Source organism: Sciurus vulgaris (assembly GCF_902686455.1).
Source record: "Sciurus vulgaris genome assembly, chromosome: 3".
In the NCBI taxonomy this organism is placed as follows: domain Eukaryota; kingdom Metazoa; phylum Chordata; class Mammalia; order Rodentia; family Sciuridae; genus Sciurus; species Sciurus vulgaris.
In genome coordinates this window covers 136,603,353-136,747,531 of record NC_136463.1, presented here as the reverse complement: position 1 = coordinate 136,747,531, position 144,179 = coordinate 136,603,353, and the positions used below count along the sequence as shown (strand labels likewise).

Genomic DNA, 144,179 nt, shown 5'->3' with positions numbered 1-144,179 from the left:
AAGAAATCCTTGTATTTTGAAACATCATTTGGAAAAGTTCAAAAAAGGAAGCATTTTTATTTAAAGTATGATTCATATTGCCCTTCCAGTGATTACTAACACAATAAAAACTATTTCATTACACTTCAATACCTAAATTATAAATCAAGTAGCTATTTGGAGACTTAATTAATTCACTATATGTAATTAATCTTTCAGTCACAGTGCTGTTAGGAATCAATATTAACATTTTTATTCCTTTCTTTTTAAAATGATTAAATGATGAATATAGTTATTACAAAGGGATTAAGGGATTGAAAACTCTTTGTTACTAAATCCTAAACCCTGTTCTTCACTTGAATTTGCTCTCATGGAAATGTTAAAGCACTAGCAGTCTGAGCACAGTATGCTTTTTATGAAAATGCCATTAATTTCTTGCAACTTGCTTTTAATAATTGCTTAAGTCATAAATGTATGTGTAACTCTTAGAAAGTACTGAAACTGTGTATCAGGACTAAGGGTAAAATTAAATGACTCATTTCCTTTGTAATCAAAGCTGAAAACCTTTTCTTGTTATTATGTTGTAAATTCTACCATATAACTCCAGTCACTTATTGAATTTTTCTTCTTTAAGACATTCATATTCAAAGCTATTGCACAGAAGTGAACTGTAAGTTTTTTCTGTGTACCTCAAAATTTCATTTTAAATGCCCTACAGCAAAGACAATACTAGCTATTACCTAGAACAGGGTGAACCAGTTTACCCTTTGTAGAGTTTGACATTTAAAAGATTAAAGATTTATATTATGAATATCTTTTTTGCATGTGTGTATTTTCTTTTTATATAATTCTGATTCATTGTACACAAATGGGGTACAACTTTTGTTTCTCTGGTTGTACACGAAGTACAGTCACACCATTTGCATAATCATACAAGCATATAGGGTAATGATGTTTGTCTCCTCCTATTATTTTTCTTTCCCCCATCCCCTCCTTACCCCTCATTTTCCTCTATACAATCCATCCTTCCTCCATTCTTGCCTCCCCCTCACCTCCATTATGTATCATCATTCACTTATCAGAGAAATCATTCAACCTTTGGTTTTTTTGGGTTGGCTTATCTCACTTAGCATGATATTCTCCACCTCCATCCATTTACCTGCAAATGCCATATTTTATTCTTCATGGCTGAATAATATATATATAATAATATATATATTATTGATATATATATATATCAATCACAGTTTCTTTATCCATTCATCTATTGAAGGGCATCTAGGTTGGTTCCACAATCTAGCTATTGTTAACTGAGCTGCTATAAACATTGATGTAGCTGTGTCACTGTAGTATGCTGATTTTAAGTCCTTTGGGTATAGACCAAGGAGTGGGATAGCCAGGTCAAATGGTGGTTCCTTTAGATGATGCTACTGATTAATATTCAGCAAAGAACAGATTTGCCATGAACTAATTTTGAATAAATGTCTGTTTTAAATGAAAAAAAAAAACTTTCCTAAGCAAGATATTTTTTATTATATAACTTGGAAATACAATTTCTAAAGTTAAAAAGAATATTTGCCTTTCTTTACACATAGAACTTTTATACCTCTACTTTTATCATTCTAATGAAAGAGAAAAAAACAAATCAGAAACTCTATACCACAACAGCAAAGACTTTCAATTGGTGACAATTGTCAAGAATATTAAATTCTGCTGGCAGCCGTGGCACACAACTATAGTCCCAGCAGCTTGTGGGGTTGAGGCAGGAGGATTCTGAGTTCAGAGCCAGACTCATCAAAAGTGAGGCGCTAAGCAACTCAGTGAGACCATGTCTCTAAATAAAATACAAAATAAGGCTCAGTGGTTGAGTGCCCCCGAGTTCAAACCTTGGTACCCAAGAAAATAAAAAAATAATAAAAAGAATATTAAATTCTAAGATTTTTTTTAGAAAAAAAATCTATGAAATCTTGATATGACTATATGATATCAGTTTGTAAAAGCGAACTTTTTTACCTCCATTAAAGTCTTCCTCAAGATCATTCAATTTTAGATGGAGAAATGTCTTAACCCTTCCATCACTAATAAAAACATCATCTTTTATGTTTGGTCAATTGCATTTCTTGTTTCTGACCCTGTCAAAGAAGACAGCAAGACATCAATCCATTGGCATGGCATCCCATAGACTCTATTCAAAGATGACTTAGGGTAATCTTGTGTGCAATATTATTAAAAACTCTTCCGGGCCACAATGTAAACTTTGTAGGCATCTGTCACTCCTTCTCTTCTGTGTTCAAGCTAAGTGCTGTCACTCTTCCATCATCATCTTCCTTTCTCATTTTTTCTTCTCCTGTCCCAGGTTCTCATTATCTTATGCCTGAATAATCATGATATTCTCTTAGCTCAGTAAATCTCAGATACCAATCTGAAGACCTACACAGATGTGTGACAGTCTTATTAGAGGAGCAAATGAAAATAAAGGACAATACTGTAATTCTTTAATAACATCCAGTTTATTTCTTAATAGTCTGTCCTTAACTCTGGAACTAGGTCCTTTCCTAATAATTTGATGTTAAAATTCCTTTCCTTTATGAATAGACTATAATAATTTATTTTTTATTTTTCTTCTTTGTTGTTTTTTAATATCCACCCTGAACAAATTAAATAGTTGGCAACTACATTTTAGTCTTCAAGAATTTGGGGAAGAACTTTATTGGATCATAAAATCCAAAATTCTGCAAAATAGTAGAGCTGATCTGTCTGAGTCTGGTTACTTCCTTCCATGGTCACCATTTGTTAAAGTTGTAGGGCGCTATGCCTAAAACCCAGGATCAGGCAAATCTATTGCTCAAGAACCTTCAATAACTCTTTATTGCTTCAACGTGTGTTCTGACACCTATAATCTGGCCTCATTTTGTCAGTCTACCCTCTCTAGTCAGGTAAGTGGCCTCACTTTTTCACCTGTACTATTCTTTCAACTCCCGACTTTTTTTTAAACCTTTATTATTTATTTATTTATTTATATGTCATGCTGAGAATTGAACCCAGTGCCTCACGCATGCTAGGCAAGCATTCTACCACTGAGCCACAACCCTAGCCTCTCTGTTCCAGACTTTTGATCATGTATTTATCTCGGGGGAAAAAAATGGAGGAACTTTAAATTACGTAGAGGGAAATGGGGGGGGTGAAAAATGGTGGATTGAGACAGACATCATTACCCCTATGTAATGATTACACAAATGGTATGAATCTACATCATGTACAACCATAGAAACAAAATAATGTGACCCATTTGTGTACAATGAATCATAATGCAGTCTGTAAAATATAAAAATAAAAAAAATTTTTAAATCACTCTTTGTCATATTTAAAGATACCTTACATTAAAAATTATATTTATTCCAATAGGAAGTTGCTCACCCTATTTGCTTGTTGTAGTTACCTTCAAGAACCAAATTTCCTGAACTCATTTTCTTGGTGAATCAGTCAACTGATCATCTTCTCAATCTCAAGGATGCCCATGAAATTCTGTTATGAATATTTTAAGGCTAAATTTTCAATCAACAGTCTGTTATGTTTGTGTGGGGGGGGGGCCTGTGTGTGTCTGGTCATGTGCATGTGGGTGTGTCTTCTTTTAAGTTAACAATTATATCCAATTATTTTCTCACAATTTAACTCAAACGCCTTTTACCTCTTCTCTTTGCAAGAGCATTAACACCATATCTAGGTTAAAGACAATGCATATCTGTCTTTTCAGAGCACAGAGATGTGAAAAAATACTTACAAAGTATATAATGACTCTTCCCTGCTAACGTAAATCCATTTAATACCAAAGCTCACTCAATATATAACATTGTGACAAGACATCAAAATATCTTAAAACTGCTGGAAATAAATGATCTTATAATGTTTGAACAAAAAATGTCTACTAGAAAAGGAAATTCACTGTGAGGAGCTACTCTATATATGTTGCTGCTTGTATATATGTACTACATCTATGTAACTGGGCACAGTGGAAACAGCTCTAAAGTTGGAGTCAGAAAGCCCAAATTTGAGCATATACATACCCACACCTGTGTCAAGGTGAATGTGGTAATTTAATCTTCCTCTTTGAATTTCAATTTCTTTATATGTAAATAGGAAGAAAATTAAATACCCTTCAAAAGTTATTTGAAGATTAAATGAGAAAATGTCTATTAAAAAAAGTCTTTGTAATATTATTGTATTGCCATTGGAAAGTCTCAAATTGAACAAAGGCTTCATTAAATTTGTGCTCAAGCATTGGTAATTATGAGCCAAAAAGAAAAAAAAAAACAGCAGGAGGGGGAGAAGAAGAAAAAATAGACAAGATGCCTGTGCCTACAATCAACATCCCTACTAAAAAAATGAGAGAAAAACATGTTGCTTATCTTCAACACTTGCAACCAATGGTAACATTTCAAGTGACATGAAAATATTTTTACTGTGCAAGTTCCTATTCACTAATAATAAAACTATTATTTCTTATTTATCCAGTTTGACTGACAGTTTCAAATTTCTCTTTGGCTAATACAAAATGAAAGACTCAACAAATAATTGTGCATTGCATCATAAAATAAAAATTAAATAAACTTATAAAGTTTTACAAACTAATTATATGTGCTTTTTAAAAAAAATTTTTGGTAGATTGATGAATTCCAAAGTCAATTTGTAGTAGGCTAAGGAGTGAATAAGTGGTAAAGAAGGGTGAATGGCAATTCTATGCTTCTCTTTTAAGTTCCACTGAGAAAGACTGGAGGAAGATATGGTGGAACCTAAAGGCAAGTCACTGAAGCAAGAAGGAGGAAAGAGTAGGAAGTTAAGAATAAGGAGATTCTTAAATTCAAAATGAGCAGAGAAACAAGAAGGAAGCGACGGGTAAGATCAGGAGCCAGATTGCTGATGTGAAGAAGTTAGGGGCAAGAAAATGGCAAGGGGCAAGAAAATGGGAGATAAAGGGAAGTCTTCCCTGAGGTCTGAAAATAGATCATGAGAGTCACTGTACTGAAACTGAGTTTCACTGTAAGCACTTTTATCTCTCCTCTTTCCTCTCTCCTCTCAAGAGAGAGTAATAAAAATATTGTTATGCACTGCTTTGTTCCAACAGTAACCCTATACCCCACTACAGGCCATTGGATAAAAAACAGACCCTCTTACCTGTTTCCAATCACCAAGTAGAGCATTGGAACTCAAGACCTTCTTGACAACTAAAGACTGTCACCTTCAGGTAGAGGACTGAAAGCAATGTGATTAAAATCTGAGTAGTATTAGGAGCATCGTGTTTGATAAACAATAAACAGCATGCAAAAGCCTTTGAGTGATTTGTCTTTCTTAGTATCCTCAAATTTCTAACTTATTGCCATGAATCAAAGCAGTACCCCATTTGTGTACAATGAATCAAAATGCAGTCTGTAAAAATAAAAAAAATAATAATATAAAAAAAGGAAAAGGGAAATCACCTCTAGTTTTGGCAGACCATTATCTATTTAAGGACATTTTTATTTAAGCACCTGCCCTATATGTGTTAATCATGATTTCTTTTCATCTCTAGAAATGTAAATGTAAATGCAGAATATCTTCTATTAATTGTGGTTCTATAGTTTTATATATATTCTGATTAGTAGATATAATCATCAGAATTTTTATAATTGTTAAAATCTAAAATTTAGCACTTTTGAAAAAAATACTTTCCAAGAGATGATATGCTTCCTCTTTTCTTTTAAATAGTCACAGTATTCCAGAGTTATTTCTATGAAGAGCATAGTCCTCTATTGAGCACGTGATAAAACTGATCCCAGATGCACTTATTATTTCACTAACCTGAAATGAACATGCTCTTTTATTTGGGAACAAAATTCAATTATAATGAAACAGAAAATGCAATCTGAGATCAATAGCCTATTACAGTGCCAGCATGAGGGATAATTTCAGCTCAGTTTAATCTACTGAAATATGTGCCTATATACTGTTTACTTGTTTAAACATTCCTACATGAGAAGTGGCATTCATTTTGTTTAATTTTATTGTAATATAAAGGGCAGAAATGAGTAGTATTCAAAAACATAATAGAAAATTCAAAATCAACAAGCCAACAACCTGAGGCAAAGAAAAAAATTATCTCATTATATAGATTCTCCTTAAAAGTAAAATTGGAATTTTGATGTCCACTAGTCTCATTTTAATGAACACTTTAAGAAATTGATTGACAAGAAAACAGATATAGCTACGTCTCTGAGCTAGAAGTTAAAGATGTATATTTCAGTTTCAGAGATTTGTTTTTTGTTGTTGCTTGTTGTTGTTGTTGTTGTTATTGTTGTTGTTTCTTTGGTTTGTTTGGCATAGGATCTTGCTGATCTTGAACTCCTAGGTTTAAGGGACCATCCTGTGTTAGCTTCTCAGAGTAACTGGGACTGCAGGTATGTACCACCCCACTTAGCTCCATAAATTTGTTCTCAAGGTGGGAACCTTGTATAGATTATATAATCTACTTCTGTGATTCATGGATGGGCATACAATGGTTCAGAGAGATTGGCTTGATTAAGGTCAATCAGCTGGTTCACTGAAATAAGAAGTTTTCATAGCTGGTTAGATGGGATAGGAAGCTTCCAGATTTGAAATGTTTCTAAAAGCACAGGCTTTCTAACTAGCATCTCAGTTCCTCCATTTGTTAGCCATGTGTTTTGATTTTAAGAGGTTACTTAATATCTTTGTCCTTAGTGCTTGCACTGGCAAAATAAGAATTATTGCCTACCTCCTAGGACTGCTGTGATGATCAAATAGGTTACCAGATGTAAAGCACTATGAACAATGCCTGGCGCAGCAATGTAAATGGCACCCCGAGTTGTGCAGCATACAGCCTATGGAATCCCTTTATGTGGATATAAATCCAATGTAGTAAATACTATGTGGAATTCTGTATTGGAGCCTGGAAGACCATAAGGACATTAGAGGCAAAACAAATGATACCCAAATAAAGACTGGAACTTAGCTAATAATAATGTACCCATATTGGTTTCTTGGTTTCTTAGTTTTAGAAAATGTACTATGACATTATAAGATGTGAACATTAGGGGAAACTAGTGAGGAATATAAAGGGATAATTTTGTAATATGTGTGTAATATGTGTGTATATACATACACACATATACATATAAAACATCATTTTGTAGTCCATAAATATATACAATTGTCAATTAAACAAACTAACAAGGAATAAAATAAGATTGTTATCTTCGCAACATTTCTGGAAATCTAAAATTGTTCCAAAAGTTTGTTTTTTAGAAGGTAATATAGTTTGTTTATGTTATTTTTATTTTTTAAATTCTGGATTCAATCTGAATTCAATTCAGGAGGATCATATGTTATTTATCCCTCAGAACCAAATGTGAGTTAAGACTGGACTCATAAAGCAATATAACAGTCAAGTCAATAATACAGCTTTCAGTAAAAACATTGATAAAAATTTTATCAATATTTTAAAATTTAATATCAAAGTATTTGGTTTACACAATAAAATGAATATTTGTTAAGCACTAATAGTCTTTTTAAAATAATTACAAGATTATGAAAAGGCCTGTGCTTACTTAGTTATTTGCTTAAATATTTTACTTACAAAAGTATTGTATGTTGTAAGTTATTCAAACAAAAACCCTAAATTTTATTTCACAAATATGCCCCATTGTGCAGTTTCACTCTCTTAAATTATATAATATCCAGTTTTGCAGTCATAGGAAATCTCTCTCTCTCCATCTCAGTATTTTCTTTGATCAGTACTAGTTTCCAATCAAACACATTCTTTTGGTGTTTTATTATAGAATAAACTTAGTCTCTTACTAGAATTCCATCATTTTGATTTTATAAACAATTATAGTGAAAGTGAAATCCACCTTTCTGACATCGCCGTGTCTCCTGCTATTTGAATTTCTTATAAATAATAATCTTCACCAAAAATAAGAAATCAGAACATTATTTGGACCCCTAAATCCTTCAATGTTCTACCAAAAAAATGTAATTCTCTTGAAATTTCTTCCAGATTTTTTATGTAACTCAACGAGACAATAATCATTGAGGCAGTTTTTCACAGAAGCAAAATGAAACACCTGCCTCAGTATCACCAGAGGAGCATGTTAAAACTATAGATCATCCACCCCAAAACCTATTGGTTCAGAATGCCTTATGGTAAAAACAGGAAATGTGCAGTTTTTACAAGCTTCTCTTACTCACTTAGCCTGTTCCAAGTGATTCTCACTCACACTAAGATTTTGAGAACCTCTGAAATTCCTAAGTCTTAGATGCCTCACTGCCTTCTAAGCTATGGTCTAGATAGAGTATGGTATCACTAATAAAATGGAGCATAGGACTTCTTGGTATCCTTCACCTGGTCCTAGAACATGACAATAAATTTAAATTTGCAATAAATATAAACTTTATTAGCCCAGGAAGAATAAAAAGAACACAGGGTTTTTAAAAATTTTATTGCATATAGTTGAAGATTGTAACATTTTACTATACATATATATAGTAAGCCAATTACATTCTAGCAAATTATCACCTCATATAGTAAACTTTTCTTTTTTTGGTCATTGGTATTCCTGAAATCTGAACTTATTCATACTATATAACTTCAATTTTGTATCCTCTGACATGCATCTTCCCATTTCTGTACCCCCACCCTCCTACTCAAGCTCCTGGTATCCAATGTTCTAACCTGTTTCTACATATTTGATCTTTTTAAATTCCATATGAGATCATGCAGTGATCATCATTCTACATCTGGCTTATTTCACTTAACATAAGGTCCTCCAGGTCCATCCATGCTGTTGCAACTAGCACGATCTTTTTTTTTTTTTTTTAAGACTAATAGTCCCGTATGTGTATCACAATTTCTTACCAATTCATCCACTAATGGACATTTGTCTCCATTTCTTTTCTGTTATGAATAATGCTTTAATGAATATTGAAGAGTAGATAGCTTTACAAAGTGGTGATTCTGAAGCCAGAATTAAAGATAGGCAGTTAGTGTAGATAGATGATCGAGTCAGATGGAGAAAATGGAGACTGGTTTGGATCCAGGAAGTTGGAGACTACCCTGGGAGATTGAAAAGTTAATGTCTCCAGAGCCCTATGATTACAAGATTATCTGCCTATACTACCCCTTCCAAAATGTTGCAGACAGGAAGTTGTTAATTAATGCCCCCTGACAGCTTACTACCTAGATCACTCCATTTGGCCCGTCTGCTTCTGCCCATCTGCTTCTCGTCTTTTGGCCATCCCACAGGCATCTCTTGGGCCTAGTAACTTATGCAGGAAGGAGAGAGATAAGGGGGAAGAGGGTATAACAAAAATCTAAAACGTATAAAAGGGGTAGGATGCTCTCACTTCTTGGAATACCAGGTTACCAGCTATAGCCCCGCCCCCTTCTCCCTCCCGGGAGAAAATTGTGTCAACTACTTTTAAATAAAACCTGCTTTATATGCTTACCTCAGTGTGCTTCTCTAATGTTCAGATTTCAACATTTGAGGAAGCAGAACTGATAACTGGCAGTATAAATTTCATTTCCTTTGGGTATATAACCAGAAGTGGTATTGCTGGTTCATATGGTAGTCCTGTCATTATGGTTTAGATGTGAGATGTCCACCCAAAAGCTCCTATGTTAATGTAGGAATCTTCAGAGGTGAAATAATTAATTACAAGAGCTGCAACCTAGTCAGCCCATCCTATTTTGAATGGACTGACTGAGTGTTAAGTGTGTAGGCAGGTGGGATGTAACTGGAGGAGGTTAGTCACTGGGAGCATGTCCTGGAAGGGTACAACTGCCCTGTGGCCTCTCCTCTCCCCACCTTCTTCTTGACCCCACCATGAGTTGAACAGCTTTTCTCCATTGGGTTCTTTGCCAGTAGTGTGCTGCCTCATCTTGGGCCCAGAGCAATGGAGTGAGACATCTATGAACTGAGACCTCTGAACATGTGAGCCCCAAATAAATTTTTCTTCTCCTAAGGTGTTCTTTTTGGGTGTTTTAATCACAATAACAAAAAAAGCTACTTTTAATTTTTTGAGGGGCTTCTATACTGTTTTTCACAGTGGCTGCACCAATCTACATTCCCAGCAACAGTGTACAATGGTTCACTTTCTTTCACACTTTCACCAACACTCATTATTCTTTGTTCTTGGTAATAGCCATCCTAAAAGACAGGAGGTGACAACCAACTGTACTTTTGATTTGTACTTCCTGATTAGTTGCTGGTGACCTGCATGGCTATTAATTCAGATACCAGTGAGGGATGATGTGGGATTAGAAAAGACAGACAGACACATAGAGAGAAAGCTGAGAACAGATGGGACATCACTCCCTGATGGATGATGAATGACCCAGAGCTGGTTCAGCACATTTATTACATAGGTTTTATCATCAAAAGGATTTTCAGTGAGAAAGTTTCTTCAAAGCAAGCAGACTGAAGGATGAAGCACAATTATAATTATCTTTTTGCATTCGTAAGTCTAGGCAGCTGGTGTCTAAACTCAGGGTCAAAACTGATACTGCCATGACTAGCACAGAACCTCCTTTAAGCAGGACATCATCATAGCAACTGGACAGTCTTAACCTGCACATTTGCACAGGATGTCCCCACTGCAGGTGCACTCCTGTCACAGGACAATCAGAGACTATGATTCAAATCACCACTCCCAACTATTAGTATTGTTGAATACCTTGTCATATGCTAGGTGCTAGGCCATTGTTTATTTCTTTTTTTTTTTTTTTTTTTTTCCTTGTAAACACAGGCACTACCAGGCTCTGCTGATAGGCATGGGAACTGGCTCAACTTTTCTAGAGAGTAATTTGGTCAACATTCAGGTGCAGTCTTAAAATTTTGTATGCCTTTGGCTCCCCGCCCCCACCATGCCCACCCAGCAGTGGGAATTGAACCTGGGAAACTTTACCACTGAGCTGCATCCCCAGTCCTTTTTATTTATTTATGTATTTTTATTATTTATTTATTTATTTATTTATTTATTTATTTATTTATTTATTTATTTATTTATTTATTTATTGGGTACCAGGGTTTGACCACTGAGCTACATCCCCATTGCTATTTTGTATTTCATTTAGAGACAAGGTATCACTGAGATGCTTAGTGCCTCGCTTTTGCTAAGGTTGGCTTCGAACTCGTGATCTTCCTGCCTCATCCTCCTGAGGTGCTGGGATTACAGGCGTGCGCCACCATGCCTGATTTTATTTTTTATTTTGAGACAGGGTCCTGTTAAGTTTCCTAGCTTGGCCTAGAACTGGTGATCCTCCTGCCTCAGCCTCCCTGGGATAACAGGCTTGTAGCACTGCTTCCGGAAACCATTTTTTTAATCTTCTATTTTCATAAGGTATTAGTGAATGACTTTTAATAGAGGTATTGCCATTGTTATGTTCATAGCAATGTTTGTAAAATGGTAGCAAAAATGGGGACAATATTAATATGGATTTGGATAAATAAGTTGTATTTTCTAGACATAATATTGAGTGTCATGTAGCCATTAAATTTATGGTATAAGAATATTTGTTAATCACGTAAGAAAAGTGACAAAAACCTATTACAAAAGAGGTAGCATAGTATGATCTCAATTTTTCAAAAAAGGAAGTTATACTCATGGGAAAATATCTGGGAGAATATATACCTAAATGTTTTAACCCTTTATCTCTGGGTAGTGGGTTTTAGGTATTTTTAACTTTCTTCTTTTGTTTTTCTGGATTGTCCCAATTTTCTATGACAACCTATTACCTACTAAAGTTTCATTTAAATTAAGTGAAGTTACCTAAAAAATTCAGGTTCTTGGTTGCATGAACTACTTTTTAAGCTCTCAATAGTTGCATATGGTTAGTGGCTACCATGTTGGACAGAGCAGATGGAGGTCTCCCCTGCAATTTTCAGAAGAGGAAGGAGACCAGAAAGGCTTCTGGCATGTGAGTGTTCTCCTTCTAGCAGGCCTAAGGCTCATGGAAGGAGGAAGCCCCTATTCCTGTCTATCCCACGGCTGGCAGAACAGACCTCCGTGGGCCATCAATAGAATAATTGAATGAAAGCGTGTCTAGAAATAGCAAAATTCTGTGCCTAGAAAGTCCCTTCTGCTTTCTTGTGCCTACACCATCCTCCTTGAGCATGGGGATGATGTTTGTATCACATGTTTACTTTTTTTTTTTTACCATTTGCATATTCATATATTTACATGGAGTAATGATGTTTGATTCATTCCGTTATTTTTTTCCTTCCCCCCACCCCTCCCACCTCTCTTTTCCCTCTATACAGTCCCTCCTTCCTCCATTCTTGCCCCCCTCCCACCCCCATTAAGTGTCATCATCCACTTATCAGTGAGATCATTCGTCTTTTGGATTTTTGAGATTGGCTTATCTCACTTAACATGATATTCTCCAATTTCATCCATTTGCCTGCAAATGCCATAATTTTATTATTCTTTATGGCTGAGTAATATTCCATTGTATATATATACCACAGTTTCTTTATCCATTCATCAATCAAAGGGCATCTAGGTTGGTTCCATAGTCTGGCTACTGTGAATTAAGCAGCTATGAACATTGATATAGCTGTATCTCTGTAGTATACTGATTTTAAGTCCTTTGGGTATAGGCCGAGAAGTGGGATAGCTGGGTCAAATGTTAGGTCCATTCCAAGTTTTCTAAGGTATCTCCACACTGCTTTCCAGAGTGGCTGCACTAATTTGCAACCCCACCAGCGATGTATGAGTGTACCTTTTTCCCCACATCCTCTCCAACACCTATTGTTGCTTGTATTCTTCATAATCACCATTCTAATTGGGGTGAGATGGAATCTTAGTGTAGTTTTGATTTGCATTTCTCTTAGTACTAAAGATGGTGAACATTTTTCCATATGTTTGTGATTGCTTGTAGATCTTCTTCTGTGAAGTGTCTGTTCATATCCTTAGCCCATTTGTTGATTGGGTTATTTGTATTTTTGGTGTAGAGTTTTTTGAGTTCTTTATAGATTCTGGAAATTAGTGCTCTATCTGAAGTATGAATGGCAAAGATATTCTCCCACTCTATAGGCTCTCCCTTCGCATTGCTGATAGTTTCCTTTGCTGAGAGAAAGCTACTCAGTTTGAATCTATCCCAGTTATTGATTCTTGCTTTTATTTCTTGTGCTATGGAAGTCCTGTTATGGAAGCCTGATCCTAAGCCAACAAGGTGAAGATTTGGACCTACTTTTTCTTCTATAAGCTACAGGGTCTCTGGTCTGCTTTCAAGGTCTTTGATCCATTGTGAGTTGAGTTTTGTGCAGGGTGAGAGATAGGGGTTTAGTTTCATTCTGTTGCATATGGATTTCCAGTTTTCCAAGCACCATTTGTTGAAGAGGCTATCTTTTCTCCATTGCATATTTTTGGCACCTTTGTCTAGTATGAGAAAATTGTATTTATTTGAGTTTGTGTCCATGTCCTCTATTCAGTACCATTGATCTACCTGTCTATTTTGGTACCAATACCATGCCGTTTTTGTTACTATTGCATTGTAGTATAGTTGAAGTTCTGGTATTGCAATACCTCCTGCTTCATTCTTCCTGCTAAAGATTGCTTTAGGTATTCTAGTTTTCTTATTCTTCCAGATAAATTTCCTGATTGCTTGCTCTATTTCTGTAAGGTACGTCATTGGGGTTTTAATTGGAATTGCATTGAATCTGTATAGCACTTTTGGTAGTATGGCCATTTTGACAATATTAATTCTGCCTATCCAAGAACATGGGAGATCTTTCCATCTTCTAAGGTCTTCCTCAATTTCTTTCTTCAATGTTTTGTAGTTTTCATTGTAGAGAGCTTTTACCTCTTTGGTTAGATTGATTCCCAAGTATTTTATTTTTTTTTGAGGCTATTGCAAATGAAGTTGTTTTCCTCATTTCCCTTTCAGCTGTTTCGTCATTTACGTATAAAAATGCTTTAGATTTATGCGTGTTGATTTTATAGCCTGCTATTTTGCTGAATTCATTGATGAGGTCTAGAAGTTTTCTGGAGGAGGTTTTTGGATCCTCTAAATATAGAACCATGTCATCAGCAAATAGTGACAGCTTAAGTTCCTCTTTTCCTATTCGTATCCCTTTAATTTCTTTAGTCTGCCTAATTGCTCTGGCTAGAGTTTCGAGGACAATGTTGAATAGAAGTGGTGAAAGAGTGTTCGACAAAATACAACACCCCTTCATGCTCAAAACACTAGAAAAAATAGGGATAGCAGGAACATACCTGAACATTGTAAAGGCTATTTATGCTAAGCCCATGGCCAACATCATTCTTAATGGAGAAAAACTGTCTATTTCTTTGAGGGAGATTACCAGAGATTGAACTCAGGCACTCAACCACTGAGCCACATCTATTTTGTATTTTATTTAGAGACAAGGTCTCACTGAGTTGCTTTCCACCTCAAAGTTGCTAAGGCTGGCTTTGAACAAATGATCCTCCTGCCTCAGCCTCCCAAGTCGATAGGATTACAGGCATGCACCACTATGCATGCTGGGCCATATTTAAGTCTGTTTTTTTTAAAATTGTCTACTCAGGTCTTTTGCCCATTTTCTAATCAGTTTATTCACTTTTTACAATTGAGTATAGGAGTTCCTTGTATAAGTTAGATATTAAGCCTATATGTGATTCACAATTTTCTCCCAATCCATAGGCTGCATTTTCATTTTGTTGACAGTTGCCTTTGCTGTGCAGAAGCTTTTTTAGCATGATGTAGACTCACTTATTTTTGCCAGTGCTTTGGTGTTCTATCCCCCAAAATTATTGCTAAAACCAATTCCAAGGAGTTCTAGGACTTTTAAAGTTTAGGTATTACATTTAGGTCTTTGATCTAATTGAGTTGATTTTTGTATATGGGGTAAGGGTCTAATTTCTTTCTTGTGCATATGTATACCCAGTTTTCATCAGTGCCGTCTATTGAAAAAAACAGGCTTTTCAAAGTTGTCTTATTGTTCCCTCATTCTCATCAAAAATTAGTTGACTGTCAATGGGTTTATTTCTCAACTCTGCATTCTGTTCCATTTGTCTATGTGTCTATTTTTATGCCAGTATCATACTTTTGATGTGATGCCTCCAGCTTTGTTCTTTTTCTTCAGGATTGATTTGGCTATTCAGGATTAGTATGGCCCACATGAATTTTAGAAAATGTTTTCCTATCTCTGTGAAAAGTGTCATTGGGCTTTTGATAGGGATTGCACTGAATCCACAGATCCTTTTGAGTAGTAAGGACATGTTAATAATATTAAGACTTCTGGTCCATGAACATGGAATATCTTTCCATTTATTTATGTCTTCTTCAATTTCTTTCATCAGTGTTTTAAAACTATTATAGTCTTCATTGTAGAGAGTTTTTACTTCTTTAAATTCATTTCTAAGTACTTTTGATGCTGTTATAAGTTAATTATTCTCTTGATTTCTTATTTGGATAGTTTGCTGTTAGTGTGCAGAAATACAGTCAACCCTCTCAGTATCCAAATTTCACATCCATATATTCTACCAACCTTAAATTGAAAATATTTTTCTCTGTACTGAACATAACAAATTTTTTTCATTATGCCCTAAACAACACAGCATAACAACCATTTACATAGTGTTACATTGTATTCAGTATTATAATTAATCTAGGGATCTAAAGTACTCAAGAGAATATACATAGGTAACACGCAAACACTTTACCATTTCATATAAGGTCCTGGAGATCTGCAGATTTTAGTATCCATATGGGATCCTGAATGAATCCCCAACAAACACTAAGGGATAACTGTATCACCTATGCCCTAATACCTAGATAGAGCATGGCACCTCTAATAAAATGGAGCATAAGACTTCTTTGGAACGTTCATTTCCTCCTATACAGGACAATAAAAAAGTTTACTGTAAATATAATCTAGGAAGAATAAAGATAGCATAGGTCTCTGTATTAGTGCTCTCAATTTTTATTTTATATCTATATAAACCAACAGTATTCCTAGATTCCCTAGAAATGTCTCTATAAACTGCCCCCACAACAGTTTTTTCACACTGTCTCAGATTAGAGTTCTTTTGACTTTTAGTTCTGCCCCTGTCTGTGAACCAACTATTGTCTTTACAAATTAGCCAACCTCTACCTCTAATTCATAAAAGACTAAAGTAGAACATTATTAAAGCAAAATAATTAGTATAGGATATTAGAAAATTATAAAAACTATGGGAAAAAAGCAGGAAAAAAAGACTAGAGAATACCAGATTAGGGGTTGAGACTGTAATTTTAAATCATCAGAGAAGGACCTACTGAGAATGTGACATTTGAGAAATAAAAAGGGTGAGAATTTGAGTCATGTAGACATTAGAAGAGAAAATACCAAAACCATAAGCTCAGAATATGCCCAGGGTGTTTGAAAAACATGAGACAAATGCAGTTGAGCAGAGTAAGCACAGGGGGAAAGTAAATGATGAGGTAAAGGGGTAGGGCACAATGGGCATGAAGACTAGGAACTTGAACCAGGGTGAGAACTTTAGTTTTTTTCTCTCAGGGACACAAGGAACCATTGGAGGGATTTGAGCAGGTGTGACATGACCTCTTTACATTCCAAAGTCCCATTCTGTTTGTATAATTGACTACAGGTAGACAAAAGTAGAAATAAGAGAGAGTGAAAAATGATGTGACAGAGGAGATAATGTAAAACCAGATTCTGGGAATTGCTGATGAGTTCGATGTACATTATATGAGAGAAAAGGAGTCAAGGAATCCAATGTTCTTTGGCCTGAGGAGTCATAGAATAAAGTTACCATCAACTCAGGTGAAGATTTCATTTGAACATGGTAAATATGAGATATGTACTAGATATCTAAGTGGAGTCAAGGAATCCAATGTTCTTTGGCCTGAGGAGTCATAGAATAAAGTTACCATCAACTCAGGTGAAGATTTCATTTGAACATGGTAAGTATGAGATATGTACTAGATATCTAAGTGGTGAAGTCAGTTTAGAACGCAGGTATAAGATGGATGTGAATATCCAGAAGATGTCAATATAGGAATAATATTAAAAACCACAACTGGATGAAATCACAAAGGGATTACTCTTTGGACCTTCAACATTGAGAAGTTGGAAAGATGAGGAAATGCCAATGAGTGACTGAGAAAGGGCAAGCCAGTAAGGAAAAAGAGAAAGAGCAGTCTTGAATGTCAATGATGGGTTAACTCAGAGGAAGATGAGAACTAATCATCATATTTAACAACATGGAAGTCATTGGCTGCCTTCATAAGAACTATAGTAGAATGACTGGAATGAAAACCTATTGCAGTGAGTTTAAAAAGCATTGGAAGCAATATTGGAAATATTTGGGATGTTTTGCTATGATATAAAGACTTGTGAATATGCAGAGTCGTGGGACTAATTGTGCTAAAAGGAGTTGTTGTTGGTTACAATGAAGGAAACAGTTACATGTGTTTTGTGATGGAATAATGAGTAGCAAGGAAAAAACTGATAACTCGGCTAAGAATTAGAGAGGTAAGAATAGTGCCCTTGTAGAAGAACTGTAGAAGATAGTAAGAAATCATGAACAGAACCTCCAAAGACTATGGGATACCATGAAAAGACCAAATTTAAGAACTGTTGGGATTGAGAAAGGCTCAGAGGTACAAACCAAAGGAATGAACAAACTATTCAATGAAATAATATCAGATTTCCCAAACTTGAAGAATGAAATGGAAAAACAAAACAAGAGGCTTACAGAACACCAAAAGCACAAAATTACAACAGATCAACACCAACTCACATTATAATGAAAATGCCTAACCCAAAAAATAAAGATAGAATCTTAAAGATGGCGAAAGAAAAGCAACAGATTATGTATTGGGGGAAACCAATATTGATTTCAGCAGATTTCTCAGCCCAGAACATAAGAGCTACAAGCACCTAGAAATCATATTTCAAGCTCTGAAAGAACATGGTTGCCAACCAAGAATCTTATACCCAGCAAAACTAACCTTCAGATTTGAAGATGAAATAAAAATCCTTCCATGATAAACAAAAGTTAAAAGAATTTACAAATAGAAAGCCTGCACTACAGACATTCTCAGCAAAATATACCATGAGGAAGAACAGAAAAATAATGTAAGTCAGCAAAGGGAGGAACTACCCATCACTGGAAAAGTCAATGAAATAAGAAACCAAGTCAAAAACAAACAAACAAAAAAAAAGCCAAAATGACTGGGACTACAAATCATATCTCAATAATAATCCTGAAAGTTAATGGTCTAAACTCATCAATCAAAAGACATAGACTGGAATATTGGATTAAAAGAAAGACCCAAAAATATGCTGCCTTCAAGAGACTCATATCATAGAAAAAGGTGCCCACAGACTACAGGTGAAAGGATGGGAAAAAAACATACCACACACATGGACTTAGAAAAAAAGCGGGAGTTTCAATCCTTATATCAGATAAAGTGGACTTCAAGCCAAAATTAGAAGGGATAAAGAAGGACATTTTATACAGCTTAAGGGAAACATAAATCAGGAAGACATAATAATCATAAATATTTATGCCCCAAACGATGGTGCATCCATGTGCATCAAACAAATTCTTCTCAATTCCAGGAACCAAATAAACCACAACACAATAATTCTGAGTAACTTCAACACACTGGATAGATCTTCCAAGTTTTCACACTGGATAGATCTTCCAAACAAAAACTAAACAAAGAAACCATATAACTCAATAACACAATCAATAACTTACACATAAAAGAGACATATATAGAATATTCCATCTTTCAATGAGTGACTACGCTTTCTTCTCAGCAGCACATGGATCCTTCTCTAAAATCGACCATATGTTATGCCACAAAGAAACCATTAAGAAATACAAAAAATTAGAGATACTACCTTGTATTCTATCAGATCATAATGGAATGAAATTAGAAATCAATGATAAAATAAAAAACAGAAACTACTCCAACTCCAGAAGACTAAATAATATGCTATTAAATGAAGCATGGGTAACAGAAGACATCAGGAAGGAGATTAAAAAATTCTTAGAGGTAAATGAGATTGATAATACAACATATAAAAATATCTGGGACACTATGAAAGCAGTACTAAAAGGAAAATCCATTGCATAGATAGAATGCATTCAAGAAAAGAATAAAAAAATCAACAATTAAATGACCTAACATTGCACCTCAAAGTCCTAGAAAAGAAGAGCAAAAAACAGCAAAAGTACTAGAAGATAGGAAATAATTAAAATCTGAGCTAAAGTCAATGAAATTGAAACAAAAGAAACAATTTGAAAAAATGGATGAAACAAAAGTTGGTTCCTTGAAAAAGAAAATAAAATAGATAAACCCTTCGCCACACTAACAAAGAGGAAAGAGAAAACTCAAATTACTAAAATTAGTGAGGAAGAAGGAAATATCATGACAGACATCATTGAAATATATCAAAGAAAATGTTAGACCAATATCTCTGATGAACATAGATGCAAATTTCCTTAACAAAATTCTGGTATATCACATACAAAAATATATTAAAAAGATAGTGCACCATAATCAAGTGGGGTTCATCCCAAGGATGCAAGGTTAGTTCAACATCTGGAAATCAATAAATGTAATTGACAGCAATAGACTTAAGGGTAAGAATTATATGACTATTTCAACAGATGCAGAGAAAACATTTGATAAAATATAGCACCACTTCATGTTCAAAATAGAAAAAATAGGGATAATAGGAACATACCTCAACATTGTAAAGGCTTTCTATGCTAAGCCCACAGCCAACATTATTCTTAATGGAAGAAAACTGAAAACATTCCCCTAAAAGCTGGAACAAGACAGAGATGCTCTCTTTCACTACTTCTATTCAACATCATCCTTGAAATACTAGCCAGAGCAATTAGACAAAAGAAATTAAAGGAATACAAATAGGAAAAGAACTCAAGCTATCTGCCAGTGACATGATTCTATATTTAGAGGATCCAAAAAACTCAACTTCTAGAATTAATAACTGAATTCAGCAAATTAGCAGGATATAAAATCAACACCTATAAATCTAATGCATTTCTACTCATAACTGATGAATCTTCTGAAAGAGAATAGAGTAGAATAACTACTCCATTCATAATGGTCTCAAAAAAATAAAATGCTTGGGAATCAACCTTCAAAAGAGGTGAAAGACCTCTACAATGTAAATACAGAACACTAAAGAAATTAAAACCTTAGAAACTGGAAAGATCTCCCATGTTTTTGGATAGGCAGAATTAATATTGTCAAAATGGTCATACTTCCAAAGGTACTATACAGATTTAACACAATTCCAATTAATATCCCAATGACATTCCTCATAGAAATAGATAACACAATCAGGAAATTCATTCGGAAGAACGAAAGACCCAGAATACCCAAAGCAATCCTGGGCAGGAAGAGTGATTCAGGAGGTATCACAATACCAGACATTAAACTCTACTATGGAGCAATAATAACAAAAACAGCATGGTATTGGCATCAAAATACACAGGTAGACCAATGGTACAGAATAGAGGACACAGAGACAAAACCATATAAGTACAGTTACCTCATACTAGACAAAGGTGCCAAAAACATACAATGGAGAAAAGATAGCCTCTTCAACAAATGATGCTGGAAAAACTGGAAATCCATATGCAATAAAATGAAATTAAACCCCTATCTCTCACTCTGTACAAAGCTCAACTCAAAATGGATCGAGGATCTAGGAATTAGACCTGAGACCCTTCACCAAATAGAAGAAAAAGTTGGCCCAAAGCTTCATCATGTTGGCTTAGGACCATACTTTCTTAACAAGACCCTCAGAGCACAAGAAATAAAAGCAAGAATCAAGAAATAGGATGGATTCAAACTAAAAAGTTTTTCTCAGCAAAGGAAACAATAATGTGAAAAGAGAGCCTACAGAGTGGGAGAAAATCTTTTCCACACACACTTCAGACAGAGCCCTAGTCTCTAAAATTTATAAAGACTTAAAAAACTTTACACCAAAAATACAAAGGACCCAATCAATAAGTGGGCTAAGGAACTGGGCAGACACTTCAAAGAAGAATCAACAAATATATGAAAAAGTGCTCATCATCTCTAGTAATGAGAAATGCAAATCAAAACCACCCTAAGATTTCATCTAACTCCAATTAGAATGGCTATTATCAAGAATACAAACAATAAGAAATGTTGACATGGATGTGGGGAAAAAGGCACACTCATATATTGCTGGTGGAGTTGCAAATTGGTGTAGCCACTATGGAAAGCAGTATGGAAATTCCTCAGAAAACTTGGAATGAACCCACCTTTTGACCCAGCTATCCCACTCCTCGGTTTAAATCCAAAGGACTTAAAATCAGCATACGACAGTGGTGTAGCCATATCAATGTTCATAACTGCTCAATTCACAATAGCTATATTATGGAACCAACCTAGATGCCCCTCAACTGATAAATGGATAAAGAAACTGTGGTATATATACACAATGGAATATTATTCCATCACAAAAAAGAAAAAAATTATGGCATTTGATGGTAAATGGATGGAGGTGGAAAATATTATGCTAGAAATAAGCCAAGCCCCAAAAAACAAAGGCTGAATGTTTTCTCTGATAAGTGGATGATGATACATAATAAGGGGCGTTGATGGGGGCATGGTAAGAGAAGAATGGAGGAATTTTGGATTGTGTAGAGAGAAATGGGGTGGGGGGTGATGGGGGAAGGAAAGGTGTAGACTGAGACAGATAGTATTACCCTATATGTACATGTATGATTACACAAATGGTGTGAATCTACATTGTGTACAATGATAGAAATAAAAAGTTGTACCCCATTTGTGCACAATAAATCAAATGCAATCTACAAAAATAAAAAATAAAATAAAAAATTCAGAGAAGCTGACACATTTTTAATACACCCAAACTTCCTCTTTTTTACCCTTAAAAGGACCCTTGAAAGCATTCCCTAATGGGACACAGTCTGATTTGGCTGCAATCTGTCTCCCTGAACTGTAATTCTTTTTTTATTTCTTTTTATTTATTTGTTCTAATTAGTTATACATGATAGTAGAATGCATTTTGCAATTCTAAGACCCTATATCAATTCATTTTTTTTGCATCACAGATTGTCGAAATCTCTTTGGATGACATAATTTACTGAGTTTGGTCAATTTAGTTTGATATACAAAGAACAATAGAGAATTAACTGTCATCCATATGTATACTATACTCACTACAGATGATCTTGAGGAAATTTAAGAACATTCTATTAGTAATGCTAAGTCCCATTTTTAGGTCTTTTTAAATATTGGCAGAAGTTTTCCTTTGTCACATGCTCCTTAGTTATAATTTCTTAACTGTAATTGCATGGAGAAGTTCTGCAAACCAAGGTTGCAATTCATCACCATGAATGGAGCTACGTTTGATTGAACTACTATACCATATAAATTTGGAAGACAGTTATTTACTGAAGATTGATTAATAAAACTAAAGTGCTGCTACTTCAGGCAGTCAAAATTGAATACTATGGAAAACATATCAATATGTTAAGAAACACTGGAACATGAGCGTAAAGACAATATCTTTTTATCCCTCATTTAATTTTCAGCAACTTGTTTTTCAATAAGAAATAAGCTTGTGGGGAAAATGAAAAAAAAATGGTAAGTGGGGATTAGGCTTGGCTTTGTTACCAACAGTAGATGTTATTTTCCCCTAAATTAATCTAATAACTCCAAATTCATCTAATTGCTCCATATCATATCCATCTGAATTTCCTGGGAAAGAATATACAGTAATGCTATGATCCAGAAATTATAAAAATGTTTTCAAGCTTTTAAAATGTAGTATGTGATATTAAAGATACAAATTGTTCTGCTTTTTTCTACCAAAGCTGAAAGTTGTTTATTCTTATGAAAGATTATGAAAACCACTGTTAAGGTTACAGAGATTTACATGATCATAATACTCTTCTCAAAAGTATCCAAAGGCTTTGTTTCTCTCAAAGGGTATTAGTTCTCTATATTGCCATGAAAAATTACCACAAATTTAATGGCTAAAAAAATGCACATCTTTTATCTTACCCTTCCCACAGGTAAGAAGTCAGATGAATTTGGCTGAGTCTCTATTTAGAGTCTCATGAGTCCAGTGATTCTGTTTCCTTGTTCATTTAGATTATTAGAATATAGTTTCTTGCAGTCATAGGACTGATGTCTCAGTTGAGGGCCATTCTCATTCTAAAGGCTCCATCTCTGACCAAATAAGAGGATATGGTGGGGATACTCCATGTTTAGGACCAATATGATTAAATGAGGCTCACCTGAATAATCTATGATCATTTCCCCATCTGAAGGTCCATACCATTAATCCCATCTGCATAATACTCCCTTGCCCATGTAATCAACTTATAGGTTCTGGGGTTTGATTCACTGACATATTTAAGATCATTATTCTGTCTACCACAAAGAGTAAAAGCCAAAATCCTGATAACATAGGATTAGAAGATCCTAGGATTAGAAGATCCTATGTTATCTGAGTTCGCACTACCTCTCATCTCTTTTCTTACTATTATTTCCCTTGTCATTCAACTCCAGTATTCCACATGTAGTTCCCTGAATGTATTAGAAAAATCCTCTGCCTTTGTCCCTTGATATTCCCTGTCTGGAATGCTCTTCCCCAGTTACACTCTGCTAACAACTTCATCACCCTGCAAGCCTGTATTCAACCCTTAATTCCTCAGTGAGGTTTACTATAAGCATCTTGATAATACTTCAGCATTTCTGATCACTTTTTTCCCTCACAGAACCCATTACTCTTTAACTTACTTTATTCACTACTATTTTAGTAGTGAATAACTACTTTATTCACTATGATTATTTCCTGCTGTTTCTTCCTGTTAGACTGTTAGCTCCACAGGAATAGAAACTATCTTTATTTCTATGACATATCACAACACCTTAGAACATTTTAGGAACTCATTAAATACTACTTGACTTGGTTGTTGAACAAAGTTTTCCAAAGACTGACTGATAGAGTTACAGGTATACTAACCTATCTTCTTTTGGCAGATCATGTACAGACACATGAAACAATGAATTATATTTCTTTGATACTTACTCATTTCTACTTTTTAAACCAATGACATATCAATGGTTTATATTTCAGTTCATCAAAGTCTAATATTCTCATTTAAAAGAAAACTTTGAAAAAAATTCCCATATATACCTATTCATTCTTCCCCCAAACATTTTGGATCCTTTAAAGTAATATATATACAATAAGACTAAAATCAAGCTAGAGAAAGAAAGGAAGAAAGGTATGAAAAAGGTGTCCACACTTCTAAAAATTTAAATACAGCAATTAATTTTTTATTTCAGATTTTTCTAGCTTCTGCTTTTAGTATACCTTAAAACCTTTTCACTTTGAACACTTCTGACAAGTCACCACAAGGTGGAGGTACTTCTGTAGTTTGAAAGGTATGTTTCTGAAGTATTAGGAACATGAAGGCTGTTTTTAGTAACAGAACAATATAAATTGCACGTAAAATTATGCTTCAAAACCCGCTGTTGCAAGACTTAAGAACCACTTATAGTAATCAACTAGGAAGAAATTGATAATTTAAATTTCTAAAACATCTTTCACTAATTAACCAAGAAATAATCTGATTATTTAAGATTTGACCCTAAGACTCCAAGAAACCTGTTTCACTGAACCATCTCTTAGAAAAACATTTGGTTCTCCTTCCTAGCATCACTGCCTGTCCCCAGAATATTCTGCCATGGTGGGTTTCCTAGTTTGCAGAAACTTGAAGCTGGAGAATCCACATGTGTCTTCTGACAGACAGAAAGATTTTTGTCCCAAGAATGTCCCTATGCATCACCCTGGACATTAATGCTGCTAACACAAAGATGATTTATGAAAAATTCAGCACAACTCACAATAAATAGAATTAAGGACAAGAATAACATGATCATCTCAAGAGAAGAAGAAACAGTGTCAACAAAATCTAGCACCCATTCATCTTAAAAGCACTAGAGAAAACAGGGATAGAAGATCCCCACCTCCACATTGCAAACCCAAAGCTAATGTCACTGTGAATGGAGAAAAACTAAAAGCATTTCCTCTAAAATAGAAATAAGACAAGGATGTCTACTCTCACCACTCCTATTAAACGTAGTTCTTGAAACTCTAGCCAGAACAATCAGACAAGTAAAGGAAATTAAAGAGATTCAAATAGGAAAAAAGTTAAACACATCAGTTAGCTGGTGGCATGATCCTACATCTAGAGACCCCAAAAACTCCACCAGAAGACTTCTAAAGCTGGTAAACAAAATCTGCAAACTTGTAGGATAAAAGATCAACATACATAAATAAGTCAACCATTTTCCTATATTCCAATAATGAATCTGCTGAGAAAGAAATCAGGAAAACTATGCCATTTATAAGAACCACGCCCACAAAAAAAAATACTTGGAAACGAATCTAACCATCAAAGTGAATGACCTCTGCAATGAAAAATAAAGAACACTGAAGAAACAAATTGAAGACATTAGAAAATGAAAACCTTCCATGTTCTTGGATAGGCAGAATTAATATTGTCAAAATGGCCATACTAATAAAAGCATTATACAGATTCAATGCAATTCCCATCAAAATACCATTAATTCTTCAGAGAACTAGAAAAAAATGAGTGAAAAAATAAGTGGAAGAATAAAAGACCAAAAATAGCCAAAGCAATCCTGATCAAGAAGACTGATGCTGAAGTCATCAGAATACCTGATCTCAATTTATACTACAAAGCTACAGTAATAAAAATGGCACAGAATTGGCATATTAAAACAAACCCACATAGTTACAGTATTCTGATACTTGACAAAGGTGCCAAAATTATATGTTAGAGAAAAGATAGGCTTTTTAACAAATGGTGCTCGGGAAACTGGGTATCTATATGTAGAAGAATGAAATTAGATCCGTATCTCTAACCCTACACAAGAGTCAACTCAAAATGGTTCAAAGACCTAGGATTTAGACCAGAAACTATGCGACTATTAGATGAAAACACAGACACAACATTTCAACACATTGTTATAGGTACCAAACTTCCTTAACAAGACACCTAAAGCTAGAACAATAAAACCAAGAGTACATAAGAGGGAAACTATCAAATTAAAAAGCTTCTAAACACACTTAAGAACTGAAGAGAGCCTACAGAATGGGAAAAAATCCTTGCCAGCTACTCCTCCAAAATGAAATTAATACACAGAATAGATTTTTAAAAATCAGCAACAACAACAACAACAAAAACCCCAATCAATAAATGGGGAAAAGAACTACACAGACATTTCTCAAAGGAATACAAATGGACAAAAAATATATGAAAAATGCTCAACATCCCTGGCAATAGGAAAATGCAAATAAAAACTACACTGAGATTTCCTTTCACTACAATTAGAATGGTAATCATCAAGAATACAAATAATAGGATTGCTGCTTAGATGGTCTGAGGATATTGGACTCTTGCTTCTTCAGTCTTCCAAAGCAGACTCTGCCAGTGATTCTCCAGGTAGTTTCCAGAAGTCTTGGTCTCAGACCAAGGTAGCACTGTTGACCCCTCTTATTCTGGAAATTCTGCCTCTTGGACTGTGCTGCTACTGGTTCTTCCAGCTCTCCAGCTGCAGACGCCACTGTGGACTATCCAGCTTCTGGTTATAATTGACACCCAAGATGTTTGTCTTCTAAACCTGTGACTATGTTAGGATGTGGTAAGAGGGAATTAATGCAGAAGGAATGTAGTCTTGCTCAATTCCTTCATTTTTAACTAGTCATACCTGCACTTCTAACTTGCAGATAATAAGGACTCAGGATTCAAGAAGAGGAGCTATTGAGAGACTTGGGACCAACTCAGAGCTGCCAGGTGGGTCTCTCCCACTGGGCAAGGCTCCCTGGCCAGGGTGGTGGTCCCAGAATGCAGGGAACTTTATGGGGTGGAGTTGCCCAGCAAGGCTCCCAGGCCGGGGTGGCAGGACCAGACCAGACCACTGGCAGCTTCTCGGAGGAGGGCCACCCAGCAAGAGATGTACTTGCAGGATGAGACTCCCTGGCCCAGGTGGTAGGTCCGAACCCCACAGAATGTCACAGAGGAGGGCTGCCCAGCGAGAGAGTCCCTCACAGGCCCAGGCTCCCCAGCCCAGGTGGTAGTTTCGGACCCCAGTTAGTTTCGTCGCAGAGGAGGGCTGCCCAGCAAAAGACTCATCCACAGGGCGAGGCTCCCTGGTCCAGGAGGTAGGTCTAGACCCCTGGGTCACAGAGGAGGACTGCCCAGCCCAGGCGGTAGTTCTGGACAGAAGGGAAATTCTCGGAGGAAAGCGGCCCAGCTAGATATCCCCACCAGGTGAGTCTTCCCCACGGGGAGAGGTTTCCCCACCAGGACGGTAGAACCAGAGACACAGGCCCAGACCAGTCATGCCCCAGCCCGCAGTCTAGTCCCCCTTTGGCTGACCTCGGTCACTACTAGAAGGATAGATACCTAAAGCAACATGAGAAAACAAGGGAAGAAAATATCCCAAACAAACCTTGATGCTACATCAATAAAATCCAATGACAGCGTGACAGAAGAAATGTCAGAAAGGGAGTTCAGAATGTAAATCATTAAAATGATCAGAGAAGCAAAGGATGAGATGAAAGAGCAAATGCAGCCTTTGAATGATCGCACCACTCAACAGTTAACAGAGCAAATGCAGGAAGCAAAAGATCATTTCAATAAAGAGTTAGAGATACTGAAAAAAAAAAAAAATCCTTGAAATGAAGGAAACAATAAACCAAGTTAAAAACTTGATAGAAAGCATAACCAATAGGATAGAACACCTATCCTATTTGTTCTGACGACAGAACCTCAGACATTGAAGACAAAATGATGGATCTTGAAAAAAAGTTGACCAAACAGAGAAGATGGTAAGAAATCATGAACACAATCTACAAGAATTATGGGATATCATGAAGAATGAAATGGAAAATCAAGTACAAGAGGCTTATAGGACCCCAAATATACAAAATTACAACAGACCCACACCAAGGCACATGATAATGAAAATACCTAACATACAAAATAAATACTGAATTTTAAAGGCTGCGAGAGAAAAAAATCAAATAAAATAACATTCAGGGGGAAACCAATATGGATATCAGCAGATTTTTCAACCCAGACCTTAAAAGCCAGAAGGGCCTGGAACAACATTTTTTAAGCCATGAAAGAAAACGGATGCCAACCAAGAATCTTATACCCAGCAAAACTTACTTTCAGATTTGAAGACAAAATAAAATCCTTCCATGGTAAACAAAAACTAGAAGAATTTACAAAAAGAAAGCTGGCACTACAGAACATTCTCAGCAAAATATTCCATGAAGAAGAGATGAAAAACAGCAAACGGAGGAACTACCCTAAAGAATAGCCAAATAAAAGAGAAACCAAGTTGTGTCCAAAAAAAAACAAAAGAGCCAAATGACCAGGAATACAAATCATATCTCAATAATAACCCAGAATGTTAATGGCCAGAATTTATCAATCAAAAGACATAGCCTGGCAGATTGGATTAAAAAGAAAGATCCAACAATTTGCTGCCTGCAAGAGACTCATCTCATAGAAAGAGATACCCACAGACTAAAGGTGAAAGGATGGGAAAAAATAAACCATGCACATGGACACACAAAAAAGCCAGAGTATCCATCCTCATATCAGATAATGTGGACTTCAAGTGAAAAGTAGTCAGAAGGGATAAAGAAGGACATTTCATACTGCTTAAGGGAAGCATAAATCATCAAGACATAATAATCACAAATACATATGCCCTAAAAAGTGGTTCAACTATATACATCAAACAAATCCTTCTCAATTCCACAAATCAAACAGACCACAACACAGTAATACTAGGTGATTTTAACACACCTCTCTCACCACTGGACAGATCCTCTAAACAAAAATTCAACAAAGAAACCATAGATCTCAATAACACAATCAATAATTTAGACTTAACGGACATATATAGAATATACCATCCAACCAAGAGTGAATACACTTTCTTCTCAGCAGCACATGGATCCTTCTCTAAAATAGACCATAATTTATGCCACAAAGATAATGTTAGCAAATAGAAGAAGAGAGAGAAGAGAGAACTACCTTGTATTCTATCAGATCATAATGGATTGAAATTAGAAATAAATAACAGAGTAAAATAACAGAAATTACTCCAATACCTGGAGATTAAATAATATGCTATTGTATGATGAATGAATTACAGAAGACATCAGGAGGGAAATTAAATTCTTAGGGGTAAATGAGAACAAAGATACATCATATCAAAATCTCTGGGACACTGCAAAAGCAGTACTTAGAGGAAAATTTATCTCATGGAGTGCATTCAATAAAAGAAGAAAACCTCAACAAATAAATGATCTAACACTACAGCTTAAATCCCTAGAATAAAAAGAACAGAAAAACACCAAAAGTAGTAGAAGACAGGAAATATTTAAACTCAGAGTTGAAATCAATGAAATTGAAACAAAAGAAACAATACAAAAAATTGACAAAATAAATAGTTGGTTCTTTGAAAAAATAAACAAAATTGATAAACCCTTAGCCACACACACTAACAAAGAGGAGAGAGAAAATTCAAATTACTAAAATTCAGAATGAACAAGGAAATATCACAACAGACAAAACATAATTAGAAATACAAAACATAATTAGAAGCTATTTTGAAAATCTGTACTCCAACAAAATAGAAAATCTCAAAGACATCAACAGGATTCTAGACACATATGAATTACCTAAACTGAGCCAGGAGGACATACCCAATTTAAGTAGATCAATTTCAAATAATGAAATACAAGTCATCAAAAGCTTACGAACAAAGAAAAGTCCGAGACCAGATGGGTTCTCAGCTGAGTTCTACAAAACCTTTAAAGAAGAGCTCATTCCAATATTCCTCAAAGTATTCCATGAAATAGAAGAGGAAGGAACCCTCCCAAACTCAATCTATGAATCCAACATCACCCTGTTACCTAAACCAGACAAAGACACATCAAGGAAAGAAAATTTCAGACCAATATCCTTAATGAACACTGACACAAAAATTCTCAACAAAATTTTAGCAAATCGCATACAAAAATAAATTAAAAAGACAGTGCACCATAATCAAGTGGGTTTTATCCCAGGGATACAAGGTTGGTTCAACATCCGGAAATCAATAAATGTAATTCACCATCTCCACAGACTTAAACTCATGAATCACATGATTATTTTGATAGATGCAGAAAAAGCATTTGATAAAATACAGCATCCCTTCATGCTCAAAACACTAGAAAAAATAGGGATAGTGGGAACATTCCATAACATTGTAAAGGCCATCTATGCTAAGCCCATGGCCAATATCATTCTAAATGGTGAAAAACTGAAAGCATTCCCCTAAAAACTGGAACAAGGCAGGGATGCCCTCTTTCACCACTTCTAATCAACATTGTCCTTGAAACTCTAGCCAGAGCAATCAGACAGACCAAAGAAATTAAAGGGATACAAATAGGAAAAGAAGAACTCAAACTATCCCTATTTGCTGATGACATGATTATATATTTAGAGGAGCTGGGAAATTCCACCAGAAAACTTTTAGAACTCATAAGTGAATTCAGTAAAGTAGCGGGATATAAGATCATTGCACATAAATCTAATGCATTTTTATACATAAGTGATGAATCTTTGGAAAGAATGATTAGGAAAACTACCCCATTCACAATAGCCTCAAAAAAAAATAAAACACTTGGGAATCAATCTCACAAAAGAGGTGAAAGACCTCTACAATGAGAACTACAAAACACTAAAGAAAAAAATTAAAGAAAACCTTAGGAAATGGAAAGATCTCCCATGTTCTTAGATAGGAAGAATTAATATTGTCAAAATGGCCATACTACCTAAAGTGCTATACAGATTCAATGCAATTCCAATTAAAATTCCAATGACGTACCTTACAGAAATAGAGCAAGCAATTATGAAATTCATCTGGAAGAATAAGAAACCCAGAAGAGCTAAAGTAATCCTTAGCAGGTAGAGTGAAGCAGGGGGTATCACAATACCAGAACTTCAACTATACTACAAAGCAATAGTAACAAAAACAGCATGGTATTGGCACCAAAATAGACAGGTAGATCAATGGTACAGAATAGAGGACACGGACACAAATCCAAATAAATACAATTTTCTCATACTAGACAAAGATGCCAAAAATATGCAATGGAGAAAAGATAGCCTCTTCAACAAATGGTGCTGGGAAAATTGGAAATCCATATGCAACAGAATGAAACTGAACCCGTCTCTCACCCTGCACAAAACTCAACTCAAAATGGATCAAGGACCTTGGAATCGGACCAGAGACCCTGCATCTTATAGAAGAAAAAGTAAGTCCAAATCTTCAACATTTCAGCTTAGGATCAGAATTCCTTAACATGACTCCCATGGCATAAGAAATAAAAGAAGAATCAATAACTGGGATAGATTCAAACTAAAAAGCTTTCTCTCAGCAAAGGAAACTATCAGCAATGTGAAGAGAGAGCCTACAGAGTGGGATAAAATCTTTGCCACTCATACTTCAGATAGAGCACTAATTTCCAGAATATATAAAGAACTCAAAAAACTCTACACCAAGAATACATATAACCCAATCAACAAATGCTCTAAGGAAATGAATAGACAATCACAGAAGAAAATCTACAAGCAGTCAACAATATATGAAAAAATGTTTAACGTCTCTAGTAATAAGAGAAATGCAAATCAAAATTACCCTAAGATTCCATCTCACACCAATTAGAATGGCAATTATGAAGAATACAAGTAACAATAGGTGTTGGAGAGGATGTGGGGAAAAAGGTACACTCATACATTGCTGGTGGGGCTGCAAATTAGTGCAGCCACTCTGGAAAACAGTGTGGCGATTCCTTAGAAAACTTGGAATGGGACCACCATTTGACCCAGCTATCCCACTCCTTAGTCTACACCCAAAGGACTTAAAATCAGCATACTACAGTGATTCAGCCACATCAATGTTCATAGCTGCTCAATTCACAATAGCCAGAATGGAACCAACCTAGATGTCCTTCAATTGATGAATGAATAAAGAAACTGTGATATATACATATATATATATGTATATATATATATAAATAGAATATTACTCAGCCGTAAAGAATAATAAAATTATGGCATTTGCAGGCAAATGGATGAAATTGGAGAATATCATGCTAAGTGAGATAAGCCAATCTCAAGAAAACAAAGGACGAATGATCACACTGAGAAGCGGATGATGATACATAATGGGAGGTGGGAGGGAGGCAAGAATGGAGGAAGGAGGGACTGTATAGAGGGAAAAGAGGGATGGGAAGGGTGGGGGGGAGGGCAAAATAACAGAATGAATCAAATATCATTACCCTAGGTAAATGTATGATTCCACAAATGGTATGCCTCTACTTCATGTACAAACAGAGAAACAAGTTGTACCCCATTTGTTTACAATAAAAGAAAAAGAATACAAATAATAATGCTGTTGAGGATGTACAGAAAAAGGACCACTTTTACACTGTTGATGGACAACTGTAAATTAGTATAACCATTATGAAAGTCAGTATGGAAATTACTCAAAAGATCAGAAATGGAACCACCATATGACCCAGTTATTCTACTCCTTGATGTTTATCCAAAAGAATTTAAATCAGCATACTGTAGTGATAGTGATACAGGCAACATCTATGTTTGTAGTAGCACAATTTACAATAGCCAAGTTATGGGACCAACCCAGGTGCCTGTCAACAGATGAATAGATAAAGAAAACACAGCATATATACACAACAGAAATTTACTCTTCCATAAAGAAGAATGAAGTTATAGCATTTGCCTAAATGGAGAACATCATGCTAAGTGAAATAAGCCAGACTCAGAAAGTCAAGAATCAATATTTTCTCCCACAGATGGAAGCAAGGACAAAATAAGGGGGAAGGAGGTGGGGTGATCCTATGAAAACGCAGGGAGATATGTGGAATAGAAGAAGGGGATAGAAGGAGGACAGGAAGAGAGGAACTGTAGAATGAAACTGATCAATTATTCTATGTACATATATGAATATACCACAAAATGTTTGTAAGTATAAAGCATCATTTTAATAAACAAATAAATAAATATTAGGAAGACAGTAGAGTAGAAGGATAGAATAAGGTGAGGAAGGGAAAATACTGGAAACTGAAATGAAGTAAGTCATAGTCCATGCATGCATGATTATGTCAAAATGAAAGACAATATTATGAATAACTACAATGTACTAAAAAATTTTTTAAATCAACCTAAATGTCAAATAAAATATCCTACAGTTTCACATCACTGCATTCTGAAGACTGTAGGTTTCTGTCTTACTGCTGTTATATAAGATTTTAACATTTATGTGTTCCGTGTTCTTACACTCTTCCCAGTTGCTATGTAACTTATATACCCTAAAATTTAGTAGTTTAACAGTCATTTCATTATATCTCATCATCTTAAGAATGAGGAATTCAGACAAGACTTGACTAGGCAATTCTCTTTTCCCACAGGCTATAGAATGTGTTCTTGAAGATACCCAGCTAGTAGCTGGGCTGTGTTAAAGGATTTGAAAGACTCATTCACAGACTGGTGTCTTTGTCAACTGGGCTGGGTTTAAATGGACAAATCTCCCACTCCATGAAGTCCCAGTCCCTTTCTATGTCAACTCTATCACAGAGTAATGGGTTTTCTCACATGACAAAGCATGATGTTAAGAGGTAAGGTGAAAGTTGTCAGTCTACCTCTGGCATGGCATCACTTAAAAAAAAAATCACAAAAGAGAAACAAATATTGCCTCTTGAGGGGAGGAATATTAAAAATTTGAAGACACCTTAGTCTATCACATACTCATTTTTTAAAATTAGACCATTAATTGGGTCAGAATAGTAACTTACCCTACTACTTTCTAGTGACAGTTGCTTGGTACATGCAAGTTATGGCTCTAAATGAATTACATGTACTAATTATTTTGATTCTAGCACTCCTAAAAAGATAATATTATCATCATTCTACAGATGATAGAACTGAGGTATAAAAAGTTTATCTTGCCCAAAGTTAATAGTTAGTAGAATTTAGAAGCAAAGTATGACTCTAAAATTCATGCTCTTTTTTTTTTTTTTAATTGAACACATAAAAGGAAGTATATTTTAAAAAAATTGGTCAGACTGTCCTGTTAGTTATCATTTTAAAGGAATTTACAGGGCTGTTATAGATTATTCTTTTGGAATAATTCAGTTTATAGCAAATGCCTAAACTGGTTTCTTCATTGCACAGTATTTTCTCTTAAAATGGGTGCTTTTAAAACAATTACATACAGATTAAAAATCCTCATTTCTTTGCTTAATTAAAACGTTAATACTCTTAAGACAACACAGATCTGAAATGGTGAAACCAGCAATTCCCCCTCCCACCTTACAACAAATTAAATTGAGACAAAATTACAAACACATTTCACTACATGATTATTATTAATAAAAATCAGTTTCTTTTCTTTTTTTTTTTTTATAAAGTTGCCCGAAATGCAAGGGATGTGCATAGGTTTACAACTTAGTCATAACAGCATTTTATTCTTATTCTCCTGGGTGTGCCCGGTGAACGGAATGTACTTTGCTGTAGATTACAGATTGATTTGTCCAACACAGACACACCGACAGCATAAACGCTCGCGACTGTCCACATGCATTAAGAGTCAAGACCCAACTTCAAATCTCTAAAAGGTTTACAGGGTGCTTCAAAGAGACAGTATCACATTATCTGGATGTTACATAAAGGACTTAAAAAAAATACTATTCTAAAAAAAAAAGAGAGAGAAAAAAGGCCTTTAAAAATTTATGACTGTTTTGTAATCACTAGACTAATTATTTCAAATAAATAAAGGAAAGAAAGATATTCCAATCCATAAAATCAGACTCTAAAAAGAATGTAGTGTTCCACCCCCCAGTCAAGGTAACAGAATCATTGTTTTTTATTATTAAAATAGATTATAGAAAGCAGCATCTATTTTGTGCAGTTTTTAGGGGCCTTGGAAATAAAAAGCTATGATTTCCAAAAATATAACATTCCAAAGTATTGAATAATACATACATTTAAAGATACATTTTATTAAAGTTTAGGAGAACTGATTAAAAAAGATACTGTCTCTTTAAATTAGTGTGTAATTGTTTTTCTCCTTCTATCTATTCGGACATGACAATAATTATAAATGTAGGTCACACTACAACTAGGTAGTCTCTAGGGACCACGACCTGCTGACACAAGGCCCATAACAAAGAGGCTTTTCCATGTATGAGGTGGCTCCCAGTTATGCTCAGATATCTGGGGACAGGCCTAATAGACCCAGGAGACCGGGACCCACTGTGGGGCTGTGCACACGAGCTCAACGGCTTCCTCCAGATGTCTGATTGTCTCATCAATTTCATTGTTGATAATTGTGAGATGGAAGTAGTGCGCGTATGTTCTCTGTAAGATGTCAGACTCCTTCTGCAGGCGCTGGAGAGATTCATCCTCATTTAAACCTGGAGTGATAGTTGGAGCAGCGATAAAGACGACAAAAGGAGCAAACTCCGCAGTTCTCAGGACCTTCAGCGCCTGAGGCTCCACATCCAGAATTGCAATCAGTCCCTGCTCGTGGATCTTCCGAATAGTCTCCAGTTTTGTCCCATACATCGCGTCCTCGTGACTGCCATACTCCAGGTATTCGTTGTTTGAGATGTCTTGCATCATTTGGTCATGAGATACAAAGTAATAATTCTTTCCATTTTCTTCATCTTTCTTTGGAGGTCTGGTTGTATCTGCAAAGTCCCATGTCACAAGAAGTTTAAAAGGCTGAGCTGGTGAACTTCAAAATTCATGCTCTTAATCTTATAAAAGGACAATTTTAACATCCAGTAACTATGATCACTACACTATTTAATTAATCAGTCAACATTACAGTTATGTGAACTATCTGAATTAGTAGATGAATACTAAATTTCATCTACGAACATCAACATGACAGTAAGATATACACTTTGGTAAGCTATTTAAAACTACCTCAAAGGAATTATTTTCACTTCAAATCATTGTCTTTTAATGACCTACCTTAAAATCATAAGTTGAAATAAGTTGGATTCAACTTATTTTCCTTCCTGAAATTAATCTCCAAAACTGAATCTCCAATTTATGATAGCCACAGCTTTACTTCAATAATGTTCAAAAGTCTGATAAACTCATAAAGAACTTTAATCAACTTTCTATAAGTAGAAATCCCAACCATACAAAAGACTACCTGAACCTTTGACCTCTGGGTGACATATGCCTACTATATTTTACTTGAATAGATTATTGTAGGGATAGAAAAGTACTTAAAAGGGCATTTTTGGGAAATACTTAAAAGGACATTCAAACTTAAAGCTAATTTTTTGTATCATAGGCATGTCATCCTACACTAAATAGCAGAGATATCCCCAGTCATTTCACAGGAAATGAGAGAGAGATTCACCATTTCTTATACTATCAGAACATGAAAGTATTTAACAGTATTATGAATGGAAGAAAAGAAGTATTCAAAGTGCTTGCCATTTAACTTCCAGTGGAAGTTTAAGATACAGATGAGCTAGAAAACACAAAGCTGGGGGAAATAAACAATGAAAATATAGTGTCATCTAGCTCAAAATGTATGACCATCAACTTTCCCTTTTGCAAATCAGGAGGTGAAGAAAGGTATATTTCAAAAGTTAAACTTTGTTTTAAAAATTGTAGGTAAACATGATTTATTTTCCTATTCTAAATAGGGGAAAGCCTAAAATAAAATGATGAATTGATTCTTGTGAATCATGCAATAAAAGCATCAGACAATAAAGAATGCCATTTGTCTGGGAGGTGGGATGTAGGTAACAGAGAGATCCAAGATGGTGGAATAGAGAAGGTCATGTTCCTGGCTGCTCCATGGCTTGAAACCAAGAAAACAGACAGGCAGCTTCTCCACAAGATGGATGAACAAAAAATAAAGGGGGGGAGGAGTTTTCCTGGAACCTAAAACTGCACATTCAAAGCAGACCTGGGACATAGGAGGTGGGACATAATAAGGAAAAAATCCTCAGTAGCACAGCCACTGCTACAGCGAGGACCGAAGTTCCATCCAGCCAGAAGGGTCCCTCCCTAAGCATAGTAGAGGGACAAGGGAATTCAAGGAAGCCATCATATCTAGGTACAGAGCATTTAGAGACCAAGGACATTGCCCAACAAACCTAAAGGACTCACTGCAGGTAGGAAGCAGTTTGCAGCTATAGTGCAGGGGCTGCCAACTGAGGAAGCCAATTCCTAGCGAACCCGAAATACAGGCCCAGTAAACACATGCTGTATAAGAGTGTGCCTAAAATCTGATTCCTGAATTATATTTGACCCTGGATGAAGAGGACCCTAATTCAAAGCAGGAACATCCAATAAGAACAAGAGGCCCAAGAAACCATCAGTCTTCTAATCATCTAGTGACTTGGGGAAATATAAAGGTTTTAACAACATCTGCTCAACAACTGCTAGCCCAGATGGATTTAGAACATAACCCAGAAAATTTGGTTACAGTTGTTTGCCAAACTTACCCAGAATTCCACAATTATGCTATTATTGTTCTTTTTCTGTGTTGTTGTATCCTTGGTGGTGCCCAAGTACTTAACAAAAATTGTTAATTCTTTTGAAATTTGTATCATCAATCTATAATTGATAATATGGCAGCTATTGATTATTTTTTGAAATTACATCATAAGGGATGCCAGAATTTAATAATATGTGTTGTTTCCATTTAATTAATAATAGTAACCCCATTTAAAGGAAATTGGGTCATCCTAAGAACATTGTAAAGAAGCTGCAACAAGAGAATGAAAGATGGGATTTTTTAGATTGGTTAACCTCATGGCTAACAAATTCTACATAGGTCAAAGAATTTTCATTGTAGAATGTTTATTGATATTTGCCTTATTATACTGTGCTTGTTTTTGCAAATGTTTGCCTTGCTTTCTCCCTCTATCTTCCTTGAACAGAAGACAAGTCATGTCTATTCTAAAGACACATAAAACAAAAAGGGGAGTTGTAGGGATTTCAGATCAGTCAATATACAGAGGGGCAAGAGTTCTTTCAGTTGAGGAAATGCCTCCGGACACAACAGGTGCTCTGAATGACTTACAAATGCTCTGAAACTCCTCGGTCCTTGAGGTCTGGAGACATTATCTTATTATAATAACCTTTGGTCCTAGTGGCCTCTGAGAAGTGAGCAAGTTATGTGATCTGGACATGAACAAAGATAACTGTACTACATAACATAGTGTAACTTGATATGAATAGATAATAATCTGGAATAGATAATAAACTGGACTGGCTTTCCCACGAGAGCCAGTTTTTGCTCTCCAAAAAAAAAAAAAAAAAAAAAAAAGAAGAGAGTGTGCCTAAGTGACCATAAGAAAATCAAATGTGGAGAAAAGTTTACATAGGGGACAACTGGTGGCAGAAACCCTCCCCCATCAATATGACTGCTTGCAGGACGGGCTGGAAGAGATGCATCTGGTTGGTAACCAGGAAAGGCAGGGTAGGAGAAATTGTTTGCAGATTGCACCCAAGACCAGGAAACGTGGGGGTCTGCAGAAGATGTAGGGTACTAAGAATTGGCTCCCTCACCACATGAGTGGAACTCATGGAAGATCCCTGGAGTAAAGTCTTCCAACTATGGACCAGCAAGTACTGGACGCTGGAGGTGCGATGATTTAAAATCTCCAGTCCATTTAGCATTCAGCACAGAGCCTAGAGCCCACCTAAGCCTAAACCCTGCCTCCAGAAACTCCACCGATGGGATACAAAGCACTCTAGCAATCCAGAGGATGAGCATCACACTCCAGAAGACTCCTCCTAAAACTGCCAAGAGAAGCTGAGAATATTTTGAACTCCAATGAAAAGAATTAACTTTTCATTAAGATTTTTGTTTCTTTTCTTTTGTTTAAATTCTTTTTCACTCTTTGTGACTTTAATGGTACCTGGATATTTATACAGTTTCCTATTTTTTTTCTTTTCGTTTCTAGCATTTTTGAAGTCAGTTATTTTACATGGATTAGTTTCTTGTGAACTATGATGTTTCACTGATATATTTTAGTTTTTTTTTTTTTTAATTTTTCCTTCATATACATTTTTCTCCCATTTCTCTTCTTTTTTTTGCTAACAGTCAATCTCTATTTTCTCTCCTTCACTCTTCCTTTAATTTTTTACATGTCTACTCTCCTCCTCCCTCATAATCATCATATCCCATATCACTTCTTTCCCTGTCAACCATTTAAAAGTGTAAACCATTTTGCAAACTTGCTGTTTTTATTATAGGCAATACCTGATCATATCATTTATTTATTGTGATAATTAACATTGTAGATGTCACAGTAGGAACTATTTGGTTTAATTCCGTATATTGTTTACATTGGTTGTTATTATTTGACTCCCCCTAAACAGTGAGGTATTGGAAAACTTCCAGGACATTCTAAGTCCACAAGGTAGAAACTATACTGCCTCAGATCTATACTGTTAGATGGCTAGATATACAAACAACATGAAAAAGTAAGGGTACAAATCTCCCCAAGCAAACCAAGATACTCTGATTAACAAAATCCATTGACACCACAGTGGAAGAAATGTCAGAGAAGGAGTTTAGAATATACATAGTTAAACTGATCTGAAAGTAAAGGATGATGTAAGACAGCAAATGCAGGCAGCAAAAGATCACTTCAATAAAGAAACAGAGATTCTGGGGGTGGGGGGGCAGCTAGAAATCCTTAAAATGAAGGAAACAATAAACCAAATTAAAAATTCAATAGAAACCATCACCAACAGACTAGACTACTTGGAAGATCAAATCTCAGGCAATAAAGACAAAATGTGTAATTTTGAAACTAGAGCTGACAATGGAGAAATGTTAAGAAACCATGAACAGAACCTCCAAGCATTATGGGATAACATGAAAAGACCAAATTTAAGATTTATCAGGACAGATGAAGGCATGAAGATACAAACCAAAGGAAAGCACAATCTTTTTAGTGAAATAATATCAGAAAATTTCTCAAACCTAAAGAATAAAATCGAAAATCAAATACAAGAGACTTATACAGGACCCCAAATGGGCAAAATTACAAAAGACTCACACCAAGGCACATTACAATGAAAATGCCTGCATACAGAATAAGGACAGAATTTTAGATGCTGAGAGAGAAAAATATCAGATTACATACAGGGGTAAACCAATAGAGATCTCAGCTATTTCTCAACCCAGAACCCCAAAGGTAGGAGGGTCCTGGAATAACATATACCAAAGCTCTGAAAGAAAGTAGATGCCAAATAAGAATGCTATAGCCAGCAAAATTAAGCTTCAGAGTTGAAGATGAAATAAAAGCCTTCCATGTTAAGCAAAAATTAAAAGAATTCTCAAACAGAAATCCTGCACTTCAAAATATACTCAACAAAATATTCCATGAAGATTAAATGATAAAATAAAAAGTGAAAACCAGTGAAGGAACGGTCAATCAAAGGAGAAACTAATTCAAACTAAGAACTAGAAATAAACACAAATGACCAGGAATACAGATCATATCTCAATAATAACCTTCAACATTAATGGCCTAAACTTATCAATCAAAAGATACAGACTGGGGGTTTCAAGATGGCGGACTAGAGGGTGGCTGCATTTCATGTTGCTCCAGGACTCAGGATTCAAAAAAGGAGATATTGAGAGACTTGGGACCAACTCAAAGCAGCCGGGTGAGTCTCTCCCGTTGGAGAGGCATCCTGGATGGGGCGATAGTCCCAGAACGCAGGCAACTTTGTGAAGTAGAGTTACCCAACGAGACACCCCTCCTCCTGCTGGAACAGTGAACTCGGACAACTAGGAGCATCGTAGAGGAGGTTGCTCAGTACAGTGCTTGGACTCGGAGCAACCACCGGGGCTCCGGGCGACTGCCCAGAGGAGGAGCTGCACGGCGAGCTGTTGGGACTCAGAGCGACCGCCACTGAACACAGGGGCCTGCCCGGGGGAGGAGGAGGAGGAGCGCAGTGGGTCACTTGGACTCGGAGTAACTGCACCAGAGCTACAGGCGACTGCCAGAGGAGGAGCTGTGCGGCGAGCTGTTTGGACTCAGAGCGACCACTCCTGAACATTGGGGGGGGGTGCTGCCCGGAGGAGGAGGAGGAGGAGCACAGCGGGTCGCTTGGACTCAGAGTGACTGCATCAGAGCTCCGGGAGGCTACTCAGAGGAGGAGGCGAGTGGTGAGTTGTTTGGACTCAAAGCGACCACTCCTGAACACCGGGGAGCTGCCCGGAGGAGGAGCGCGGTGGGTCGCTTGGTCTAGGAGCAGCTGCACCAGAGCTCCGGGCGGCTGCCCAGAGGAGGCTTGTGATGGGTCACTTGGACTCAGAGCGACCATTCCTGAACACCCAGGGGGATGCCCGGAGGAGGAGAAGGAACACAGCAGGTCACTTGGACTTGGAGTACGGGCCATTGGCGGAAGGAGGAGGTGCGCAGTGAGTTGCTTGGACTCCTAGCGATGGCACCGGAACACTGGGCGGCTGTCCAGAGGAAGAGGCGTGCAGCGGGTCCCTGGGACTCGGAGTGACTGTACGGGGCTCCAGGTGGCTGCTCAGAGGAGGGGCTGCATAGCCAGGTGATTAGGTGCAGACCACGGTCCCAGGACCTAGGAGTCTTCGGGTTGGAAGAGCCACACAGAGACACGCTTAGGAGCAGAGCGAAGGTTCCAGGAATGCGGACAGATTCTCTGAGGAGAGGCAGCCTGAGGAGACTCGTCTGCGAAGGGTGAGGCTCCCAGGCACAGGAGGTAGGTCCAGGCCCCTGGGAACGTTACAGAGGAAGGCAGCCCAGCCCAGACGGTAGTTGGAGATTGAGGGCAACCTCTATGAGGGGAACTGACCAGCGAGACCTCCCCACCGGGTCAGTCTTCCCTGCCGAGTAAGGTTTTCTCACAAGGACGGTAAAACCAGAGACACAGGCCCAAACAGGCCTTGCCTCAGCCCGCAGCCTAGTTCTCCTTTGGATGACCATTGGTCAACAAGTGGAGGCACCTCTGCCCACTAGCAGGGAATATACCCCACCTGAAGGCCACCACTCCTAGAGAGGCAGCTTCCTTGTGGAGCACCACATTATCAACTTCCTCCAAGACTTCAGCCTACTGAAGGCTAAGAGGGGATATACTAGAAATCTTCAGGGACATTATAAGTCAATAGAGGAAATCTGCAATATCTCCGTGGTCCACTGATACCTGGACAATATGAGAAAACAAGGGAAGAAAATGCCCCCAAACAAATCTAGATGTTACGTCAATAAAATCTGATGACAGCATGGCAGAAGAAATGACAGAAAGGGTGTTCAGAATGTACGTAATTAAAATGATCTCATAATTAAAACGATGAGATGAAAGAGCAAATGCAGGCATTGAATGATCACACCAATCGACAGTTAAAAGAGCAAATACAGGAAGCAAAAGTTCATTTCAATAGAGGGTTAGAGATATTGAGAAAAAAAAAAAACAAACAGAAATACTTGAAATGAAGAAAACAATGAACCAAATTAAGAACTCCACAGAAAGCATAACCAATAGGATAGAATACCTGGAAGACAGAACCTCAGATATTGAAGACAAAATATTTAACCTTGAAAACAAAGTTGAACACACACAGAAGATGGTAAGAAATCAAGAACAGAATCTCCAAGAACTATGGGATATCATAAAAAGGCCAAATTTAAGAATTATTAGGTTTGAGGAAGGCTTAGAAAAACAAACCAAAGGAATGAACAATATATTCAATGAAATAATATCAGAAAATTTCCCAAATCTGAAGAATGAAATGGAAAATCAAGTTCAAGAGGCTTATAGGACTCCAAATACACAAAATTACAACAGACCCACACCAAGGCACATTATAATGAAAATACCTAACATACAAAATGAAGACAGAATTTTAAAGGCCGTGAGAGAAAAGAACCAAATTGCAATCAGGGGGAAACCAATACGGATATCAGCAGATTTTTCAACCCAGACACTAAAAGCTAGAAGGGCCTGGAACAACATTTTTCAAGCCATGAAAGAAAATGGATGCCAACCAAGAATCTTATACCCAGCAAAACTTACCTTCAAATTTGACGAAGAAATAAAATTCTTCCATGATAAACAAAAGCTAAAAGAATTTACAAAAAGAAAGCCAGCATCACAGAACATTCTCAGCAAAATATTCCATGAGGAAGAGATGAAAAACAAAGAAGCAAATCAGCAATGGGAGGAATTATCCTAAAGAAATTGTCAAATAAAGGAGGAACCAAGTCATGTCAAATAAATAAATAAATAAATAAAATTTAAAAATGAACCAAATGGCCAGGAATACAAATCATATCTCAATAATAACAGTGAAAGTTAATGGCCAGAATTCATCAATCAAAAGACATAGACTAACAGATTGGATTAAAAAGAAAGAAAGATCCAACAATATGTTGCGTGCAAGAGACTCACCTCATAGAAAAAGATACCCATAGACTAAAGGTGAAAGGATGGGGAAAAACATACCATGCACATGGACTCAGCAAAAAAGCTGGAGTATACATCCTCATTTCAGATAATGTGGACTTCAAGTGAAAAGTAGTCAGAAGGGATAAAGAAGGACATATCATACTGCTTAAGAGAAGCATAAATCAGCAAGACAAAACAATCATAAATATCTATGCCCCAAACAGTAGCTCATCCATGTATGTCAAACAAATCCTTCTCAATCTCAGAAACCGAACAGACCATAACACAATCATACTAGGTAATTTTAACACGCCTCTCTCACCACTGGACAGATCTTCCAAACAAAAATTGAACAAAGAAACCATAGATCTCAATAACACAATCAAATTTAGACTTAACAGACATTTATAGAATATACCATCCAATCAAGAGCGAATACACTTTCTTCTCAGCAGCACATGGATCCTTCTCTAAAATAGACCATATAAATAGACCATATATTATGCCACAAAGCTAATGTTGGCAAATACAAGAAGATAGAGACACCACCTTGTATTCTATCACATCATAATGGATTGAAGTTAGAAATAAATGGAAGAGTAAAAAATAGAAACTACTCCAACACCTGGAGATTAAACAATATGCTATTATATGATGAATGGATAACAGAAGACATTAGAAAGGAAATGAAAAAATTCTTAGAGGTAAATGAGAACAAAGAAACATAATATCAAAATCTCTGGGACACTGCGAAAGCAGTACTTAGGGGAAGATTTATTTCATGGGGCGCATTCAACAAAAGAAGTAGATATCAACAAATAAATGACTTAACACTACAGCTCCAAGCCCTAGAAAAAGAAGAGCAAACACCAAAAGTAGTAGAAGACAGGAAATATTTAAACTCAGAGTTGAAATCAACGAAATTGAAAAAAAGAAATAATACAAAAAATTGACAAAATAAATAGTTGGTTCTTAGAAAAAATAAACAAAATTGATAAACCCTTAGCCACACTAACAAAGAGAAGATGAGAGAAAACCCAAATTACTAAAATTCGAAATGAACAAGGAAATATCACAACAGACAAGATTGAAATACAAAACATAATTAGAACCTATTTTGAAAATCTATACTCCTACAAAATAGAAAATTTCGAAGACATCAACAGGTTTATAGAGACATATGAATTACCTAAACTGAACGAGGAGGACATACACAATTTAAATAGACCAATTTCAAGTAATGAAATAGAAGAAGTCATCAAAAGCCTACCAACAAAGAAAAGTCCGGGTCCAGATGGGTTCTCAGCCAAGTTCTACAAAACCTTTAAAGAAGAGCTCATTTCAATACTTCTAAAGTATTCCATAAAATAGAAGAGGAGGGAACCCTCCCAAACTCATTCTATGAAGCCAATATCACCCTGATACCTAAACAAGACAGAGACACATCAAGGAAAGAAAATTTCAGACCAATATCCTAAGTGAACATCGATGCAAAAATTCTCAACAAAATTTTAGCAAATCGCATACAAAAACATATTAAAAAGATAGTGCACCATGATCAAGTGGGTTTCATCCCAGGGATGCAAGGTTGGTTCAACATCAGGAAATCAATAAATGTAATTCGCCATCTCCACAGACTTAAACTCATGAATCACATGATTATTTCAATAGATGCAGAAAAAGCATTTGATAAAATACTGCACCCCTTCATGCTCAAAACACTAGAAAAAATAGGGATAGTGGGAACATTCCATAACATTGTAAAGCCCATCTATGCTGAGCCCATGGCTAATATCATTCTAAATGGTGAAAAACTGAAAGCATTCCCTCTACAAACTGGAACAAGGCAGGGATGCCCTCTTTCACCACTTCTATTCAACATTTTCCTTGAAACTCTAGCCAGAGCAATTAGACAGACCAAAGAAATTAAAGGAATACGAATAGGAGAAGAAGAACTCGAAGAACTCAAACTATCCGTATTTGCTGATGATATGATTATATACTTAGAGGAACCAGGAAATTCCACTAGAAAACTTTTAGAACTCATAAGTGAATTCAGTAAAGTAGCGGGATATAAGATCAATGCTCATAAATCCAATGCATTTTTATACATAAGTGATGAATCTTTGGAAAGAATAATTAGGAAAACTACCCCATTCACAATAGCCTCAAAAAAAATAAAACACTTGGGAATCGATCTCACAAAAGAGGTGAAAGACCTCTACAATGAGAACTACAGAACACTAAAGAAAGAAATTAAAGAAAACCTTAGAAGATGGAAAGATCTCCCATGTTCTTGGATAGGTAGAATTAATATTGTCAAAATGGCCATACTACCAAAAGTGCTATACAGATTCAATGCAATTCTAATTAAAATCCCAATGACGTACCTTACAGAAATAGAGCAAGCAATTATGAAATTCATCTGGAACAATAAGAAACCGAGAATACCTAAAGCAATCCTTAGCAGAAAGAGTGAAGCAGGGGGTATCAGAATACCAGATCTTCAACTCTACTACAAAGCAATAGTAACAAAAATGGCATGTTATTGGTACCAAAATAGACAGGTAGATCAATGGTACAGAATAGAGGACACGGACACAAACCCAAATAAATACAATTTTCTCATACTAGACAAAGGGGCCAAAAATATGCAATGGAGAAAAGATAGCCTCTTCAACAAATGGTGCCAGGAGAATTAGAAATCCATATGCAACAGAATGAAACTAAACCCATATCTCTCACCATGCACGAAACTAAACTCAAAATGGATTAAGGACCCTGGAATCATACCAGAAACCCTGCATCTTATAGAAGAAAAAGTAAGTCCAAATCTTCAACATTCCAGCTTAGGATCAGAATTCCTTAACATGACTCCCATGGCACAAGAAATAAAAGCAAGAATCAACCACTGGGATAGATTCAAACTAAAAAGCTTTCTCTCAGCAAAGGAAACTATCAGCAATGAGAAGAAAGAGCCTACAGAGTAGGAGAAAATCTGTGCCAATCATACTTCAGATAGAGCACTAATCTCCCGAATCTATAAAGAACTCAAAAAACTGTACTCCAAGAATTCAAATAATCCAATCGACAAATGGGCAAAGGAAATGAATAGACACTTCACAGAAGAAGATCTACAAGCAATCAACAAACATATGGAAAAATGTTCAACGTCTCTAGTAATAAGAGAAATGCAAATCAAAATTACCCTAAGATTCCATCTCACCCCAATTAGAATGGCAATTATGAAAAATACAAGCAACAATAGGTGTTGGCAAAGATGTGGGGAGAAAGGTACACTCATACATTGTTGGTGGGGCTGCAAATTAGTGCAGCCACTCTGAAAAGCAGTGTGGCGATTCCTTAGAAAACTTGGAATAGGACCACCATTTGACCCAGCTATCCCACTCCTTGGTCTATACCCAAAGGACTTAAAATCAGCATACTACAGAGATATAGCCACATCAATGTTCATAGCTGCTCAATTCGCAATAGCCAGGTTGTGGAACCAACCTAGATGTCCTTCAATTGAGGAATGGATAAAGAAACTCTGATGTGTATATACATATATATACACACACACACACACACAATGGAATATTACTCAGCCAGAAAGAATGACAAAATTATGGTATTTGCAGGCAAATGGATGAAGTTGGAGAATATCATGCTAAGTGAGATAATCCAATCTTAAAAAACCAAAGGACAAATGATATCGCTAAGAAGTGGATGATGACACATAATGGGGGGTGGGAGGGGTTAGTGTTAGGGTTAGAGTTAGGGTTAGGGAGGGGGGCAAGAACGGAGGAAGGAAGGACTGTTTAGAGGGAAAAGAGGGGTAGGAGAGGTGGGGGTAAGGGAAAAAATAACAGAATGAATCAAACAACATTACCCTATGTAAATTTATGATTACACAAATGGTATGCCTTTACACCATGTACAGAGAAACAACATGTATCCCACTTGTTTACAATTTTAAAAATTTAAAAAAAAAGATAGACTGGCAGATTGGATTAAAAAACAAGACCCCTTCCCCAAATATGCTGCCTTCAAGAGACCCATCTCATAGGAAAAGGCATCCACAGAGTGAAAGTGAAAGGATGGGAAAAACATATCACTCACATGGATTGCTTTCCTTACATCAGATAAAGTGGATTCTAAGCCAAAGTTAATCAGAAAGGACAAAGAAGGTCATTTCACACTGATTAAGGGATTTATACATCAACAAGACAAAACAATCATAAATATTTGTGCCCCAAACAACAGAACATCTATGGTACATCAAACAAACCCTTCTCAATTTCAAGAATCAAGCAGACCACAACATAATAATACTGATGAGTGACTTTAACTCTTACTACTGGATAGATCTTCCAAACAAAAACTAAATAAAGGTGCTATAGAATTAAAAAAAATAATGGTTGATAATTTAGGCTTAACAGAAATAATGTATTTCATTCACCAATGACTAAATACACTTCTCAGCAACACGCAGATCCTTCTCTATTACTGACCATGATTTGCAAATTATCACACAGGTTGGCATACAGTTGTAATACTACCTTAATATATTTTTAGCATCTGTAGGGTTACTTTGATAGCAACATTTCCATTGATATTAATTTTTGTGTCTTTTTTTCTTGATTAGACTTGATTTTTATCAAATTTTAGCAGTATTATTTCTTCTCTATTTCATGTATTTCCACTCCTACTCTTTATTTTTCTTTCCTACTACATAATTTGAAAACAATTTGTTATTATAGTTTCTAAGTACATTGTTATAAATGTTCATCTGAGTACTATTTCATCCCAGAGTTCCTGATATTTTAAGCTTTTATTGTGAGTTAGTTCAAAGTACTTTTTAATTTACTTGTGCTTTCTTCCTTGACCTGTGGATACTTATAAAGGTGCCATTTAATTTTGAAGTAGTTGACATGTGGGAGTGAGGTTCTATCTATCTTAAGGAGATTGATTTCTAATGTAATAAATCCTGCAAGAAACAGTCTGCATGGTTTCAATTTTTTTAAAAAAGCAATGGCAATGCTTTTTATATTGATTTATTTGTTACATACATGTCAAAAGTGATCAAATTGTACATTTCAAATATGTGCATTTTATTGTACTTCAATTTTACCTTAATAAAGTTATGAAAAAATAGAAAATTAAAAACAAAAAAAAAATGTAGGCAACAGTTTTTAAGGTCATTGTTTTTTTTTGTACTATTATTTGTTCCAACTGTGAAATACAATAAGAACTGAGAATCATAAAGGGTTGTGAGACTAAACAAAGAATCTGGTGAACTCTGGGTTAAAAAAAAAAATCACTGTAGACTCTGAGTAAAGGAATCCTGTTAAGTCTCAGAAAAAAGATCAAAGCTCTATATCTTATTTCTGCTCACTCTTCAGCACCTAGCAAACAAGTAAGATATAATAAATGCTCAATAAACATTTGACGAATGAGTCATAAAGAATTTTAACAAAAGGAAATAACAAAAGGAAGGATGGACAAGAAAGGGCTCTTTAAATTGACAAAAACTTAATAAAGACCTGATTATTTTGTAGGAAAGGCAAAACAATATTTCAGAAAATGAGGGGATTTAAAACTCAAGCTACAAATTACTTTATTTTCAACCAAGAACAGTTCTTTGCAGAACTTAAGCTCCAAAATATGATCCCCACATTTGTTTATTCTAGTAGCTTAAAAATACAGTTGGGAACAAAACTTTATAGTTCTCTGTCTGCAAAAATATACAACTCTGCACACAGATGTACACATGACACATACTCACTCACTTATGGTGACCTCTCTAATGGTGAACCACAAGGGAGTGGACACAGGGCCCTAAGACCAAAGGTTCAGTACATAGCCTCGGCGTAAGAATCTATTACAGCTACAAATGCTAGCCAATACAATATTCTTATATGTATATACAATATTCAAATATCAATCTCCTGAGAAATGTTATACTAAACAAATACTAGATCAAGTAAATTTGGTCTACTACCAAAAGCAATTCTGAGTACAATGTGATGTTGCCAATTAAATTTGTATTCAAACTCCATCCCTCCTGAATCCTAACAACATTTTTTAAAATTTATATTTATTGTAAACAAATGGGATACATGTTGTTTCTGTTTGTACATGGAGTAACAGCATACCATTTGCGTAATCATACATTTACATAGGGTAATGATGTTTGATTCATTCCATTATATTTTCCTTCCCTCCCACCTCTCCCACCCCTTTTCCCTCTATACAGTCCCTCCTTCCTCCATTCTTGTTCCCTCCCGCCCCCCATTATGTGTCATCATCCGCTTATAAGTGAGATCATTGGTCCTTTGTTTTTTTGAGATTGACTTATCTCACTTAGCATGATATTCTCGTTTCATCCATTTGCCTGCAAATGCCATAATTTTATTATTCTTTATAGCTGAGTAATCCATTGTGTGTGTGTGTGTGTGTGTGTGTGTGTATCTCACAGTTTCTTTATACATTCATCAATTGAAGGACAACTAGGTTGGTTCCACAGTCTATTATGAATTGAGCAGTTATGAACATTGATGTGGCTGTATCTCTGTAGTATGCTGATTTTAAGTCCTTTGGGTATAGGCCAAGAAGTGGGATAGCTGGGTCAAATGGTGGGTCCATTCCAAGTTTTCTAAGGAATCTCCACACTGCTTTCCAGAGTGGCTGCACTAATTTGCAGCCCCACCAGCAATGTATGAGTGTACCTTTTTCCCCACATCCTCTCCAACACCTATTGTTGCTTGTACTCTTGATAATCGCCATTCTAATTGGTGTGAGATGGAATCTTAGGGTACTTTTGATTTACATTTCTCTTATTACTAAAGATGGTGAATATTTTCCCATGTTTGTTGATTGCTTGTAGATCTACTGTGATTGTTCATTTCCTTAGTGCATTTGTTGATTGGGTTATTTGTATTCTTGGTGTAGAGGTGAGTTCTTTATAGATTTTGGAAATGAGTGCTTTATCTGAAGTATGAGTGGCAAAGATTTTATCCCACTCTATAGGCTCTCTCTTCACATTGCTGATAGTTTCCTTTGCTGAGAGAAAGCTACTTAGTTTGAATCTATCCCAGTTATTGATTCTTGCTTTAACTTTTTGTGCTATGTGAGTCCTATTAAGGAAGGCTGCCCTAAGTCAGCAGGTTGAAGATTTGGACCTACTTTTTCTTCTATCAGATGCAGGGTCTCTGGTGTGATTTCAAGGTCCTTGAGCCATTGTGTGTTGATTTTTGTGCAGGGTGAGAGATAGGGGTTTAGTTTCATTCTGTTGCATATGAATTTCCAGTTTTCCCAGCACCATTTGTTGAAAAGGCTATCTTTTCTCCATTGCATATTTTTGGCACCTTTCTCTAGTATTAGAAAATTGTATTTATTTGGGTTTGTGTCCGTGTCCTCTATTCTGTACCATTGATCTACCTGTCTATTTTGGTACCAATAACATGCCATTTTTGTTACCATTGCTTTGTAGTATAGTTGAAGTTCTGGTATTGCGATACCCCGTTTCATTCTTCCTGCTAAGGATTGCTTTAGCTATTCTGGGTTTCTTATTCTTCCAGATGAATTTCATGATTGCTTGCTCTATTTCTGTAAGGTACATCATTGGGATTTCAAGTGGAATTGCATTGAATCTGTATAGCACTTTTGGTAGTATGGCCATTTTGACAATATTAATTCTGCCTATCCAAGAACATGGGAGATCTTTCCATCTTCTAAGGTCTTCCTCAATTTCTTTCTTCAATGTTTTGTAGTTTTCATTGTAGAGATCTTTTACCTCTTTGGTTAGATTGATTCCCAAGTATTTTATTTTATTGTTTTTTTTTTTTTTTTTTTTTGAGGCTATTGCAAATGGAGTTATTTTCCTCATTTCCCTTTCAGCTGTTTCGTCACTTGCATATAAAAATGCTTTGTGCATTTTTATTTGTGCATGTTGATTTTACAGCCTGCTATTTTGCTGAATTCATTGATGAGGTCTAGAAGTTTTCTGGAGGAAGTTTTTGGATCCTCTAAATATAGAACCATGTCATCAGAAAATAGTGACTGCTTAAGTTCCTCTTTTCCTATTCGTATCCCTTTAATTTCTTTAGTCTGCCTAATTGCTCTGGCTAGAGTTTCAAGGACAATGTTAAACAGAAGTGCTGAAAGAGGACATCCCTGTCTTGTTCCCCTTTTTAAAGGGAATGGTTTCAGTTTTTCTCCATTAAGAATGACGTTGGCAATGGGCTTAGCATAAATAGCCTTTACAGTGTTCAGGTATGTTCCTACTCTCCCTATTTTTTCTAGGTTTTGAGCATGAAGGGGTATTGTATTTTGTCGAATGTTTTTCTGCGTCAATTGAAATAACCATATGATTCTTATCCTTAAGTCTATTGACATGATGGATTACATTTATTGATTTACGGATGTTAAGCCATCCTTGCATTCCAGGGATGAACCCCACTTGATCATGGTGCACAATTTTCTTAATATGTTTTTGGATACGGTTTGCCAATATTTTGTTAAGGATCTTTGCATATATAATCATCAAGGATATTGGTCTAAAATTTTCTTTCCTTGTTGTCTTTGCCTGGTTTGGGTATGAGGGTGATATTAGCTTCATAGAATGAGTTTGGTAGGGTACCCTCCTTTTCTATTTCCTGGAATACTTTGAGAAGTATTCAATGAGTTCTTCTTTGAATGTCTTGTAGAACTTGGCTGAGAATATGTCTGGTCCTGGGCTTTTCTTGGATGGTAGATTTTTAATGGCTTCTTCTATTTCATTGCTTGATATTGATCTGTTTAAATCGTGTATGTCCTCCTGGTTCAGTTTGGGAGGAGCATATGTCTCTAGAAATTTGTCAATGTATTTGGTAGTTTCTATTTTGTTGGAATACAGATTTTGAAAATAGCTTCTCATTATGTTCTGTATCTCAGTGGTGTCTGTCGTGATATTTCCTTTTTCATCATGAATTTTAGTAATTTGAATTTTCTCTCTCCTTCTCTTTGTTAGTGTGGCTAAGGGTTTGTCTATTTTGTTTACTTTCTCAAAGAACCAACTTTTTGTTTTGTCAACTTTTTAAATTGTTTCAATTTCATTGATTTCAGCTGATTTTAATTATTTCCTGTCTTCTACTATTTTGCTGTTATTCTGTTCTTCTTTTTCCAGGGCTTTGAGCTGTAATGTTAGGTCATTTAGTTGTTGACTTTTCATTCTATTCTGGAATGCGCTCCATGCAATGAGTTTTCCTCTTAGTACTGCTTTCTCAGTGTCCCAGAGATTTTGATATGTTGTATCGTCGTTCTCATTGACCTCTAAGAATTTTTTAATCTCCTCCCTGATGTTTTTTGTTATCCATGTTTCATTCAATAGCATATTATTTAGTCTCCAGGTGTTGGAGTAATTTGTTTTTTATTTTGTCATTGATTTCTATTCTCAGTCCATTATGATCTGATAGAACACAAGGTAGTTATCTCTATTTTTTTGCATTTCCTAAGGGCTGCTTTGTGGCATAACATATGGTCTATTTTCTAACAACTTTTGAGTAGGGATATAAGTGGAGGTGGATGCATCTTTAAAACTGAAAGAAACCATAGTTGAAGACAATCATCCCAAAACAGTTGTGCCTCATCTCTTTCCTGATATTCAACCTAAATAATGGTAGGAAATATCAAAATAAACACGGTATCAAAGACAAAAGGAAGAGGAATTGGCCCCAAAGAATTTCAACACATTTCTATAAAGACAGTAAGCATATGGAAGGGCATGCACACATACGAAGGCAGAGTGTACAAATGAACTGATCTCAGCCAAAATAGAAGCCACACTTCACTATTATTATTATTATTCACACTGCTTATTTTCTCTCAGCTCAAAATCCACCCTTCTTTTCTTGCTTTGTGTACTGGAACTGGGCTCTGCAGAGTCCACTTCTCCATTTCAGCTAGTTTGATATTTGGCTCTTCCAATAGAGGATGCAGAAGGAGCACTGAAAACGTGATAAGGAAGAACTGTTTTGTTTTGACCAAAGATGTGTTTCTGATGCAGCTGGGAATTAATCAAAATTGAGCAGGATTATGACAATGGAAATAAAGAACTCTTTAAAAGGGGGGGAGGGGAGTGAAACAGAGTCAGAAAATACAAAAAAATCACCTGCCAACTTTTTGGACACTAAAGAAAACAACAGAAAAAGAACTGCTGTGTAGTTAGAAAGATTTCCCTTGAATTTACCTCTTCTTAAGAATTCAAGAAAACAAACTAATTACCAATTTCACATAAAAATGAGCAACAGCACAGTATGGAGGTCAAATGGCATGCATTAGTATAATAAAGAGAAAAATATCATCTGTATAAAGAATGAAAGCATGCAGAAACAAGCCATGGAAAAGAACAAAACTGTAACCTTCTATTTCAAGTGGAGATAACAGACATCAAGAAAATAATAAAAGCATAAGCAGAATTTTAAAAACTAAGAAATAAGGTACAGAATCCAGAAAAGAGTCAAGGATAAAATCATTTCAAAATGAGTTCAGGGGTTGAACTCACGGTGGTTTAACCATGAGCCACATCCCCAGTCCTTTGTTCTTTTCCCCTCCTTAACATTTTATTTTGAGACAGGGTCTCACTAAGTCCTTAGGGACTCATTAAGCACTAAGGTTGGTCTCAAACTTGCAGTCCTCCTGCCTCAACTTCCTGAGTTGCTGGGATACGAGTGTGTACCACAGTGCCCGGTAAGATCCATCTTTTTTTTTTTTTTTTAAGGAGGCAAACTATAGTGACTAAGAATGCACGGTTGAATAGTATTTAATTTTGTGAGGAAGGAAAAGAACTAAGATTAGAATGGGGTACATACAGTTCATAAAATCCCATTTCTTAACTGGGTAAGTAGTTGTAAAGTTGTTCACCTGATAGTTTATCAAGTTATGTTTTCATTTTGTTTGTTTATTTTGTAACTGGAATGTCTTTTTTGAAGTAGAAAAGGCATCCAAAATAGGTATTGCTTGATATAATCTTAAAAGATCAAGAGCAAAAATATAAAAGATTAATGTTAGAGACCACACAGAAAATCATACTAATTTGCCCAATTTCCAGAAATGAGTCAATTCTAGGACTCAGACTAAAATGGAAAGTCAGTTTTAGTTGAAGATACAGTAGCAATTTTCTCATGTCTTCTTCAATTTTCAGAGTAATTAAATACTGCAGAAGATGAATACCCAGGCATTTCAATACTCAGGTATTAGATGTTCTTGTGGTTCATGTGTCCAAAGTAGGGCTACAAGGAAGCCAGGTGATAAATGTAATCTTGGCATGTGTCTGTCTCACAGTGACCACAGACAAAGAAATCTTTATCATTTTGGTATTACCCAGGACAATGAACTGGCCCACTATATCAGCTACAATACATTCAACTGAACCCACACGAAATAACTGGGAAGACAGTAGAATAGGAACTAGCAGAAATCTCTCTCTCCAAATAGGCAACAATTTTGCTACAAAATCTGATATAGTAGTTCTCTTTATATATGAAGATTTTGTTCTAAGACTCCTAGTGGATACCTGAAACAGACTGTAAGAAACCCTACACATACATGTTTTATACATACATATATATAATACATACATACACTACACACAATGTTTTTCCTATACATATGTAACTATAATAATGCTTAATTTACAAACTTGGCAGAGCAAGATGAACAGTAATCAAACAGAACAATAACAATATACTACAATAAAATTCTTTAAAACTTGTGAACTATTTTTGAGATTCTCCATTTAATGTTTTTCAGACTGTTTTTAACCACAGTTAACTGAAACCATGGAAATCAAAACCACAGATAAGGGTGAACCTACAACTATTTTGGAACTCTAAAGTCTGCTGAAGGCTTGCAACTTCCAGAGGAAAGGTTGGAAAGAAAATCACAGTTAATTTTTGTCAATTTCAGCTCTTAGTAAAATAAACCTCCCATTGCCCACCCTTATTCTATGTCCTGCAACTGTGCATACGGTTCCTTCTGAAGCAGCTGTACAGCTTGTGGGAGCCAAGGTGGGCAAAAATGATGCTGTCCTTCAATATCAAGAATCTATCTGCATACTACAGAGACACAGCCACATCAATGTTCATAGCTGCTCAATTCACAATAGCCAGACTGTGGAACCAACCTAGATGCCCTTCAATTGATGAGTGGATAAAGAAACTGTGGTATATATATACAATGGAATATTACTCAGCCATAAAGAATGATAAAATTATGGCATTTGCAGGCAAATGGATGAAATTGGAGAATATCATGCTAAGTGAGATAAGCCAATCTCAAAAAGCCAAAGGACGAATGATATCGCTAATAAGTGGAGGATGACACATAATGGGGGGGAGGGAAGGGTTAGTGTTAGGGTTAGAGTTAGGGTTAGGGAGGGGGGCAAGTATGGAGGAAGGAAGTACTGTATAGAGGGTAAAGAGGGGTGGGAGGCGTGGGGGGAAGGGAAAAAATAACAGAATGAATCAAACAACATTACTCTATGTAAATTTATGATTACACAAATGGTATGCCTTTACATCATGTACAGAGAAACTACATGTATCCCATTTGTTTACAATAAAAAAAAAAAAAAAGAATCTATCTGTGTTCTTATTACTAATTGCTACTTCTGATCACAGAGGTTCAAAGAGGCCACAGCCACTGCTGGTGCCTCCTCCCATGGCTGAAGGCCTCCCTCTTCTCCAGATAAAAAGAACTCCAGCAGAAGGGGAATAAAGGTTGGCACCCTTTCCTGCTTCCTCTATCTCTTCCTCTCTCCTCTTTTGAGAGGTAAACACTAAAAAATAGGACATCAAAAAAAAAAAAAAAAAAAAAGAAAGAAAGAAACCTGCATATACAAGGCAAATTAGCAAGTAAACACACATGCTCAGGAAACACAAACTCAAAAAAGCCCTGAGAAGTCGTTAAGTTTATAACCTCAGCGGCAGGAGAGGCAGGGAGCAGCAAGGCCTGATGAAGGTGAAAAAACTAATTTCTACAGTTAATGCATTATTAGATTCAAATTCCAGTTTTCAACAACAACAAAAAAAAATCACAAACCATGCAAAGAAACAGGAAAGAGTGATTCATTCAAAGAAAATAAATCAAAAGAAATATCCTGACGAAGACCTAACTGGTAGATGGCATGTCCACTAGACTTTAAAAACAACTGTCTTAAAGATGATCAAAAAGTTAGCAGAAGATGTGGAAGATAATGTATAAAAAAATGGAACTATCAAGAGACAAACTCTTAAAAAATAAAAAAAGGTACAACTTAAAAAATTCACTAGAGGTATCTGAAAGCAAGCAGAAGATTTGGTGATCTTAACTACAGACAACAGAAAATTACCCCAGGGTAGGTAGAAAATTTGAGGTAATTTTCTCAGGAAAAAAAAAAAAAAAATTACTAAAGAAATGTGAATAGAGCCTAAAGAACCTGTGATGCGGTATCAAAGGAAACAACATGTGCAGTGTGGAAGTCCCCCCCCCCCCCAAAAAAAAAAAAAAAAAACAATGAAAAAGAGGCAGAAAAACTGTATGAAGAAATAATGGCTAAAAAACTTCCTAACTTTCACAAACAACATGAATATAGATGGTCCGCAATTTATAATGGTTTAACTTACAATTTTTCAACTTTACAATGTTGTGAAAACAATACATATTCAATAGAAAACTCATTTTAAATGTTGAATATTTCTCCTAGGTACAGTATTTTTTTTTTTAATTTTTGTATATATGTCTTTAGTTCTCAATGAACTTTTATTTTTTTTTTTTAATATGAGGTGCTAAGTATTGAACCCAGTGCCCCACACATACTGGGCAAGTGGTCTACCACTGAGTCACAATCCCAGCCCCAGGTATGATATTCTTGTAATGTTGGGCAACAGCAATAGAACCAGCTCCCAGTCAGGTGGATATGTAATTATGAAAGTAAACAACTTATTCTACAGTGTACTGTATTGCTAAGCTTGGATGTTTGGTAGGTAATGTATATTAAACAATATTTTTAACATAATACTTTCAATTTATGATGGGTTTATAAAGATGTAAACCCATGATAAGCTGAGGACCAGCTCAACAAATTATAAATAAGGGAAACATCAGGACACATTACAATCAACTTTCTAAAGACAAAGAATCTTGAAAGAGCACAAAAAGAAGCAATTCATTTTTCATAAGGGATCCTCAATGAAATTATCAGCAGATATTTCACCAGAAACTTTGGAGGACAGAAAGAAGTGAGCTGGTATGTTTCAAGTGCTCAAAGGAAAAAACATAAACCAAAAAAGCACAAGACCCTATGACAATACTGTCCTTAAGAGTAAGGGAGAAATTAAGACATTGGCAGATAACACAAAAATGAGGGCATTCTTTACTGCTAGACCTACTCTGTAGGAAATAAACACTCAAGAAACTCCTGCAGGGTAAAATGAAAGAACAAAAGGCAATTACTCAAGGTCATTAGAAGAATTAAAAATCTTAATAAAGGTAAGTACATAGGCAGTTATAAAACCTAGCATTACTGTAACAATAGTTTATAATTCCACTTTTTGTTTTCTACATGATTTAAGAAACTACTATATTTTTGAAAAATTTTATTCTAAAATCTAGTGTTAACTTTATAATTTCAAAATTTTGTTCTTGACATAATTCAAGAATAATATATTTAAAAGAAGTGTCAGTCTATATTTTGGGGCTCATGATAAAAAAGCATGTAATTTAGTGATAACAACTGAAAGGTGAGGACAGAGCTGTGAAGGAGTAGAGTATCTATATGTAATTAAAGTTAAGCTGGCACATATTAGACAATTACTTTAGGATATTAAATGTAATCCCATGGTTACTAAAAAAAAAAAAAAAGAGCTATAGAATGTACACAAAAGGAAATGTAAAAGGAGTTTAATTTTTTTTTAAATCAAGTAAACAAAAGACAGTAATGCAGCACATGAGAGCAAAAAAAGTTATATGGCATAGAGAAAACAATTAGCAAATGAAAAACAAAAGTCCCTCCTTATAATTACTTCAATTGTAAATGAATTTAAACTGTTCAGCCAAAAAGCAGATTGGTAAAATAGATGAAAACACATTATTCAATTACATACTACTCAATTTAGATCCAAAGGTAAAAACAGACCAGAAGTGAAAAAACTGGGGGGTGGGGTATTTAAGCAGAAACCAAAAGAGCAGGGATAGCTATACTAATAGACAAAAATAATATTTGGTGTTTTTCATTTGTTTGTTTGATACTGCGGATTGAACCCAGGGGTACTTTACCATTAAACTATATAACCCCAGTTCTTTTTATTTTTTTTAATTTTGAGAAGGGTCTCACTAAATTGCTGAAACTGGCCTTGAACTTGTGATCTTCCTGCCTCAGCCTCCCCAGTCTCTGGGATTACAAGCATGTGCCACCATGCCCAGTCAGACAAAAATAGATTTAATTAAAAAAGGTCATAAGAGTTAAAAAAAAAAAATAGAACATTATATATTAATAAAAAGTTCAACATAGACGTTAGAACAATTATAAACATCTCTGTACATGAATCAAACTATATGACAGAATTGGGGGAAAAATAATCCAATAGATAAATCAATATCCTATTTGCAATACTGGACAAAACTACTAGCCAAAGAAAATATAAAATCTAAACAACACAATAAATCAACTATATGCAAGAGACATACAGAACACTCTGACAAATGACAGTATGCACATTCTTCTCCTGTGCACATTGGATATATCCCAGGAGAGTTTTATGTTAGGACACAAGTAGTCTCAATGGATTTAAAAAGACATCATACAAAATATCTTCTCCAACCACATATGAAGTTAGACATAAAATATAGAAATAAATTAGAAAATTATTCATGAAGTTGTAGAGATTAAACACACTCTTTGAAAAACCAGTGGATCAAACAATAAGTCACCAGGGAAATTAGAAACAAATGAAAACAAAAACATAACCAAAACTTATACGAGATGTAGCAAAAAGCAATGCTAAGAGCAACTTTCATAAATACAAATACTTAACGTTAGAAAATGAGCTCGCAAACCAACAATCTAGCTTTATAACTTAAAGAGGAAAAAAAAAAAAAAAAAAACTAAGTCCCTATGGCAGGGAAAAAGCAAAGTTAACAGAAGATAAATAATACAGATTCAGCAGAGATGAGTGAAGAGAGAATAAAAACACAACAGAGCAAAACAATAAAACCAAAAGTTGGTTTCTAAACAAGACCAACAGAATTTACATATCTTTAGCTAGATACCCAATTTAAAAAAGAGAATATCAAAATTATTTAAAATCACAATGAAAGATTGGATATTACTATCAATTCTATAGAAATTAAAAGGATTATGGGACTATCATAAGTAATTTGTACATGAAACAAATTGGCTAACCTAGATAAAATGAACAAATTTTTACAAACCAAAACTAAATCATGAAGAAACAGAAAATGTGAACAGACCCATAACTAGTAAGATTGTGTCATTACCCATAAATTTCCTGACAAAGAAAAGTCCTATAGTTGATGGTGTCACTGGTGAACTATACCATTTTTAAAGAACTAACACCAATCTTCTCAAACTTTTCCCAAAAAGTTGAAGAAGGAACACCTCCAAACTCACTGTATGAAGTTGCATTATCCCGATTATCAAAACCAGAAAAACACAAGAAAACTACAGCCCGTTATCCTGATCACTATATAACATGGTCAAATGGGATTTATTCCTGGAATGGAAGAACACTTCAATATAGGAAAAATCAGTCAATTAATGAGAAAAAAGATGATTATCATCTCAGTTGATACAGAAAAAGTATTGGACAAAATTTAACTATTTTTCATGATAAAAACATTCAACAAGTTAGGAATAATAAAATAATTTTAATTATTGAGAATAATTAACAGTCATATATGAAAAACCCACAACACAGCCAGGCCCTGGATTCGATCCACAGCACTGAAACACACACACACACACACACACACACACACACACAGAGAGAGAGAGAGAGAGAGAGAGAGAGAGAGAGAGACAGAGAGACAGAGAGACAGAGAGACAGAGAGACAGAGAGAGAAAACAGTGTACTCTGTGGTGAAAAGCTATAAGCTTTTCCTCTAATATCAGGAAGAAGGCAGAGATATCCACTCTGGATGCTTTTATTTAACATAGTAATACAAATTGTAGCAAGAGCAATTAGGCAAGAAAAAAAAATAAGGCATCCAAACTGGAAAGAAATAAAATTATCTATTTGCAGGTAATATCACCTTACATGTAGAAAATCCTACAAGTGGTTGCCAAAAGCTGGGTGGATGGGAGAATTGTTGTTTAATGGGTAAAATTTGTTTTGCAAGATGAAAAGAATTATGGATATAAAGAGTGATGGTTGTACATCATAAATGTAATTAATACCACTCAATTTTACTCTTAAAAATTGGCAAAATAGCCAGGAATGAGGGCACATGCCTGTAATCCCAGCAACTTGGGAGACTGAAGCAGGAGGATCATAAGTTTAAAGTCAGTCTCAGCAACTTAGCAAGGCCGTAAGCAACTTAGCAAAACCCTGACTCAAAATATAAAATAAAAAAGGGCTGGGGATGTGGCTCAGTGTGTATTAAGCCCCTCTGGGTTCAATTTCTGGTACCAACCCAAAACACAACAAACAAACAAAAAAAGTTAAGATGGTAAGTTTTGTTATGTATAGATATATATTTAACTTTTATATTTTCACTTTTTTTTTTTTTTTTGGGGGGGGGGGTCAGGTATTGAATCCAGAATCTAAGCAAGTCCTCTACCACTGAATTACAGTCCTAGCCCCTTAGGAAAAAATTCTAAAGGAATAAACGACAAGTATTCTGGACAACTTTGGTAAGTCACATGCATGCCAAAGAGTGGGAGGAAAAATTCAGAGGTTTACCATATTACTGAAGTTATGAGGGATCCAGAGGTCTGGGGCATACTGGGTGGGTCAGGCCCATCCTAGAAGATAAATAATTGTACCCTGTTTCCCCTGCTTTAAAAAAGAGAGAGAGGAGGGAGGGAGGGAGGGAAGAAGAGAGAGAGAGAAAGTGAGAGTGCACTTAATAGGCTTCTGAATTTTTTAAAAACACATAAAATATAGATGGCAAAATTTCTTAAAAATTCATTTCTCAGGTGACTTACAAGATTTTAGTGGGGTCCAGAGTAAGAGGGCTCTGGAACAAGTACAGGTTACAATACAAATAACTGCCACTTGGGTCATCTGATCTGGCATATTCCATGATGCTAGAGACATCTATGATAGACAAGAATGCTAAATGGAATCCCTGGCAAACCCTGATTGAAGAATTCATAACCCAAATAAACCTCTAGGTTTCCAGAGCAAAGATAATCTTTCTGTAGTAAGTATCTATTCAGTTTGAAAAGCAGCTGAGAGACTTAGTACCTGACTATCAGTTAACCATAGTACATCGATTATGTGAACACAGCTATCCACCATTAACTGGGTATTATCAGACCCACCACGCCATGAGACTAGATCGGCATAGTAGCAATTCACAGTACATTCAGGATGAGACCCAAGCTGTTTCCAAGATTCCAAATTTCACAAAAATGTAGCCCAGAACTTAGCTCTAACACACCAATACTGCTCCCTAACTTCACAATGTGTGACTTCAGAGAGGTTCACTATCATCAGCTGACAGTAGAGAGAAAACACAGACTTGGTCCAAATATAAGCCAGTATGGTATTTTAACTGCAAACAAAAATATGACTACTGTTATCCTGGATTCTAAGTAGGCCTTCTAAAGTTGAAGGAAATTCTACTCAGTTGGTTGACCTTCGAGCGATAAGCCTGGCCAGCACTTTGTAGAGTGATGTGATGTCAAATTAATGCTCACCACAGACTGAACATCTTATTATTCAGCTTTGTTTGAGGTGGATTCTCTAATTCATTCCTCAGGAAGCACTCAAGAAAAACATTTCCCCTGAATTCTGGCTATAGATTAAACCCTGAGCAGTGATTTTTACACCTAAAAATCAGTTTTGCTACATTAGTGCTGTTCACATTTCCTTTCCACAAATATAATTAAATGTGTTCAATCTTTTTCTCCTGACATAGTACTGTTGCCTAATTTTTGCTCTTACAAGTCACTTGCTGTTTTGTCTAGATGGTCAAACCCAAAGTTTATACCTCGCTGTTGTTTTCTGCAGGATAATATTCTAAGGTATGTAGCTTCAAATCTTTTTTTTTAAGTCAAGTATTCTTCGCTTCCATTCTGTATGTGATGCATCTTTCCCTTTTCTCTTGTCATTTTCTCCATGAGTCCCTTTTATATCTAATCATTCTATTTTCCAAAACCACCATTTTTAATATACACATATGCATATGTTTATGTATGTATATGTGTGTATGTATGTATTTATTATTTATTTTGCAGAGTTGGGGATCAAACCAGGGCCTCATACATGCTACTTAAGTGCTATAACATTAAACTATACTCTCCACTCACCAAACCTCCATTTTTATTTTCCATTTCCTTTAAGGCATTATCTGTATTCTTCTGATTTTGTTTATTCTAGTTTAGCTTTAACGTGTGAGTGATGTTTTTCCTTTATTACTAATATTTTCTCAAATTCTGATTTTGCTATTCTTTCAGATTTTGTATCATTTTATAAACATCTCATAATTTAAGCAGGAGACTATGGTTTATATTCATTTTATGGGTATTCCTTGCTGATGTGTTTAATGTCAATGGGTATGTTATTTTGCTCCTTATCCTCTATTTTTAATAACTTAAAAGTGACTATAATTTTTTAGTTATTTTTGTGTGAAATCTGTTTTTCTGAACTTGTAAGAGGAAGTTTAATTCTGGACCTTAGTAGCTTCTGTATATTGCTGAAAAACATAGCAGCTTTGCTTCCAGAGATTGCCCTGGAGTTTTTAAATAAATGATGTAATTGATACAATGATAAGTAAGATGATATTAGGGGGAAAAGCAAACCCAAGTAAAGAAATATTTTTAGCCAGAAGGCAAGCTTCTGAAAACCCATGCAAATAAAATGTCCTCCCAATTAAAAACAACATATAGCCCTTTGTAAAAATGTATCTATAATCCAATACAAGGGTTTTTTGATGGAATCAGTAATCAGTTATTCCTTAAATAATTGAGTTCTGCATGTAATGAGATAGGAAATAAAATGTAATCCTATTTTGAAAATAAAAGGTTGTAAAGTAAAATACTTTTAAAGTTTTATGAATAAAAATACTCTATAAATATAATTGTAAATGGATGTTGCATATATGTGGACACGAGGGTGTGTGTAACACTGGGAAATGAACCCAAAGGCCCTCTGCCACAGCTAATCCCTTTTTTCAACAAGAGCTACTTTCATGAGACTCTTACTAATCAAGGGGGATAATATGAACAGAAATGCAAATGCAGTGGAGCACAGTGCTTCACACCTGGAATTAATCCAGCTCCTGAGGAGGCTGAGGAGGAAAAGCAAATTCAAAGACTGCCTGAGCAACCTTAGCAAGAACCTGCCTTAAACTAAAAAACTGCAATTGATCAAGAGTGATTTTTTTTAAAGAGGCATGAGTTCACAGTACCAAAAAAGAGAAACATATTTTTGGTACTCATAGAATTACCACCAAGACACCCAAGATATTACTCCGAAATGAAAAAGGAAAAGGATTAAGCACTTATCCTGCAATTTTGTATGAATGTACCATGGTAACCAAATAGCTCTAGTGAAATGAGGTTCTTCTATATACAAGAATTCCAGCTCTAAAATGCAACAGGAATTGTCACTGCCTATGTGATGTCTTTTTGGTTTCCCCAAACTAGGGTGGTGAGTGAGATTAGAAATATTAAAGGTATGAGAAAATTTAAGAAAGACAAAGATATGGAAATAAGTGAAAAGTGGGGGCCTGGTGGGATGATCCATCTCTGATGGAATCTCGGTCTAACAAAGAGCAAGAGCCCATGTGGTTTATTTATAGGCAAAAAACATGGAAAGGATTTATTATGAGAAAAACTTCTTCAAGGTAAATAAAAAGCAAAGTTGAGCAGGAAAAGGCTAATTGGAGCTTATCTACTCACCCAATACCTTCTCTAGTTCCAGATAGATGGCACCCCAAGGTTATGGGGCATGCCCATATTTCTTCCACCTCAGGACAGAAGGCATCTGAATTCAAAGCGATCCAACCCATAAATTCCATGCCAGGCATGGAACCTGCCCCATTAACAAGGGCCACCTGCAAATGGGTGTGTCTTTCAGCACCATTGAACCGAAAGTTATTCCCAGAAGCCACTCTCACTGTCCAGGGCTATAGAGTTCAAAGCAATCATTCATTTGCCACTCCCAACATCGAATGACAGATTCAGCAGTCATTAATGAAATAACTTATTTAGGCAACTATCATCAATGCATGCTTTTTAAAACAGCATTGTAAAGTTACAGGAAACTTTGCAATAAAGGTGTCAGGCTTTTGCCCATGTACCAATAATCAAGCTAAGCATCATTAAAAGTGACGCAAGTAGAATTAAATGCCTCTTAACTGACTATAAAGTACATTACACTATGATTGAGTATTCTTGCCAAGAAAAATGAAATGAGAATCTAATCAATATACCCTTGATCTAACTTCTAGGATATGGAATGATCATGAACAAGAAAGTTAAGCGACTAAACTCAAACTGTGGTACACTCTAGAAAACTCACAGAGCTCCATCAACAAGTTGTAATGTTTAGATGATGGGGAGCAAATAGAAGACCAACTTAGATTTTAAGACACTTAGAGACAGCAAGATATATTGTATATATGCAGTTTAGCTCATAATTTGAATAAACTAACCATAAACATTTCATTCTGGAGACAATTAGAAAATTTTTAAATTAACTGCTATTAGGTACTTAGAAATTATGAACTCTATTAAATGAAATATTGATATTGTATTTAGTTACTGAAATGTTTTCTGACATATATTTAGATTAAAATTACATATTTGAAATGTGCTTTAAATAAAATAAAGGAAGAAGAAAAGAACAAAGCATGGCAAAAATTAATGGTAATAAATTACAGGTATATGAAAGTTAATTATATATTCTCTATTTCAGTGAACACCTAAAAATTTTTGCAACAAATCACCCCTTCAATAAATATTCAATACATTTAATTGACAAATTTTATTATCAAGAAATTTTAGTAATAGGTTTTTTTAAAAGAATGTTTGGATTTTTGAATACTTAAAGATGACAATCCATGACAAGACATACACAATTAAAATATTAAATAATATCTAAATTAAAAAACCATAATTCAAATTGTTAAGTATAATCTTTGTGTCTTGGTAGAAGCAGCTGTAGTTCTCCTTCAAGAAATTCACCCACCTTCTCATGAAGACTACAAAGCCTTGCCACAAATTCAATTATTTAATTATAATCAATGCTGAGAATTTTGTGTTTAAGCATGCACTATCACAGAAAGCACAAAAATCTATCTACAGAGATCTTTAGTTTTCTTCAAAATGTATCTCAAGCATCTTTTAAAGTGCGAGCTACAAACAGGATGTATCCTCAAAGAAAAAGGCTTCTAAACGAAGTGTGAGATGGGTATCCAACACTGCCAAGTGTGGTTATACAACTAACCAAAGGAAACTGGCAGTACTTTGCTAATTCTGGTTTCAGTGTAGCAACCTCATTGGCAATTGAGTTCTTAGCTCTTATTGTACTACCAGCCGAACATGTACTCCATTGCTTTGGATACAAGACTTTCATCTTTTTTTGGCGTTTGTCTGTCAGAAATAACCTATTAAAAAAAATACACACACAAACACACAAGAAAAAAAAACCATTAGGTTACGTTTTCTCTGGCAACAGTCCATTCTACAATTAGTAGCTAAGTTTTAAGAGAAAAACTAAAATGCATTTATAATACTCAATTATATACTTTAAAGACTAAAATATGGACTTTTCACATCTTTATGCTTTTAAGAATGGCAAAATCTCATTCCCTTGACAAAGCGAACAGAACCTGCTCCTTAAATTAGAAAACTGGACAAATATACAAAACCTTTAAGAAGGTGGAGAATTTAAAATAAAGATTTAAAGAAAACAGTTCTAAAATGATCTCCAAATCTTCAGGGAAATCAAAACACTGAACATTACCCACCCTACTAGAGCACAAGTAGTTTACGTGCTGTTTTAGACCTCTGGCTGCGGCTGGCCAAGTTCAAAACTCTTGGCTAATTAATAAGGTACAATAATATACTGAATGAGAATTAGAATTCTTCCACCATTCAAAAAATACAACAAACTTGTTTAAACACTTTTGGCATGAGAAAGTTTTCCATTCTGAATAAGAGCTAGCTATTGTTTTCTTTTTTTTTTTATTTATTTTTTTTTTTTTATTTTATTGTAAACAAATGGGATACATGTTGCCTCTCTGTTTGTACATGGTGCAAAGGCATACCATTTGTGTAATCATAAGTCCACATACAGTAATGTTGTTTGATTCATTCTGTTATTTTTTTCCCCTTCCCCCCACCCTTCCCACCCCTCTTTACCCTCTATACAGTACTTTCTTCCTCCATACTTGCCCCCCTCCCTAACCCTAACTCTAACCCTAACACTAACCCTTCCCTCCCCCCCATTATGTGTCATCCTCCACTTATTAGCGATATCATTCGTCCCTTGTCTTTTTGAGATCGGCTTATCTCACTTAGCATGATATTCTCCAATTTCATCCATTTGCCTGCAAATGCCATAATTTTGTCATTCTTTATGGCTGAGTAATATTCCATTGTGTATATATACCACAGTTTCTTTATCCACTCGTCAATTGAAGGGCATCTAGGTTGGTTCCATAGTCTGGCTATTGTGAATTGAGCAGCTATGAACATTGATGTGGCTGTATCTCTGTAGTATGCTGATTTTAGATCCTTTGGGTATAGGCCAAGGAGTGGGATAGCTGGGTCAAATGGAGGGTCCATTCCAAGTTTTCTAAGGAATCTCCACACTGCTTTCCAACCTTTTTCACCTGACACCATGTCATGTTTTAGTCATCAATTTAATTGGGTTTTAATGTTTCCTCATGGCAGTGATATACACAGCAGATATCTAGTATGTATGCAAATATAACTTAGAAAAAAAAGTGAAACAACAAGCTTTCAAAATGTTTTAAGTTTTTTGCTTGTTTATTTTTGGTGCTGGGGGTCAAACCAGGGTTTTGCATATGCTAGGCAAGTGCTCTAACACTTACATACATTCCCAACCCCAACAAAGACATTTCTTAAAAATTCAAGATAACTTAGCTAGGTTGCCAAGATCATAACTTTAAAATAGTAAATTTAAGAAGTTTCAAGATTTCATCAAGGCAAAAATCTCAGCACCAAATATTTAATGGCATACATATCAACCCAATTAAACAGCTACATATGCTATACACTCAGCTTTTAAATATACCCCTTATCTAATCATCTAATCCTTAAAATACCTGATAGTCACTAGTAGAAGCTTTGTATGCTGTAGCAAGAGGTCTCATAGTAGAAATTCTAGGAGTGCTTCCCGGTTGTGTTGGTGTACCTAAGGTTTTGATTGGTGGTGTAAAGGCTAGAGATGGAGATGACAAAGCACATCGGTCACTGTTTTCCATAACACTCTGGAGAAACAAAGAAACAATTCCGTGCTTATAAACATAGCATATATTATCTAATATTACATAATACACTCAAAGAAAGATTTTTAAAAGGAAGCATACGTTGATCCAATTTCAAATAATTTTAGGCATAAGATGATATATTTTGTGGCTAGCATTTGAAATCTAATACTCAGCCAGGAATCTCAACCTAGTTACCTCAAATAACCTCCATACAACTATGAACAACAAGAATAAGAATCTCCTAACAAATACTATAAAAAATCTACAAGAACAGAACAAAATAATTCTTGAAGAAACCTGAAGTGGAAGGGAGAAACAAAGTCCAAAGCTATTTAGTACCCAGTAACTCCACAGTTTTCTACCTCAGAATATATTTTTAAATATTTTGAAACAGAAATGAGTAACAAAAAGCTTAAATATAGGCCTCACATCTCTGTATCAGTTATGTATGTCTTACCTGGAAAATGAAGGGTTTACAATGGATCATCTCTAAGTCTTTTGATTAAATAATTTTGGCTTGTAACAAAAAATACTATAAATATCATATTTTACAAAACTCAGAATAAGAGGCAGGGTAAAGTCATGTGACATAATCACCAATGTGAATCTCTTTATACAAATTAGGCTATATTTCTAAGTTTATCAAAAACTTACTTTATCTATACATGGTTTTACACCAATCATGATGGATTCTCCAAATATTCTCCCATCTTTGCTTAATGCTTTCCGAGCCTGCAGTTTAGATTGATAACGAATATGCATCCAATTTCCTGTATTAGACATCTACAAAGAACGAAGGTGTCTCTTAAGTTATAAAATACAAAATCTACGTTGAATGAACTCTATTAGAAAACTAAAACCTGAGAATAAAATGTATACTTTTGTTTTTTATTTGATGCCCCATAAAGTTTTATATTAAAATTTAACAAAAATCATATGAAAACAGTTTCAATAATCTCTACCCAGCTCTCAATTCTCCCAAAGAATATGTGGCAAAATTTTCCCCTAAAAGTAAAGTAATTCTCAAAAGATAGCTGTTTCTCATAAAAAGGTCATATCAAGGCTTATAATGAATTTTTTTTATAAAATGTACTCATCGATATGATTTTGTGTAGGATTTACGTCTGTAGTAACAGAACAAAGAATTGATATAACTTGTGCAAGGTATGATCTCTTTTTGTTTTTAAGTCCTCTACAAGATAAAGAGCTCTGAAAACTCTATCTCAGGAACTTCCTCCTCTTCCTTTATTCCCAATAAAGCAAGCTCAAATTGGGAAAGAGTAATAAAATAGCTATCAAAATCCCTCTTTTTTTTAAGACTGTGAACTAAGAAAGGAAGGTTGGATTATCTTTTCTTTGTCCCTTTTTATCAAACATTATGCAACTTTGAGCCCTCTACATCCTAAGGACACATTCTTTCAAAACTTTAAAGAACAACTATTTTTAATTTAGACAAAATTTAGAAGCAATTTCCCTCAATTCACGGTTTCTCTTTCCTTAGCAAAACTCTTGAATCGAAAAGTTGTAAGCCTTACCACGTGTTTTAAGATATTTCCATACTGTGCAAACTGTAGTAATATATAGGAAGCAGATGCTTGCGGAAACCTGAAAAAATAGTTGTCCAGACAAAACAGTCAACTTCTATCAATACAAATGCAAATTACAAACTTATAAGTGTCTCAGGACAAATTATCGCTCCAAATATCTATAAAACTAACAACAGACCCTAATCAGCCTATTTTCTCCTACAGAGGTCAACTCCATCAACAGTCATCCAAAAGAAAACATCTTAATATTAGTTTTGACTCCACTACTCCTCATCCCCAGATTCTCTCTCTCTGACGGCTCTGAAATTCCCATTCTCAAAGCCATTATCACACTCTTCAAAAATTGTTATAAAGCTGCAGTTCTATGCACAATTTATTTTGTAGCATGTGTCTTTATATGCAATATTTATGTATACTGCAGCTATTAGAAGGGAAATAATTTTAAATTATATAGACTTATCTTCTGAACAGAGCACCACTTAAAAATTCTCCTCAAACAAAAATATCAGCACTTATATGAGTGACATAAAATCATTTAAAAAGGTGGTAATTAATATTTAAGTCATATCTTTGTATGGGAAGACTGATTTTTACTTTCTTCTTTATAAAGTTATGTATGGTTTGAATATTCCACAATAAAATATTATTACTTTTTATACTCCAAACAATAAAGCTGTTTTTCTATTTGAAAACTATCATAGTTGCAAACAGAAATAGCTATCAGTAGCATATCTTTTGAATTTTTAAATTTAAAGTTAAATACATAGAATCCATTCAACACTTACTGTGCATTCTTCTTCCTTCAAGGATCTTGTATGTTAATTTTATATTTTTTACCCCCAAAATATCTATCATAAGGTTAGGTATAAGTATGGCAAATCATAGGTTCAGAAATAAACCTTACCTAATAAATACATATATCAGCTTAAAAATCAGAAGACCTTGAATTTTGCCAATTTTTGCCATTAACTAGATGAGAACCTCTGAACAAACCACTTTATCTATCTATACCTCAGTTTCCTAAACTGTAAAATAAAGGATTACACATTATGATCACTAAAAAGTACTTTCCTTAAAATACTTTATGGCTATAAAAATCTATTTGAAATGCATTTAGGACTATAATCCTCTCTAAAATTCAATATTCTATGACTAGAAAGTATCAACTCTGTGACATAGTGTATGCATATACATGAAGTTCCATTGTTATCTCAAAATTGCTTAGGTCCACTAGAAGCAGAGAAATAGACACTAAAAATGGAAAGAGAGCTCCTTTAGTAAGAGTCAACCCTGGTCCAACAGCCATTAAGAATGCTTAACAGAAAACAATTTGGAAAGAGATACACAGATAAATGATTTTTAAAAACTACGAACATTGAATGCTAGTTAATGATATGCAAGTTAAGTGTCAGGGTGATATTTACTGATAACTGGAACTTACTATGAAATATATCAACATAAAAAGATGATTGACAGATAAATAGATAATAGATAATAGATAAAGCAAACAAGCTACTGTTAACAACCACAGAATCTAAACAGTGGGTATATGGGTATTTCCTATGCAGTTCTTTCTATTTTTCTGAACCATTTGATGATATTCATGGTCAAATGTTGAGATGGAGACTTTTTTTAAAAAAAGTTGAAAAGACTTACCCAAACACAGTCACCCAAGTGTCATCGAGGTGATCTTCTGAAGTCAGAGAATCTCCTTGAGTATAAAAAGGATCCAGCTGGGCAGGGGATAGTGTTGTCTTCCGTGGTTGACCAATATTTGCTGGACTAAACATACTTTGCCCTACATTAGTATATTTAGTAAGTCAGTTACCAATATAAACACCTTCTTTTATTTTAAAGCAAAGATCTTTACTTTAAATGAAAAAGTATATTAAACATTAGCAATTATATGAATGCTTCAAAACATACAACTGTAAGCAAATGGTAATTTGATATTACCACATGAGACAGTCATTAATCATTGAGCATAGTTTTTGATTTTGCAAATGCTTTATTATTTAACATAAATTTATTAAATATATTAATTTCCAATTAAAACTATGAGAAAAATCACTCAGTCAACCACAAGGACTTCAGTTCCATTAACCTTCCAAACATACCACTTTCATTACTGTTCTTCTGCCTTAAAAATATTCAACAGCTCCTACAGAACAAAATCCAAATACCTTACTCTCCAAAATATATTTCTCCAAGTTTATTTTTCTGGTATATCCCTCAATAGTATTACCTAACCCCTAAAATGTGAACGCATTTTTATTTAGGTATTTCTAAGAGATTTAATCTGTTGCTTATTAGTCAGTAACATCTACCACTGAATGATTATTTCTATGTATCCAACATGCCATGCCAAATACTTTGTTTATTTTATCTCAGAGGTACTGTCCAGAAATATGCATTTCTAAGAAGCAGAATATTTTCTTTCATTTTCATAGCAGCAATAATTCACTCATTTAAGAAATATGTTTTAGCACTTAATATATACCAAGCATCACTCTAGGTATTGAGGATATAGCAGTGAACAACTTATACAAATACAAACAAAACAAAACAAAACCATCTCTAATGGAGCTTAAATTCTAGAGGAAGAAAGATAAGTAAATACCTACTGTGTTAGAAAACATAAAATCTTATAAAGGTATCATCATCATCATCATCAGAGAGAGGGGGATTAACTGTGCTACACACACACACACACACACACACACACACACAGAAAACTTCACAGAGATGACACTAAAGTAAAATGATAAAGGAGATGGGGAACAAAATATATCAATATCTAAGAAAGTGAATGTCAGGTGGAGAAGATACCGAGTGCAAAGGCCCTGAGAAAGGCCATCACTTGTGTTGGATGAAAACAGGAAAAAGGCCACTATTTACATAGAGATCGAGGGGTATTTAGGACGGAAGCAAGCAGATAAGAACAGAGAGGTAACAATACACCAGACCATGACCAAAAAAAAAAAAGCCCTTACAAGTCACTGTAAGGAAATCAATGAAAAATTCTGAACAAAGGTGATATAACAGGACTAAAATTTTTAAGTAAGCAAACAGCATTTTATTAAGTCCTTATTATATAATTCTTTAAAACTGTATTTAATTTGAACAATCCTGTAAAGTAGGTCATAGTAGTTCTATTTAAGCTATTAGAAAACAAAACAGGAGTAATATTAAGTAATATCCTATCTAGGCAATCCAAAGCATGAGATTAATCTTTGGCAGTAATCTAAAACACTTGTATTTATTACAGCAGCAGTACTTAAACAAATGTGCTACAGATACCCATGACTCCCCCAAGCCCTCTCATGAGATCAGCCAAGTGAAAATTATTTTCATAATAATATAATTTTGCCTTTTAAGAATTTTGAAAATCTAACTCTTTAAGTATGCTATATAATAAGTGTCTAGACTTTGGTCTCAAATTTAGAATTCAGAACTAATCTAAACTATCAATATAACGTACTCTATTAGGCTTATTAAAGAACCTACAATAGTTGCCCTTTAAATGCACAGTATACATTCCAAGACCCGCCCCCCTGCAGAGGATGCCTGAAACCAAGAATAGTGGGAAACCACAATTTTAATCCCTTTTCCATCTTAATACTTATTGTGAACTGTGGTAGCTATTTCTGGAGTTTGAGAAGTAAAAGCAAAACTAACACAAATTTCTTTTGTCTTCTTTCAATTTCACATATTCTTCATGTTACTATTCAATAGAGGATTTGTTCTTACAGTAGATCTTAGCAACTTCAGTCCAAGCTTTTTTTTTTCCCCCTTTTCTTTTCTTAATCTTTTCACTTAAAGGAAGCATGTTCTGCCCTTTTCTTTGGGATATCAAATTCCCAGCATCTTGGGGTCATTGGTTAAATGAACTAAGAATACAAGCACTATAATACAATGACAGAAGATCTGAAAAGTGACAAAGTTGCCAAGTGACTAATGAACAGGTAGCATATATAGCATGGACATGCTAGACAAAGAGATGATTCCAGGAAGGATGCAGGAGGACATGCAAGACTTCATCACACTATTCAGAATGGCATGCAATTTAAAACTTGTGAGTTGTTTATTTCTAAAATTTTCCATTTAAAGTTTTTGGACCATGGTGGATAATGAATACTGGTTAGATGCTACAGAAAAAAGGAAGGATATTCAAGATACCCACATGTTCATGTTCAAATAATAGTCAAGTAACCAAGCTTAAATTAAAAAAAAAAAAAAAAAAAAAAAAAAAAACCACTTTCAGTCAGAAAGTTTGAAAGGCTGACATTCAAATATTTTGTAAAATCAATCAAGCAACTGAAGATATGCAACAAATGCTAACTCAAGAGAAAACAAAAACATATGCAAGAGAATAGAATCCCAGCATTATTACATGAAGGTCTTACAAAATAAGCTGACTTTCACAAATGAGTTTATACTTAATTTTTAAAAAAATGGAATTTCAAGTAATTTGAAGAAATCCTAAACTATATACATGCTATAATACATTTAATAATTATTCTTCCTCGTCACCACAGATGTTTCTAATAGGTACAACATATTTCTAAAATAGGTTGATTTAAAATGAAACATCCCCACTTTGACAAATGTTATATGGTTTAAAACTATCTGCTTATCACCAGTCAAAAATAAATAAACGAGCAAAAGGAAAATCAGTCAAGTAGAGGAAGGAGACTGGAGGAGGGAGGAATGTAGGGAAAGGAGGTGGAACAGGGACTGAAATGGAATAAATCAAATTCCATGCATGTATGATTTCTGTCAAAATAAACTCAACTACTAACTATAACTATGATGCTCTAATTAAAAAAATTAAATATATCTGTTTACCAACTAATAATCAAGTATCTCTTTAGGAACCAAGCAGAAGCACATATTTATACAAAAGATATACCCCTAACTAAATTCAGTTCTTACTATAAAGATATGTCTTTAACAAACCAAAGATAGTAAAAGGCACTTTGGTATAAAATATGAAGCCAATACAATTTTTAATGTTCTGAATTACCATTAAAAAGGTACAATTTAGTTATGCTACATCATGTAATAACCTTCAAACAAGAAATTAAATGAAGGCTCAAACTGAGACAGCCATTATGACCTTTAAAAGACAAATCAAAATTAAGTCTCAAACTAATAAGCAATCTAATTTTTGCCCTGTCAACTACTCTAAAAAATATAATTACTTATACCTAATCTAAAATTATTTACATAAGTTTAGCATAATTGCCCCCCACCTGGTTAATGTTTAATTGCTTCACTGATTTCACTTCCTTTAAATCAGGCTTCTGGTATCCACATGCAATGCTTTATAAGATGAAAATAAAGTGTACCTATCAAACCACATTAGATTGAACTTTAATTGTCTCCCTTGGTAAATCACTATTCAAACATTCTTCATAAAATCAGATTAAAGTGGTGGGCAAAAGACCTTATTACCCTTTATGAAAATGTCTTCAATTAAAAAACATTTAATTATTTCAAAATAGACCTAACATAAATGAAAACAAAAGATAAAAGGAATAGTAAATTTTAAACAGACACAGCAAATGAATGTTGGGGGAAAAAAAAGAGTTTCCTGGCAATTATTTTACCTTCTTATCATGAAAAAAAAAAGGTAGCACAATATGTAACAAAAAATTTGGCCTCTGCCCAATGTGAGCTCTAGTATTCCTCTGATTCCTTAGAAATCATCTCTAAGCCCTGGGAATTTCCCCAGCATTATGAGGGTCTTTGTTATTTATGGTTTATTATTCAGGCTAGACCTGTTAGTTTATGCTCAGGCGGTGAACCTAGACAGAAATTGATCGCTCCAAAAAGAGCTTTGAGTCACATAGCATCTGTCCTCTGGGAATAAGAAAGAAACTGAAAATTATGTTCAACCAATTGATCAATGGTTTAATCATGCCCACATAATGAAATGCTAATAAAATTTCTGGACATAGAAGCACAAATGAACTTCACTCCTTGGTTATATTCTATATATGCCATACATGAACGCTAGGAAAATACATTTCCCTGAAGACAATTGAAGGGAAGTTTTACATTTGCAACTCTCCCATTCTAAGCCCTATATGTTTTCCTGTGGTAATTTGTATTCTTTTGCTGCAATATAACTATAATCATCAGAATGGCACTTTCAATGGATTCTCTGAGTCTATCTAGTAAATTATCAAATCTTAGGGAAACCCCCAAATTTATAGTCAGTCTGAAGTGAGGGTTGCCCGAGAAACTTGCCTCAAGCTTTCAGCTAATGTCTGAAGTGAGAATAATGTTGCTAGACTCTTTCTTCAGACTTTGCAGTTTGACACTTCATTGAACCCAAAAAGTAAACTGGATACAACATCCAGCTAAGCATGGAGAATTTAAATCAGGTATAAGTAGTGCATACCTGTTATCCCAGCAATGAAGGAGGCTGAGGCAAGAGGACAGCAAGTTTGAGGCCAGCCTCAGCAACTCAGAGACCCTCAACAACCTACCAAGATCCTGTCTCAAAATAAAAAATAAAAAGAACTGGGGATGTGGCTCAGTTGGTAAAGTGCCCCTGGGATCAAACCCCAACACCAAACAAACAAGCATGGTGAATTAAACACCTGTATTCACCACTAGTCTCTCCAGGCATTAATGATAATCACTCAAGTAAGTCTCAAATTTTGGAGAACACAGAAACTGTGAAAGACTGCTTAAAAATCAAGAAAAATTAAAGTATGCATAATAAAAGATTAGATGCCAGGCCTCTCCAAGTCCTAGGCAGCCAGAAAACTGTCACTCTTCCACTCCATCCCCAAGAGAACAAGGATTTTGTTCCCAAACAAAATGAACTCCAACAGTTCAAAACAAGGTAAAGAACAATTGTAAGGAGATCAAGTGAAAACCTACACTGGAATAAGAGACTTGTCCCTGTTTGTATTCAGAACATCAGCTTTAAGGCTATTAAAGGATTCTTTGGAAAAATTTATAGGGAAAAAAATTATACGTGCTAGAATTAAGTTCTCCCAATTTAAAAAAAAAAAAAAAAAATCGGCCTATCATCCATTTCTCTTTCAGTGAGGCAAAATAAGAAGGAAAACAGCTTCTATCACCACCCCACCTCCACCTCAGTCACTGTTGAACCCTACACACACACAAAATTCCAAGTAGTTTTTTGTGCTTCATTCAATAAACATGCACTGTCCAACAACAGAGGAGAGGCAGAGGAATAGAAAAAACAAGGATTAGAAGGGAATAGATAATAAGAGGAGAAATAAAAAGACCACAATTAACCTCACTGCTAAGACATTTTACAGGAAGAACAGGATGCTACATTTTTAAGTGTATTCAAACAAACAAAACAGATTGTTGGAATTAAAATGACAGGCAAAAGAAAAAACTTACTCAAGAAATTTGAAAAAGTAAAATAAAGATGTAAGTGATAATGTAAGGGAGAAAAAGTAGAAAATTACAAATCCCTGCAGTGATCCAACAAATAAACAAAAGGAATTCCAGAAAGAATAGAGAATGTAATTATCAAACAAATATAGGAAAGTTTCCAGAACTGAATGTGTTTTGATTGAAAGGCTCCACCAATTCCCTAGCAAAACAAATGAAAAAGTCCCACACCAGTAAACATTCATGAATTTGAGAACACAAACCATAGAAAGGTCATAAATTTTTCCCAAAATGGGCCACATGTGCTCACTTAAGCAGCACATATACTAAAACCGGAGCAATACAGAGAAGATTAGCATGGCCCCTGCATAAGGATGATATGCACATCCATGAAGAATTCCATATTTTTTAAAGATATAAAAAATTAAAAAAAACAAACAGGTCATATACAAATACTCAAGAACTGTCACCACAGATGACTTCCATGAAACACTGGGAGATAGAAAGCAATGGAATACCACCTTTGAAATTCCAACCTAAAATGTTATAGCCAGCCAGCCACATATGAGGACCCAAAAAAAAAAAAAAAAAAAAAAAAGGCATCTTCGCTATGAGGCCTTAAATTTTACTTCCAATGAAAGCTTTCTGGGAAAGCTACTCAAACAATATGTTCCTCACAAGTATGTAAGGAAAGAAGAAGAAATGCTACCAAGGAAAAAGTTCAATACTAGAAATCAAGGCATATCCTAGGATGATAGTTGGAAAGAGGATATTGAAAGAGGAAACAGCCAAGAGAGAGGCTGAGAGATATTCTCAACTTAAAAATGTATGTGAAACTGAGTCTTCTATAAATAATTATGTATCATAGCAACAGAATGTTTGCTTCAAGGGAGCAAATGGCACACAGAAAATTAGACTAATGGGGAAAAAAATAAGTAAATTATTAACTATTGGAAAATCAAGTTTTACAAAAAGAACAAATCATAATTTACTAATTAGTTCAGCACTGAACAGTATTTACATAGTTACATATAACTGCAATAATTGGGGGCATAAAATAGAATATCATTATTTATTTAAAAAAAAAAAACTAACAAATGTGAAAAGTGAAAATGGAGAATTATCTATGTAACCTACATAGCTAGCTAAACAATAGCCCTCTAAGATGACAATGTTCTAATCTCTGAAACCTGTGAGTGCTACATTTTATGGAGAAATTAATTTTGCAGATGTGTCAACAAATCTTGAGGTGGAGAAACTACCCAGGATTATTCAGGTGGACTCTAAATTTAACAAGTATCCTTATAAGAGGGAGGGAGAAGTAGAGAGAGAAGGTGATGTCATGATGGAAACAGATTGGAATGATACAACTTCGAGAGGGAGAAAGGGATCACAAACTAAAGAAAACAGCTGGAAGGTGATAAAATCCAAGAAAGCCAATTTTTTCTAGAGCTTCTAGAAGAAACCAATCTTACTAACACCTTTAATTTAAGCCAGTGAAACTGATTTTGAGCTTTTAACTTTCAGAACTGTAAGAGAATAAACTTAAGTTGTTTAAAGCCAACAGATTTGTAGTAATTTGTTACAAAGGCAACAGGAAACTAATAGAGCACCTCATTTAGACCCCTGAGGACAAAGTCAAAAGACTGCTACACTGCAATGTTTTCCTGGAAGTGTGATTCAGTGGTAAAGCACTTGCTTTGCATTACAAGGTCCTGGGTTCAATCCCAGTACCAACAACAACAAAAGAGTGCTATATTTCATTATAAGTATTTAAATACTTTTTGATTTTTTAAAAACTATCATTTTTACTAAAACATAAATAAAATCTCCTCCCCAATAAATGGAGACACTAAGTGATACCACGGTTAGTACAGCATAAGAATAAATAAATTAAAAATGAGATTAACCTAGATTATCAGAGTGGGCCCAACAAAGGTCCTTAACTGGAAAAGAGGAAGAATGATATAAGAAAGCGAAATAGATCACTGGTTGTAGCTGGCTCTGAAGATATAGGAAGTCCTGAGCAAGGAATATAGGCAGTCTCTAAAAGTTAAAAAGGTGTGTGTGTATATGCATGTGTGTACATGCGCGCGCGCGCGCACACACACACACACACACACACACACACACACACACACACACAGATTCTCTTCTAGAGCTTCCAGGAAGGAATAAGTCCCTTACCAATGACTTGATTGAGCCCAACAAATGACTTAATTTAGCCCACCAAGACTTATTTTGGACAACTGACTCCACAACAGTTATCAAAATAAATGTGAGTTGTTTTAAGTCGCAAATTTGTGACAATATGGTTTCGAAGCAGTAAGAAACTAATAAAGTCAGTGTTTACTTGGTATTATTTAAAAAAAAAAAAATGTGCCTTGTCAAACTGGACACAAATATCCTAATCTTCTTATTTAGTAAGACATATTGATATTAGAATACCATTGCCTCTGAACACAACATATATTAGTTTCCTGTGAAGGCTGTAACAAATTACCACAAACTGGGTGGTTTAGAACATTAATTTATCTCTCACAGTTCTGAAGGCCAGAAGTTCAAGATCAGGTGTGGGCACATGAAAGGGGCCAGCCACTTTATGGAGATTCTATGGGAAAATCCACTGCTTATGTCTAGTATCTGGTGACTGCTTGCATGCTTTGACAACATTCTAATTTCGGCCTTAGCCTTCAAATCATCTCTGTATTTTTTTCCCTTCTTCTGTGTCAAATTTCTCCCTGCCTCTCTCTTTAAAGGTCTGGATTTAGGAACTACCCAAAGTAATCAATGATCACCCCCCAACCCCATCCTCTTGCCACAGCCATCTCAACACTTAAACTCTCCTTGTCACACCTCCTCTCAAGATCTTTAGTCATATTTTGAGGGCCACACATAGTAAGTCACAGGTTCCAGGGATTATGAAATGGTCGTATTGTTTTGGGAGCCACGATGCAATTCACTACAAGCTACATCCATCAACATATTCAATCAATGAACATTTACTGAGGACCCTCATGTCCATTTCTTGATAGAGAAAGACTCTCTGTTCTGAAGGAATTGATAAAATAGCAATGAAGAAAGGTAAAAGCCAAGCAAAGAGAGCTTTATAGAACATAGGGCAGCTAAACTAGATAAAAGAGTCCCTTTCTCCCCACTTCTGGGAACAATATCAGGAGTCGAGATCCAGCAAAAAAGAAAGCTGCCAGAAAATACTGTATCAGTTACTTCATATTTAATCTGTTAACAATATGCTAAGACAAAGATTCAAGTTCATTAATAAATAGTGTACCATTTAGGAAGACAGCTAAGAGAGCTAATAAATAAGGAAAAGAACTTATCAAGGAAAAAAAAAAAGGAGGAGGAGGCGGCAGTAGAGAAAAATTTAATTACAGCAAAAGAAAATTAAGGGAGAGGATGGAGAAAATGGAGCAAACATATTCAATCTTCTGTACAAGGGACAATAAAAGACCATGGTGAAAACAATCTCTAATATTCTTTAATTCAGATGGTCAAATGACAAAAGTTTTCCAGAATTAAGATTCTAAAACAGAGCTTAACATGAATTACAAAATCTAAAGGGGGGGGGGGACCCTTATTCGACCCAAAAAAACCTAAACATAAAGTAACACTCATGCCATTGTATCCCGTGGAATATCTTCATAAAAGCTACCAATCTCAGAAAGCTAAAACTTACATATCATATAAGAAACTGTCACTTATTTAACACTAAATATAGGAACTAAAAAAAGCTCTAAGTGAATACTAGGTTTCTCCCCTCAATTTTCTCAAGTCAACTCCTCTTTTCTATATCTTGCTTACATCCCACATCTGTGAGATCTTTTAAAAAATACTCTTTTTCAATTATGCCCTGTTAAGATTTTCTACACACAAATTCCTTAAACTCAAAGTAAAAGCAGCAGTGGCTCCCAGTGGCCAATTTATGACAGGTATATTTTTCCTATCATAGTTTTTGTTCTTTCCTAAATGATTTCTACAATTATAAGAACTCTCACATAAGAATCAGGAAGAAAGATAACAAAGGATATTTAACTTTAACCTGTGCTCCTCTACTTGACATGAAAAAGAAATTATAATTTCTTTTCCAGTCAGTCAGGATAGTCTGTTTAATAAAATGTATTACACTGGACCAAAACTGTGAGCCAAAAAAAAACCTCTTTCCTTTATGAGTTTTCCAGTTTGTATTATTGTTACTGGCAACAAAAAATGGACTGATACAAAGTCTGCATTTTCAGTAGCGCTGGGATTACTTATGAATCAATTTAACAACTGAATAGTCATTATATATGTATATAACAATGCACAGTCACCTACCTACTTGTTACAGGAGTTTGATCAAGTTAAGGCTATTTATACTGGAACTAATTCCACCTCAATTATGTAGTTGAAAAGGCTGAGGTGACATTCTAGAATTCTGACCACGATATATACTCATCCTTTAGTATCAGAGGGGAATTGGTTCCAGGTCACTCCCAAGGATACCAAAATGCCAAGACCCTCATATAAAATGTCATAGTATTTACAAAAAGCCTTCACGCATTCTCCCATATACTTTAATCATCTCTAGATTTCTTATAAAATAATATAAATGTAATACAAATTGTTATTGTGCTGTATTAATCAAGGAATAATAAGCAAAAAAATTTATACACGTTCAGTACAGATGCAATTTTTTCCCCAAGTATTTTCAATCTGTGGTTGATTGAACATACAAATATAGAGGGCCACCTGTACACGGTAGGCACATTTCTTAAGATGTCTCCAAAATTGTATTCCTAGGTCTGGTTGACTAGCAATTCAATTTAACACTAGTATGGTACTTTACAGACAGAATTAAGGTTATTTATCAGCTGATCTAAACTAAAGAATTATCCAAGATTATCCCATTGGTCCAATGTAATCAAACGAGCCCTTAACAGCAGCAGAAGGCAAAAAAGTCAAGTCAGAAAAATATGAAGCATAAAAAAGGCTATAATCTGTCACTGCTGCCTTTGAAGATGAAGGAGAGAGAACCACGAGTTAAGGAATGAGAGTACCTCTAAAAACTATGAACAATCTTGAGGTGAATATTACCACATGGAACTGATTTCTGTCAATACCCTCAATCAGGCTGAAAGAAGATTCATGCCCAGACCCTTCAAAATTAAATACAACCATGCTGACACTTGAGCTCCAAGCCAAAACCCAAGCGATACCTGGACATCTGACCTATAGAAATCACGAAATAATAAAGTTGTGTTGGTTTAAGCCACTAGGTTCATGGTAACTTGTTGTGGCAGTAATAGAAAATGACTACAGATCTTAGCACTACATGCCAGATGCTGCTGTTAAAAAGGACCTAAAAATATAAATGTGGCTTTAGAATCAGCAACTGGGTAGAGGACTATTAAAAACAAAGCAAAAAACAAAAAAAAAAAAAAAACAAAAAAAAAAAACAGCTTTCAACACACTGTTAGAAGAAATCTAGTCTTTAAGGACATTGCCAGTGAAGGCTCACAGGCTACTTAAAGAAACCTGGACTTAGAGAATCAAAAGATCAAAAGACCCAACTTATAGTGGGAAACTGCTTTGGTTATCAATTCTGACAATCTGTCATTTAATTGCAGCATATATGCATGTAACTGTAGATTTGATTTTAAATCTGTCTTCCTACTGTTTCTTAAATTTCACCTTTTCTATGGTACTGTTTTCCTCCTGTCCTTTTTTTTTTTTTTTTAATGTCATCATCTCTTACTTCAATTTCTACAGTAGTTTCTGATAATTTCTCTGTTTTGACCTTAACCCTTACTCCCCAAACTATTCTTCCCACAGTAGCAATCTCCTTCTAATTGTTATCCAACTTTTCTGGATAAAAAAAATCAGATGTTTCAATGACCTACCAGGACCTGTTACACATCTGTCCCCATTACCTCTCTCACCTCATTTTCTACTCCACTCCTCCGCTCATTCCATTTCAATCACACCTGCCTCATTCTTCCTTGAACACCCCAAATGCACTCCAACCTCAGGTACCAGCTATTCCCTCTGTCTAGAACATTTTCTGTAACTTCCTCACTTGGTTCGCATTTTTGAGCAAATGTTACTTTTCCCCTACCTATCTGTGGCAGGCAGAATAATGGCTCCCAAAAGATGTCCATAACCTAATCCCAAGAACCTATGACTATGTTATAATTACAAGACAAAGGGGAATTACAATTGCAGATGGAATTAGGGCTGTTAACTAACTGGCTTAGACAAGGGAAATTATCCTGGATCATCCAGAAGGTCCCAAAATATTCATAGAGGTCCTTAAAAGAGAAAGGGGGAAATGTGACTACAAAAGAATGGTCAGAGATCTGAAATTGCTGACTTTGAAGATGAAGGAAAGGAATCACAAACCAAGAAATGTGAGAAGCCTCTAGAAACAGAAAAGGAAAAAAAAAAAAAAAAAGAGAGAGAGAGAGAGACTTGTTCCCACTAACAAAGCACTACCAATGCCATGATTATTAAGGCCCAGTAAGACCTATTTCAAAATTCTAACTTCTAGAACTTTAAAATAATACACTGCATTGTTGAAGCCATTATTAAATTTATGTAATTTATTAAGGCAGCAATAGAAAGTAATATACTACTCTAATTAAAACTGTAAGTCCTCACTCCCGCTTGCTGCTTAATTTTTTTCCTTCACAAAATGTATTACCTTCTAATAAGCTTCATAATTTGCTTATTTTGTTTATAAATGTAAAACCTGTAAATAAATTTAAGCTCCATAAAAACAGGAATAATCTATTCTGTTCACTATTTTAGGGAGCCCGATACATGGTTAGAAGTTCAAATATTAGCTGGAAAACATTTGATAGGATTATAAACAAGTGAATATGTATGTGCTAAGAATGATGCTGGTGGTGATAAAAATGCCACTGATCTTAAAAGAAAAACCAGACATAATCAATGGTTATTTGTATTCAATGTCATTTAGATTCACAGCTATGCATTAACACAGTCTTTCATAACACTTTTAGTGTTTAAGGTGAGTATTCCTTTTCTTCCCAATTGCAATAACTCTTTTTTTAATTACCCAATGTTTAGTACAGGAGACACTTCAAACATTAAGTATGCAGAGATTCAAGATGGCAGATTAGAGGAAGGCTGCATTTCCAGTTGCTCCATGGCTCAGGATTCAAGCAGCAGGAGTATGGCTTCTCAGTGAGATAGGTAAAAGAGGGAATTCATTGAAATTCAATATCAAGAGTGTCTCTTTGAGACTGAGAAATTCAGATGCATTGAAAAAAGAACAAGAAAGAGTACAATGAAGCCAAGTGGGTTGCAGCAGCAGAAATGGCACTGGTTTACCACAGAGGGGAAATATAATGCAAACAGGAAAAGAAACACAACTGACAAATTTAGCATGGAAAAACCTGTTCAGAAAATCCACCTAAACTTGGCTGATCTAGAGACTGCACAGTGAACTGGTGTTTGAAAAGTGCTCTGTATTCCTCAAATGGAAAGTGGAGAGCTGAGGTAAGGAGCTATGTTGAGGAGGCCAAGCTGCAGCTTGCTGCTGGGAGATTACAGTAAACAATGCCATACAGCCCTGGCAAGAGTCAACAAGTACCCAGGGTGTGCCTAGCAGATGTGAATGAAACAGACACAGAGAAGATTGTACCCAGGGGGATTCAAGACAGAAATATGAAGAAGAGTGCAACTCATTTTCGTTTTGAGTCTGGTGGCTCATGTGACCAGCTAAAGAGGGTCAGGAGACTGAACAGGCAAGTAAGAATACAGAGACCAAGTCTAGGAAGGTTGTATCTGTGGGCAGAGAAGTGTGTGAGACTTGTGAAGCGTTGACACCCCTGCACCAAGAGTAGAATTCTTAGGAGGTTCCAGAGATCTACACTCCCAGAAGAGATGGCAATCCACCTGGCTGTAGGGATGTGTTGATCTAATCTCTCCAGAGCAGAAACAGTTCAACAAAGTCCCTAGGGCCTGATTAGACCTAAGCCCCAGCCACCTTAACCTCCCTCTTAGAACTTTGCAGCAGGCTCCACACTGGGAGTGTATTGGTCTGATCTGTCCAGACAAAATGCAAATAACAGTACTTTCCATTTTGTCCTACTTTATATTGGTAAGAAGGGAAACTAAGAGCTACTTCAACCAGTTTCAGTTTTAGGACACTCCAGTTATCAGCTGAGTGAACAACTGTTTTTTATTTTTAAAATTTTTTTTTCTTTTGGTGTTCTTGTCTGATTGGTTGGTGGATATATACATACATACACATGATTCTTTTTTTTTCTCATTTTTAGCATTTTTCTTTACCATAGTTATTTTCTTTTACCTTTTCTTTTTAGGGTTAGGGTTTTTGTTTATTTTTGTTTTGTTTGTTTCTCTTTCTCTCCTTTATTCTCCTATTACCCAAATTCTCTTTGTTTTTCTTGCCCTTTATTATCTATTTTTTCTCCTCCTTTATAGCCATCACTCACTACATCTCTTGTAGTCTTCGTATTATAAACATTCTGAACTCTCTTCTACCTTACTATCGCATTTTTTTTCTCTCAATAAATTGTATTATTTGTTTTATATAACTCCTGCCCCATCATACATGCTGTTGAGATTATTAGTACAGTGGATGACATCACTGACTCCCATTATTGACTTCAATGCCAGAACTAGTTCACAGTTATTTATTATTTATGCTTTTAGCAACTGCTGACCACACCATTACTGCTTTTGGGGTAATTAGTGTTCTGTCATAGTAAGCACCAGGTATTCATTTTAGTGTTATATATTGTTTGAAGCATGTGTTGCTATTGTTTGTGTCCCCTTTTCTGTGACATGCTGGGAATCTACAGGGACACTACAAGTTCACAGAATACAGACTCTAAATCCAGCCAAGAGACAGTGCACCTTGCTCTACACACAAATTAACGACGTTCAAACTTCTGCAAATCTTTAATACAAAGAACAGAAAAGACAAAATCCAGGTCTCTGGTAGGAAGAGCTGGGGGAGTGCTCAGGTCCCACACATGGACATCCATTTCTACAGCAAAAACAGACAACTGACACAAAGGCTGTGGATACCACTACCAGGGGTCTCGATCAAGATCACTCTAGGACATATTGGCAAGACAAAATATGTCCTAAAAAGGTCCCACATAAGAGCAGAAGAGAAATTCATTCCAACATGCATAAAACCCAACACAGGAACTGAAAACCAAGGTAATACCCTAGCAACTGACTCCTAAGATACTGAAGTGGATGAAATATCAGACAAAGAAATCAAAAAATGATTAAAAAGTCATCAATTAATTCTAAGACAACACAGAAAAACAACTGAATGAATTAATGAAGTCAGTACAGGATATGAATAAGAAGTTTAATAAGGGGATAGAGATCTTGATAAAGAACCAAACAGAAATCTTGGAAATGAATGGAACAATAAAACAAATTTTAAAAAGTGTTCAGCTTAAAAGTCTGACAAAGTAGACCATGCTGATGACAGAATCTCAGAGCTGGAAGCCAAGGTGTCAGGCTTTGAACATTCAGACAGTATTAAAGAAAATAAGTAAGTAATCATGACCAAAATATACAAGGAATCTGGGACAATATTAAAAAACCAATTTTAAGAATTATTGTGAGACACAGGCTTATGTCACAAATAACTTCTTCAGGAAAGTAACAGAAAAATTTCCAACCTTTAAGAATGAGATGGACATCAAGATACAGGAGGCATTCAGAACTCCAAAAAGATAAGTTCAAAAATGAACCTCTCTACAACACACTATAATTAAAATGCGTAACATACAGAACAAGGTTACACTTGAAAAAGTCACAAGAAAACATCGTTCAGGTCATGTTTAGAGGCAAGTCAATTACACTTATTTCAATTTCTCAGCACAAACTCTAAAAGTCAAGAAGGTATTTGAATGATGTATCCCAAGACATGAAAGAAAATGACTGTCAACCAACATTTGCTATACCCAACAAAGCTATAATTCAAAATAAAAGTAAAATAAAAACCTTTCAAAATAAGCAGAAACAAAAGAATTCATACTACTAAGTCAGTACTACAGAATATACTTAAATATGCCACATAAAACAAATTAAAGCCCCCGCAATCAAAAATGGACAAATCCCACTTGAAGAGTAGCTAAGTTAATGAGAAACAGGTTCCAATTAAACATTAGAAATAAATCAAAATGGCAGGAATAAACATTTCTTCATAATTACACTGAATATAAATGGTTTCAACTTTCCAGTTAAAAGACATAGGCTGGCAAGAAACTCACCTTACAGGCAATAACAGTCACAGGCTGAAAGTGAAAGGATGGAAATTGATATACCTTGCAAACAGAACTTAAAAACACACTGGAGTAGCTATTCTGATATCCCGTAAAGCAGACTTCAAGACAAAATTAATCAGAAAAGACAAAGAAGATCACTTCATTCTGGTAAGGGAACAATCCAACAAGAAGATATAAAAATAATAAATATTTATGCCTCAAATGTTGGTGCACCTAATTACATAAAACAAACATAAATTAAAGTTTCAGAGACCCAATACAATAACAGTGGGTGATTTCAACACACCTCTCTCACCAATAGATACTTCACCTTCACATAAATTCAGTACTCTTTAGACCTAAGAAATACTGTAATGCAAATGTACTTTACAGAAATTTATAGAATATTTTATCCAACAGCTGAATGCAGCTGCTTCGTTAAACCTTCTCCAAAATAGACCATATTTTAGGCCACAAAGCAATTTGTTTTAGTAGCTTTTTCACTGCTATGATCAAAAGACCTGACAAGAACAATTTTAAGGAGGAAAAGTTTATTGGGGGGCTCACAGTTGCAGCAGAGGTCTCAGTCCATAGACAGCTGGCTCCATTCGTTGGGGCTCGAGGTGAGGCAGAACATCATGGCGGAAGAGTATGGTGGAGGAAGCAGCTAGGACACGGCACCAGGAGGCAGAGAGGGAGCTCTGCTCAACAAGGACAAAATATAAACCCCAAAGGCATGCCTCCACAATGGCCCACCTCCTCCGCCACACCCTACTTGCCTACAGTTAGTTATCACTCAGTTAATCCCTATAAGGGTGTTAATTCACTAATAGGAGTAAGGTTCTCATAACTCCATCTTTGCTTCTTAACCCTTTTGCATTGACACACACATGAGATTTTGGGAGACACCTCATATCTATCTAAACCATAACACAATTCTTAGCAAATACAAAAAAAATTGATAAAATTCCTTGCATCTTATCAGGTCATAATGAAATGAAACTAGAAATTAAAACCAAAAAAGTTCTACAGAAACTATATACACACATGAAGATTTAACAATCACTTTTGAATTATGAAGGAGTGATAGGAGAAATCAGGAAAGAAGTTACAAAATTCTTAGAATCCAACATGAACAGTGATACAACATATCAGAACCTCTGGGACACTCTGAAGGCAACTCTAAAAGGAACATTTATAGACATGAGTGCCTACACGAGAAAATCTGAAAGATTCCAAATAAACAACTTAATCAAATATCTCGAGGCTCTTGAAAAACAAGCACAAACCAATTCCAAAACCAGTAAAAGAAAAGAAACAACTAAGATCAAAGTCTAAAGCAATGAAATTGAGGGGGGAAAAAAATGCAAAGAATCAATGAAACAGAGTTGGTTCCTTGAAAAGATAAGTAAAATTGATAAGCCCTTAGCCAAATTAACCAAAGAAAAAATAGAGAAACCCAAATTAATAAAATTAGTGATAAAAAAGAGAAACCACCAGACATCACAGAAATCCAGCAGATCATTGGGGACTATTTTGAAATCTTATACTCCAATAAATTGGAAAACCTAGGAAAAAATGTGTACGTTTCTTGATACATACAACCTGCCAATATTGAAGCAAGAGGAAGCAGAAAACCTAAACTGATCAGCGACTATCAATGAAACAAAAGCAATAATAAAGTCTCCCAACAAAGAAAAGCCCAGGACCAGGTGGATTCTCAGCTGAATTCTACCAGACCTTTAAAGAACTAATGCTAACACTACTGAAATTATCCCATGAAACAAAGGGATGAATGACTTACAAATTCATTCTATGAAGCCAGTGTCACCCTCATACCAAAACCATGTAAGATTATTACATCAAGGATAGAAAACTATAGACCATACCCCTGCTGAACTCAGATGCAAACACCCTTAATAAAATATTAGCAAAACATATTCAACAACATATGAAGAAGATTGTACAGAATGACCAAGTTGGTTTTATCCCAGGGATGCAAGGATGCTTAAACATATGCAAATCAATAAATGTAATTCACATAAATAGAATTAAGAACAAAAATCACAGTCATTTCAACATATGCAGAGAAAACTTTCATAAAATTCAGCATCTATTCATGATAAAAGCACTGAAGAAACTAGGCACAGAAGAAATCTACCTCAACATCATAAAGATATATACAACAAACCAAAAGTCAACATTAACAGTGAATGGGGAAAAACTGAAAGCATTTACCTTAAAATTCGGAAGAATACAAAGATGTCCACTCTCACCACTTCTATACAACGTAGTATAAGAAATTCTAGTCAAGTCAGTTAGGCAAAAGAAGGAAATAAGAAGAGGAAAGGAAGAAGTCAAATTATCACTGTCTGCAGATGATATGATCCTATACTAAGAAGATCCAAAAAGCTCCACCATATGACTGTAGAGCTAATAAACAATTCAGCAAAGTAGCAGGTTATAAAATCAACATACAAAAATCAATAGCTTTCCTATATAATGAATCTGCTAAGAAATCTCATTCAAAATAGACTAAAAACATAAATAAATAAAATACCTATGAATAAATCTAACCAGAGGTGAAAGAGCTCTACAATGAAAACTATAGAACACTGAGGAAAGAAACTAAAGACACAAGATGGAAAGACCCCCCATGTTTATGAACAGGCAGAAATGACATTGTTAAAATGGTCGTAGTACGAAAAGCAATATACAGATTCAATGCAATCCTCATCAAAATACCAATGACATTCTTCACAGGATCAGAAAAACAAACCTAAAAAAGACACCAAATAACCAAAGCAATTCTGAGCCAAAAAAACAATGCTGGAGGCATCACAATACCTTACTACTAAGTATCCTACAGATATAACAAAAACTGCATGGTACTAGCATAAAAACAGATACACAGACCAATGTTATAGGACAGAAGACAGAGACAAACTCAATACAGATACAGTCATCTGATCTTTCACAAATGTGCCAAAAACATACACTGGAGAAAAAACTTTTTACAAATGGTTAGGAAAACTGATTATCCACACGTAGAAGAAAGAAACTAAGTACTTTTTTTCTCATCTTGCACAAAAGTCAACTCAAGATTGATCAAAGACATAGAAAATACATATTGAACTACACAACTCCTAGAAAACTCCTCTTCTATCATATAGGCATAGGCAACAACTTTCTCAATAGGACCCCTAAAGCTCAGGAAACAATGCTAACAAGTAACAAACCGGGTGGCATCAAATTAAAAACCTTCTGCATAGCAAAGAAAACAACAATGTGAATAGAGAACCTAAAGAATGGGAGAAAGGCCTTGCCAGCTACTCTGACAGAGATTAATATCCAGAATATAAAAAGAACTCAAAAACCTTATTAACACCACAACTGGGCTGTAGCTCAGAGGTAGAAAGCACTTGCCTAGCATGTGTGAGGCACTGGGTTCAATTCTCAGCACCGCATATTTTTATAAATTTAAAAACATGCTGGGAATATTGCTCGGTTGATAAGAGTACTTGCCCTGCATGCACAAGATCCTGGGATCAATCAGCACCATAAAAAAATAAATAAAAATAAAAAAGGAGGTCCATCAACAACTAAAAAAAAAATTTAAATAAATAACACCAAAAAAAACAGTAACTGGGCAAATGAACTAAATACCCACTTCTCAAAAGGAGAAATACAAATGGCCAACAAATATATAAAAAAAATGTTTGACATCACTAGCAATTAGGGAAATGTAAATCAAAACTACACTAAGATTTCATCTCACACCAATCAGAACAGGAGTCAACAAGAATAAAAACAATAATAAATGCCTAGAGGATGTGGAGGAAAAGGAACACTTTTATACAGTTGGTAGGACTATAAATTAGTACAACCACTATGGAAATCAGTATGAAGGCTCCTCAAAAGTCTAGAAATGGAACCACCACATGACTCAGATATACCACTCTTTGGTTTTTATCCTAAAGAATTAAAGTAAAATCTGAGCAAAAAGAAAAGATCTTATAAAAAAACGAAAAAAGATCTGTATAGTAGGGTAGATCAGGAGGAAGAGGAGGGAAGGAAAAGAGAGAAAATACTGGGGAATGATATTGGCATATCAAATACTGGGAAATTATATTGTGTGTATGTATAAATATGAAACAACAAATTCTATCATTATGTACAATTATAATGCACCAATAAAAAAATGAAAAAATAGGAAAAAAATTAAGTAATCAATCAATATATACAAAGTATTCCCTAAAGGAAGTTACTGACATCTGAGTAGGTCTCCAAGTTTGAAATGTAAAATAAAAACTTTTTTGCAATTATCAGGTCTTATATTATCTTTAATGAAGGAATACAAACTGGACTTTTGTATTAAAAAGAAGCTACTTACCTGTTCCAGGGGTAGTAGTTGTAACTCCAACCAGAGGACTCTGCATTACTGAAATGTTCATCTACAAGATAATATAAATGTTAAAGTAAAAACACAAAGTTCTAATCATAATATAAGCAGAGTAATTATTAGATGGCCTGGTTCAAAAGATAACTGAATTTCTTTTCAGTACTAGAGTTCTCTCTAATTAGCTCACAGTCCCAAAAGTAACCTCCTTTCTAAGTTGAGCAATAATAACCCAAAATATGCTAGATGCTTTAGCACACTGTTTGTTTAAAATAAAAATGTTATACTTGGTTTAAAAAAAAAAACTTTCTATAGAAAGTGATATGGTAGGTATTTTAGTTCCTAATGTAAAATATTTAAAATAATGGATAATGGTGATACTTGAAATAACCAGTCACATGGAGAATCAAAAAGGTAAAAGAATTTTATTTTTAACAGACATAAATCAAAAAATACTAGACTCAAATCAGTCTACACAACAAAAGACAGCATATGCCTACCATCAATAGTAAGAAGTTACAAAGCAAAAGAATTATCCTTACTAGTCCCTTTAAATATGAGAAAATTAAGTAGTAATTAAAGATCCTTCTATAATTAAAAACAACACTGTTTAATCAAGGAATGAGAATAAACTGTCTCTAGTTTTTAAAAACAGATTCTGATTAAACTAAGGAAATCTAGCTATATCTAACAACCAGAACAAAATGTTGAAAGAATCTTAAGAGAGATATAAATTTTATTGTTAAATTCTTAATGCCATCATCTTTCATGACTAGGGAAGCTAAGCAAAGTGTCAGGGGCATAACTAATTTTGGCTCTAAACTGGCTATAATATTCTTAACTTTTAAGTCAAAAACATTCACTGAAAATTATGACCCAGGAGTTTTTAAAATAATTTGAATATGGCAATAGTGGTAAACTACCTTTTTCTTTATATATCAGAGAAGTAATGAAAACTAGCATAAATTTAGAAGCCAGTGGGTCTCAGACCAAACTAAACCTCAGATTTACTTAAACTGTAGACTCATCCTTAACTGGATATTCTGGATATAGGAGGTCTAGAATACCAATGTCTATTAGGAATGTAACATATGCCATGTTAATTTTAAATTTCTAGTAGGAACAGTAAAAAAGCACAAACAGGAAAAATTTAGTAAAATTTAGCCTAATACATCTAAAATAATATCATTTGAATATGTAATCAATATGAAAAATTAACAGATACTTTACATACTAAGTCTTCAAATTATAATGTGTATTTTATACCTAAAGTATATCTCAATTAGGATTGTCCTCAAAACAGAGTCCTTGTTATTGTACTAGCATTGGGGACTAGGATTGAGCTTTCAGCAACAAATGTGGCACCCACAGATGGGACCCAAAAGCAGCAGCCCCGCTCCAGCCTTCTTGGGTAGGCCTGGCTCTCCAAAGAACCCCATTTCCATGCTGAGGATTCATGGTGCTGGCAAACTTGTTGAGAGCCAAATGCAAGAGAGTTAGGAGACCAGTGAGTTTGCCTTGGGTCAAACCAGATGAGTTGTTCCTATGAGTAAAGGGAGGAACTTTGGGACCATCCCAGCAGTTGTCCAAGCTCCTTTTGCTTTGGGGAACTCCCGCCTTCTCTCCCTGAATGGTACAGGTTGCTCCATCATGGTCCACTTTGAGAAAAAGGAAAATGAACTCAGGAAAGTCAAGACAACTTTGGCCATTTGGTAAGTCTCCCGGTGTACACGCTGAGACCCTTGATTCCACACACCTGGTTCCTCTTTGAGGGAACATCTGGTCCCTCTTTCTGGGGACATTTGTGGTGCCACTGGTGTAGGAGTCATGGTTAAGCAGCACTGAAGAACCTAGAGATCTGTACTCCCCTTTCTGGTCTGTTCTAAGTTCTATCGGTTTGTTGGCCTTGGGCTTGGGAATTCCCTCTGGTTGTCTTGTTTTATTTGTATCTACTACTGTCCCTTTTACAACATAGCCAGTACTGCATTGATTCTATAGGTAGTCTCTTGGGAAAGATCTTGGTTGATCGCTTTAAAGATTTCCATCTGTCATTCATGATTTTGGGTCTCCTCTCTGGTTGTCTCTCTCTGTTTCTTTTTTGTACAATCTTGCAATTGGAGTTGATCTGTCAGAGGTAAAGTGAGTTGGAGAGAAGGTCACCTATAGGTATAAGTCTGTCTAAGATAATGTTTTACTGTAATCACCTGGCTTTTAAATAGCATTATGGATTACTGCACAATCTTGCAGTTGGACTTGGTCTTTCAAAGGTAAAGTAAGTGGAAAAAAAATATATATATATGTATACATATATATATATATATATATTTTTTTTTTTTTTTTTTTTTTTTCGGTACTGGGGATTGAACTCTGCCTTCCAGATGAGCTATCTCCCCAGCCCGGAAGAAATATTTATGTGCAGGTCTGTCTGTTCTAAAGGTTCCTATCTGGTAACCTAGTTTGGGTGACCCTCTCTTTTTTTTAGCTGTTACTGGCCTTTTAAGACATGGATCATGCTGCATTGATCTCTTGAACAGAGAGATCTTGGCTGCATGGGCCACCTACAGGGATAAGCCTATCTACGAAAGACAGTTTTACACAATCTTACCTTTAAATAGTTTTTCTGGATTACTATACAATCTTGACATTGATTGGTCTGTCAGGAGTAAAATATATGAAAGAGATTTTGTATGTATAGGCATTTATGAAATTGCAAGACAAGGGATCTGAACCATCAGGAACTCAGTTCAAGGTGCCAAAAGGCACTGCCTCTGGTGTGCAAGGATAGCAGGACACCAGAAGAAAGGGTTAAAAAGATTTATATCATTTAAACCCTGTACCGGCACTTCCAGCACTATTTCACAGCCACAGATCATCTCACTATGGTCATGGTCAAGGACACTAGCACTAAATGGGGACAGGAGGCGGAGGGGTGGATATCCCAGAAAAGCTGTCTGGGCTATAGAAAAACGGCCAAAGAAAACCTGGCCTCTGGGCTAGGGATATAGTTCAGTTGGTAGAGTGATTGCCTCACAGGCACAAGGCCCTGGGTTCAATTCTCAGCACTGCAAAAAAAAAAAAGAAGAAGAAAAAGAAAACCCGACCTCTGCCCTGCCTTCCCATCCCTCTGGTCCATGGCAGGTAGAGGCTGCTGGCCACAAAGGATGTAGTAGCAAGTTCCAGCACTGCCAGTTTATGACCTAGGGACAGGAATAAATTCTCCCTTTTAAGATCTGACAGGAGACCACATTTGGCCAAAGGATATTCATCACTGGAGCAAGCAATTCTTGCTATACTAGTATCCCATCAAAGTAAATGCCTGGGAGACTAGCAGAATAACTAACTACACCTAGAAAAGAAAAAGAGAGAAACTAAGGCTAACTTGTGTTTTGTAGGTGGACTCTGAAAAGGAATCTTAAGGAAACCTAAAAGGATGGAAAGGGCCTCCCCCACTGCACATCAATACACCTAATATAAGAAAAAGGCCCAAAAGCAGCCTCTGGGTACAACTGACAGGGGGAAACACTCAAAGTTGATAGCATTGTGATAATGATAACAGAGATAAGTCAGACTCCAAAATATCCTGTGCTCCAACCCCTTGAAAGCAACCTGGGAGAAAAAAGATTAAGGCGCAGATTTTGTATATGCTAGATTACCCAACCCTCTCCTGGGATGAGATTTGTTGTGTAAATTAAATGCACAGATAACATTCATAAGAACTATTTCAAAATATGAATTTAAGGGTTCAAAACTAGAAAAGATAAAAGAAAGTTATAGGCATGGAAATATACTTAAGTACAGAAAATGAGAAGGTAACAGAAATATGTCTGGAAGAGAAAGTATTTTGTCTGGTAAAGTAATATTCTTGGGATAAAGCCCAAGATGAAAGAGTCCAAAACTAAGGATGTAAAATCATGAATGTTTAAATGTGATTAAATTAGTTATAATTAGCACAATCAGCTAAAGTTATTTGATGTTTAATGTACTGATATGAAAAAAAAAGTCTGAAACATTGATCTGCTCTTACCTATTGAAACAGTTTTCTTATATTTGTTAGGATTTATTACTTGGGGAAACTAAGTCTTAAAGGAATTGGGTTTGTACCTGTTTTAAAATCTTAATTGATCACTTTGTAACTGGTTAAACAAACAACCGTAAAGTTATAACAGTATCATTGACACCCAAAATAAACGTGACTAGGTAGATGTATGCATCTGGGAACTCTTCTCTTCTAAGCCTTGTCTAAGTGTTATGTAAACATCTACAAAATCAAAGTTCATGTAAGTTTACCAGCAAGATAAGCAATATGTACTCTCTTTTATATATTGAACCTGACATAGAAGGGCCATACTGTCAATTAAAGACCTGTCTTATATCTGTTTGCTTCAATTAAGTCAACTCCTGATCATTACCAGTTTCCTAAATGTATAAGAGATTTAAGGTATAAGATTCAAGGTATAAGATTATAAATGTATAAGATCTGATTTTTGTTAACCCATGCAGACTTGTGATTATTGTTACTATACACTCTGGTTCTAAATTGTACTTTAGAAGTTCAACTTAACTAAATGTAAAAGCTTAGGAGAGCACTTTGTCAAGTTGGTGTTATCCAAACTGAAATTATCTTTAGCAAAAGTTTGGGATTTATATAGAAATAACAAACTTGGTTGGTATTGATTCATGTCATTTGATGTTTTATAGCTGGATAAAGTAACCTGCTGTCAATACATATGTATACAATTTTGTGTTACTTTCACACTGAAATTGAATTTAAATGCAATTTTGGAACATAATATGGAGAACCCAATCTGTTTAAAGATGACACTGTAAAACAAGGAAGCATTCTGCCACTTTTTTCACACACAAAAGTTAAAAGCTCTCTTAGCCTTTGTTTCATATTTAAGATGTAATGTTGTACTGTGTTGTTTGTGAAAAGTCCCATCTTACCTGAGATAAGGCTCTGCCTCCCACCTTACCCCATGTTAAAATGGCTCCAAAACAGACCAAACTTCAACTCATTTAAGGTTGTGTTCAAGAAATTGACTTTTTTGTTGTAAAGATTACTGTGATCTCAAACAGGGAACATAATATGTAACTAAATAAAGGTTCAAAATTATAAAAGTCATTTTTCTTGGTTCATAGCTATTATGTTTTTCCTTTGCTAAATTCATTTTGTATTTTCCTTGTAAACTTTATTGCTGTTGCCTGTTAGTGTTTTGCAGAGGTACTGCTTCTGGGAGTTGGAGGTTTGGGGGGGAGACCACCAACCTGGGTTAATTTGAGATAATAAGGCATCACCTACAGGACACATAGTACATAATGCTCACTTCCAATACTAACCCTAATCTCAATTAAATGAAAGGGGTATCTGTAAAACTAAAGATGTTGAAATTATAACTTGTTCCCCCTCTTTAAGACTCATGAAACTGGCTTGCTAGGTGTTTAAAATCAAAAACTTGGACACCAAAGTCAAGGAAGTAAAAGGGCCAAGGGAAAAGCAGTCAACATTTTGGCCCTCACCCTCTACCACCAGCCAGGACCTAGAGAACGATGGGACCCCTCTCTGGGTCCCCAACTCTGGTGAGTCACCCAATCTAGTGATCAGGGAGATGGAGAGGACCCTAGAGAACTAATGTACATTCAGCAAAGAGAAGGGTCATTGGAGACAGAATTGCCCTGATGCTTCCAAGAGAAGCCACATATGGTCAGCCAGAACCTGACCAATTCTGGCAAGTGGCATCACTGGTAGAGGAAAGATAAAGGGGCCAGGAGGCTTCGCACGCACCCCCAAGAAAGATCTCTGAGGAATCTCAGCTGACTCTTAAGAGTAGATAGGAACAAGGTCAGTTCTGACCAACTTGGTCTTAAACACCTGGCAGGAGAGTACTGCCTAAAAGCACAGTCCTACATGGACTTTTAGAAGGAAAAACAATGGTATTTTTAATGTAACTTAAGATGTACACTTGTGTCAGCCATAACTAAAGCTGGAGGCTATAAAGGAAGGGTTTTTGTGTGAGAGTGCTTAATAATAATGGTCACAAGAGTCAACAATTTGTCCTGAGTTAATTTGAGTTTGATTTCATAGACCTACAAATCTTTTTAACCTGATCTGTTTTAACTGATAAGATTATGAGTTACTGCTCTCATGGGTTTTCAGAGACTGACTGAAAAAGTAATTGTTTTTGTGCTAATTATTTACAAAAAAGCAATGCTTTGATGTCTTTATTGTTGTCTTAGCATGATCCCTGCCCTATATATGCCTTGTCCAGTCACCTGCCATCTGCCACTGTGGACCTCTGGATTGCTCTGATGCTTAATGTCCTTAAATATACACGCCCCACCTGATAGAGAACAAGGACTACAAGTTATTGCTTTGCTAGCAGAGGAGAGACACAGGAGACTCCAGTCCCAAAGGCTGTGATTCTGCCCATCAGCAGGAAAAGGGAACTTTTAAAGAGGTGACTCAAAGGCGTGTTCTCTGATGGAGTTGTAATTCACTTGTTAATTTGGGAGAGAATCATTTCTGAGATCTGCTGGCACCATCCCCAAAGTCTGGATTACTTCATTCCTATGGTAGGTATGTACTCAGGGAAAGATAACTCTGCCTAGGATGGGGAAAACAGGTAATCCTGTTTCCCCTGAGATTAGAGAGGGGAAGAGATTAGGGAGGAGCAGAGAGAGAGGAAGAGAAAGGAACATGTCCATTTTAAAAATCAGTTGCAGTGGCAGAGCAGAAAGGGTTATATTCAGAGCATACAGTGGACCACGGTTCCAAGTGCATACCTATAAAAACCACAGAATTATATACATGAGAAAAACCTAGAGTTCTATTACATTTTTAAGTACAATTCATGGCAAACACAATTTAAGTAGATTCTAAGAAAAATGTGTTTAATTCTTCTTCTGTGCAACATAGTTACAGTTGAACAAACCACAGAGAAAAATTTCATATTACTGGCCCTCACTGTATAGCCACATGAAAACATAAAATGATTAAATCTGGACCATGAGGATATGTACATCACCTGTCTTCTTGAAGTTAAAGGTGTTGATCCAAGTCCTGGGCTAGAAATGTCATCATATATACTTCTAACAGGTGGAGCTCCACTTTTATCCTTATGAGCTGGTACAACTGGTTGTGGTGGTGATCCACCTAAGAGGTACAAAAAAACAGGTGAGAAAGCAGAGAATCTTTCATCTTTCTAGTAAGATATTTTTAATTTGTGCTGTTCTGGCATACGGACAAACTCTTGTCTCCTAAGGCTATTCAAATTTTCATATGCATAATAGTCACCTGGGGATCTTGGTAAAACTCAGACTGATTCAGAAAGCGTAGGTGGAGCCTGAGATTATGCAGTTCTAATAAGCTCCCAGGTGTTGCCAACATTGCTGTTCCACAGACCACTTTAAATAAAAGGTTTCAGAAAAAGTAGTTAAAAGGAATTTCAGTTTTTAGAAAACATGTAAATTTTGCTTTATCTACAAAATGCTTACTATTTCAATACAAAATGCCCACAGACAGGCATGTAGTTCCAGCTATTCAGGAGGCTGAGGTGGAAAGATCACTTGAGATAGAAACCAACCTGGGCAATATAGCAAGATCCCATTTCTAAAAACAAAATGTGCTCCCATTTGTCACTTAAAGTAGGCATTAAACAACTCCATTCTGTGTATACCTGAATGACTATAATTCCCCAATATGGATTTAACTATCACAATTCAATGGGTCTCATTTTTTTTTTCCTCACCATAGAAGTATATGGAAGTAGATAATAAAGACATAGAAAAAGGACAAACTTTTCCAAAAAAAATAGGTAATTAACCACTTTATAAGAATTAATACTTAAAAAGGCTACTAAAAAAAGGTTTCCATTTAACACCTATTAAAAGAATATTAGCTCACAGTTGGGATTCTACCATTTCTACACCAAATTCTTACCACGCAATCGCACTTCAAAGTTATCTTTTAAAAATATACTTTGCTAAAGAAATCTTGTAATAAATTTGGGTTGAATTTGGGTAATAATACTTTGTGCCAACAATGCAAATTTTGCATAAAAACAAAACTATAAATGAGAATCTTAACTCACGGTTGTACTTTAGAATGTCGCCAAAGGCCTCATGTGTTAGAAGGTTTGGTCCCCAATGCAGCAGTATTCAGAGGTGGGTGGTTTTTGGAAAGTGATTGGAGCATGAGGGCTCTAACTTCTTCAGTGGATTAATCCATTGATTAACAGCTGACTAGACTATTAGGACATGGTAAAAGGAAGTGGATCCTTGGGAGTTTGCCCTTGGAGACTTGTCCTCAGACCCTTTCTCTCCCTCTCTCCTCTTTCCCTCTTTGCTTCCTGGCTGCCAAGAGGTGAGCAGTTCTGCTCTGCCACACCCTCCCCACCATTATGTTCCGTCTCACTAGAGACCCAGAATGAAGGCAGCCAAGTGATAATACAATGAAACCTCAGAAATTAGGATCCAAAATAAATCCTTCCTCAAGTTATTTTTCTTAGTTATTCTTATCACAGCAATGGAAAGTTAACATACAATGACTATTTTAGAATTCATCTCTATAAATTTTCTAACTAAACATCTTTGGACATATTATTCTTATATATTAATACAAATTTATTTAAATTGAATTCAATTACATATATTTCATCAATTCAAAAAGGCACTACACACCTACACATACTTTTTATAAAATCCCTGAAATAGTGACCTCTTAACATTGTGTTATGTTTACTGCTTTTCCTTCCTAGTGCTATTTAAAATAATGGTAAACTACAGCATCTTAGATCAGATGAAATACAGCACACATATTTTTAATGACTGGCTCTTGAAATTATAATAGCTTATGATACTTACACCTCTATTCCAAAAGCCTTAAGATAAGGGCACTGCTTTATAACAGAGGTATTGTTTAATCCATTTAGATTGATAAATGAGTTGATGAAAGTGAATGCTGCACCACTGCTCTTTTATAATACTGGACCATGTTCTTATATACTACAAAACTATTTTAAGCAATTCACCTACCAGCAAGTAAAGGTGACCTCATTTCCATTATTCCTACTGAGGGTCCACTAATTGATCGAGACTGTGGAGTCACTGGAGCTGGCAAATCCCCCATTAAAAATCCAGGTAAGAATTGGGCATTAACTCCTGGCTTTGGAGACGTGGGTGAACCCAGCATCATTGGTTCAGATCCTAAATTAATCAAAAATAAAAATAAAACAAATTAAAGACCTTTCCATTACAATATCTAACAAACATATGCAAGAGTGAAGCACAAGTAATTTTGAGAATTTAATCAAAATTCTTTATTACAGAACCATAACTGAATTTATTTTCAAAGCCAATAAAATTTCTAGAAAAATGTAAAAATTATCTTGTGTTCAACAGTATTAATCTTTGACAGATGTTTTTGTTTACATTAATTCACTGTTTTAAAAATCAAAACTTATTTTTAAATCAATCCCTATATGAACAGAATAACTTCAATTTGAGTCCGTTTCCACTATTCAACACTAAAAACAAGAATATATTACATTTTTACACTAAACCTTGGTAAATCATGAAAAATGCATTCAGTTTTTTTCTTCTTCCCCTCACACAAAAATGGTAAATCGTGTTATTAGTGTAATCCTGCACACATAAAAGCACTTATGCAATAACTGATAACTAGCATCCTACAGTATTTCACAGTAATCATCACCACCATATTAACAGACATTTGAAAGCATTCCATGCATACTAATCCTGCACCAAAGACACTTATTATTTATTTTCTAAGACAGGTTGTCATTAATTTGCTTAGGACCTGCTAAGTTGCTGAGGTTGGTCTTGAACTTGTGACCCTCGTCCTCAGCCTTCTGAGTCACTGAGATTACAGGCAAGCACCACCATGGTCAGCCAAAGATGATTTAGCAATAATTTAAAAAAAAAAAAAAAAAAGCTTAACATAATGTTCACACCCCACTTTTTTTGCAAAAAGAAAAAAAAAAAAACTTTGGCATAAAATCTACAGTGATTATGCAGTGAAATATGGTAATTCAAAAATATATATATTAAAGAGAGTTGTAAATTTTCATTTTTGGGTCATTTTTTAAAATCATTGTTAGAACCACTATGATCAATTAAAGTTTCCCTAATATAAAGCCAATTTAAAGAGAGAACTAATACCTCACAATCATCAATTCAAAATTAATCATCCCTTATGATTACACAGTGTTACTCTACTTCATGTACAACCAGAGAAACAACAGTTGTACCCCATTTGTGTACAATGAATCAAAATAAATAATTTTTTTAAAAAATAAACCATCCCTTGGGCTGGGGATATAGCTCTGTTGGTAGAGTGCTTGCCTTGCATGCACAAGGCCCTGGATTCAATCTCCAACACCACAAAAATAAATAAATAAATGATCATTCCCAATTTACAGGGTACATATTAATTAACTTGGTAAGAATTTATAATTTGTTTATGAAAAGTAATTTTTCAACAAGGCACTCATGATTCATGACACTCAAAGTTCAAATGTTTGATATGTTCCTTACATGGCTTTTATTAACTTTTACTTCTAAATAGCTTCAAAAATTTGTTTCTTGCTACCCAAAAGTTGTCAATTATTTATTCTTCCTCTTATTTCTCATTATAGATCTAGGTATTAATGATACAAGTGCAGACAGAAGAAAACAGCAAAGTAATTCAAGAAAAGAATAAGTACTGAAATAGGTGTGAAGAAATATAATTACATTGTAATTACTTTGTAGTGCAGTCATTATGTTACATGGCACTACTACATACTTCCACAAAGAAAACACATTAAGCTCAAACAAAAAAATCTAAACAAACACTCTGAACAGATATTTAGAAAGCCATAACAAAATACAAAGTTTTTGGTAACACCATAGACTACTTTCACCCATCCCCCAAAGGAAAAAAAATTATGGCAAGTATAAGAATTAGATCAAGAAAAGTTCTGATATATCTAAATATGTACTAATACAGTAGAAAGCACCAGAGTGAAGAGGATAAAACGGGCTCTTCATCCAGACTCTGTTGCTAATCATACCTCATGACTAAACTTCACTTAAAGAGAAAAGCTAAACCATTGGATCTGTAAGTCTTAAATTTCGTTTCACAGTCTGCTCTCCTAAATATTAAACACTGCACTTGCTCAGAACAATTTAAGTAAACTCTTGGTTTAATATAACAGTCAGTACTGGAAAGTGTTAGAATAGGTACCTAGAATATCTGCAATATGTGGATTTGAACAATTAGTATCAGTTAGTATTAGATTTCTGGCTAGACAATAAACAAAAATAGATTTATTCACATTTCTAAGCCCAACAAACATACACTCTAGAATGTCTTTGTTGAGGCTGCAAATGTAGCTCAGTGGGGGAATCACTCACCTAGCAAGCTCAAGGCCTAGGTTCATTTCCCAACTCCAGAAATCACAAAAACACTATCTCTGTTGAACAGAACACCCTGAGCTGAAAATAAAATTTCCGATCCCTAAAATACACACAAAAAAAAACACCTAAACCAACATCTGCACACAAGTCTTAATGTAGCAGAGTATCTGCATTTTGACAGTATGCATTGTTTATGACATGCCAAAACACTTCGAGTTACTCTATTTTTAGAAGGGACTTATATTACACAAGACATGAGAAGCTTTACTTGACCTTCGAATCTACAAAAGAAAAAAATTAATTCTACACAATATTTATCATGCTTGCTTTCTTTTCCTTTTTAAACTCGAAAAATGTCATAATCTAATATAAAGGTAAGTTTATATGCTAGTAGATAGGTTCCCCTCCCCCTTCTAAAATTTTTCACGGTTCTCACAACTCGCGAAACTCATAAGGAAAAAGGTAACATTAGCTTGGCAGATTTTTTTTCCAAAGACGACATATTTTAACAAGGCTTCACAATAAAAAGAAATGGGAATGAATCTTTAAAAATCATATCATGACTAATTAGAGGAAAAAACCTAAAACAGAGCCACTTTCCCAAGATAAAGGCGGGAAAAAAAACGTAAGAACTCCTAGCTTACTATGAAGGCCAACAATGATTACACCACCTGGTTGATTTTATGTCACAGGATTCACGTTTCCATCAACAACGGATTCCTTTTGTAAAGCCCGCGAGAAGGAAAGAATCAAAACGCGAACTACAAGTGACCAACTAGCAGTGAACTGTAACCGCACACTCGGGGGCAACGCCCACCCACGTGTACGCCAGTCAGTTCCTTCCCCAGGACGCTTCCGGGGATTCCGGAAGCCAAAAGCCCAGTCATAAGTCTCCGGCGTTGTTGGGGGTGTCAGGTACTGGTCAGTACCACGCAAACGGTGTGCGCGGACAAAAAAAAAAAAAAAATCAATTCAGTCAAAGCAATTTCCTCACCCTCCCGGTACCTCCTGCTTCCCAGTGGTTCAGTGGGGCAACGCCTTGAACAGGGTACCCAGAGGCTGCTCCTTCGCAATTGAAACCAGCATACCAGACTGTTGACTACTGCCTTCCAGTCTTGCCCGCTTCCTAACCTACAGTATGGATGGCAGTGCCAGAAAGGAAAAGCAGGTTTTCACTCACCCATTGTGGGTGCCTGGGAGTCCACCGCAAAGGCTGCCATCGCGACCGCGGCAATTACTCTGATCCCGGGACCTTCACAATTTTCAAAAAAAGGCGGAAACCCTCCCCCCGCGCAGGGGCGCGCTACCTTATGGGGTTGCGTCACTTCCGAACATGCGCTATACCTATGTCGTGCGCTCTGCAGCCATTTTGAAATAGGGTAAACTTTGCCAGGTCTGGAAATCTGCATGAAAAGGGTTTTGCTGGGAAGGTAGTGAAATGGTGTGGGACCTGAAAATCTGGAAGTGATTTCTGTCACTCTGTGAGCCTCCTGATTTTTGGTACGCGAGGCTTATAGGAGTACAGAGTCCTTTATTCACTGTTTCATAATTAACGCGTGTTTTCCCAACGCTCTGTCAACTGTCAGCTTTTCTGAGTAACACCTGGAGAAATAAGCTTGTTGAGATAGTGCCTCTCCTGTGTGAATTTCCACGCTGAATGCAAGAAACTCCTTTCTTGAAGCGTATTTTCTAACATCTGTTAAATTTTTTTTAACTATGTGTTATGTACGCACAATTATACTTTATAACTCGAGTCCGCCGTTTCATTGCATAAGAATACATACAAAAGCATACAGCTATGCGGTGGCGCGTGCCTCTAATCCCAGAGGCTCCGAAGGCTGAAACAAGAGGATCGCGAGTTCAAAGTCAGCCTCTGCAAAAGCGAGGCGCTAAGCAGCTCATTGAGGCCCTGTCTCTAAATAACATACAAAATAGGGCTGGGGATGTGGCTTAGTGGTCGTGTGCCCCTTAGCTCAATTCCCAGTACCCCCCAAAACAAAACAACAGCAAAAATACCCATAACTAACCAACGCATGTATAAATACTTAAGTAATGGATAATAAAAAACACATGGGAACCCACCACACGGTGGAATCTTGTGTGCTGCTGCCTGTTGCAATACCTGTCATAACCTTCCATCACTTTCCTGCTTTTGTTTAGGGTATATTCATGAATTGTTATCGCCGTGCGCACGCACGCACAAACACATCCTAAGTGGGCGTGTAGAAGTATATTGTTTAGTTTTGCTGTTTACAAACTCCATAAAAACAATGTGCTGCATGTTATGTATTCTGGGATGCTGTCTGGTCCCTATCAAGCTCCTTATACCCAAATAACCATTCATCTTTTTCTATTTCCTTTGAAGCCTTCTAAAACCCAAATCTAGAAGTTTCTCACTGAAGTAAAGCAATAGCAATTTCAGTGTTCAAATTTTAAAAATCACAGGTTGAATTGGCTCTTTTTAATGAATGTGTGGATTGAATTGTAGCCCCAAAGAAGTTATGTTTAATTGGGTGCAGGCCTGTAAGCCTAGCAACTCCGAATGCTAAGGTCAGAGAACTGCATGCTTGAGACCAATCTCAGCAAGTTAGCAAGACCCTCTCAAAATAAAAAGGACTGGGAATGTAAGTTAATGATAAAGCTGCTGGTTTAAATACCCAGTACAAAAAAAAAAAAAAAATTAAAAATGGAAAGTTATGTTCAACTCCTAACCCTGTACTCGTGAATGTGAGCTGTTTTGGAAATCGTATCTTTGCAGAGATAATTAAATTCGGACAAGGTCTTACTAGATTACCACTAACTTCGGTTAACCTGAAATAACACAAATTTATCTTTTTATACTTTAAAGGCCAGAAATTCAACATGAGTTTTGCATAGCTAATATCAAGGGGTCAGCAGGACTAGTTTATTCTGGAGACACATGGGAGAATCTGTTTCCTTGCCTTTACTAGATTCTAGAAGCTGTCTGTATCCTTAGGCTTCTGTCATCTTCCTACCTCTTCAAAGCCAGGGGCATAGCATCTTCTGTCTCTCTGACACTGCTTCCCCAGCTCTATTATTATATGGCCACTGCCTTCTATAGTAAAACGTTCCTGTCCCTCCTTTTATAAGAACATAAGCATGTGCTCACCAGATATTCCAGGATGATCCCATTTCAGTATCCAGTCAAGGTGAATAAATTAATAATCACATCTGTAAAGCACTTTTTGCCACATAAAACAGCATTCAGTTTCCAGACTTTAAAATGTGAACATATTTGGGGGCCATTATTCAGTACATAAAACATAGCAATACATTTTTAGAATTAAGATGCCAAGAAAGAGTCCTCAATGAAGGAACTTCGATGAAAATTATGACCTAGGCAAACAAAAGAGCTATATATATGTTTAAAAGAATGATATGTTTGATATGTGGGTAGGAATGTTTATTGACCTAGAAAGAGTTATATGAACTATATAAAGAAGTAATTTGAAAACATATATGTACGTAACATTTCATTTTTATTTAATAAAAAGATATATTTGAGTACAGATGCAAAATGAGGGAAAACAAATAGGAAAAATGGGAGAGAGATGAATTTAAGAAAGAGTTGAAAAAGACTTGCCCAAACTATTAACAGAAGACGGTGGGAAAGAGGTTAGTAAAGTCAAGGATTTAAAAGAAAGGACTTTGACTTATTTTACATAACTTTTGTGGTTATAGATGTTACTTACTATTTTCAGTATTTTTCAAATTAAAAACTTTTTTCCTCTACAAAATATTTTCCCTTTTCTTCAAATGCATTTCAGTCTTGACCCTTTCCACTGGCTCTTTATCAAGCTGTGATGTCCAGTTTGCCTTTATCTTAAAAACTTCCCTATATCGTGTTCCTCCATCTAGCTACCATGTGCTAATTTCTGTCCATTTTTTCAAGATCTCAGAAGAATAGTGTACACATCTTAGCGGATGATCTGTTTCTCTATCTTCACCATCTTAATCAGTGTTTTTAGTGATGCTAATTTCCTATATCTCCTAATAACTTTCTACTCCTTCCCTGACTTTTTAATAACTAATCCTATTTCTTTCTAACCTGGAAATCTTTTTAGTCACGCCTTTGTCATCTCCTTCCTTCTTCAACTCTCAATAATATCCCTTGAAGTCATTATCAATTGTCACATCTATTCCAGTAACTTCCAATACTATATACCCAACCTCTAAAGCAAAATACCACTTTTCTAGATGCTTGTTGTACAACCTTTCAGTATATTAGACCTCAAAACTAGCCCCATCCCAGTTCTCACTTTTTCTGTTAGTGTCGTAGAAACCTCAAATTAAACCATAGTATTTTTGACAGAAAGCAGAATTGAGAGTCAAATGCACCTAAATTCAGAGTCTAATTCTCCCACCCAAACCCCGTATAACTTGGATTTTAATCCCTACATACAACTTTTTGTAAAATAGAAACCATACCTTATGCTTAGCACAATGCCTTATCCACTTTGCTTTTATGTTGTCCTCTTTTCCTTTCATCAGACATTGAGATACGAAGTCCTATTCTTTCTGCCTCAATTTCTAGACAACTAGAGCCAACACTTCACAGCTCCCTGCCTTCAATCTCTTCCACTGAGCCTAACACACCTTTAATCAAAACTCCCTTCTTTGTGAACCTAGATGTTCAAAACCATCACTGGGTGCTGGGAGTATTGCTCAGTGGTACAGCATATGGTTAGCATGTGTGAGGCCCTGGGTTCAGGCCCTGGCACCAACAAACAATTAACAATAAAAATAAAAACCCTAACTTACTTTATATTCATACCTCTGGCAGCCTCCTTTTCTTCACCTTCTACAAGGCTCACATGTGTAGCACATGCTAGCTACCCCTCATTATACTACATGTATTTTCACTTGGGTAGGAAGGAAAGGAAAAAATCAGAATCTCTCAGGGTAGGAAGGTAGAAGAAACATCTCTTTCAGATATTTCAATAGGCACTTCTAAAAGTATATAATTCACATTGTCAACCTAATTTCACCTTAAGGTAATTGAGAACCCTGGCTTTAAAAAAAAAAAAAAAAATCCCTTCACCTTCTCATCTAAACCTCCTCCAATCAATTCTCCCATTATTCCCCTTTGCAACCCATAATCCTCTTGTGAACAGATCTTCACATTGGATTCCTTGCTCTGTAGCATCCCTTCATTTCCCACCATTTTATAAAGTCCTGTTCTTCCTTCAAATATAAGCTGAAGTCCCCCTTGCAATGAAACCTCACCCAGCAATTTCATCCCTTAATCATCATTCCATTTCAGAATAGCCAGTGCATTATCTCTGCAGCTTATAAACTATAATACACTTATTTTGTTAAATTTTCTCTTCAGCCCTATTAGACAGATTTTTCTTGAGCGGGAAGACCATTACTCTTTCTTTCTTGTATTTTCATCATTTTCAGTAAATACATGTGGGAAAAATGAATGAATAAATTTATAAATTCATAAAATATTGAACAAAGGATAATTATCCGACATCGCTATTTGGTGCAATTTGGCGTGTTTACAGACTTTTATATCAGAATTTTGTGTGTCTATTAAAATGCTTATTATAATAAACTGAGACCTGTTCATAGTTCTATTTATTGCTTTTTTGTATAATGAGATTTTCATTTTGTAACTTTTTGTTTTTAATTTACTTTAATGACAATCTGACACAAATTGAGAATTGTTTTGGGTGATCGTTTGGTTTTGTTTGTTCGTTTTTTGGTACTGGGGATTAAATCAAGGGGCACTCTACTACTGAGCTACATCACCAGTCCTTCATTTTTTATTTTGAGAGAGGGTCTTGCAAAGTAGCCCAGGCTGGCCTCCAACTTGAAATTCTCCTGCCTGATCTTCTGGAATTGCTGGATTACAGGTGGGCACCACCTCATCCAGCTTATGATTTTCAAAATTTGAATTATCCTGAATGAGAAACACTTACACAATTTTTGTATTTCTTGTTAAGCTAGAGTACTTAAAAATATTTCCATGTTCATCATATTCCTGTGTACATGAATATTATCTTAATTATAATACTTGGCTTTTCTCCTTTCTATTCTGGACACAGTGGATAAAACATCACCTAAAGTGGAACCTATTCCTATTTCTACTCTAGATTAGTATTTCCCTGAATCCCCTCCCTAGGACATAAGATTTCATCAGAGTGCTGTTTTTGCAGACTTGATTTTCAAGTGTAGATAGGGAAGCCTTTCTTCAAAAATATAGTGCAGATGCTTATGGAATACAATAGAACTCCTCTGGTTCAGAAAAAAAAAAACAGGAAGTGTACAAACCCCACCAACTCAGGATTCTTGCCTTCTAACCTGTCTTCTGACCAACACACGTTAAGGTAACCCCTGAAATCTTTAGGCGTAGAACCTAGAACTACAGAAAACTCAAAATTAATTCTGAGCTACATATATTTCAACTTTCTCCTAAACTCAAATTTTGAAAAAGTCAGTAATATGTAAAATCTCAAAATGTATTTATTTTCGATAATTTTGATACATTCACAGCCAGACTGTATATCACTCATATATACTGAATATTCATCAAACTATTTAGAAATGTCTATTAATGTGCAGTATTGTATATAAATATAAAATCAACTTGTTGCACTCAAATACTGTCAGTCTATTCCATTAAAAGAAAAGAAATTTTTTAAATTAAAATGAAGAAAGAATGATAGGCACCTTTAGTAAGACTTTAGAGAAAAGACGGAGCTTGTCGACTTCAGAAAGAGAACAAGGGGAGGGAGTGTTTTATCACTCATGGTGTCATCTTCTCTGCCTTTGGCAGGTGGCATTACACGGAGTGTTATTCACTTACACTGTGATGTCACAGAAAGCAAACATAGGAATCATGACTTGATAGGACACTGGTCCAAGGGCAAATGACTTTCAAAAGATCTTAATGATGTTTAAGGTGTAGGGATCATCTCCAGAAAAATGCAAATCCATTAGCTATTATTTGCATTATCTGACTACTATAAACAATGACTAAAACCACATCTTCAAAGTTTTTTTAAACAAATAATTACATGTGAATACTTATGAGACTTTTCTGATAATTTCATTATAGTAAACAATTGGTAGAAAAGAGGCAGTCAAACATCAAAAGAAACATAATTAGCTGATTCATCTGTTGTCTTTTAATTAAAAATTGATCCTTACACCTTTGGGAAGTGAAAGAATAACTTCACAACTTACATACATTTCAATTGTAATTTTGTTTCATAGTGTTCCATTTGAACTATCAGAATGGTTTAATCAGATATTTGAAAGCTTCAAAGAAGTTTAGAGCAGGCAAGATGGACAACTTTGTGGGGAAAATGGGATGGAGTTTAGAAAGAGTTATATATAGGATCTTCCTTGAAATCACTGCTAAGGAGGGAGGTCAGAAAGTGGAGAAGGGAGAGGATTAATAATGAAAAGCCATGAGTTAATGTCATTGGTAAGTATTCTAGTCTCTACAATTTTGTATATCTTTGACATTTACCCTAAATAATTTTCTTCAAAACAACAGTAATCCTAAATTATAGGGTGTTCAAAAGTCATGTATACTGTCCCAACTTATGTGAAACTAAAGAGTGAAAAATCAACCTTAAAAATGACTCGAGTTAGGCGTGGTGGTAGCACACCCCTGTAATCCCAGCAGCTCAGGAAGTTGAGGCAGGAGAATCAAGAGCTCAAAGCCAACCTCCGCAAAAGTGAGGCACTAAGCAACTCGGTGAAACCCTGACTCCCAATAAAATACAAACTGGGGCTGGGGATGTGGCTCAGTGGCCAAGTGCCCCTGAGTTCAATCCCTGGTTCAAAAAAAAGGACTCTTGACAATTGTCTTCATTTAGAGACCAGTATTTTGTTGAAGACAGGCTCAAACCTTGACTTCGAATACTTACTAGTTATGTGACATTAATAACTCTAAGACTTAGTTGTTTCATCTGAATTATGGGAATAATAATACAAACCTTATACATAACAGACATGTATATTTACATAGTGGTACACATTATATCCTACTTATTACTGAATTTTGCCTATTACATAGCATTTAATAAAGTGATTTGACTTCTTTCCCCATTGATCCATCAAACAGATCTTTCAAAAACGACTTCCATGAGGCTGAACCCTCATGGAGGATTTCTGTCCTCAGCTTACATTATGAATGCTTTGCAGTAGCATTCGTTCTTATTGAACACTCTCTGTGATGTGCTCCATGTCCAACCCTCACTGCCATGCTTCTTCCCTGCACTGTGTATCTGTAATCTGAGGTTTTTAAAATTTGTAATATTTTTTAGTTGTTGATGTATATTTATTTATTTATTTATTTGTGGTACTGGGAAGTGTGTGGGGCCACAACCCCAACCCAATCTGAGCTTTGAGCAAACCTAGAGTCACTCCACTTCCACTGTAGTTCTTATTTTACATATGAGTTATACTTTATTTATCCCTAATCCCATATGCTATCTTTTAGAAATGGCTCAAAATTTCTATTTCACAGGTTATTCCTGTGCTCTTGAAAGTTTATATATGTTAAATGTGTATCCCAATACCAATTCTAAAATCCTGAAATTCCCCAAACATTAAACTTTCTGATTGCTGACATGATGCCACAAGTGGAAAATTCCACACACAACCCCACGTGACACATCACAGCCAAATTCAGGAACACTAAAAAATATTGTATAGAATTGTCTTCTGGCTTATATGAAACAAATGAATTTTATGTGTAGACTTGGGTCTCATCCCCAAGATATCTCATTAGATATATCTAAATCCAAAATCTGAAAGAAAAAAAAATCCCACCCTCCTTTCCAACAAGCAATTTTTGAATACCTGTTTGGATACATGCATTTTTTAATGCCTGCTATACACAAACAACTATGTAGTAAAACTCTTGGGGAGTCTCAGTTTTGATAGGAAAAGAAAACAGCAAAATGAAGCATATAGAGAATGAAAATTAGAACTACGCAGCAAATAAAACAAGAAAAGGAGATGAAAGTGTTAGATATGGTGCAATTTGAAATTAAGTTGCCAGGGAAGGTTTAACTAAGATAATATTTGAACAGAGATCTGATACCACTGGGGGGACTATGTGCTCCAAGCAGTGGCAGTGGTGAGGTGGGGGTGGCCTTGATTATGTTTTCAAAGAATAGCAAAGAGCCCAATGTGGTTGAGGCAGAGAGAATGAGGGCAAAAGCAGTCCACAATGAAGTCAAAGAGGTAATGGTGTGTGAACTTGGGGTGGGTGCCAGACCATGTTCAGATAGTCACAGTTAGATATTCATTAGTTTATTCTGATAGTAATCAACATCTTCTCTTGACTTAAAATGCTTAGATGTTCTAATGAATTTTCATCACAAATTTATCCAGTTATACCACCTAGAAGATCTTACTTTAGTTTTTCATTTATTGAAGTGACTGGAAAAACAAATCTCCATACATCTAAAGTAACTTGTACTCTAAAATATATACTTTGTATCTTGTCAACATTTTTGTTCCTGTGTGCATGTGTGTGTGGTACTATGGTTGAACCCAGAGCCTTGCACATAGGAAGCAAGAGCTCTCCCACTGATCTACCCCACAGCCTTCATTTTTTTTCAGACAAGGTCTCAGAGTTGCCCAGTCTGGTCTCAATTTGGATCCTTCTTCCTCTCCAGTAGCTGGTATTACAGGTGTGTGCCACTATACCCAGTCTGCCAATGAAATTTTTAACCCAGAATCTGAACATGAATAAGTGATGTCTTTTTGAATAAATACCCTCAAAGAAATAAAATTATTAACAGGGGGATAATAAAAATAATTAAAATATTATTTATTATTTTAATCAAAGTATATTAACACTTAGAAACAATAAAGATGACATTACAAATATGTATACAAAAATAAGTCAAAGCTTTATTGTAATAGGAAAGTTCATAAGTTTTTTTTTTTTTTTTCCAAAAGTAAACCCATGGAAAAAAACCATAAATTGTTGACTGAACACTCTTGTCTGTAGGGCAAGAATATAAAACTTCAAATCTTCTGGTTTAAATTGCTATGTAACAAAAGGATGAACAATACATTCAGAATCCTTTGGGCATGAAAATCAACAATTTAGATCACCTTGAAAAAACAAATCATCGTGCTACATTAGTTATCTTTTAATGTATAGTACTTTTGCATGTACAGGTAGTAATTCCATGATTTAACATTTAAAGTTATAAGGTGGCACTCTGGTTTATGTTTGGTACACTTAAGAGTATTTTCAGAAATAACATTAAAGCAGCCCTTTAATACACGTTGGAATAATTCCAATTATTAATAGTTATGCTGAAAAACTGAAAAAGCTTCCCACCACCACTGAAACTACCAATAAGAATAATGGTAGGCTCTAAAGGGTGTGTACATGGTTGCACACACACAAATTCAAGTACTGTGTTCATATACTTCAATCAGGAAATAGGGAAGAAGGGAAGATGAAGTACGATTGCAATAAAAATGCTACACACTATATTTCCTCTGAAATCTTTATTTTTCAATCAGTATATTTTTAAATTTTACCTCCAAATTAAAAAATCTAAACATTTCCTGTTTTCAATTTCAATAATATTTAATCATAAACATGTTAAAACACAAAGTTAACAAAACATTTTTTAAAGTATTAATCTCAAATGAATAGAATTGTACTATATGTTCCAATGCCTTTGTTACATTCAATGTTTTCAGTTTACTAAGAAAGCGATTGCTTTTCAATGTTCAAAAAGAAATTATATCGGGTAATGTTGTTTGATTCGTTCCGTTATTTTTTCCCTTCCCCCCACCCCTCCCACCCCTCTTTTCCCTCTATACAGTCCTTCCTTCCTCCATTCTTGCCCCCCTCCCTAACCCTAACACTAACCGCTCCCACCCCCCATTATATGACATCATCCAAATAATGAAACTTTTTATTATAACAAGAATAAGCCTAAATTATTTACTGCTTGAGTGGTTTACAGACCCCATAGGACCTGTCTCCCATAAAATGCTCCTATTTCCCATTTCTCCCTGTTTACAATACTCCAATAGAAGAGTTCTTTGTTGACTCTAATTTTCTTTTCTTTCTTTCTTTCTTTTTTTTTTTTTTTTTGTAAACAAATGGGGTACAACTTGTTTCTCTGTACATGAAGTAGAGGCATAGATAGCATTTGTGTAATCATAAATTTACATCAGGTAAATGAAAAAATAAAGAAATTATAACTTTGTTTCTTCTTTTTCTTTTTTAAAAAAAGGTTGGAAAATCTATTTTAAAACAAATAGAGTTTAAAAGCTCCATGAAATTTTTTCACTTCCCTCAAAATAGACCCATATATGATATAAATGTTTGCTTTAATTTATAATACATGTGATAGATGATCATAATGACAACATTCTTTATTACAAAGTATCACAGTGTAACTTATTGCCATGTATAGTAAACATTCTATATCTGTGACACATCATTGCCTGACATAGCACCCCAATTTAAAAGACCAAACAATCTACTGATCTATTTCAGATACAACAAACTTCTATCACTTAAGATTAAGATAAAAATGATGCTCAAAGAACTTCAGTAGATGATATAGAGGAGACATGTTTGAAGTATAACCAGATCACTACAGGCAACAGAAACGACATACTATCCACTATGAAGAAATTATACCCAAGCCTCATCTGACAAGATTCAATGGCTAAAACCAGGAACACCCAGCAAAAGAAAATATATTTAAATGAATGCTTTCATGTCAATGGAGGAGGCTCAGCCAGCAATACTGTTCACAGAAACCACATTCTACATCAATCTCCTACTTAGGGTAATTCTTCCTGGTTTGGTTGGCTTCAAACAGCTCATGGAAAGTTAGTTATATTTGAGCTGCTTCTTCACAGGCACAAAGAGTTCAAAGCATTACATATGATGGCAACTTGTCAGACTGTAAGCAATATCAAGACACAACTTACATTTATCACTTCTAGTTTTTACTTGTGACAATATAAAAAGGCCTTTCCAAATACACAAATTTGTTTGATATGCACTTTCCAACTTGGGTATACAGTATTTAATACAAGCTCAGGACTTTTTAAAATAAAATCTACAAGGCAATCATATTTTCTAAGTCATAAATGAATACTTGAAATCTACTAAATTGTCTTAACTTTAATTTTAACCATAATTTATGCTGAAAATAAATGCAAAATCTTGAAGCAAATTTATAATGTTCCCTCTTGTCAATATGGAAACATTAACGAAAAACAAAAAAGAACCAATTCAAGCCTCTGGCCAGAGATACAATTGTAGGTCTCCTAAGAATGTATTTAAAATTTCTTACAAAAACATAACTTTCTTTCCTTAAAACATCTTCTCTTGCAGAATACTAAGCTATCAAACATATCTTGTACAAATCACACCTAAAAAATTAACTTTTAGTATAAAACATTTTCTCACAGATCCAAGATCAAAAAAAATTATGACGTAAGACCCAAAAACGGAATACTACGTATCTAAAACAAAAAACAAAACATAAAAGACTATGTCATCTACTTAAAGAATTGTAACATCATAAGAGAAAGCATCTGTATGAACATTCAAAATGAAAAATGCAGGTAATAGAATTAAAAAACAAAAAGTGGTAATTAATTTCATAGGAGGATTTTAAATTTTGGGGAATATTGTAACTACTATATAATTGTTGTTGTTTGGTACTTGGGGATTGAACCCAGGGACATTTCTTTACCACTAAACTTCATCCCCATTCCTGTTTTATTTATTTATTTGTTTATGTATTTATTTATGAGACAGGGTATCTCTAAGTTGGCCAGGTTGGCCTCAAACTTGGAATATTCCTACCTGGAATTACAGGCATGCCTAGGTACCACTACATAAATGTTGTATAACCTTTCAATTCTGGAACTCTTTGGGAAGGTTGAAGTTATTCATTTTTAATCTTAAAAATATTATTTACAAAAATTTACCTTTCCCTAAAACAGTATGTCAAGTAGCATTTCAAGTTTTTTCACTCATGAAATAGAAAAATATTAAAGGTTTTATTAATTAATTTATTCTTTCCATGCTATAATATAGCTCTTAAAGTTTTTTCTTCTATAGAAATCAATGATTCATAATTCACTGTTATTTTCCCTTAGTAATTAACTTTACCAAACATTATAATAACAGAAAAAGCAATAAAATTTAAAAGTTTATTCATATACTAGCTCAGGACAAAAAAAAAATTGATTTCCATTTTCACTTGTAAAAAGCAAGAAAAAAGGAAATTTTACTAGTCTATTCTCCTAAAGAGGAAAAGACAGCTACAAAGGCCAGTTCAGATATTACATCTGTCTATCGTCTGCATTTAGAATGCAACTCATGAACTGTTGCCACTTTCCAATTGTGGTATTTTGTCACACTTATTGCTTTTGTTGCTTTCTTGGTATGTACGAAGTTGCTCCATGAAGCCAGAATTTGGACATATGGAAGGCCTTGCATTTTTCACCATAGTAAAAGCACTAGTAAATGAAATTTCTTCAGAATTCATCAGGAAGCCTATTACAATTGCAGCAGCCCGGGAAACCCCTGCATTACAATGAACAAGAACCACACCATCCTGCAGTAAGATAAAATATGCATTATTCATTTAAGAAAATGTATTAAATTGATTTCACATTATTATGCTACATAAAACTATAAAGTAAGCACCCTATTTTGGTGACTTATCAAAATCAGTCAAGTAATCAATCAACCAACTTCCAACCACCCTGTACCCCACCTCTCTGCCGCAGTATTAAAATGCTATGTATGTCTCACTTCTGAAACAGTATCGTTTATTAAATAATGTAGTAAATTAGTAATCATATATACATAAATAGGAGAAAAATCAGAGATTATACAGGGAAACATAAATAAAACCACACTCATAAAGAAAACAGAAAGCCAGACACATTCCAGGTAATCATCATATTCCCAAATAGAAACTAATATCATTGGCTTAGAAATCTATGTATAAAATGATCAGCAAGGAAAGTTGTTTTCTACTCTTGGGTATTATTTTCTTGTGAAAGAAAGTAGGTTAAAATTTTTAAACGTATGAGGTAATAAAATGATGACACAAAGAGCTTACAACAATGCAAAGTGGAAAATGTCATCAGATACCAGCGTGAGGTCAATAAATGAAAACGTTTCAGGTAACTTGAAAATGATACTTTCCAGGTGAAAAGGGACACAGTGCAAGAGTAATGCTGATGGGGGCAATAGTGCATCAATAATGAATGTGATAGATCTGATGAAACAGCTTTGATACAGCGTGGCCTATCTCAGACTTTTAAAAAGTTAATGATCCAAATGAAATGTAGTGAACTGTGAGTACTCCCTCAAGAATTCAACATTTCAGTTATTTCATTTCCTAATTCTTCATTTAGTACAACAAGGAAAGTGGGGAGGGAAAAAACATATTACTGAAAATCCTCTACTCAAAGCACACATTAAAAATATTGTTATTATGGCTCATTGGATTATTTTACTTTTGTATGGCAGTTTTCTCACATTCACATATCCAATGAAAATTATTTACATAATCTGTTGCAACCATTTGCAAGTACACCTTCTTTTAAGAATGATTAGCAACAAAATTAGTTAATATTTTTAAAATTCTAAAATCAAAAAATGCAATTTCAATTGTTTTATAAGTAACTATGATTCATTTTCAAACTTTAACTGTATCTGCACATGGAAAACAAAACAAAAATATTCATTATATACATCTTGAAGTTAGCTAGCTGTGTAGCAATAGATCATCTTTATGACTTGATGTTTAAAAATTATATCACAGTAACTTAAAAATTATTAATGATCACTTGGCTCAAAACAAATTAATTAGTACAAAGAAGCTTATAATCATAAGCTCAATAGGGAAGATACCCTTCAATGTTATTTTTAGTATTTCCTTAGTCATCTCCATTTTATGAGTTCACAAGTCTTGAAAATGAAACCATTTATTTTGTTTTATATTCTGTGTATCCAATTTTAGTTACTGTTTTTAAATGTTGGTATAGTTGTCTTCCCTCTTACTACTTTCTTCATATAACAGTTGCTTTTCTGCAGTTTTTATTTACCTACTTTCTACCTTTTTATTATTCCTTAGATATCATATTGTGTTGGAAAGTATTTCCAGAAAAATGATTGACTTTATGTTCTTTTTCCAGAACTCAAAAAAAAGACAACTAATTTATAAATCTTTTTTTTTTTTTTTTTGCAATTGCTGTTGTCCTTTACCTAAAAGACCACTATTCTTCCTGATACTATTGCCTCTGATTTCTGTACCAAAAAGACTGCCTTTACCAAGTGAGATGAGGGCATGAGGAATATTCTGTCTATCCTTGTATGCCCAGTTCTTAGTGCAGTTCTTGGTGCATACTAGGTATTCCATAAATATATGCTAAGGGAATACATTGATTCATTCTGCATTTCTGTGAGGAAATTTGGTTCTCTCAAAATTCAAGCTATCAGTTTACTATAAACAGTAATTATGTAATAGCATTTCAATTTTTCCCATTTCCAGTATTCTTTGTTGTCATAATTCTACAAATAGCTTATTTTAAAAAATACTTTTTAGTTGTAGATGAACACAATACCTTTATTTTATTTATTTATTTCTATGTGGTCCTGGGGATCAAACCCAGCGCCTCACACATGCTAGGCAAGTGCTCTACCACTGAGCTACGACCCCAGCTCTACAAATAGCTTTTTCTTTTTTGGTACAGGGGATTGAACTTGGGCACTTGGGCACTGAGCCACATCCCAAGCCCTATTTTATATTTTATTGAGAGACAGGGTCTCATTGAGTTGTTTAGTGCCTCACTTTTCCTGAAGCTGGCTTCAAACTCATGATCTTTGTGCCTCAGCCCCGCAAGTCACTGGGATTACAGGCATGCATCAGCATGCCTGGCTACAAATAGCTTTTTTTTTTTTTGCTTTTTTTTTTTTTTTTTTTTTTGTGGTACTGGGGAATTGAACTCAGGGCCTTGTGCTTGTGAGGCAAGCACTTTACCAACTGAGCTATCTCCCCAGCCCCTACAAATAGCTTTTTAAGCTCCCTGAGAACCACTGCTGGATCCTTCATAACTTCCTAGAATAAATAATTGATATTTGTTGACAGATTAACTGAACCAGTTTTTCCCTACATATAATTTCCAATAAAACTTGGGTATAATGTGGTCTGTAAGTGCTTCATAACAAGCCATGATGAGCTAAGAATTTTGTGGTAGAATGAAAATCAACTGTTTCTAAGTATAGTGTGTAGTTCAGCCCATCCCTTCCTCCTTCTTTTATTTTGATAGAATCTGTCAAAGAATGAAGCAAAGCTTAGATGCAACCCTCTTATCTCACTGAGGTTGAGTAATAAACTGTACCATATATTTAGTACCACAGGTCAAGTCACTTTGAAAGCACTCAGGGCTATGCACACTAGCACTGGGCAATAAAAACATAGTGCTTTGGTTTATATATGGTTTGAGTGTATCCCACAAGGTTTTTGTGTTGGAAGCTTGGCCCCCAGTGTAGTAATGTTGTGGGGCAATGGACATTTAAAAGGTAGGGCCGTAGCTGGGCATGGTGACCAGAGACTTGGGAGGCTGAGATAGGAAGAGCACCAGTTCAAGGCCCAGCCTCAGCAACTTGGGGAAACCCTGTCTCAAAATAAAAATAAATAAATAAGAATGGGGGAAGGAAGGACTGTATAGAGGGAAAAGAGGGGTTGGAGGGGTGGGGGGAAGGGAAAAAATAACAGAATGAATCAAACAACATTACCCTAATGTAAATTTATGATTACACAAATGGTATGCCTTGACTCCATGTACAGAGAAACAACATGTATCCCATTTCTTTACAATAAAAAAATAAATAAATAAATAAATAAATAAATAAATAAAAAGATCTGGGGATGTAGCTCAGTGGTAAAGTCAACTTTTGGTTCAATCCCTAGCACTACAAAAAAAAAAAAAAAAAAGGAAAGGCCTTGTGGGAGGTGTTTAGGTCACTGGGGATGTGCCCTTGAAGAGGATTAATGTAGTTCTCCTAGGACTGATGCATTCTTGTCAGAGCAAATTGTTATATAGGGGACCCGCCCTGTGCACGGGTCTGCTGATGTGATCTCTCCCTCTTAACACGTTCCTACCACTATGATGCCATCTACCACAAGGTTCTTGCCAGGCCCAGTAACAGGGCTGTTTGGACTTCCCACCTTCAAAACTGTAAAGAAGATCTGTCTTCTTTACAAATGACTCAAACGCAAACATTTTGTTACAGTAATGGAAAATGGATTGACATGCACAGTAAACAGAAAATGGTAATGAGCAGCAAACTGGAAAATGCATGTCAAACGTCAGTGAATTTAGGTATTTATTTAGACTTGTAATGTTTTTCTCATAAGCCTTTACTTGAACAAATAATTGAAAACAGTTCATATATCTCAAAGAAGAAAATTAGGTAAGAAAATTATAGAATCACCAATTACTAAAATAGTATGCAGAAATTAAAAATTATTTGATAATTTTAAGTATAAATAGTAAGCTACACAAAGTATGAATTATACAATAGTTTTACTAAAAATACAGTTGTACATGATATAAAGGAATGAATGAATGAATGAATAAAAGAAATATATCAAAATGTTATCAGTGATTAAGTCTAAGTAAGGAAGTAGGGTAATCTTAAATTTTATTTGTATTTTCCATTTTTCTGTAATCAACATAGATTACTTATGCAATGTTTTAAAAATAATCCTATAAAATAAATAATTAGGTAAACATGGAATATCAAATACACATTTTAATACTAACAAGTCAAACCTTTTGCTCATAAAAAGAGGGGCCAACTATATTTAATTCCTAACAGAATACTTGAGGCTTCACAGGTTACTATAGCTGCTTCTCTGTCACATGAATTTCTGTCCCTTTAGGTATATACTTGACAAATTGTGTATGAGGTAGAGATAGTGGAAACAAAACCAAACAGTACAGAGAAAAATAAGAAAAGACATGGGAAAATGGAAGATATTTGGTTTGCATGTAAAAAGATGAAAACAACAAACTAGGTCCTATAAAGTTAGTTTTGAAATATACAAGTAACTAAGTAGATTCAACAATACTTGAATATATAAGAGAAAAAGTCATGAGATTTCTATTGATAAAACTAAATATGTATTAGTCTAAAAAATACAGAGTATTCAAGGCAAGGAAATAATGACTAAAGTTAGGATCCCAGAATAAAACATAAGGCTTGAGAAATTAGAACATATTACAGAATTCTAGCATTTTTATATCAGAATCATCAACTTCTTAAGACTCCTTTGGCACTGTCATCTCATGGACTGTGCCTTGGGTTGCCACTTCCATGGCTGACTCCTCCCCTTAGTGCCATTCAGTTTAGCTTGTCTAAGAAGGAAGGCCATGCTGTTCCCCACTGGTATCCATGGCATAAATAGGCATACCCCAATTTCTGGATTCTCTTGCCACCTCTGGCCTATGATAAAAAGTCATACCAGAGAGCACTGTATCTGGCCTTGAGGTGGCTGCTAAAAGAGTGAAACGCTGTAACCTGGGATTGAAGAGTTACTTTCCAGTTGGTAAACTCTGACCATTGGGAAATGAGCTGACAGATCAAGGGGAATAAATGCTCTCTCCTCCTTTCCAAAGTCTCTGGTAAGGTGCAATTTCTTTATATTGCTTATACGAAGATATCTTGAGTGGTAGAGAAGCCATACCTATAAAATAATCAACCATTTCCCTGTCAGCTTATTATGAAATTGTGCTCAGTAGGGTAAACCCATCATCTTGCATCACTTCTCATCCTACCTTGAATCACTTTCCTTTCCTCTCACTCTCACTGCCTAGGGGATGGTACCACTCAATTTAAGCATCAACTCATCATCCTTGCCTCAAGCTCTATTTTTAAGAAATTCAAGCTAAAAACCATTCTAATAAACTACTAGCCAAAATTAAAGCAAACATTTTTACTTAATTTTTTAAATTCCAAAACTTAGAAGAATCAATTTCTTGCTTTTTAAAGATAATATTACCTTCTCCAATTTTTACTTACAATCTGTAAATTTCTTGCAATTTTAATGATATATATATTTGTCCATCTAAGACATAGTCTATATCTGCTTTGAGATGCAGCTAACAGAGAACTCATCTGTTTTTGTTTTTGTTTTTTTTTTAATTCTTTTTTTTTAAGTACTGGGGACTGAATCCAAGGATACTGTACCACTTAGCTACATCTCCAGCCCTTTCTATTTTTTACTTTAAGACAGTCTTGTTAAGTTGCAGAGGCTGGCTTTGAACTTAAGATTCTCCTGCCTCAACCTCCTGAGTCACTGGGATCATTTTTATTTTTAACACTATTAACTGGGTACACTGAAATATTACAATCTAGAATCTACAAATTTTTTTTACAAGAGAACAAAATGACAATATTAGGCTCTGAATTGGAAAGTGTATTTGTTTGCTTCCATCCAAATATCTGCTGTTAAATAAGGTTGATGAATTGTAGATTAGTTTTACATTTTCTGGATAGTCTAGTTGTAGGGCACCTAGAACAGTGCTAGGCACATAAAGAACTCAGTAAATATCACTAGATGAAAGAGAGGAAAGGAGAAAGGGATAGGAAAGGGGAGGAGAGGAGATAGTGGGAAAACCATTAGATCAGATTCAAGTAAACTGGATTCTAACCCCAGATGCTCCAGAAGTGCTGCTTCTTTCTATAAGTGTGCCTACTTTCCCATCACTTCTTCTACACAAATTTTGTAAGAAGTATTTACTGACTAAAACTGATATCATCTCAAGGTATAATTATGGGTAATAGCTAACCTAGAAGTCCAGCCTGTCAGAATGTTGATCTGGATTCAATACCAAGATTAATATGTTACACTGTCTATTGATCTGAAGTCACAAAATAAATAGAGAACATCTGATTGCCATTTTCATAACATCTCAGTAAAACAATGCACATTTACTCCTCTTAGATTGCCTTAAAATTCCATTGTTAAAAAATACCAATACATAACCAGTACCTCAGTCATTAAAATAAATGCAGATTAATCATTATAAATACACCAACGAGACTAATCTCTATCCAATAGCAATTGTTATTTTGTAAATTACTTACAAGTCAGATGGTTAACAAATACTCAAAAGAAATCTAACTACATACTTAGAATTAAATCTATATTTGCAGGAAAATTCAGTAAGTAGAGAATTTTATTACCTAATTCCTATTTTCTCAGTAAGGCATATAAGAAGATAAGAAACTCAATGTGAAAAGTAAAAATCTTATTGAGGGAAGAGCAATTAGAGAACTGAATAACTATAGGAATTAGTGAAGATTGTTAGAGTGAAAATTTCATAAGAGTTCTTCACAAATTAATTGAAAAAGGAATAAAGATTGGATAATGGACCCATACTTTCAAATTTCTGCTTTTGAATAACTATGGATCAAAACAGAACTTACCTGCATTTTTGCTTGTTCAATGAATTCAAAACATTCTGGAAAATAAGACAGGATATTGGTTTCAGGCAGATCCAATATAGAAATGCTTTTATATGTAAACTCACTGAGGAAAGCATTCTCAACTCCATATGCAACATTGAGAATATGAGTCACCTTAAAAAGAAAGAAAAAGATGATCTTTTTAAAGGTACATGAATTAGGTTATCTAAAAAGAGATTAGGATGTCCATATCAGTAACAAGAATAGTAAAAAATTTAACAAGTTTCATTTGAATGATACTTCCTCCAGGAAGTTTTCTCTATCTGACTCCTCCCCAGAAATGTGTATATTCTCCTAGATCCTGCTACTTGTTTCTACCACTTAGAGATTGTCTCTCTTCACTAGAAAACTCCATGAGGGTAGGCAGCAGGTTGAACTTACTGTAAGTAAGCACTGAGTGAACAGTGAGCTTAGCAGAAAGTGCTTAAAATACACATTGCATAAATCAGTGAATATCATATACAAAACATAGGAGAAGAATGTTGGTGGTACACAATTCCCCTTTCAATAAGTTCCATATTATTTTCATATTCTTTACTAGTAAAATGGTTCTCATATGTGCCTGCACATTAGAAGAATTCGATGAGCTTTTAACAAATATCAATATCACAAGGTCTCAGACTCAACAGATTCTAATGAATTTGTCTGGCTAAAAAGTGAGGAGGGAAGGGTCATGAAAGATTTTCTTTCCCAAGGTATCTTTCCCATTGTATACTCCTCCTACTACGTCAATGGAGTCAGTTTCCTAGAGTCCACTAAGCATGAGCAAGAAGCCATGTGGAAAATCCATTAAGAAGTAGGTTGTCATGGAGCAAATCCATAATCCCAGCAATTCTGGAGGCTGAGGCAGGATGATTCCAAGTTCAAGGCCAGTCTCAGCAACATAGTGAGACTCTCAAAAACTTAGGAAGAGTCTGTCTCAAAAAAATAAAGGACTGGGGATATAACTCAGTAAGTGCCCCTGGATTAAATCCCCAGTACCAAAAAAAAAAGGAAGATGAAGAAAAAAAGTCTATTAAGAGAATCCAAAGGCTAGGTGGACCAGAAAAATGAATCACTCTTTCCTGTCATGACAATGCCTCTCACCATATTTATTCCCTTTTCTTAGCATGGGTCTTAGGTGTTGTCTAAGCTCAGGATTTTCATGTATTTCCTGTGCATTTCAGAATACCTGTCAGCATGCCTCTCTTGCCCTTCACAGGAATGGTGGAGTGGCAGTGGATCACTCCTGTCCTCAGACTAGATTCAGTGAACAGCTGACTTAAGCTAGGCTGATCTGATTATCTTTAGAAATTTTGAAATAGGTTTAAAAGACAACTAGTGTGATCCACAAACTTGAGAGTTTTAGGATAGCAATTTTCTATGATATGCTCAGAGAAAACGAGCAATTTCTGCTATACAATGAGATGAATGAGGTAGATGTAGAGAGGGCCATGGAGAAAGGAGCTATCCTGGATGGTCTTCCATTCCCTGGCTTTAGTCTCTGGCAAGACATGACTATTCCTTGCCCTTGTGCCCACAGGTCCCCCTGTGTTTTACAGACATTCTTTCCTTGCTTAAGTGACTCAAATTGGTTTTTGTGGCTCACCATAAAGATTATGGACTAAAAATTCACAGAAACATGCAAAGAGAGCCATTGGTTATTTATTAGCCTAAACTGCCTCATGAAAGAAAAACAACAACAATGATAAAATCTCTACTTAGGAGAGACTTAAAAAGAGAAAAGATAAGAGAAACTAGAAAGAAGGAAGAGCAGTTTTATAAGATAAAGTCTGAACCAGTCTTCTGCTTTCCACAGTGAAGTCTTCTCTGACAAGTCAGTCTCTTACCCCCATGTACTCCTGGCCAGGATTATAGGATTCTACCCTAACTTACAAAATTACTTCCAGTATTTTATAATATTGGTGTGTCTGCTCTGTCTTCAGAACAATATTCTACATTCCCAAAAGACCAGATATGAGGTTATACTACTTACAGAATTTATTATTGTCCGATACATCTTCCCTCTACATCACAACATTGTAAAGAAGATCAAAAGAGAATATTGGGGAAACATGCTGAAAGGTAAAAATGTATTACAAACATTACAGGCTTTTAAACTACCCAAAGCCTGGTTGTTTAGTGTTTAGAAATGCAATTAACATTGTACTAACAAGAATTGCACTGAGTCACAATGATGGTGGTGATGGGGCACTCAGCCTAAAACCCTTCTAGTAAGAAAGCATAGTTCTAAACTTACAGATTTCCTAACAGTGCTTGCCCTTGGGTAGGATGCCTTTCACAACAGGGGTAGTTAAGTACTTTGTATGTGCCAGGCATACAGGTTCTCTCAGTTAATCCTCACATTTAAACATCATTATTTCTGGGTTGGTTTTTCTTTCTTTCTTTTTGGTGCTGAGGATGGAACCCCAGGGTGCTTAATCACTGAGTCATATCCCTACCCCTTATTATTTTTTTTTATTTTGAGACAAGGTCTCACTAAGTTGCTTAGGGCCTCACTTAAGTTGCTGAGACTGGCTTTGAAATTGCAATCCTCCTGCCTCAGCCTCCCAAAATTGCAGCATGCACCACTGTATCCAGCTTATTTCCATTTTTAATAAAATTTTATTTCTAAGTGGTTCAAAAATCACATTAAGAGGTCTTGCTTTCTATCTCTACTCCATTCTCTCCTATCCTAATAACAATCATTGCTGGTTTCTTGGATATTCTTTTGATGTTCCTTTATGCAAATATTTTATTATTGACTATTTTTTACACAAAAGTGTCATCCTTGGACCCTCCTTTCCCCACCCCACAAACACCACCACTTAGATGTGTCCTGGAGATCTGTTCATTTCAGAATTTACAGAATTATTTTTTCCTTCTTTTTTATAGATATATAGTATTCTATTATCATGAATAGTACTATTGTTTATTTAACCAGTTACCTATTGATGGACTATAGGGTTGTTCTTCAATGATTTGCTATTATGATCAATACTACAATTTTACCACTCCTTGGCCTATACCCAAAGGACTTAAAATCAGCATACTACAGAGATACAGCCACATCAATGTTCATAGCTGCTCAATTCACAATAGCCAGACTGTGGAACCAACCTAGATGCCTTTCAATTGATGAGTGGATAAAGAAGCTGTGGTATATATATATATATATATAATGGAATATTACTCGGCCATAAAGAATGATAAAATTATGGCATTTGCAGGCAAATGGATGAAATTGGAGAATATCATGCTAAGTGAGATAAGCCCATCTCAAAAAGCCAAAGGAAAAATGATATCGCTAATAAGTGGATGATGACACATAATGGGGGGAGGGAAGGGTTAGTGTTAGGGTTAGAGTTAGGGTTAGGGAGGGGGGCAAGTATGAAGGAAGGAAGCTCTGTATAGAAGGAAAAGAGGGGTGGGAGGGGTGGGGGGAAGGGAAAAAACAGAATGAATCAAACAACATTACTCTATGTAAATTTATGATTACACAAATGGTATGCCTTTATGCCATGTACAAACAGAGAAACGACATGTATCCCATTTGTTTACAATAAAATAAAAAAAAATACTGCAATTTTAACTCAGAACATTTTATATGTTACACTTAGCTTTTTTTTTTTTCCCCCGGTACTGGGGATTGAACTCAGGGCCTTGGGCTTGCAAGGCAAGCACTTTACCAGCTAAGCTATCTCCCCAGCCCTACACTTAGCTTTTTATCTTCCAAAGTACTTTATTAGGCACACATCAGGCAAACAAAGAGTGCATTAATAATGCAACCATTGGGCTGGCGTTGTGGCTCAGTGGTACATCACTTGCCTTGCATGTGTGAGGCACTGGGTTTAATTCTCAGCACTGCATATAAATAAATGAATAAAGATCCATCAACAACTAAAAATATATATATATAAATGATATATATAAATATATAAAAATATATATAAATATTTTTTAAAATAAAGCAACCATATTACCATTTCTAAACATTAAATTCCTATAGAAATTTTTGAAGTATACAGACATAGCAGTATCTTTTAAATAGACTTGTTTCACATCTCCAGGATGAAGCTGAATTTGAACTACATCATAAGAGGAGAAAGACCAAAAACACTTGCCAACACAAAAACTGTCATATTCCATTTGTCATTTCAACAATCTGTCAGTGGAAGTCTGACTTTGAAACTTGTTCTATCTTTGTTAATATATTGTTACACAAGGGTTCCTGTTAGGAAATGCAGTGATTCTCATATTCTTATATAAGGTCATTATTTCTCTTTGTTAGGTGGTAGTAAGTATAACACACCAAGGAGAACCTGGCTTAAACACAAGTCAGTAAGCTGACAAGTAAAAACATCAGATTAGGGGCTGGGGAGATAGCTCAGTCGGTAGAGTGCTTGCCTTGGAAGGCCCTGGGTTCGATCCCCAGCACCCAAAAAAAAAAAAAAAAAAAAAATCAGATTAGTTAATGAATTGATTAGTAATTATTTTCCTTGGCGAAATAATTGCAAGTGTTCATCACCTATATTTTTTTAATCCTCGATTCAATTTTCTTTCACCAAGCTGTGGATGAAAAAGATAGACAGAATAAGGTCTTTATTCTTGACAAGTTTGCTTAATAATAGAGGAGGAAACATGTTCATTGTTGATAATAAAATAAGGCAGAAAGTGTTATGAGCTAGAAGAACCAAGTATTGTGGAGTGAAAAGGGAAGAAGAGATTACTGAATTTGCTCCCAAGATCTTTCACATTTGCTCTTCTCTCAGCCTGAAGTGCTATTTCCCACTGAAGCTATGGTTGACTATCATAAAATCCTAGATGAAATGTCTCACCCACAGAAAGATCCAGGTGAACCCAATATACCCGCTGCCACTCCTCCCATTACCTTGTTTTGGTTATTTTAAAGAACTCGTTCATATCTAAAAATATCATATTTTAATAGCAGACACCCTACTGCTTATTCACTTCCATATTTCCTGCAGCTAGAAAGGGAACTAGCACAAAGAAGGTACTTGATATTTTCTGAACAGATAAATAAGTGAAATAGAAAATGTCATACTACCACATTACTTCAAGTGGAGACTCCTCATTTTCACATACCCCATTTACCTCAGAGTTGCAATCTTTCTGAAAACTCCCTGCTCCTTCCAAATTACTTCTTTTCCACCCTGCAGTAAAACTCCTTGCTCACTGGGATTCATGCAAACTGGTTATTCCATCTTCTACCCACTCCCGGGCACTTCTCAGTTTGCTGAATCCTATCCCAACTTCTACTGTGATCCTGGGTGACATAACTGTCCATTTGAGTTTAATGGTCTCCTGTCTACCTTACTGCCAATGACCTTCGTCATCACTTCAATCTTGCTCCTTCAAGGCCAATTCAGAGCTATTCTAACTCTTACACCACTAACTTAAGCATTCTACTTTCACCTTTCAGATCTTTCACTCAGTTACTCCCACTAAACCTCACAAAAAGCATCAATTTCTTATCTTTCTACTTTCTTCTTACCTACCACCCCATCTTGTCTTCACTTGCTTGCTTATTTAGCTTACTGTTTCTCATAGTTCACCATTTCCTTTTCTATCCAGTTTATACTTCATGGTTCACCTCCTCTGCACCCACCCATCTGGCAAAGTTTATTCTACATGCAGACTACAAAGCATTGATGGGAAACACACACACACACGCGCACACACACACACACACACACAATATTGCATTTCATGTCTACCATAAACTCATGACAGCAAACCTCTTCTGAACCTCAGCAATGATTAATGACAATAGTTTCCTAGGAGGCTCTCTCCCTCATTCTCCATATTACCTCATTCAAACTTTTCCCACTCTGCTAAAGAAATGTTCAACCCTATTATCTCTTCCTTATTCCAGCAAAGTATTACCCCCTCACTACTTCATAGTAAAAAGAGAATACACCACTTGGAACCTGCACATCTTCCCACCAAATCTAATAACCTTAACCTATACCTGCACCCACACTTTCCTTCCACGTTCTCATTACAATGAATTATGTGCTCCTGCATTCTTTAAAATGCTCACGCCAGTGCCTGTGTTTGGGGTCACACTGTCTCCTACCTTCTTGGTACCTTCCTCCAGCCATAATTCTTATTTTCTTATATGTTCCTTCCTCTACCATTAGCTTTAAAATATGCTCAAAACTCTTTCATAGCCTATAGTTCCTCTTTTTTTTTTTTTTTTTTGCTTCCCTCATTTCCTCATTGTTCCTCTACTTCTCAATCTTCTGGAATCTGGCTTTGGCCTCCAAGTCAAATGAAACTGCTGCCATCTAAGGCACTAAATATCTCTGTCACCAAGTTCAATAGATATAACTTAGTCGTATTTGCACTTAAACTTTTATTTATTTATTTATTTTTAAACCCAGGGGCACTTTACCAATGAACTACATCCCCAGTTCATTTATTTTTTATTTTAAGATAAGGTCCTGCTAAGTTGCTGAGGCTGGTCTTCAACTTGCAATCCTCCTGACTCAGTCTCCTGAGTCCCTGGTATTATAGGTTGGCACTATTGCACCTAGTTTGTACTTAATTTTTTGCTGCATCTGATACAGCTGATCCTCTCTCTCCTGTGGCATCCATGACATCACATTCTTGACCTTCTCATTACCTCTCTCAGCTTTTCCTTTGCCCCTCCTGATTCTTCTTCCTATGATCATTTCTATATATGGGTTCTGATAGGGTTTCATGATAGGCCCTCTTCTCTGCTCACCTTAAACCTTTCGTAAGTTGATTTCACCTACTCCAATGAATTCCATCACCATTTATAAGCTGAATATTCCTAAATCTATATTTTACCTTTCTCCTACGCTGCATACCCCATATATCCACTGTGTACCTAGATGATCCATGACACCTGAAATTAGAAATGGTTAAAACTGAGCGCATTGTTTTTCCTCCAAAATTTGTTTTTCCTCTTACTTTGTTCCCTAACTCATGGAATGGCAATAACCCTACTTAGTTAAAAAGAAAGCTAGATATCAGACCTGACTTCCTTCTCCCTCAACACTCACTCTCTCCTTCCCCAATAGTAATCAATTACTAAACTGTAATAATTTTACCGTCTAAAAAGACCCTCACATCCATCCACTTCTCTCTATACCTCTGCCTCCTAATCTGTCGTTCCACCATCTTTTTTAGATTACTACAATAGTCTCAAGATAGATCTCCTAATCTCCAGCTTAAGCAACCCTCCAATCTATTTTCCACATGACTTCTAATAAGTGATATTTGGGGATGTGGGGGGTACCAGGGATTGAACTCAACCACTGAGCCACATCCCCAGCCCTATTTTTTTTTTTTTTTAAGAGACAGAATCTCACTGAGTTGCTTAGCGCCTCACCATTGCGAGACTGGCTTTGAACTCACAATCACAGGAGTCTTAGCCTCTGGAGTTGCTGGGATTACAGGTGTACACACCAAGCCCAGCAATAAATAATATTTTTAAGATGCAAATTTGATCCTGTTACTTTCCTGGGTGCTGGTACTTCACTGGCTTTCTAATATGTTTTGAATAAAGTCCAAATAACTTACTCTGGCTTACATGACCTTTTGTGACCTGGTTCATGCTTACCTGTCTTGTGTGTTTCTTTCTCACACTCTTCATTTCAGTGTTACTGAACTTCTTTTCTGTCCCTGAAAGCATTAGCCTTTCTCCTGCTTCTGGGGCTTCATTCATACCAATTCTTCTATTAAGATACCATTCTGTCCCTGTCCTCCATGCAAAGCAAAACTTCAATTTACTTCCTTCTTGACTCTCCTATCCCCAAACAAAACAAGCATCGGTTGAGGGCATCACCTCTTAAGGACTCCTATGACACCCTGCACTTCCCCCATCAAAGCACACAACACATGGTACAGCAGTTTGGGTCTTTCCCCTCTCTGTACCTCAGAGCGTAAGCTTCATTTGAGCAGGAATCTCCTGCACTCCTCAAACCATAGAAATCCCGTGATCTGAGACAGTGCTTGACACAGTGGTAGATGGCTAAAATATTTTAAGTAAATACTAATAATAAGTAATAAATCACATCACGTGTGAAGGAGGGCAGAAAAGGTGGTATATGAGTTGGACTCAAAGAATAGGGTAGGTCTTTGACAAGCAGAGATGAAGGCAAGTCTATCCCACACAGAGGAATTGCTTAAGCAGAGGCAAGATCAAGTTCATGAGGCTATGTGAGGAGACAGAATATAAAACTGCAAAGAGATTACAGATCCACATATTTTAATTAGGTGCAATTATGTTTGCAACTTTATTAAAATGACAGCCAAAATGTTAACAATTAAACTGAATTATACCAAAAATGGGCCAATACTATTTTTCCTAAATAAATATAACAATTAAAACACTTCCTATTATGTGGTTCCAGAATTGAAGCATTTTTTTACCTTGTGCTTTTTCAGTACATCCAGATCATGAGCAGCATCTTGTGACCCTATAAGAAATAAATCATATTACCTTGAACATAACCATCCTGACTTTTACATAAACTTGTACAACAAATCTGTTAGTTAACTCTTCAACAACAACTTGGGAGGACTTCAGTTTTCTGAATAGCAATTTGTTAATACTCATCACAAAAGATTAATCTTATTTATACTTTTAGACTTCCCCAATTCTAAGAATTTGTCCTAAAAGTTAAATACATTACAATAATTACCTATAAGGATGTTCATCATAGTATTGTTTTTAATGCAAAAAAAAACCAAAACAAAAACAACTAAAAGTCCAATATAGAGGCTGAGTTAAATAAAAATGTATAATTATGTAGTAAAATATACATACATAAGAAATGAAGAGTATCTACAGCATGGAACCAAGTTCTCAATATTTATTTTATTTTACTATTATTTTTTGGTACTGGAGATTAAACCCCGGGTGCCCTACCACAGAGCTATATCCCCAATACTTTTTTTCTTTTTTAATTTTATTATTTTTTTTAGTTGTAGATGGACATAATATCTTTATCAATGGATACAATATCTTTATTTATTTTTATGTAGTGCTGAGAATCAAACCCAGTGCCTTACACATACAAGGCAAATGCTCTACCACTGAACCACAGACCCAGCCCCCCAGCCCCAGTCCTTTACATCTATTTCTTTATTTTATTTTGAGGCAAAGTCTTGCTAAGTTGCCTAGGCTGACCTCAAATTTGAGATCCTACTGCCTCAGCCTCGCAAACTTCTCGGATTATAGGTGTATGCCACCATGCATAGCAAGTTCTCAATATTTAAAGTAATAGAAAGCAGCCTATGAAATACCATCACACATTTTTATAAAAACCAAAAAATTATGCTTTGAAAATAGGAAGTATATTGAACAAAATATTAACAGTGGTGGTTATAGGTGATATTTTTCATTCTTATGCTCATTTGTATTTTTTACAAGATAGCTCTTTCTTTTATAATTTATAAAAGGTGTTATGAAAATCACAACCACAAAATGACTTAGTGCCAGCTGGTTTGGGAACACCCAGTAGCTTAGACATCTATAGGATTCCACCCACACTCCACCTACCACCAGGGCTGTGCTCTTTTTATAGAATCTTTCTATCCAAGTGGGCCTTCCAGATCTCCCACACTTGGAAACTGGCTCTAGTTAATTAGCAAATCAAACAGAATAAATAAAGCAAGTTTTATATTGAAAGAATACAGCATTATATTTAAGAACATCAAGCATTTTACTTTCCTGAATTAGGTTCTATTTCCATAAACAGTGTCTTTCTCACCTTACTTGCTTGGGAAATCAGTCAGCGTTTATTAAATGATCTTAGATAGCCAAGAGCCCAGCAAGCATACTATTTAGCCAATATTCTCTTGATAATCAAACGCATGGGCTCTTTACTGAGCTAACATTCAGCTTTATTCTACTTAAAAGTTGGCCTATCAAAATATAAATGTTTATTAAAACTAGATAGTAGATACCTAATTGTTATATTATTTTCTGTAATTTTCTATAAATTTGAAATATTTCATAATTTAAAAAAATTCTTAGTTTTCTACTGTGGGATGTCCTAATTACCTTGGGGGTAGGGGGGTTAATTCAAATAAGTTTAAATTTGGCAGTTTAATATGCATGTCATCTTTCAAATAATAAATCTTCATTTCTTAAAACAGCACAAACTGAAACATGACAAATGAAATTCTCTCCTTTTTTACTCTATACTGTCATTATTATAAATGATTTTGACAATGAATGCTTTAATAATTTCAATTAAACATGCACACAAACCAAACACAGAGCAGGTGGATTATATTTCAGAGCTGGTTCTACTGATATAAATTAATATTCCTGAGGCAAAAAAAAAAAAGTAACTGGGTATGTTTTGCCTTTTCAAACAATAAGAAAATTAAATGACTGTTAGTAGCATGAGGAAACCATTTAAGTCAGCAGAAATGACTTCAGGCAATCAGTTTGTGTTTTTCATCTGATAGTTGATAATATTCAGTGCAAGCTAATTCTCTCTAAATTCTAGATCAGCTTTTCTCCTACTTTAAAAGGATGCTTTGTGTTGCAGTCTTGTGTTAAACTTTTTTTTTTTTTTTTTTTTTTTTTTTTTTAATACAGGGAGGGTGGCTGAACCCAGAGGTGCTTAACTACTGAGTCACATCCCTAGCCATTTTTATTTTATTTTATTATTTTATTTTTTTTTTTTTTTTGAGACAGGGCCTCACTAAGTTGCTGAGGCTGGTGGTGAACTTGCAATTCTCCTGTATCAGCCTCCTGAGTCACTAGGATTACAGTCATGCACCACCACACCCAGCTTTGTGTTAAAATTTCAATGAAAAAAATAAATACTGAAAATCATATATTATGAAAATGAGTTATTTTTTTAAAATGTTGTTTTGCAAAAGCAGAATGTCATCCTTTTGCAAATTATTTTAAGTGAAATTAAAAAATACTAATTTTAAGAATTTAAGAATTTTAACAGAGGTTACATATATGTATACTTGCGTTATGATTTATAAACTGGGCTAGGATGTGGCTCAGTGGTAGAGTGCTTGCCTGCATATGTGTGTAGCACCACCTCAAAAAAAGATTCGTAGAACTATACCAAACCAATTTTACTGTATGACTTTTTAAAAAGTTAATGGGAATACAACTACACAAGGAGGCTTAATCGTAAAAAGCTAGTTATATTTTACACTGACACTTACTACCACTCCAATATTTGTTAACAAAGATAAGGACTACTATTTAAATGTTACAGATGGCACACTAATTTAGAAAAAGTATATATTATAGAAATATTGGAACTGGGGTTTCTAATAAGCTAAATGTTTGGCAATCAAAGTATATGAATCATAAAATACAGGCTACGCAAGATCTCCAGAGTCCTGTTTCTATTTTTCAAAGAAATCATTTTAATGAAAATTTTAAAAAATCTGTATATTCTGATGTAACATATCAAATTTACAAATCACTATTTTCATAATCACAAAAAAGAAGCCAAAAAAGTTATTACATTACCACAGGAGAAAATAAATGATATTCTGAAGAAATGTTTCATTTGAAAAAATTTGTGGTCTTAAACATTCATTAACGGATTAAAATAGCAACTTAAATTACTATGAAGATTAGGTAACATAATATTGGTGATTTTACCTAATAAAGAGCTATACAAATTTATACACATTTAAAATATTATCTGCCTCCCAAGAATACTGAGTTTCCTATATCTCAAATATATAAGCCTCATAAAGTATCCCAAGCTTTTTACAGGGAATTGAAGAGAAAATCTCCAAATGTCACCAGTTTAGACATCTTAACAGAATGGATATAGGAAATAATTAGTGTGCCTTTAAACTACCCAGAAGAAATGGAAATTTCTACTTTTTCAAATCATTAGATTTATCAAAAGTCCCAATGATTTTTGCTATAAAAACATAATTTGCAAACCCTAGGACAAAAACACTAAGATCTTTTATCTATCTGTTGGATGGTTCAAGGGCCTGTCCAAGATTTTTTTAAATTCAAAAATTCATTAGAGTCTGTCTACAAACTAACAGAATAAGATTACATTTTTACAGTTCTCCATTTTCAGTATGTAGCACCAAAAATAAAAGTTGTTTGGTATGCCTTGCTAAGAAAAAACTCTGGGTCTTTGGTGAGGTGAAGGAAGCTTTTAAAACTAACCTGGAAACAATCCCATCTCCCAGATAGAAACCAAGTCCAGCCAGAAACAACCCCTGCATCATTCATGTGGAAGAACTTTAGATGTACATATCCATGGGTCCCTCAGGAATAAGGAATTTATTATTAGGCAGAAAAAAGGTCCCTCTATCTTTCAGAATGAAAGAATGTAAGTGTCCCATTTCCTAGTCCAGTGAGGAGACTAGTATCAAAAATACCTCCCAGAACTCTCACAGGATCCTGGGGAGGATTCCAACTCTAAACTAAGAACAGTATCTTGATCAACTATATTTGGATAAAGTTACATTAAAAAATAAGCAAAGTTCATGAAGACTCTGAATTGGTAAATAGTAAAAAGTAACCACATTTATTTTAAACCATTATTGCCACAATGGAAGCCAAATAATTGAAAACTAGATGTATTTTGGAGTACGTGTGCATAATGTTTCAGCATTTCCATATTACAAGAAATCATAAAACCATCAGATTCACAGCTATAAAGTAAAAACCCTCCTCCTAAAAGCTCCAACAAGACACCATGAAGAGATGTGGCCACAGGAGGCATGCATTTCCTAAGGTTTGAAACAACTTTTCCATACCTTTAGCCCTTGTTACTCATTTTTGTCTAATAAAACACTTTTAAATTTGATTTTTTAAAAGGTCATAGCCTTTTGTAATCCTAGAAAGCACAACATCCGTCTGTTATCCTGCAGATAAGTTAGAAAAAATAGGGGAAAAAAGCTTTTTCTAAAATTCAAGGGCCAAAGCGCTACTAGAATTCATGCTTCTTATGGGCATAATGTGGGGACAGAAACTTCTCTATGTGGTTAATGGAAGTTCCACATCCAAAAAAGGAAACGTTTCAAAGTTGTGACAGCATAGCTGATAGTACAGGCATAATAGGGGGTGAGGGCTTGTGAGAACAGAATCTAGTTAAAAGGACTCGGTGGCAAGTCGATGTACTCACCCAGAAGCAACCATGGCTTAATAACGCCAACTTGCAGGTCCGAGCTAAGGTCCTGCACATAACCACAACCAACCCCCTCGCTCGGCTCTACTTCTTCCACAACATGGATACTGGCATCTTTCCATGTTTCTATAATTTTCTTTCCAGTTAGCGTTGTCACCCTGGTGCATTGCTTCCTGAGATTATTCCGGGAGAATGCTTTAATTTCCTGGCTAAGGGAGTGCATTACATGAGCAGTGGCTGGAGACAAACGCAAGCAAATCCTGCCAGCACAGGGAGGGGCCGAACTGACTGCTCGTCCCTTACCGCTTCAGGTAATAAATACACCCTCCGGGCGCCCGCCCCCACCGACTAGGGGACGATAGGAACCAGATTAGTGAGACTGAAAAGTCCGACTGTCTTTCCCAGAGCCACGATGTAAGGCGATATTTGATTGGCCACTGAGAAGCGGGCGCCGATTGGATGCTGGTTCTCCTTCCTGTTTGCGGAAAACCTGCGCTTTCCCTGCAAGGATTAGGAAAGCCACTGGGGAGTCTTCTTATTGTTACTGCTAAAATCTAGCTTCCCTACACACGTAGAATCTTAAAATGTAAGACTAATTGGAGAAAGGGATGCTATCTTCTGATTCTTTAAAGGCAGTGACTTTCTGGATATGTTCGGTTGGTTTCATTCACGTTAGCCACTGAACGACTCCAGGTGACCCGCGGATCTCTGCTCTTTAGTGAGGCCCTGGAAGTCTCGCTGCAAATCCTGTATTGCCCGGCCTTCCTGCCTTTCTGATTTTACGTCTCGCAGGGGTGGCCTACAGCAGAAGTTAAAAGGTTATTTCTCTTTTCCTGTGTCCTTCTCACCCTTTCTTTATGCAGGAACGTTTAATAAACAAAACTGCTACGTGTATTTGTGAGGCATCAACTTAAACGAAATGAGAAAAAATAAGAATAAAAGAAGAAGGTTATTGAAGTTTTAAAATTATGTTCCTATATGTAAATTAGCAAAACTTAAAACTTATGATTTTTCTGACTTTCTGCCTGCGTTTTCACCTGCTGAAGAACTACAGAAGGCTTAATGTGGTAAATGTGTGCTTTATTTATAAAAAGCAAGCCCATCTATATATAGTTGAGAGAAATTAAGTGTGCAAACATCCGAATTTATAAGACGGATAAGTGATAGAATGATGGATTTGATTACAAAAGGATGATTTGTTTTACTAAATAAACTGCAAGATTTCTTTAGTAAGAATTTTCTTGACCCTTATTAAAATAATGTTCGAAGGGTGGGGGTGGGGCACACACCTGTAATCCCAGCAGTTTGGGAGCTGAGGCAAGAGAATGGGGTGCAAAGCCAGCGTCAACAATTTAACGAGGCCCTGAGCAACTTAGGGAGACCCTGTCTCTAACTAAAATATAAAAAGGAAGCTAGGGTGCGTGGTTAAGCACCCCTGTTTTCAATTCCTGGTACCAAAAAAAATTCTAATTTAGATGAATGTGGGCACCATATACAAACACGTGTATAAAGTGAAGACATTGCACTGATGATTTGTGCTCAAACATCACACATTAATTTTTTTATTTAAACTTTCTGACAACACTTCTATGTTCTGAATATTTGTGTCCCTTCAAAGTGCACACCATGAAACTGTTAACTCCAGATGTGAGGATATTTGGAGATAGGACCTTTGGGAGGTATTTTGAGTCAGATTATGTCGTGAGGGTAGGGCCTTCATGATGAGGTTAGAGACTTGAGGAGAACTGGAAGAGTTCTCCTCCCTCTCCCTCTAGAATGGTAGGGAAAGGCCATGTAAGGACAAAGGGAGAAGTTTGCTGTCTGCAAGCCAGGAAGAGAGTCCTTACCAAAAACCTTGAATAAGCCAGCAACTTGATGTTGGGTTTCTAGCTTCCAAATCATGAGTAATAAATTTCTGTTGCTTAAACCACGCAGGTTATGTATTTTGTTATGGCAGTCTGAGCAGACTGATATATAAACCCAAATTGTTTCTCTTGAAAAGAATATGTTATCAACCCAGGTTATCTATAGGGCACTCCAAAATGAATAAATCATTTGTATCATTTTAAAAATCTTGGGCTCATCAACTACAACTCTACCCAGAAATCAACCCATATATTTGTCATAACAATGATCAAAAAATAACCATCGACCATTGAGCACTTACTCCATGCTAGGTACCATGCTTACAAGTAATTTTTAGATTTTTAAGGTTATGCATAGGCACCTAAACAATGCTTTAGACATATTATCCCATTTGACTTCACCACACGCCTGTTATATATGTACTTTTACAATCATCTATATTTTACAACTGAGAAAACTCAGATGCAGAAAGCATATATCACAAATGCTACCTTTTATAACTAATACGTTCAGGATCTCAAATAAAACCTAGGCTTGTTTCAGTCCTGTGCCTTAGTTCTTATTTATTATGGAAAACTGCCCTGCCCTCCAAATAATTGTACTTAACAAATATTTATTTAACACCAACTATGTGCTAAACTGTTATAGTCACAGGGATTTAGCAGTGAATTAAAGTCTTTCCTTTGTTATGGAGGTTATATTCATATGTAGGGAGTGAATGAACAGATAAAAAACAAAAGTGTGTATGTATAAAACCATGTTGTGTCATCATTTAAATGCTAAAAATAAAAATCAATTCAAATAAGGGAACAGAGGGAAAGGGTAGTGTGCTGTTTGCTAGAAATCCCCTTTGATAAAATATCGATTTGTTTTTGTTTTCATTTTTGTTTTTTTTAGATGAGATCTCACTGTTGCACAGGCTGACCAATCCTCCTGCCTCAGCTCCTGAGTAGCTAGGATTACAGACATGTGCCACAGTGCTTTGATAAAGTGAATTTTGAACAGACTGAATAAAGTGCAAAAGTCAACCTTGTAGATACCTGGAGGAGAATTTAATAGGAAGTGTTTAAATCTAACACATCTGGTGTCTATCTCATATAGTTTGCCAAGTGCTAAGACAGGAGTACCCTAGTGGGAGGTGTGGGGGTAGGAGATGATGGTTCAAGAAACAGCCAGCTAGCTAATGTGGTTTTAGAATGAGTTTGGAGGAGATGAGGTCCAGAGAGAAATGGTAATAACTTTGGATTGTATTCTGAGTGACACAGGAAGCCCCTGGAGGGAACTAGGAAGAGCAGTGATGTGATACACTAACAAAATCCCCCTTGAGAGAATGCCTCTTGTCTCCCCAGCCGGGAGAACTACTGACTGACTGGTGAGAGTCCCTTTAGGGACTGCCTCAGGTACAGAAGGCTGTTTTCTGAGGATATGTTCTTTACAGAATAGACCCCATCCCCATGACTAATCCATAGGGAGCATGAAGGTGTGGCCATCTTTGGCCCAACTCCGGACTACTCTGAAGGACCACTGTCACTCTGAGAGCCAGCATGTGTTAACTGAGACTGTCATATCTGCATAACCACTTGACTTCTCTGTCTGCCCAATCCTGCTTCCTTGCTTTCTTCCACAACTGTTGATCACAAGGGCACTCTTTTAAAAAGTTCTGCATGCTAAATACTGCCTCAGTTTGCTTCTAAAGAAATTTAATCTATGACAACTGATTTGATAACTGCTTTTTCTGTAAAGGGTTTCTTCTGGCTGCTGGAAGGAGAGCAGGCAAGACAGAAGCAGGGAGATTTGTTAAGAGGCTACTGCCATGATCCAGGTAGAAGATGACAGACGCTTAGGCTAGAATGGCAGCAGAGAAGAAGGAAGCAAGAAGGTATATTCTAGCTACAGATGCTGGACTTAGGATGGAGTTACATCCCAATAAGCTAATCATAAATTGAAATATAAGTTGGAAATACATTTAATGCACCTTACCTACTGAACACATTTAATGCAACACAGCACCTTGTAGAGCACTGGTTGTTTGCCCTTGTGATGATGTGGCTGACTGGAAGCTTGCAGCTTACTCACTACCTCTGCCCTCCATCATGAGACAGTATCATACTTCATATTGCTAGCCTAGGAAAAGATAAAAATTCAATGTTTTCCACTGAATATTACTTTTATAACATTGTAAAATCAAAAATCATAATCAAACCATCATAATCACAACTGTCTATATATAAGGATTTGTTAGTAGATCAATGTAAGGGAGATTTAGATGAATGACTCCAAAGTTTTTGACCTGAGAAACTGAATGATAGACTTGTTATTTACCATGAAAGAGATAATGCAGAAATGAAAAGCAGTTTGAGATATGTTAGGCTTTACATGCCTATCATTCAGCCAAATGTAGCTGTCAAGTGGAAAAATCCAAATGAATCTGGATTGCAAAAGAAAGGTGTCTTCTGTGCCAGCACAGTGCCTCACGCCTATAATCCCAGTGGTTTAGGAGGTTGAGACTGGAGGATTGCAAGTTCAAAGCCAGACTTAGCAACTTAGGCTCTCAGCAACTTAGATCCTGTCTTGAAATAAAAATAAAATGGACTAGGGATGTGACTCAGTGGTTAAGTGCCCCTGGGTTCAATCTCTGGTTAAAAAAAAAAAAAAAAAAAAAGTATCCACTGGAAGAATAATCAGCTCAATGATGCCACTCGAAGGTGTAGAACTGAATGAGATGATCTGGTAGTGAGGGTTGGTAGGATGACTCATTCAGGGCTTGAGGTAAGGAAATGAGGAGGATTTGGCCAAAAAAGAAGGAGAGTCCAGGAGGTAGAAGAAAAGGAGAAAGATCATTCCGAGAGTACAAGAGTGTGTTTCAAAATGGACAGTGTGATCAGCTGCATCATATGCTACTGAGTGTTAAATAAGATAACGATTGAGCATTAGTGCTAGATTTAAAAGCCTTCTCAATAAAAACAGATATGTCCCTGAAATACACAAACACTATCTGATTCCATACACATGACAACCCAGTGAGGGAGTATTATCTACTCTATGGTTTTTTGGTTTATTTGTTTGGTACTGGGGATTGAACCCAAGGACACTTTACCACTGAGATATATTGTCAGCCCTTTTCTTATTTTTTATTTTGAGATAGGGTCTCACTAAGTTGCATAGGCCTCACCTAAATTGCTGAGGTTGTTCTCAAAATTGTGATACTCCTGCCTCAGCCTCCCCAGTCTCTGGGAATTCAGGTGTATACCACTGCACCTAGCTCAACTCTATGTTTACAAACAACTTTAAGGCCTACCCTTTGGCCACAGTTCAGATTTCTTTGCCAAGAAATCTGAAATCAAACAAGGTTGGTTGAACACATCTCAAGAGCCCATGTTCTTTGCAACTCATCATTCTATAGAGGATGGGTATCATTGCTTACATGTTATAGCTGCATTCCCTGCTGATAATGCTGTGATATTAACAGGACTTCAGTGGATGTCAATAGACTAATTTTTAAACTCTATCTAACTCTATGTGACATTTTACAGAAAAAGGAGCCAAGTTCCTGGGAAACAAACTGATTTGCCTAATGTCACATCACTTGTGACTCCAATTCCCTTGATTCAATATGTAATACTTATTCTACTGCAGTGCATAATTTTCCAAAAAGTCCTTTGAGGGCAAAACACCTTTTCATAAAGCTAATCTGGGTGCAGAGATGTTGGGAGAAACACAGCTCTCAGGCCTGGAGTGCTGTTAGGTGAGAAAAATGAGGCACAATATTCTGAGATTTAGGCCAGAGGATCTCCTGACCCACAAAGGAGGTGGTCCCTAAGCTTGAACATGATGGGTAAGAGATTTTCTTGGAAGAGGAGTCACTTCTTAAGAAATTAGAGGGCCTGGGTCTAAGAAGGGGAAAATCTGAAATGAATATACCTCAGAATATGTTGTTGTACCCTCCATATAATTTATCTTTCCTAACAGATTTAGAGTGTGTGAATTTTCCAAGTTTTTCCTCTAATCTTCATAAAAATCTCACTTTTAGATAAAGTAGCTAAAATGTAAAGAGCTGATAAGCAGTAGGTATTAAATTCAGTCTCAGGCCTGTTGGATTCTAAGACCTATTCTCAACCTACTACATCACATGTTCTGACATATTAAATAATAAAATTGCCATGGGAATATATAACCTTCATTAATTCAGATATGACTGATGTGGGTAAAAACTTTTATGAATACTGTAATTAAGAATTTACAATTTTGCTTTACAATTCTGTCTTTAGTTAATAATCTTAATTCTGCAATTCCCTAGGAACATGCAGACATAGCCTGAAATGAATATAGTAGAGAAAATTTCTGTGGTGATTATGACACCTGCTCCCTATATGATCTTTTTAAAGACATTTTCAAAAAATTAGTTCAAATAAAGCAATTTTAGATGCAAATTTTCTTTATGAGTACAATGCCCTATGAATTTGTTAATGTAGTAATTTGTTACCCAATTTGTTTTTGATTATACAACCTTTGTTTTGCTTATTTATGTTGTAGTGATAAAATAAAAGGAAGCAATAAAGAGCTGGGATTGTGGTTCAGTGGTGAGTGCTTGCCTAGCAAGTGTGGGGCACTGGGTTTGACCCTCAGTACCACATTAAAAAATAAATAAATATAAATAAAATAAAGTTATTGTGTTCATCTACAACTAAAATAGTTTTAAAAGAAGTAATGAAAATGGAAGTAGAAGACTTCTGCATTTCTTTCCAAATTGATAAGATTCAATTGATAAAAGTATAAAATTCAAGAACTAAAATAGATTCTGATCTCTAAGAGCCTTCAATTCTGTGTGAAAGACGTAAAAACCAACCCACAAAACATTTCACAGAGTAAGAAAATCACTATCATCAGAAAGCAAAGAAGTAATAAATAAATAACACATGTTTGTGGGCATACTTCCTAACTATAAAGAAGGGTGAATGTTGGTAGTAATATTTATATGGTATTGTTGGTCTAGATAATGTAAGCCTTAAAAACCAGGTGGAGATGTTTGTACTTACAGTGTTTATGAATGTAAGCCTTAAAAACCAGGTGGAGATGTTTGTACTTACAGTGTTTATGAATGTAAGCCTTAAAAACCAGGTGGAGATGTTTGTACTTACAGTGTTTATGAATATCAGAAATGACATACTCAAATATTACTATACAGGCCTAATAAGTCTAAGAATCAATTAGACACAAAGATAGTAATCCAACTATAAGGGGCATGGCAAAGTAGATTATGTTGAACCCCAAGAAAACAAAAGTCACTTTTTAAAAAACTAACAAAGCTTATTGAAACAAGGATAG

General features: G+C 35.5%; 2 protein-coding genes and 1 long non-coding RNA gene across 6 annotated transcripts; 1 reads left to right on the top strand and 2 right to left on the bottom strand.

The window, feature by feature from the left end:
- Window positions 1-65,807: 65,807 nt before the first annotated feature.
- Window positions 65,808-104,634, bottom strand: NUP35 (nucleoporin 35). Of its 3 annotated transcripts, none has more exons than XM_079134559.1 (9): window positions 104,503-104,634; window positions 100,938-101,108; window positions 98,930-99,057; window positions 91,902-91,962; window positions 71,499-71,640; window positions 69,831-69,900; window positions 68,950-69,078; window positions 68,131-68,295; window positions 65,808-66,444 (listed from the first exon to the last, which is right to left on the bottom strand). In XM_079134559.1, the coding sequence occupies exons 1-9, from the start codon at window positions 104,540-104,542 to the stop codon at window positions 66,367-66,369; spliced, it is 984 nt and encodes a 327-aa protein (XP_078990685.1). In that variant the 5' UTR covers window positions 104,543-104,634; the 3' UTR covers window positions 65,808-66,366. The 3 variants fall into 3 exon arrangements, with proteins under 3 accessions (XP_078990685.1, XP_078990686.1, XP_078990687.1); XM_079134560.1 differs by lacking the exon at window positions 104,503-104,634 and adding an exon at window positions 103,994-104,146; XM_079134561.1 differs by lacking the exon at window positions 104,503-104,634 and adding an exon at window positions 103,991-104,132.
- Window positions 104,635-114,218: 9,584 nt separating this feature from the next.
- Window positions 114,219-137,380, bottom strand: DUSP19 (dual specificity phosphatase 19). Of its 2 annotated transcripts, none has more exons than XM_079134563.1 (4): window positions 136,986-137,380; window positions 132,271-132,317; window positions 123,829-123,981; window positions 114,219-116,932 (listed from the first exon to the last, which is right to left on the bottom strand). In XM_079134563.1, exons 1-4 carry the CDS (start codon window positions 137,209-137,211, stop codon window positions 116,693-116,695), a joined length of 666 nt encoding a protein of 221 aa, XP_078990689.1. In that variant the 5' UTR covers window positions 137,212-137,380; the 3' UTR covers window positions 114,219-116,692. The 2 variants fall into 2 exon arrangements, with proteins under 2 accessions (XP_078990689.1, XP_078990690.1); XM_079134564.1 differs by having other exon boundaries at window positions 116,730-116,932; window positions 123,829-123,863.
- Window positions 137,381-137,477: 97 nt separating this feature from the next.
- On the top strand, window positions 137,478-143,374 carry LOC306656407. Its single transcript, XR_013762506.1, has 3 exons — window positions 137,478-137,574; window positions 137,852-138,055; window positions 139,752-143,374. It is a non-coding gene; the product is annotated as an uncharacterized lncRNA (long non-coding RNA).
- Window positions 143,375-144,179: the final 805 nt, after the last annotated feature.

Bases quoted from the DNA above. Each gene is read 5' to 3' on its own strand.
- NUP35 (XM_079134559.1), bottom strand. From the start codon at position 104,542: ATGGCAGCCTTTGCGGTGGACTCCCAGGCACCCACAATGG. The intron at 101,109-104,502 runs GTGAGTGAAAAC...TGATTAATTTAG, and splicing joins CTCCCAGGCACCCACAATGG to GATCTGAACCAATGATGCTG. The intron at 71,641-91,901 runs GTAAGTAGCTTC...ATACTAATGTAG, and splicing joins AACTACTACCCCTGGAACAG to GGCAAAGTATGTTTAGTCCA.
- DUSP19 (XM_079134563.1), bottom strand. From the start codon at position 137,211: ATGCACTCCCTTAGCCAGGAAATTAAAGCATTCTCCCGGAATAATCTC. The intron at 132,318-136,985 runs GTGAGTACATCG...TATTTCTTATAG, and splicing joins TAAGCCATGGTTGCTTCTGG to GGTCACAAGATGCTGCTCAT. The intron at 123,982-132,270 runs GTAAAAAAATGC...TTTCTTTTTAAG, and splicing joins ATGTACTGAAAAAGCACAAG to GTGACTCATATTCTCAATGT.